This window comes from Apium graveolens, chromosome 9 (genome assembly GCF_009905375.1).
Source record: "Apium graveolens cultivar Ventura chromosome 9, ASM990537v1, whole genome shotgun sequence".
In the NCBI taxonomy this organism is placed as follows: Eukaryota; Viridiplantae; Streptophyta; class Magnoliopsida; order Apiales; family Apiaceae; genus Apium; species Apium graveolens.
Window position 1 is genome coordinate 222,680,258 of NC_133655.1, and position 144,179 is coordinate 222,824,436.

A 144,179-nucleotide genomic window follows, 5' to 3' on the forward strand; every position below is an offset into this window, starting at 1 on the left:
TGGCTCACTTGCCATTTCTTTCTGATTCTACTGAGAAATCTGTGCAAAATATCAAATCAATCACCACAGGTTCTACAGTAGTTTTAACTCCAAACTCTATCATTTCTGCTATCTCGACGGATATTCTTCATCCATCGACTAGTGATTCTACTATCTCGACGGATATTCTTCATCCATCGACTAGTGATTGTATCTCGACGGATGTGCTTAACAGCAATCATCCATTGAATCTCCTAACTCTATCCCGACGGATGTCTCTCATCCTTTGAATATCACTGCACCACTTGAAATTTTAACTATTGTAACAAGTGCAGATGATTTGGCAGTTGTACAATCACTCTTAGGATTGAGGGAAAGGAGTGAACAGAGTGAGAGGCCAAGTTTCTCTCAAGCAAAAGGAGAGGAAATGAGTGAACAATGCAAGCTATTTCTTCCAGCTTGGCAAAAGTGAGTGAGAGGAGTTCCACCTTAGATGGTGAATGTGAGGGTATGAGGGTGGGAAGCCAAGGGGAGCCCTTGATGTAAAAAAGAGAGGACATGAAGAAAAGTAGGTACAGTAGAATGGGAAGATCCCATTGTTAGTGAGTTAAGGGATATCAGTGAGGCTGAAAAGAAGCAGCTATTTCAATAAGAATATCAAGCTGTCTTAGACTCTGTTTCTTATGAAGCTGAGGCATTTACTCACCCTATTCCATCTTATCAAACTTTGGCTGAACGAGACAATGAGGCTGCTGGGAGAATACTAAACTTGGTGCACACAATAGCTTCAATGCTAAGGGCCAAGGATGCAATCAACTCACTTCCACCTGTAGCTGGTGATGATTTTAAGTTAGATTCTAGTGGCACATTTGAGGATGCTTCTTATGATGAAGAGGATTTCATGGATATAGGGGAGATGCAGGTCCTAGCTCAAGCACAAACACTCTAACATGGATATTTAGCAAAGACTATAGTGAACATCACTTCAAATCAACTCTATTCCATATTATCCATCATACTCAAACAACTCTTCAAGCCACTACAGATGCCAACATCAAGAGTCTTCTCCAAGCACACCTTGAGTCTCTTCACCTGCACAAAATCCAATCTTTAAAGCAAAGTCAAGATGTGACTGAGATTAAGACAGAAATCGGACAAGTCAAGAAGGACATCACTGAAAGATTGGAGTCTATTCTTCCTGATAATACAATGTGAGATATCAACATGCAACTCATGAAAGATTTTGACTTTAGTAGCAAGGTTGATTCTTGGACACTAGGCTGAAAGTACTAGAAACTTCAATCAATAAAATTCAAATTAACTAAGTTCACCAGACACTCATTCTTTAGAATTTGGTGGCTGCACAAACTTCCAACCCTGCTCAACTTGATGCTAGAAAAAGGGGGAGAAAGATGTACATGTCTCCGTTAGTGAAAGGGACAACTGCAAACATTTCAGTTAGCAAGGGGGAGTCAGTTTGTGAGGGGAGAAAGTGCACAACATTCAAGTCAGTAAAGTGATTGTTCCAGCAATTACTTTCTCTAAGCCACAATGTTCTGGATAGCATTGACTTGATCAAGATAACAACAGCCGAACTAGAGCTGAAAGAGAAATGAAAGAAGCTTGATGAGAAGATTAAAAAGAACTTTGGTCCAATTGAGAAACAAGACAAAGATGTGAAACATTTCACTCAATTGAGACCAATTTCAATCAATGAAATGAGCTTAGAAAATAGGAAAAGGGTCAACCCTCATCAAGAAGACCTCTACAGGCCAATGTGATTTTACAGCCAAAGAAAACTATCCAAAGAATTTAAGCAACAATCCATTAGACCTAGTCTATAAAACTCCCAAACATGATGAAAAGAAGCTACTTGGTAGATATTTTTCTTATGACAAAGATCCCAGAGACTCGGCCATGAAGAAAAGAATTGCTAAAATCTATGGGCATGGCAAATTGACCTGTGTGATGGCTAGACATCCACAGTTTGTAGAAGCTAAGAAAGAAGAAAAGGTGAGGCTCAAAAAACAGAAAAGGCAAGCTACCTTATATGCTAAGAACCAAGCTAAGAAGCCTGCAACCACAGAAACTGAAAAGCCCACTGTGATAGCTGAGCCTGTGAGTAAAGAAAAACAAGAGGAACCAAAGCAGATAAAAGTACCAAGACAGAAATTTAGAGAAAAGAGGAAGGTATATTTTGATGAAGATAAAGAAGAGTAAATGCCAACCCATTCTACCACTACAACTCAATCAACCTTTCCCACAATGGAGCAGGCTGAATTCAAGGTTTATTCTGATATAAATTTGCATGGTGAACCCATAATTCCCATAATGAACCTATAGATTGGGAAAATCTACCAATCCCTGATCTAAATATCCCAATCCCATCCAAACCAAAGAAAAAAGTTAAGAGCATTCAAAAAGGTCAAACCTGGCAGACTTCAATCTAAAGCCTTAGCCAAACCCAAACCAACTGTCAACAAGGGATATCAACTTTACATCTGTGATATTAAGGAATTCTCTGTCATCAATCTTTACTTGGATGAGCTAGATGAAGTTAAAGCTATTGATGCTTATAAAAGACTCCCAGAAAGATTGGTATTCAGGTACAAGGGTGGAAAAGAGCTAACTTGGCCTCTTCGCAGAATTCTCAATGAAGGCTATTCTGTTCTAGTAAAGATTTTCTCCATAATAAAGAAGAACTTTGGGTTCAATATTGTTGCAAAAAAGATGGTACTGCATAAATTGAGGAAATAATGAATAGCAGGAGAGATCCAAATGCACTCCCAAGAGTCTTATCTATTCCCTACAATGGAGATAGAGTGCATTTGAGACTATACGGATAATGAAGTTCAAGGATGAGAAGAACATTAGAAGATTCTTCAGATTAGAAGATCAGTTGAAGATTTCAAGCAATGAAACTCTCATGGAGATGCAAAAGATGCTGGATCAGACTAATGAAGATGAATTTGAATTCTATAGGCAACTTCAAAACCAGATTGAAGAGAACAAATAGAAACTGAGAAGGAAGTCTAGACAATCAAGGAAATAAATTAAATTTGCTCAGTCTAAAAGAGCACCTTGAAAATGGCTTGTGAGATTCTATATAAACCTTTCTCTGTATAATTTTCAATAAACTGCAGCACTTGTTAAATTTATCTACCATTAATCAGTCTGTATTCATAAGGTGTTTTGTTATCATCAAGTTTCTCTTAATGTATGCCTACAATTCCAGTAAACATAAATTGAGGGAGATTGTTAGGAATATGTTGTGTACTTGATGATAAGTTAAACAAAACACCTTAGTAGATTTAATTTAGTGTTTTTGTAGCTCTCGACGGATGATCACTCTAACATCCGTTGAGAGAGTAGCTTATATATTAATAAGTCTTGTAACACATTTCTGCATTCTACAATACCTTAAAGATCTAGAAGTTGTAGACATTCAAGTCATGTTGACTACTAGTTTGATATGCAAAATAGGTTGGCTAATTGTAAATATTAGATGTCTTGTAATTTTGCATAAGTAAAATAGAATTAACTTCTATGGAAGACTTTTAACGGATGATTCTACAAGGCTTCGACGGATGACCCAAGACACAATTAATGGATGATCTAATGAAGCTTTGACGGATGATTCAACACAGTTTCAACAGATGATCCAATAAAGTTTCAACGGATGTTCTAATTTAAATTGGAGTTGATAGTGACTTGTTAGTCACATGCGTTGATTAGATGCAAATGGAATGTGGCAGCCCATTTACAGGTTTAAGAGAACAAAGAAGCATTTCCATTTCCATGCTAACTTGAAGATATTCAAAGATGCTGGATAGACAAATAAAAAGCATGTAATTAGACTAAGAAACTTTTATCCTATTAGTTTATCTTTTTATCATGTAACTTGGTGATATATAAACCAAGAGTAGCAAGTTGAATGGGATCAAGTAAGTAAGCAATCTACCAAATAAATAATAAAAGCTATATCTGTGAAGAATTTCTGTTTCTTTGTAATTCTACTTGTAAGCAGCTGTGTACAATCTTTGAATCACACAGTTCTCGTTCTTATTATATATCTGGTGGAAAAGTTCAATCCACTAGAAAGTTTATAAATACTTGTGTTTAATTGCTTTTGTAACGCCCCAAATCCGGGGTCAGGGGATTTGGCCGTCACTATAAATCTTCAATCCAAATTAACTTGTTTATTTAATATACAACTGCCAGCAGAAGATATTTAGCATCTATGACCCCAAACTAGTCTAAGATCTTTTAAGGTTACAGTTTTAGAAACAAGAAATCCAAATCCCACAAATAAATTTTCACTTTCTTTTAAAACTCTTTTCAATAATTCCAGACCTTAAAACTTAACCCGCTAGTATAACTTCGAAAAGAAGTATACTAGGCCCAAATACAATACAAAACTATAATCTAATATAATATAAATAACTTACATAATAAAACTTACACTAGTCCGCAAACCCTGGACCAACCATCTTCCAAAAGCTTCTTCTTGGCTTCCTCAAATTACGTGGCTAAACAATGCAAGTTAATCCTCACTGGAGGTTAAATTTAAAAGCAGGCAAGTATGAGTGAAAGAAATGCTCAGCAAGATAATTGTAATATATATGGTCATTTTGATATAAAACCGACATCTACAATAACACAAAATATTTTAAAATCATAATTGCTGAAACAAAAATTTATTAAAGAATCGGATAATTGTTTCTCACTGTATTCAAAGCTCTTTTTGATATTTTCGAGCGAAATGCTTCAGCAATACTTTGAATCTTGACGAGAATAAAACTCGTAAAATAGTGTTTACGGAAATATCGTAAACAACAATAATATGAAATAATGATTATGGACTGAATACAACCTTTACTCAAAACCGAACTTTTGATATTAATACTCATTTTGTTGTCATATCAAATTAGATATCAATACGAACTTTGATGCTCACAACATCCCATACTGAAGTCAACATCAATCATCTATATCAATACCATCTTTGATATTTAAAAACAACGTAAGTATCATCATAAATCGGAAATTGAATCAAAACCAGATTTCACTTTTTTTTACAAAACCAAAATACTTGATAAACCATTTCTTATAATATTATCAAAAGAAATATAATAATTTAGATTGGAATCCTCGAACGACGGTGGGTTGCCGCCGGTGATCAGCCGCGGAGCAACACCGGTATGCCGAAGCATATCCAACTAAAAAAGGGGTACCCAAGGCATATATCGGCCTAGCAAGGTGTTATATCCCGTATAACACATAGCTCACGCTGGACCGCCGCCACGGCCTCTTACGCAACCATCCAATCTTAAAAACATTTTATTAAAAGGGTCATAATACTCGACACCCTTATAAACTTTTATTTCCCCATTCACTTGGGTAGGAATACTCGCAAAACCAAATCATTTTCCTCAAAATCCAAAACATTTATTAATCCAGTAATTTGACAAGTAAAATCACTTAGCTATTCTGAACATAGAATGGCAGAAGAGTATTTGCATGATAAACATTTAACTCAGTGATATGTAAAACATTTATCTATTCTGAAATGGGAATAGAGATAAATACTTGCGTAATAAGATTCAAAATAAATATCACTTGAACAATATGTGATGATAGGGATACTTGCCTTTGGGTTTTTAGCAGTTAGTCACACTCGTAGAAACACAATTATCTCAGTCTGGCATCTCGAGATATAGCCGTCTTTTATTCCGACAATTCACTAGAATACTGCTCCCGCAATTGCTAGAAGCTTGAGAACCAATACCATTCCATTTCACTATTTATCCAACGTCTTGTCCTGATCAACTGGAGCGATCTGCATCTATAATTAAATATATAATTTAATCATCTAAATGATAATCTCGACGAACCGCGCGTCAAAACCTTATTGTCTACCCATATGATAGCCCACACATAAAGAAACAGTCAAAGACAAGACTAATGACCCACGTACGCATGTAATTCATATAACACGTAAGCCCATAATTGTAACAACCCTAAATCCGGGGTCAAAATTTGATGTCACTAAACAATCATTTCATAAAATAAAGAAATAATAGATAACCCCTTGAATCCGGATCGTTTACAGGTTATGGTATGAAACAAAAATCTAACCCTTTACAACTCACCATAACTAAAATACCAGTGTAGATACCTTTGAACTAATGCTCTTGTCACATTCTTCTAACACCTTCAACCTCTCACAGCGGAAATTTCCCTAACTCCTGCTGTCTATCAAAGCTATTCACTTTTATCCTTATCTGTTTTTGGCAGAAATAAGAATTTACAAAGCAAGAGTGAGCCAAAAATGCCCAGCAAGTATATAATTTGAGTTTCAAACATTAATATCAAAGAAAACTTCCGGACAAAATCGTAAAACAATTTTTAAACAATTCTATTTATTTGAGTGAGTGAGCGAATAAATGTTGGCTGTCACTAGCCTTTAACTACAAACCCAAAAGTGACCAGCGATTTCCCGATTCATCTCCTGAATCAGGGTTTTGTCTGGTTTTGGAATTATAAAACCTTTCGAAAGAGAATGCCGTTAATGGCGATCAACAACAAATTAGACTGGACACTAGTTCACATCTATTTTCTGCTGATCAGTCAGAATATAATGCAGATCTATATCTCCATATATAGATCCAGTCGGGTCCCCAAGCACTAAGGCCCATCTCGAGGCACTAGTCATATCCCGGTCCTCAGGATTAAGACACACTTAATCCCCAAAATATCATCATTATCCAGCCCATGGGGTATTTTGATGTCAAATCATTTTAAATTCAAAACATCCCAACTCAGGGTTCGCAAATTACCCGAAAGAATGGGTATTTGATCAAGAGAGCAATCGAAATATAGGAACAAGAATAAAAGGAACATGCATAATAAGAGTAATTGCAACGAAATGTAAAACATTTAACTATTCTGAACTTAGAATATGAACGAAGAAATATTTGCAGTAATTTAAAAGAAAAATCAGGAGTATTTACAGTATTTAAAAGAAAAATCAAGAATACTTGCCTCACTAAGCTTTAACCACTATTATCGGTGACTTTTGAATTGCCTTGAATGTTTGGCTTTATCGTCAAACCCTTATCCTATTCTGGATACAACCCTATTCTTCGCGTCCTGCAATTGAAACTTCGTTGATTTCGTCGACTAATCACTAGATCGTTCCTAGTCCAACGTCAAATCTCGGGTCTTCCGACTAGGACCTACAGGGTTAAAATACCCTAATTCAGATAATCGCTTCGCTTAACATCACGTCACTATCCTACTCTACCCATACGATTTCATAATTCAACTTATATTTATATGTATTATCGAAATACACATAGCAATTATGGTTCACATCTTCGAAACTCGGTTCGGTATTAAATTCCGGAAAATATGTATATTTGTCATTTTGAAAAATAGGGTAATCGATTATTCACAAAATATCTTGTTACGTCACGTAAATAGGTTTCATAAAGTTCAATTATATCTTCGTTCGACGTTACCGATAATTACAGGTTACGTTTCCGTATTTCGGAATTTATTTTCCCGAAAATCGGGCAGCGTTTCCTTTATTTATCGGCCTACCCGTCGAACCATTTCGACGTCAATCACAATAACAAACAACAACCAATCCAATTTCAAATTCGCAAGTCCTACCACCGATACATTTTCATTATTTACAATTATTTATTATTCATTTCGAAATTTATTTCACAACTAATTTTAATTTTAATTTATTTATAATTTATAGGACTCAGATAAATATCATCATTGCCCACCGTCGACTCGCCACGGCTCATCGTCGACGGCGGCAAAATTCGCGGGTACCCTATTTATTCGGGTCTCCGACACGAATCCACCGATTATAATAATTCTTTTCCCGCACGAAAATGAATTTTATTTCACGAATATTAGTCAATTACTTTCATGCAGAAAATAAATTCACATAATAAAATTCTGAAATTAAGCAGGCCACATGTGTATAAGCGCGTATAACCCAAAAACAGAACACATGAACAGAGCACTATCACACTTGCCAAACACGCACCACCGCGCACACAAAACACACACCGTTACACGCGCACACACACAGCTACACACACAGCTACACACACAACTATACACACACATATATACTTATATATATATAATCTTAAAGGAACCAAGCTGACGACAGTATACCGGAGAGAACAAGGCCGAAAACAGCAGAAGGATCACAGAACAAGCCACGGAAAAAGAACCCCTCCCCCAAGCGCCACCAACACCTCGCCGAAGAGGGGCGGCGATGAGATAGAAAGGAACATGCAGCATCAGAACAGAGAAAAGAACGGCGAGAAGAGAAAAAAAAGAAGAGAGAAAAAAGAAGAAAACGGGGGAAGAAAGAGATGGGAGAGAGATCGATTGAAGAGAGAGACAGGAGGGGTCAAAGAGATATGCGAGAGAGGAGAGAACATTGTCGGCTGGAAGGAAAACAAAATAGGGATAAAATTGAGTATATTTATCGGGTTGTGTACCCCGAAAATCTGAATTTGCTATAAAGCTTCAATATTTTAACGAATAATTTGCAGGTAAAAGTAACCCGAAAATTCACAAAAGCAGTTTTAAAAAATCTTGGGTTAATTTAAAACTATTAATGTAAAATTGTCGAAAAATAATTTAAATCGTTTTTAAAACATGCACCCGACCCGCGTTCTGCAAATTAACGAAAAGACGGCCGGTTACATAAAAGCCAGAAAATTTCTGAAATAATTTTAAAATTCTCGAAATATTTAAAAGTTAATAAAATAAAATTTTCATGATTTTTGAAATATCTTGGAATAAAATATTAATTTTACAATTAAATGGAGTCAGAAAATCATTTAAAGATAATTAATAAATAAAATATTGATTTCTAAATTTTATAAACTCCTAAAAATAATAATAAAATTACAAACAACAAATAATTTTAGGAGCAATTTCAGCATTTATGAGAATAAATATTCAATAAAATCATTTTAAAATGAATTAAATTCATACAGCTCAATAATTAATTATAAAATTAACCTTTGCGTCCAGCAATTCACAAACAATTGATAACACAACAACACACATAACTGACAGAACCATCACATATTTTATTTATTTAATATTTCGATAATTATATTTACAGACCGGATCCGAAAATAGGTTATTTAGCCGCTAAGTAATTAAAAAGAAGATTTTAATACCAGAATTGGATAGTTATCAAAACAGAGCTTCCTATAAAGTACTTTATACGGAATTAAGGTGATAATGTCTCGCATTTTGAGAATATGGATTCTTATCGATATATAAAATGATTTACGTATCGAAAATTTCACACCGGGACTCGTACAGGTCAAACCGTACCCCGGATCGGAAAGTCAAAACGGAAAGTGTTCAGAATTATTAGATTAGGTTAGGAAGGAGTTTTCGGAGGAGTTTCGGGTCTTAAAAACGCAAAAATGATTGACGTGAGATGATTTCTGATTCTAAAAAGTAATTTTATAATTACGTAAAAATAATCGCTATTAATTCTATAAATCCTTATAAAATCATATAATATCCCAAAAATTACCAGAAAAATACCAAAATTATCTAGATTTAATTCTGGATAATTAAAACATTTAACTTTTTATCATAAATACACATTCAAATATTAATATCAATCATCATATAATTCACCAAAATTCACATAAAAATCACATAATGATTATTTATTGATAAAAATAATTACATAATATTTCTCAGGCGTTACATCCTTCCCCCCTTAAAAGGATTCTGTCCTCAGAATCATGGTAAGGAGCAGACCATGCTATTTTTCGAGTATCTTATTTAAAATTTCTCGGAACTCATCACTTTAATCACCATTCAACAACCTCTTACTGTCATCAAATCTATCAGTTGCTCATGCAGCTCCTAAATCAATCCCTACTTCATACATTTGGAGCTAAATTAATCTTCGTAGTCATACACCCATGACTGTCTTATAAACTCGTTATACCTGTGACAACAAGACCAACTCATTCACAATCGTTCTATCTATCTCATTGTCTCAAAGGACTAACTTAATTCACACTAGTTTTCTTTTCTTTCCAATTCTAATAGTTCGTGTTCATGAACTTTCTTTTTTCACTGACTGTTCTACTCTACTTTTCATGTCTCCTTCTGTTCGGTTAGCTTTGTTTATTCCTAGTGGACTAACAATGAGATTTACAGAAGGGGGGTTGAATGTAAATCTCAAAACTTTTTCAAGTTTTGAGCAGTTTATAAAGTTGTGTGTTCAAGAAGAACAAGTGTGTGAATTGCTTTAAGCTAATACAGACAGATAATATTCAAGCACAAATGTAAAGAACACAACAGACCTTAAAAACTTTTCTGGTGGATTTGTTGTTCCACCAGAGATGGTATTTTAGAAAATCTGTGATTAAACAATGTTGATCACAGCTGCATCCTAGTACAAACTAGATGAATTTTCTCTCAATATTTTTCTAAACAGCTCTGGAAAATCTCCTTCTAATTACTAGCTTCTACTTGGTTTATATATTACCAAGTGTACAAGTGAAAACAATATAAAATAATAATAAAAAATTCTTCACTTGCTTCTTTTCCTGTTCACTCCAGTACTTTGTTGACTATTGCATCTTTGTACTGAAGAAGAACGGCTGCTTTTTCTGTTGTTCCTGAAATTCGGCTACCACATCTCAGTTGTCTCTATCAACCCATGTGCCTCTGTTGTAGTACAACTACCCTTATCAACGGCTAATCATCAGAACATCCGTTGAAGCTTTCATCCGTTGATGCACTCATCCGTTGAAGGATGTTATCCGTTGATGACTTTATCCGTTGAAGCTTTAGAGACATCCGTTGAAGCTTAGCTTCTCATCCGTTGAAGGTCTTTAAGTCATCCGTTGATACCACTTCACTTATACAAAATTACAAGGCATGAAGTATTTACAATTGGCCTTCCTATCTGCATATCATCTAGTAGTCAACATGACTCATAGTTTCTCTCAACTTCCAAGAATTACATTTTAAATACAGAGACTGAAATATGCTACAACACTAGACTTATTTCTAAGTAAAGCTACACCATCAACGGATAGCCAAAGTGGTCTTATCCGTTGAGGCTACAGACACTAAATTTCTACTTAAGTATTTTGTTAAACATATCATCAAACTAATGCACATACATTCCTAACAATCTCCCCCTATTTATGTCTATAAGAATTGTAGGCATAAATTCAGGGTTAACTTGATGATAACAAAACACTTAACAGATATATGAATTGAAACTAAGTAGAAATTTAAAAATGCTGCAAAAGTGTATGTACTAGGAGGTAATTGAAGATTTACAGTGTTTCCAAGGACACTCCTTTAGTCTGAGCAAATCATCTTTTTCTTCTTTGTTCCCTGGTTTTCTTTCCTAGCCTTTTGTCATTTTCCTCAATTTGGAGTTGGAGTTGTCTGAAGAATTCAGCTTCATCTTCAACACTGACATCCAACTTAGATTGCATTTCTTTGAGAGTTTCATTGCTGGCAATCTTGAGTTGGTCTTCAAGTCTGAAAAATCTTCTGACTCCTTTATCATCTCTAAATTCCATCAACCAATGAGGTGATTTGTGAATTTATTCCCTTTCTTGAATGAGTAAAGTCCTGGGTAAAGCATTGGGCTCCCTCCAAGTTTTCCTTATATTGGCTATCTTGTTGAGAATTTCAGTCTTGGCAGTTCTGGTAAAGCCAGAATCCTTTTGTATAGCTGAAAGACTCTAATCAAGGTAGAGTAGCCTTCATCCAGAATCCTGTGGAGAGGCCATGTTCTTTCCCCAGCTCCTTTATATCTGAACACTAATCTCTCTGGTAGCTGTCTGTAGGCAGCTATTCCCCTTACATCCTCCAGCTCATCCAGATAGAGTTCAATGTCTGAAATTTCTTTTATGTCACAGATGTGAACATAATCATCTTTAGAAATGGGTGACTTAGGCTTAGGTTTTTGTTTTTGAGTGAATTTCTTAGAGGTTATGGGAGGTGTAGATTTTGGTTTTCTTTTCTGTTTCTTTGGTAGTGGAAGAGTGGTTAGAAAGGTAGGCAATTTGATAGTGTCCCAATCAATAGGTTCCTCTTTTGGAATGATTGGTTCACCATGGATGTTTATTGTGGGATCAGCAACAAGGGGTTCAGGTATGGAAGGTAGTGGTTTAGATATAGATTTGGTTACTTCAGTGTTATCTCCACTCCTTCTATGTGCCTTGGCCTTTCTTCTGTTTCCCTTCTGCCATTCCTCTCTTTCTTCCACACTCTCACCAAATATACTCCCTAAAACCTCATCTAGGTTTGTAGTCTTGTCTTCACCCCTGACTTCAATCCCTTTTTCTTTTTCAACTAGACTTGACTTTAGCTGTTGTTCAAGCTTTGCTTGTGCTCTTTTGTCAGCCTTTAATTGCTTGGCTTCTTCCTTCTTGGCTATTGAGAATTTGGGATGTCCTTGCATCACACATATGCTCTTTCCCTCTCTAATGATAATAGCTCTATTTCTCCTTACAGCCTCATCCATGGTCTTTTTGAGATAAGCAATACTCCTGCCTAAAATCTTGTTCTCATCAGCTTTTGGAGGAGGAAAGTCCACTTCTTTTAAAGGATTCTTTGTTGAGTCCTTATTGGATCTTTCATTGGGCTTGAGAATTATAGCTTGTAGTTCTTTGGAAGAAGCTTCTCCATCCTTATGACTCCCTACTGGCATGAGCTCCATGTTGATTGGTTCAATTTTTGTGCTGTATTTCACAGATGTTGATTTGTCTTGTGTAGAACCAAACAACAGTTGCAACCTTTCATCAATTCTCCTCCTTTGCTCTTTCACTTGAATTTCAGCTGCTGCTAGCTGAATCAAATCAATTCCATCAGGCTTGCCCTTGATTTGAATGATTGGAGAAGTAGTGATGGCAGGAACTAGCACTTTAGATATGTTGACTTTTGTAGATGGCTCTCCTTCCCCTTCCCTTTTACTCTCCCCCTTTTTGTTATCATCAAGGAGAGGGGTCAAGCCTTGTGCTTTTGCCAGCTGCATTAGGAGACTGGTTTGAGATTGTTGATTGTGAAGAATGGTGGCCACAGAATCTTCAATAACTTGAACTCTGTCTTCTAACTTGGCCAACCGTTTTTCAGTAACAGATTCTTTCTTCAATCTCAAAACCAAGTCCTGCAATGTACCATAGGGCATGACTGAATCCAATTTTCTGAAGTATAGGTTTTCAAGTCAGCAATATCCTTCCTGAGATCATCCATACTCAGATTCTGCTTCACTTGCTGCAGCTTCATGAGATGCAGTGAGTCCAGGTGAGCTTGAAGGATAGCCTTGATACTTGCATGTGAAGTATTCTGAATGGCCTGTTGAATAGTGTTGATTTGTTTGACTAAAGAGACATTGAATTCCCCTGATCTATACTCCTTAGTCAAGGCCCATTCAGGTAGATTTGGAATTGAACTAGGGCCTTCATCTCCCCCTAAGTTCATGCTTCCATCAAAAGAATAGAGTCATCATCATCAGAATTTGCTCCAAATTCCTCAGATGGCTCACCAGCTGTAGAAGGCATTTTGTTAATGGCAGCTTTATCCCTTTGAAGAGATTCTGTTGTGTGCACTAGATGTAGTGACCTTTCTGCCTCCTCATTGCCCTGAGCAGCCAACATTGATAGGCTGTCACAGGATGAGTAAAAGTGTCAGCATCCAAGGAAATGTTATCAATTACAGCTTTGTAATGTTGCTGAAATTGTCTTTCCTTTTCAGCATCATCCACAATCATTGACTCATTAGCAATGGCTGGTTCCACCCTTGTATCTACTGTACCTGCTTTTCTCTCTTTTCTCTATGTTCTTGCATCAGGGGCTCCCCCTGGCTCACACAACTCACTCCCTCACCTTCACCTACTAAGGTGGTACTCCACTCACTTACTTTTGCCATGCTGGAAGAAATAGCATGCATTTTTGAGCTCTCAATCTCTCCTTTTGCCTGGGAGCAACCCAGCCTCTCACTCAAATTGTCACTCCCTTCCCTCAATCCTAAGAGTGATTGCACAGTATTCATGTCTTCTACACTTGGGATTAATTCAGTTATTTGTGTAGAGACTGTCAACGGATGTGGAATATCCGTTGAAGGTGAAACTGATGTTATCAACGGATAACTGCTGTTAAGCTTATCCGTTGAAGAACAACCACTTGTCAACGGATGAGTGATATCCGTTGAAGAAGGAAAAGAAGTTGAAATTGAAAGTGATATAACTGTTGAATCTGTGTAGATTGATTTGAGATGTGGTGACACAGATCCTTCAATTATATCTGAAAGAATTTGCGGGTGATCCAACAAATCATCTAAGAGATGATGATCACCTGTATTTGAGTGGGGCTTCTCCCTGAGTTGTAAAGAGGGAGAATCAGGAATTGATGGGAATAACATATCCACATCCAGAGATGGTGATGAAGTGTTTGGTGATTGATGTGTGATTATTGTGAGAGAATGGGGCTGTGACTCCACATTTATTGGAGTCACATCAAACTGAGTTTGAGAAGGCATAGATACAGATGGATGTATCTGTGCAGTGTGTGCACCCTGTGTAGAAGATTGGGTTCTGCCTTCTTTCTTCTAATAAAGGCTTTTGTTGGTGAGTGTTTGGCTTTAGTGTCCCTCCCTCGTTTGTTCTGTGTTCCTGGTTTGGAACTATTTTCAATAGTAACATCCTTTTGGGAGGATGCTACTAGGGATGTGCTAGATACCTTTTCAACCACCACAGCTTTTTGAGAAACTGTGGCTTGGCTAGCTTGGGAAGCACTCAACTTTCCTTCCTTATCCTGGGGGTTTCTTTGATGTTCACCCCTCCCCTCACCACTCACACCCTGTTCACTCACCTCAGGGTTAATAGTTGGTGTTACAACTGTTGTCTTTTGAGAAACAACAGAGGTGGATTTCTTTGTCTTGATTTTGAAAGTTTAGTTTTGGTGACCTTGGTAGAAATCTGTTGGGGCATCACAGATTTCATGGCCACACTAGAAGATAAAGAAATAGAGGGGTTGGAAGAAGTAGGAGTTGTAGAAGCAATTACCTCACCTACCTGAGGTGCATTCATGATTGGTAAATATACCAATGGCACACTGCTGTTAAGATCCATTCTCTCAAGTCTGCAAGAACTCTTTTCTCTTGTGCCCAGCACTTGAGTTTATTATTCTCATTGATTATGACTAAACCTTCAGCAACATGGTTAGCCAATAACATAAAGAATCTAGCATAATAGATGTTATTAGGTCTATTAGCTTTGTTACCTAATCTAGTACCTAATTCTAGCATCACATAGTTGCTAAAGTTAAAATACCTATCAGAAACAAGCATATAGAGCATATTAACCAGAGATGAAGTTATGGCATCAAAATTACTAATTTTCCCAGAGAAAACCTTTATAAAGGCATCCCCAAGGAAACTCCATTCTTTCCTAAGGCCTTTTCTTCTAATACTCCCTAAATTAGCAGAGTTAAGAGAATAACCTATGGAATCTAACATGCTGGATACATCACTATCAGTGTGTGGTGTCATGGCATTGTTCTCAGGCAATTTAAAACATGCTTGTAAATCATCACAGTTAATACAGTGAGTTTTACCTTTGAGAGTGAAGGAGATAGTCATATCCATGGAGTTGAACTCAGCAGTTGTCCAAATCTCCTCAACTACTTCACAGAAAATTGTTGGGGCTTCCAGCATTGCATAGCTAAGTTTACAGTTTTTGATGAAGTCCATCATTTTGTGATAGTCTGAGTGGGCTTCATTCTTTCTACCAAAGCTATGAAATTGTTCTTTTCATAGATGAACCCAGATTGAGACATAATCTTCACGACTGGTGCCATTTTGTGAGTAGAAATTGCAGAGAATAACTTGAAGTTTTTGCAGAGAGAAAATGGTAAATGCTTGAAATTTTAAGAAAGCGTAAAGTAAAAATGAACAATCAGAAGGACTTATATGCTTCTCAAATTAATAAACAAAATATAAAAGAAAGATTTATCAATAAATATGCGTTAGTGAATTTCAGCCGTTTAAGAATAAACTGTAAGTATTCTAAAAACTACCTTTAAAACCAATACATACAGATGTATGTATGAGTATCAACGGTTAAGAGAATAGAATCAACGGCTGTTAAACGGATAAAACTGAAGTACCCTTCAACGGATGACATTGTTGTGTTTATTAATTCCTACCTTCCCATTTCTGTTGGATTTTCTTTTAGATTCCTTTTTATCCTCAACCATCTTGAGCCTATTATTTAACTGTTCTAAGGTCATGTGCCCTACATTCACCTTACTGACATCTTTGGATGTGCTTGCTTCTTCTTTGACAAAGTTCTTTGAGGTTGAACCAAACTTTTGTTGAGTTTCTTTAGATTCTCTCTTTTAGAAACATCTGCCTGTTTTAATTGAGGAACCTTCAACGGATGCTCCTTTTCTTCCTTCAACGGATAACTTTCATCATCCGTTGATTCCACATCCGTTGACAGTCCATCAATTAATTCTAGTTTCTTTTTATTTTTATTCCAGGCAGTTTCACAGAATGATTCAATTCCTTGGACCTTAGCAATTTGAGCACTTACATCCCTAGATGTCTTCCAGGCTTTAATCACCTCTTGCTCTTTCTCTAATTGATTGGAAAGTATTTCTACTTTCTTAACAGATTCAGCTAGTTCATTTTCAACAGATATACAATGCAACTTAGTTTTCTCTAGGTCAATCATCTTATCTTCTAACAAAGCATTTCTATTACTTAAAAACAGATTGTTCTCTTTAATCCTACTATTTTCTTTAGCAAGAGATTTAAGAGATACACGCAAATGATACAATTCAGTAGACATGTCATTAAAGGCATCATTGCACTCTTCTTTAGTAAGCTGTGTTAAGTCAGTAGTGATTACCTGATTGCTTGATGAACTAACTTCATTTTCTTCAGAATCAGCCATGAGAGCAAGGTTGACATACTCCACATCTTCATCCTCTTCATCTCCATTAGCTGCCCAGTCCTTTTCTTGAGTAATGAAAGCCCTCTCCTTTTGCTTGAGCAGATCAAAATATTTCTTTTTGTAATCTACTTGTTCAAATTTCTTCTTTTCAGAAGTTGGCTTTCTGCACTCACCTGCAAAGTGTCCACTTATACCACAATTGAAACACTTGAACTTGGATTTGTCCACAGTGTTTTTGTGAGGTTTAGTGGCTCTAGTGTTTTTCTTGAATTTCATCTTTGCAAATCTTCTGGACAGAAATGCAAGATGCTCATCAATTCCATCTGAGTCATCTTGGCTGGAGTTGTCTTCATTTTCAGCAGCTTGCTCTTTCCCCTTGCTTGATTCCTGACTTCTTATACCATCTTTGGAGTTTGATGTAGATCTCGCAGTTTCTTGTCTGCATTTCCTCTCATTTTCAGCTACCAATGCAACTGAACTTCCTTTCTTTCTCCCCTTCTCCAATACCTCATCCTGTTCCAGCTCTAGTTCATAAGTCTTCAAGATTCCATACAATCTTTCAAGAGTGAAGTCCTTATAATCTTGAGAGTTTCTTAAGGAGACAGTCATGGGTTTCAATTCCTTTGGCAAGGATCTTAAAAATTTAAGATTTGAATCCTTCACTTGGTACACTCTTCCATACAGCTTCAGTCCATTCAACAGCTTTTGAAATCTATTGAATGTTTCATTTAAAGATTCATTTTCTTCAAAATGAAAGTATTCATACTGTTGAATGAGAAGCTGCATTTTGTTTTCTTTCACTTGTTCTGTACCTTCACACAGTAGTTGAACTGTGTCCCAAACCTCTTTGGCAGTTGTGCAATTTATCACATTATCAAACATATCCATGTTAAGACCATTAAACAAAATGTTCATAGCCTTCTTATCCTTGTGGACTTCTTCTGTGTCTTCCATTGTCCATTCTGCTCTAGGTTTTGGAATGGATTGACCAACAGCAACTGTGGCTGTAGCAACTGTTGCTACTTTGTGGGGAATGTGAGGACCATTCTCAATGCAGTTTACATAACCTTCATCTTGGGAGAGTAGATGAAGGTGCATTTTCACCTTCCAATGGTGATAATTGTCTTTGTCAAGAACTGGGATCTTTACTCCAATATCCTTCTTACTCATCTTTGTTAGATTCCAAGATCTTTAAACTCTTTGTATGTCAAGAGCTAGCTCTGATACCAATTGTTATTCCTAGTGGACTAACAATGAGATTTACAGAAGGGGGGGTTGAATGTAAATCTCAAAACTTTTTCAAGTTTTGAGAAGTTTATAAAGTTGTGTGTTCAAGAAGAACAAGTGTGTGAATTGCTTTAAGCTAATACAGACAGATATATATTCAAGCACAAATGTAAAGAACACAACAGACCTTAAAAACTTTTCTGGTGGATTTGTTGTTCCACCAGAGATGGTATTTTAGAAAATCTGTGATTAAACAATGTTGATCACAGCTGCATCCTAGTACAAACTAGATGAATTTTCTCTCAATATTTTTCTAAACAGCTCTGGAAAATTCTTTTCTAATTACTAGCTTCTACTTGGTTTATATATTACCAAGTGTACAAGTGAAAAACAATATAAAAATACAGTAATAAAATAAGTTCTTCACTTGCTTCTTTTCCTGTTCACTCCAGTACTTTGTTGACTATTGCATCTTTGTACTGAAGAAGAACGGCTGCTTTTTCTGTTGTTCCTGAAATTCGGCTACCACATCTCAGTTGTCTCTATCAACCCATGTGCCTCTGTTCGTACGTACAACTACCCCTTATCAACGGCTAATCATTAGAGCATCCGTTGAAGCTTTCATCCATTGATGCACTCATCCGTTGAAGGATGTTATCCGTTGATGACTTTATCCGTTGAAGCTTTAGAGACATCCGTTGAAGCTTAGCTTCTTATCCGTTGAAGGTCTTTAAGTCATCCGTTGATACCACTTCACTTATACAAAATTACAAGGCATGAAGTATTTACAATTGGCCTTCCTATCTGCATATCATCTAGTAGTCAACATGACTCATAGTTTCTCTCAACTTCCAAGAATTACATTTTAAATACAGAGACTGAAATATGCTACAACACTAAACTTATTTCTAAGTAAAGCTACACCATCAACGGATAGCCAAAGTGGTCTTATCCGTTGAGGCTACAGACACTAAATTTCTACTTAAGTATTTTTGTTAAACATATCATCAAACTAATGCACATACATTCCTAACAAGTATTATTCATATTATAAAAATATTTGATTAAATTTTAAATTTTGTCTTGTGTATTGTTGGTTTGCTCGAATATGTCGAGCTTCCATAAAAAAATAAAAATTAAAAGAGATTCAGACCGAAGTGATAGGACGAGTAAGAGGAATGACGGAAAGAGGAAAGGATGATAAGAGATAAGCGCTGAATAGGAATAGGAAGATAAAAAATTTAACTAAAGCACGCAAGCTAAAATAAATTAGCCCGCATCTTTTACTAGACAAAGCCTAGTTAAACCTTAAAACTCTAATTTTTACTTGATTATGAGAAATTTATCTATTTCTCTTTTCTCTTTATATTAAAACTTTAAAACCAAATTTAATTGGCTATATTGAAGCCAAGAGAAAGTTTTAAGTTTTCTAAGTAGAAACTAAAGCTAAGTTGGGTTTATATAGGCATTGAAGGAAGGGTGGTCTCACTCTCTAATCAATGTGGGATATATACATCTTAGGTAATAAAAAGGAGATCTCACAACCCACATCGGCAAGAGAAGAGAAGAAGACTGAGGATATATAGAAGAACTTGACCTTAAAATTTTAATAAGTAGAAGTATGATTGATGAAGCTAATGGTGTGAGTTTTAAAAGGGTTCTTATATGTTCTTGATATTATGTTCCTTGCTTAATTTTTACTTTTTTCCCTACCTATCTTTGTACCACATTGAAAACGAGAAGTGAAGTATATTAGAATAAATAGAAAGGTACCATTATATATAATTGTGAAAAAGGAATAAATAGAGGAAGTCATGTGATAGCTTTTCTATATTTTTCCAACTTCCCTACTATTGTACCACATCGAGGATGTAGGAAAAATGAATCCATACTTTTCTTATTTAAGTTTGTATAGTTTCCTTAAATAGAACTATCCGCTTCGGTTGTTTCAACCAAGGATTTCGGTTAGTTTTTCTTAATCGCGAATTTAATTTCTTTATCTTATTTAGTAATTTGGTAATTATTAGTTCAGTTAGAAAATAAATAGGTTATATTAATAATAAAATTTATGTGCATTTTTGAATTATGTATTTAGGAAGAAAGATCGACAGTAAAATCAATTCGAAGTTCGGGATTCATAGAGAATAAATTAAGCGGTGCACTGTAAGTATATACTGTACTGATTCACTGTTGATGTTTTAAATGATGATTTGAGTTTGAGTAAGGCTTCACTGATAAAAAATGAGTATTCTTGCATTGATATTGATGAACTGATGATGATACTTCCTAATCGGAAGTAAAGCTAAACCGATTATTTAGCTGGCCAGGATCCCAACTTGATGAATTGATGAACCTGTCATGCTTGAATACTCAGTTTTAATCTTGTGAGAACTATATGATGAATTTTTGTTGATTATAGTATCTTTCATGTCTCTTTATTCGAATATTTGTTTGATGAACTTTGATTTCTCGGATAAACCTCAGTTGAATTCTACTATATATGCTTACTGAGCTTTCTGAGCTCACTCGTTTATGTCACTAACTTCCACAGGAAAGAACTTTGGAGAAGGATGTTCAGGAAAGGATAAGTATATGATGAACTAAGGCTTAGTAGACGATGAATGCGTGTAGTATCTTAATGAAATAGACTTTTGGTTGTATCGTGAGCTTTGTTTGTAATACTTGGAATACTGTAAGAATTATATATTATTATTTAAGTTTAAGGTTGTGTAAGCATATATTGAGTTGATGGGTTTGGTTTGGCGTTCCCGGGTTCGGGTTTCTGAGGTTATCCTAGGGTATGGGGCGTCACAGGTGGCATCAGAGCTAAGGTTTAGAAATAGGATAAATATAGGGTTTTGAATCGCGGTAGTCCAATTTTAGGCCTAACATACGCTTAGAAAATGCGTAGTCGTAATTCTTGAACATGGTCAATATAAGGTGTATGACGTGTGTATGACGTGTTTAGTACTCGATCGATCGTTATTATGACGTATATCATGATGTGTGCGGTAAATATTCCGAATGGGATCCCAACTTGATGAATTGATGAACCTGTCATGCTTGAATACTCAGTTTTAATCTTGTGAGAACTATATGATGAATTTTTGTTGATTGTAGTATCTTTCATGTCTCTTTATTCGAATATTTGTTTGATGAACTTTGATTTCTCGGATAAACCTCAGTTGAATTCTACTATATATGCTTACTGAGCTTTCTGAGCTCACTCGTTTATGTCACTAACTTCCACAGGAAAGAACTTTGGAGAAGGATGTTCCGGAAAGGATAAGTATGTGATGAACTAAGGCTTAGTAGACGATGAATGCGTGTAGTATCTTAATGAAAAATGCTTGTGTAATAGACTTTTGGTTGTATCGTGAGCTTTGGTTGTAATACTTGGAATACTGTAAGAATTATATATTATTATTTAACTTTAAAGTTGTGTAAGCATATATTGAGTTGATGGGTTTGGTTTGGCGTTCCCGGGTTCGGGTTTCTGAGGCTATGCTGGGGTATGGGGCGTCACAGGTGGCATCAGAGCTAAGATTTAGAAATAGGATGAATATAGGATTTTGAATCGCGGTAGTCCAATTTTAGGCCTAACGTACGCTTAGAAAATGCGTAGTCGTAATTCTTGAACATGGTCAATATAAGGTGTATGACGTGTGTATGACGTGTTTAGTACTCGATCGATCGTTATTATGACGTATATCATGATGTGTGCAGTAAATATTCTGAATGAAGTATGATTAATATTATATGTTAAATTGTAGGAGAAGATGACTGATGGAAATTCTGATGGGACTGGATCCAGTGTACAAATTAGCCCTGAGATGTTGTTGATTTTGGGAGAAATGAAGGATATGTTTAATAGCCTAATGGAGGGGCGAACAACTGCGGATACTCCCGAAATAAATGGGGAACGTGTTGAAAATATGGAAAAAGAAGGCGAGAATAAGCGAAGGTGTACATACAAGGCTTTTAAGGATGCAGATCCCCCGATTTTTAAAGGAGAATTGGATCCACATGTTGCGAATGTATGGATTAAAGAAATGGAGAAAATGATAGAGATATCAGAATGTTCAGAGTAGCAAAAGGTAAAATTTTTAACACACTCATTAAGGGGGAAGCTGTATTTTGGTGGGATACGGTTAAACAGACTGAGGATTGTTCTAAAATGGCTTGGATAAGGTTTAAAGAATTGTTCTTTGATAAATATTTTCCTACCTGTATGAAGAATGAGATGGAGATGAAGTTTCTAGGACTAAAGCAAGAAGGAATGTCCGTGTCAGAGTATCTCTCAAGATTCTTGGAACTTTCCAGGTTTGCTCCTCATCAGGTTGATACCGAAGCCAGAAAATGTCAGAGATTTCAAGAAGGGCCGAAACCCCAAATTAGAGAGAAGGTGTCCTTGTTAGAGTTGGAACAATGTGATAAGTTGGTTGGAAAGGCGAGGATTACAGAAAGGGACTATGAAGCTCGCACTCAATTCTTCAACAATAAGAAACGAGGAAGAGAGACAGAATTGAGTGTTAACTCAGGATTTAAGAAGGACAACAAGAAACTATATATAAGGAAGAAGGAGATTTTTCGGGGAAGTAATAAGAGGATCATCGCATTTGAGTGTAAGAAATGTGGACTGAAATATGGTGGTGATATTTGTTATCGAGCTGATGGGTTGTGTTACAATTGTGGAGAAAAGGGACGTATAGTTTCTCAATGTCCCAAACCTAAAGTGATTTCTTGCTACAGTTGCGGACAACCAGGTCATTTATCAAGGGACTGCCCACAAAAAGGAGTCAGGAAAGAAGTGGAAACTAAAGGAAATAGGACTTCTACAGCAAGGCCTTTTCAACAATCAGCACCTAGGGCAGTGGCATGAACCTACGCAATGACAACTCAGGATGCCGAAAAATCTTATGATGTTATGTCAGGTACGCTTCAACTTTGTGCTCAAGATGTTCATGTGTTGTTTGATTCGGGGTCAACCCATTCTTTTATGGATACAAAATATATGGATAAGTTAAATGTACCTCTGCAAAGTTTAGATAATGGATTTCTAGTAAAACTTCCAAACGGTAGAAATTTGTTCGTAGATAAAATTTATCGAGATTGTCCCTTAATGATTGGTGAACAAACCTTCTTAGTGGATTTATTACCGTTAGAACTGAGGGACTTTGGAGTGATTCTGGGAATGGATTGGTTGTCGAAGCATAGGGCGAATCTAAATTGTTATAAAAAGCGAATATGTTTAACCGGCTCGAACAAAAAGAAAGTATATTTCAAGGGAGATAGTCTAGAAAAACCCAGTGTTATGATATCAGTTTTAAAGACTTGTAAGATGTTAAAAAAAGGTTGTGAAGGTTTTTTAGCATATGTTGTAGGGAATGAAGGAATTAAAAATAAAGTTGAGGATACACCTGTAGTCAGAGAGTTTTTATATGTCTTCCCCGAAGAGTTACCAAATTTGCCCCCTGAAAGAGAAGTTGAGTTTGGGATTGAATTGATCCCAGATGCCCAACCAGTATCGAAAGCACCATATAGAATGGCACTGACAGAATTAGCGGAACTTAAGGTACAATTACAAGAGTTGTTGGATAAAAAGTTTATTAGACCAAGTGTTTCTTCTTGGGGAGCACCAGTGTTGTTTGTGAAAAAGAAGGATGGTTCTCTAAGATTATGTATTGATTATAGAGAGCTAAATAAGTTGACAGTAAAGAATAAATATCTGTTACCACGAATAGACGATCTTTTTGATCAATTGCAAGGAGCCACTTACTTTTCGAAGATTGATTTGCGCTCAGGTTATCATCAGTTGAGAGTAAAGAAAGAAAACATTCCATTGACGGCATTTAGGACTCGATACGGTCATTATGAATTTGTAGTGATGCCATTTGGGGTGACAAATGCATTGGCAGTATTTATGGATTTGATGAATCGAGTATTTAGGAATTATCTGGATAAGTTTGTAATTATGTTTATCGATGATATTCTTATTTACTCGAGAACTGAGGAAGAACATGATGAACATTTGAGGATGGTGTTACAAACTTTGAGAAAAGAACAGTTGTATGCTAAGTTTTCAAAATGTGAGTTTTGGTTAAGAAGAGTAAGTTTTCTTGGACATGTAGTTTCGGAAGAAGGAATTTTAGTTGATCCTTCAAAGATTGAAGTAAATATAAATTGGGAGAGACCAAAGACTGTGACAGAAATTCGAAGTTTCTTAGGGTTGGTCGGATATTATAGAAAGTTTGTTCAAAATTTCTCTAAGATAGCGGGACCGTTAACGAATCTTACAAGGAAGGACGTTAAGTTTGTTTGGTCAAAAGAATGTGAACAAAGCTTTGATGAGTTAAAGAAAAGACTAACGTCTGCTCCCGTACTTGGATTACCAGATGGAATTGAAGACTTTGTGATTTATAGTGATGCATCAAGAAAAGGTTTGGGGTGTGTGCTAATGTAACGCGGTAAGGTAATTGCTTATGCATCTCGACAATTAAGAAACCATGAGAAGAACTACCTCACCCACGATCTGGAATTGGCTGCAGTAGTTTTCGCTCTTAAGATTTGGAGACATTACTTGTATGGGGAAAAGTGCAAAATTTATACTGATCATCAGAGCTTAAAGTATATTTTCTCATAGAAGGATTTAAATATGAGACAGATAAGATGGTTGGAGTTGTTGAAAGATTATGATTGTGAAATTTTATATCACCCCGGTAAGGCAAATGTTGTGGCTGATGCATTAAGTACAAAACAAGTAGGGAATTGTTCGAGTATTGAAGTGGAACCCATAAATCATAAGGAATTGGAAACATTTAGGATTGAATTTGTTAAGAAAGGAGGGGAAGAGAGTTTACTGTATCAAATCGAGGTTAGACCCATCTTGTTAGAAAAGATAAAGGAAAGTCAGAGATAAGATGAATGCTTAAAGGAGATTTGGAATAATTCAAATTCAGAATTAGGTAAAAAGGATTTTAGGAAAGGTAATGATGAAATCGTTAGATTTCGGGATCGAATATGTGTGTCGTCTGACGTAGAAATTAAGAAAGAAATTTTGTCTACCGCTCATTCATCACCTTTTTCGGTACATCCTGGATCTACGAAGATGTATAAGGACTTGAAAGAACATTTTTGGTGGCCTAAGATGAAGAGAGAAATTGTGGAGTATGTAGAGAGGTGTTTAATTTGTTAACAAGTAAAAGCAGAACATCAAAGGCCTGGGGGATTATTACAGTCTTTACCTATTCCTGAGTGGAAATGGGAGCACATAACGATGGATTTAGTACTTGGTTCGCCAAAGTCACAAAAAGGAAATGATGTCATCTGGGTTATTGTGGATAGACTGACGAAGAGTGCACATTTCTGGCAATTTCAGAATCATCGCCATTAGAGAAATTAGCAAAATTATATATACGGGAAATAGTTAGGTTGCATGGAGTACCTGTTTCAATTATTTCTGACAGAGATCCTAGATTTACGTCTAGGTTTTGGAATAGTTTTCAAGAAGAGATGGGTACTAAGTTAAGTATGAGCACGGCGTTTCATCCTCAGACGGATGGGCAATCCGAACGCACAATTCAAGTTTTGGAAGATATGTTAAGAGCTTGTGTATTGGACTTTAAAGGAAGTTGGGAAGAACATTTACCTTTAGTAGAATTTGCGTACAACAACAGTTTTCAAGCAACAATTGGAATGGCTCCATACGAGGCTCTTTATGGACGTCGATGTAGAACGCCGTTATGTTGGGATGAAGTTGGAAAAAGAAAATTTTTAGGGCCTGAGTTAATTCGTGTAACTACCGAGAAAGTCAAGTTGATTCAACAAAGAATTTTAACGGCTCAAAGCAGACAAAAGAGTTATGCAGACAAGGATCGTCGAGAGGTGATGTTCAAGGAATGAGACTTTGTATTTCTTAAGATTTCTCCCTAGAAGGGCATTATGAGATTCGGGAAGAAAGGAAAGTTAAGTCCACGTTATATTGGACCATTTGAGATTCTTAGACGGGTTGGAGAAGCATACGAGTTAGCATTACCACCGAGTTTAGGGCATATTCATAACGTTTTTCATGTATCATATCTGAGGAAGTATATTCCAGATCCATCGCATATTATAGATTATGAACGGATAGAAATTCGAGAAAATATGCAGTATGAAGAATTTCCTGTTGAAATAATAGATCGTCGAGAACAGAAATTAAGAACTAAGGTGATACCTCTTGTGAAAGTGATTTGGCGAAACCATGAAATAGAGGAAGCAACTTGGGAACCCGAAGAGATGATGAAATCAAAATATCCCCACTTATTCAATAAGTCAGGTACGAAATAAGTTTAAATTTCGAGGACGAAATTAGTTTAAGGGGGGAAGAATGTAATATCCCGATGAAATTATAATTAAATAAAATAAATTTATGTGCTTATATTATTTTTACAAGTATTATTCATATTATAAAAATATTTGATTAAATTTTAAATTTTGTCTTGTGTATTATTGGTTTGCTCGAATATGTCGAGCTCCCATAAAAAAATAAAAATTAAAAGAGATACAGACCGAAGTGATAGGACGAGGAAGAGGAATTACGGAAAGAGGAAAGGATGATAAGAGATAAGCACTGAATAGGAATAGAAAGATGAAAATTTTAACTAAAGCACGCAAGCTAAAATAAATTAGCCCGCATCTTTTACTAGACAAAGCCTGGTAGTAAGGAACATTGCACTTGAAAGTGAAAATGTTGCCTTCGAAATAAAATTAGTAGTAGACCTCTTTTTATAGAGCAAGTATCTTGGTTAGTTCCACACCTTCTCGATGTGGGACTAAGTGGATGTAGACTAAAAGCTATAATAGCTTTCAATTCTAGTATGATTTTTTTAAGTTTGTTGCAAGTACCATTATATAGAGTTGAGAGAAGATCTCTTGCAAAACCTTCCCGATGTGGGATAAAGAAAATTATTCAAAAGCAAAACTACAAGTCATAGTTGGTTTATTTTGAAGTGTTGGCTTCATAGCCTTGGGTTTGATAAAGGAAGAGATGTTACATCTTTTATATCTCATCAATGTCGGACTTGGTAAAGCCTAGTTAAACCTTAAAACTCTAATTTTTACTTGATGATGAGAAATTTATCTATTTCTCTTTTCTCTTTATATTAAAACTTTAAAACCAAATTTAATTGGCTATATTGAAGCCAAGAGAAAGTTTTAAGTTTTCTAACTAGAAACTAAAGCTAAGTTGGGTTTATATAGGCATTGGAGGAAGGGTGGTCTCATTCTCTAATCAATGTGGGATATATACATCTTAGGTAATAAAAAGGAGATCTCACAACCCACATCGGCAAGAGAAGAGAAGAAGACTGAGGATATATAGAAGAACTTGACCTTAAAATTTTAATAAGTAGAAGTAAGATTGATGAAGCTAATGGTGTGAGTTTTAAAAGGGTTCTTATATGTTTTAGATATTATGTTCCTTGCTTAACTTTTATTTTTTTCCCTACATATCTTTGTACCACTTTGAAAACGAGAAGTGAAGTATATTAGAATAAATAGAAAGGTACCATTATATGTAATTGTGAAAAAGGAATAAATAGAGGAAGTCATGTGATAGTTTTTCTATATTTTTCCAACTTCCCTACTATTGTACCACATCGAGGATGTAGGAAAAATGAATCCTTACTTTCCTTATTTAAGTTTGTATAGTTTCCTTAAATAGAACTATCCGCTTCGGTTATTTCAACCAAAGAATTCGGTTAGTTATTCTTAATCGCGAACTTAATTTCTTTATCTTATTTAGTAATTTGGTAATTATTAGTTCAGTAAGAAAATAAACATGTTATATTAATAATAAAATTTATGTGCATTTTTGAATTATGTATTTAGGAAGAAAGATCGACAGTAAAATCAATTCGAAGTTCGGGATTCATAGAGAATAAATTAAGCGGTGCACTGTAAGTATATATTGTACTGATTCACTGTTGATGTTTTAAATGATGATTTGAGTTTGAGTAAGGCTTCACTGATAAAAAATGAGTATTCTTGCATTGATATTGATGAACTGATGATGATACTTCTTAATCGGAAGTAAAGCTAAACCGATTATTTAGCTGGCCGGGATCCCAACTTGATAATTGATGAACATGTCATGCTTGAATACTCAGTTTTAATCTTGTGAGAACTATATGATGAATTTTTGTTGATTTTAGTATCTTTCATGTCTCTTTATTCGAATATTTGTTTGATGAACTTTGATTTCTCGGATAAACCTCAGTTGAATTCTACTGTATATGCTTACTGAGCTTTCTGAGCTCACTCGTTTATGTCACTAACTTCCACATGAAAGAACTATGGAGAAGGATGTTCAGGAAAGGATAAATATGTGATGAACTAAGGCTTAGTAGACGATGAATGCATGTAGTATCTTAATGAAAAATGCTTGTGTAATAGACTTTTGGTTGTATCGTGAGCTTTGGTTGTAATACTTGGAATACTGTAAGAATTATATATTATTATTTAAGTTTAAGGTTGTGTAAGCATATATTGAGTTGATTGGTTTGGTTTGGCGTTCCCAGGTTCGGGTTTCTGAGGTTATCCCGGGGTCTGGGGCCTCACAATTTTCATACACACATAAGTTTATATTGAGTTGATTAATGATCACACAAATAATATATATATATAATAGGTGGGGTCCACTCACGTGCTATTATACATAATCTCATGCATTCATAACACCTTTCTATTAAATAATTATTATTTTTGTATTAAAAAGTTTATGGCACAATACTCTCATTGCATGTCAACCTTGTGGCATGGTATGCTAATTACATGTTAACCCGTGTATAATTACTATCTTTCTGTGTTGAACTAAAAACGCAACATGACCTATTATTTTAGAGTGTCGTAAAAGGCCATTATTTTTGCCTTTTACATTTTTTTGTACTATCCAGGTCATTTTCTCATAAAAGAACTGATATTGAGAAATCTTATATGAAGTATAGAAACAAAGATTTTGGAAGCCCAACTCCTACAAATTCTCAAAGTAGTCACATCGTGAAATTTTGTAACAAATACTCACAAGCTACATTAATACAACAACATACGATGACATATATACAATAAATTTAACAACATTATTAAATTTTATATAACAAGGTCTAATCACCTTACAACTATAAATTTCAGTTCTACACAAATTATAATGAATATCATATCTTTAACTTAGAGATCATGTACAATCAAAATATTTTCAGTCATATGAATCATCAAAGTCTGCAAAAAAATTGTACGTATGACACGACATACCATCACTATACAGTCTAAACGATCATTAAATATAAATTGTTTTCACTGTTATATTTCTCACACTTTAACTAAATTATTAGGTGCCATGCACTTTATTTCTTACAAAACATGTGCAAGCTGAAATTTCAAAAATTTTATACACTGTATTATGCAACATTACTAAAAAAATGTCCCGTATCTCGCACGGGTTATTATATTTAATTAATCGGTTAAATTGGATTAAAATATTATTATGCCAATTTTCATCCCACTTTATAGTTATAAGTTATTTTACACTTTTCATTAATGTGTAATTTAGTTTTAGCGGGCGCTTTAGTTTTAATTTCTTTTATAATTAATCACACATAGTACTCTAATTCGTGAACACTTTGTTGCCAATAAATATCACACATTTATAAAAAAATGGCCCCCCTCGTTTCCTTCGTATAAAAAGTGAATGAGAAATTGGAACTCTTGTTAAAAAATGATAGATACTCGCTAAACATGTACTCATATGAAATAGTTGCAATATAAAAAGACTACAGTATTAGTAATGAAAGTATTTTTTTTGTTGCAGGGATCATAGAATTACAATTGTATATTACGTATCCATCATATATTCGTATAACTTTATGACAACATATATTAGATTTTATAATATGTGCGCTAAGTCATATATTAATAAGTTAATGCCAAAATGTGATTGTCTCATTTTAATTAATAATTATGAACATTTTACATATACACAAATCTTCACCAAATACAGTAAGCCAAATCATAAAAAATTGCATGAAGTCTAGTGGTTAGAGTGTGTGAATAAGTATAAACTAGACAAATTCTTTATTTGAGATTTATTGAGAAAAAAATCCGTAAATAACAATTTTAATGTAGTTTTACAAAAAGAAAATGATTTTTTGATTGTTTTTGTAAAAAACTACCAATTTTCAACAAACTACAACCACCAAAATTACTACAATATATAAATAACAAAAATGTTAAAAATTGATTTGGAATGTTTGTTTATCACAAACCCCAGAAAAAAGGTTCCTTTAGAAAGAAAATAGTAAAGTACAATAATTTTTTTTAAAAAATAGTATCTTAGTAATTTCTAGAAAAATCATATGGAATTGTTAAATCGAGCAATTAGAATCAAGAGTAGAAAAGCGTGAAAAGACTATGGCTTCGTTTGAATATTGTTGTTTCACAGTTTTTTGCTGAAAATGTGTCATAATAGTGTTTAGGTAAATTCTAGAAGGTTCTGGCTGAGAAAGCGCTTTTGGTCAAAAAGCTATTAGCAAAGTATGTCACCATGCTTTTGGAAAAAATTGTTTTCAGCTTTTGCAAGAAGTAGTAATCAGTTTCACCATCAAATCTTCTCAAAAATATTATCTTTATATTTAATATCTTAAAATATACATAAATTAAAAAAAATACAAAACAATCATCTAATTTTCCTGACAACACTTTTTCCAGCATTTTTTCTCACAGTACAACAGTTTTCAACCGCACTCTCAAACAAAGCATAAATTACTCTCACATTAATTTTTATTAGGATTGTTGGCATGTATTTTAGTCATTTCATCTCTTTTTTGTTCAGAATTTTAAAAATCTGCTTTGAATTTAACATTTTTCAAAATCATAATGGAAAAAATAGTACTCCCTTTGTCCCATTAAATTCTCTACATCACTTTTTGACACGCTTTTCAATGTTAATTTAAAGTATAACTCTATTATATTTTTTAAATTTTTTTTCTGTATAAAAGTTTTATATTTAAACTTTTATTCAATTTTTTTTAAAAAAAATATTACGAAACTATATTTTATAGAGGTAGTAAACATAGCGAAATGAAGGGGACGGAGAGAAATATACAAATAATTGCAGGGTTCTGTTCTGAATCAGGGCCGTAGGCAAAGATGTAAAAATGATTAAAATTGTTGTGGATGCTAGTAGCAAATTGTCCGGAAGATTCTAGTCTCACTGCCAAAAAACCCCAGGATACGTAAAAGTAAAAATACCAAACATCCACTACTGGCCGCTAATTCATCTGCACATCCCTCCTTGTGGTTGCTACGTTCCCCACGTCACCACACCCAAAACAAATGTGGCCATTTCACTACTCACGTAGCCTCCTTTGCACTTTAACTCTTTAAACTGTAACGTGGACGCTTAAATATCCAGGCCCTCTCCCCCCCTGCACTTTCCCTATAAATATCGTCTTACACCTTCCTTCTTTAACACATCAACCAACCATCCTCGCTACTCACATACTTACTTCAACACTTTTTTTTCTTCTTCAAATCTATTTGAATATATTTCAATGGCTTCTTCATCAGTCATGCAATCTACACTAGTCTCTCCGGTTACACGTGGCATCACCGGCCGACAGCTAAACCTGCTTCCGGCCAAATGTGCCTTTGTACCTTCTCTTTCCAGGAGGTCTGCTACCCTACAACTCAAGTGCATGGCTGAGGTACTTGTTTGTTCCTTCTAAATCATATATGTTGTACCATTATAAGCATTTTTAATGTCAATTTTGAGGTTTTTTTTTTATAATTTATGTTCGAAATCTTTACTTATGCTTTGTTTGATTTTGTCATGTATATTTACAGGATGGACAAAAGGAGGAATCTAGCCCAAAAACAAGCCCAACTCCAGCTACAACTCCTGAACCAGTACCATTTAAGCCTACCCCTCCTCCTACCCCCAAGGTATTATTTCATTTACCTTTGCTGCTTTTACATTGTGCAAAACACAATTTGAAACTTTAAACCTTCATTAATCAGTGAATATATATTAATAAGGGTGCATGAATAAATTAACTTGTGACAGGCAAGCACAAGTTTCTTTGACGTGCTAGCATTCAGTGGACCTGCACCAGAAAGAATCAACGGTAGGCTGGCCATGATCGGATTCGTGGCAGCGATCGGAGCAGAACTAGCGAGCGGGCAGGATGTGTTTTCCCAGATCTCAAACGGTGGGGTGCCCTGGTTCTTGGGAACAAGTGTAGTGTTCACTCTAGCATCATTGATACCTTTGTTTAAGGGAGTTACTGTTCAATCTAAATCTGAAGGTGTGATGACTTCTGATGCTGAGCTATGGAATGGTAGAATTGCTATGTTAGGTTTGGTTGCCTTGGCATTCACCGAGTATGTCAAAGGTGGTGCTCTTGTTTGATTCTACCTACTCTACTCATTATTACTACCCCCCTCCAAGATGTTCAATCTAAATCAATGAAATGATACAATATGATTTTGTCAAGGTTTTTGTGTGTAATTATTAATGGAGGTATATATAAGTGATTGTTGAATACTAAAACATACTCCCTCTTTCCCTAAAAACGTTTTTCATTTGTGTCTGAGTAATAAGTAGGCTGCAAATGACGAGTTGACTTGTTTATGAACAGAACTTAGTTCGGTTCATTTTTTTTGATAGTTGATCTTGAACATTGAACATAAAAATGAGTTCGGATAAATAAATGAGCCGAATCAAATTTTTTCTCCGTTTGGCTTGGGCTCCACTCAATTAGTTCGGATTCAGTTCAGACTCGGCTCGAACCCGATAACTCACCCTCGGAAAAAGGTTATAAATATTATAAATAATAAATTATTACTAATAACTTAAATATTTGTACGGATACAGTTTTTCATCATTTATTAATAATTTAATTATTTTAGAGATTTTATTTATTTTTTTAAATTTAATATTTAATTTTTTGTAAGTAAACTATCAAATTGTTATCATAATACATTCATCATCAATTATTCATATTTCATAAATATCATTTAGTAACTTGTAATTTACATAAATCAAATTTAAGTAAAACAACAAAATATAATAAAATTTGACATCGTCATTTTAAAAAATTATTACGATTTATAAAATTACGAATTTCTCAATAATTAAAAATAAAATTGTATGTATTTTTTAAAAATCGTCTTAAAAAATAAAATAACATAGCTAGATTAAGAAATAAGTGTAAAGTGTGAGTGTGCTTATATAATTTTAAGGTAAACTAGTAGTTGATCTTGTTACAACTTATAAAATTATAAATTATAATTTATGTTTATTTGATTAAAAAATATATTCAAAATATTAGGGGACAACCCGACTTGCTTCGAGTTTGGCTCAGCTCGGTTGTTCGTGAACAAACTCATGTTCGGCTCAATCTCGACTCGTTTATAGATGAGTCGAACTTGATATCATTTTCCGCTCGGTTATTAAACTCGACATGACACGTTTTAAAAATAAATTAAGCTCGGTAGGCTCGGACATAACTCGACCCGGCTCTGTTCGTTTGCAACTCTATATAGGCACAAGCTATTCGTCCTCTTCATAATAAGGAAATTAAATTTTTCATAGTTGCAATCCTCAACTCAATATCACGATTTCTACCTGACTTTGACAAATATGTTTAAATTCTGGACTCGAGTTTCAGATTACCAACGATTTCAGATTACCAACGATAGTTTATATACTTTGATATACTGAAAAAGCTTTCACCATTAATTTGCTTGTTTCAGTTTTGAACGGCACTCTATTTTTTCTTTATTAATTTTACTTTTTGTCTGTGTTTTTTTAACTCTTTTATTTTGTACTTTTATTAATTTGTTTACTATTTTTATTGTCATGTTAATTTTATACAAACTATAGTTTTTTTATAAATTATACAACAGATAATTTATTTTTGTCGATTGTTTTATGAATAAAGTGTCTTAAAAAATTAATAGAGGTTATTCTTTTTGAAGTACAAGAATACAAGTGATAAAGTACATATAATTGCAAAATCTAAAATAGAGAAAAAGGTAAATTAATTTTAAGATTCGGGAAAAAAAATAAGGATTAACTAAAATTCAACTTAAAAGGATTGTAAAAAGAAAACAGTAGCAATGCATGTCAAGGATCATTTGTATAGATGTTGAGGCCTTGAGGTGTGTAAATTATTTTTTCAAGGGGAATATTACTTATTTCTCTTTTTTTTTATTGCAATATTACTTAGTTCTGAGATGAGCATTAAAGAAATGATATTAAAAATTAAAAATATCTTAATATTACTTATTTCTGAGATGAGCATTGAAGAAATAAAAATAAAAATTACAAATATCTTAATATGTGCGCATTGGCTCAAACACGCCTTATAAAAAGGACAACTGGAGTAAAACATAAGAAAGAAAATCAAATTTTGGTAGTTGCAAACCTCATTAATAACGAGTTCTACCCGACTTTGATAAAAATGTTCAAATTTTGAAGTCCGGTGTCAGATTACCCTTCTAGCTTAGAAAACAGTTTTAATTGATGCACAAAGCTTTAGCTTAGAAAACAGTTTTAATTGAACAAATTCCCAAATGCACAAAGTTTTAGCTCCAAAGCCATCACGTTTATACTGTACTAATCGCTTAAAGTACAGTATGGTTTAATCGTAAACACTAACTTCGGCTGTGACATTACGCATTACATGGCTAACATTGCCGTCAAGATACATTGTGTAACACTGAAGTGTCACGTCCCTTCCATGAAGTACAACAAATTTACAGCATAAAACAGATTAGGACTTGACATACACTTCTAGCTACTATACTGATTACTGATAGCATGAGATTTAATAGTAGCACAAGGCCCTCTATAATTGGAGATGTATACGAAGAGTAAGAGGAATACATATATACTGTTTCTATTTACCTGAGTAAACACGATCTCTGGAACATGCCGTCTTCAATCATTATTTAAGTCATATGTCATACGACTTTATCAAGTTGAACTTCTCCGTCATATGGATTTTTTTCATCCTTATCAGCCTCCTGGGATACATAACTTATCTGTCCAAACAAAAAAAAAAGTAAGCTGTGTTTGAAGTCTACAATAATTGGTATATGCATAATTATGAAAGTAAAGAGAAAACATTAACAATTAAGACATGGTATGCTTACTGCCTAGTCTCCAAATTGGCCTATAGTCCCAAAAAGACACTGTTCTAATATAACGCAACTTATCTATGAATTCTGAAGAAATAAAAACTAGGTGAATGGGGTTATTCTCTTTAAAGTTCTAGATTAGTGATAGCTAATGAGATACCAGTTGCGGGTAAGAATCAATAGCTTAAAAGGCACACTAATGATCAGACTATATGATAATGAATAATGCAATTCTGTTGTTTGCAAGGATGAAAAATATTTGGACAATCCAAAATACGTTAACGTGCCCCCCCCCCAGAAAACATATATAAGATCCAAAGCCAAAAGGGACCAATTCTACTAGAATAACCATGTTAGTTAATGATGTATACTTACTTCGACTGGAATGTCAACCGGAAATAAATTAATGCTCCTGGGATTGAAACTGTAACCACTAGAGAGGCATAAGAAAAAAGATGAATCGATAAGATAAGACGTGATGGAATTTAGAAGTTAAAGTTTAAAACAGATTCCAGATAGGGAGCATATCCAGCAAAAGGAACAGGATAACATCTCATTGACATCAAGTGTAAATAATTCACCTAGTCATTCACATATCTACTTAATCAGAACTATAACAATATTACAAGTACTTGTACAAGAAACCAGTAATGTCCTCGACTAGTACTTCGAACGGCACCAACTCATTACAAAATGCAAGTCAATTAACGACACAACTCACAAAACCCAATCAACACACACTTCTTTCGAAAATGAAAAAAAAAGTGAAACCTATTCTGATATATACACACTTGCTGGATTGAATTGTGAGTTCTTATAGTTGCCTATAATCCCCTGTTACGTTATCTTAGATTTGACAGAAATTGGCCCATATAAATCAATTGTAACCAAAGTCTAGCAACTATGCTTCGAAATCATTTGAATCGGACCCTCGTATTCTTCTCTTCTTCTTCATGAATTATCATCTACAAGAATTAAAATTCCTCCCTGGGCTGTATTTGACGCGTAGGAGATAACTGTTCTGTTTTTTGTTTTTCTGTAAATTTTTAAGGTCAGTTGAACTTTAAGCATGAATTCACAAGATTTTGCAAGTGATAGCCGGTTATTAGTTTGACAGACGCTTTATGACCAACTTAAAACTCGCAAAAAAATTACCCAGAAATCCAGAATGAATTTATAAAACGAGAGAATAGAAGAGTCATGCTATTCTTCGCATACATCTTCGCTCCTCGCAGATCTAGCACTTACTCTTGAAGTGCAACTAATCGAACATTTCAGAATCCTAGCATTATTAGATTCACTAATTTGTGAGTAGGGTCTTACACAACAATAAAGAAAATTATACCAACATAGTGAAACAGCTTTCATATTCACATATCTTCATTTATTTTGGTACCAATATGTGTGCTTTAGCTGTGTGAAACAAGTTCAGTCATGGGAATGAAGAATGCTCAATCCCAATAACTTTAACAAGTTTGAACTACGGAGAACAGACAAAAGCAAAAGAAATTAGATGACAAGATTGTTCACCTGCGATTCATTACAAGCTGCCACACATATGGAATGAAGAATTCCTCAGGATGGCTCTCTTGCTCATATGTAAAGCGCAATTGAGTGAAGATCTGTCAAAGAGGAAGAATAAAGAAGACCATGGTAAGACAGGATAACTTAATCAACAATTGCTCCATAAAATAAGTAAAAGAAGTAATATTATCTATACCTTTATTCCTTCACCTCGCCATGACCGGAAATTGAAGATTATGACTTCAAGTACTTTCTCCGCTGACCATTCACCTTCCAATTTTTGGGCATCTATGCGGCTATTGAAAAAATCCAGTACCTACAAAGCAGAAGGCATTGCATTGGATAGGAATATGCAAAGAATACTTAGCATGACATCATGTTAGTAGTATATATATACACTAAGCATGCGAGGGAGAAGAAAATTTTACATACTGTAAAAATGTTCTCAAGCAGCTCATTAAAACGTGGGTGAGACTTGAAAGGCATAAATTTCTCCTGCCTTTGTAAAATTGCATAAACAACCTGGACCCATGCAGATATTGTCAAGGATTTGCAAGGGGATAAATAATTTTCCTTTAAAATTATGGAAAAATAATTTTTTTATACAGAGTAGCAACTATGAACAATTTGCTGATACCTCAGGATTCCGTGGCAAGGCATATGTCAGAATCACATTTAATATTTCAAGAACTATCCTCAGGAAATCCGTGTAAATATGCAATTCTGAGGACTGCTATAAAAGGAAAAGAATATATAATAAAATACAATTAGAGATGATGGTGAGAAGATAACTGTGTCAAAATTTTAATGTAGGAGAAGAGTGCCTCGCTACCATGTCATCTGGGCGGCTGTCACCGTCCTTCAATTCACCGTTGAAAGAATGCATGTTCTCATTTTTCAGCTCTGCTAATTTACTGTATCTGGATAGTAAAACTAATTAAAACATGAATATAGGACCTAATTTAATTTCAGTAGGTAATTTCAGGAGGCAATGAAGCATGAAACTAACAAAACAACTCAACAAAACTTTTTTACCAATGTATTTGGTGATGTGATAGAAAATTATGTTGCCACATGTCAAAGAAATATGCAAAATACAAAGTAAACAAAAGAAAAAGAATACCTCCTCGATAGCATATCAAATAAGCTAACTAATAGTTGAGAAGCATATGAACTCAAGTGATGGACATGAGGTGCCATGTTTGCCAAAGTTGCTAGACAATTTGTATGGAGATAGACATCCTGATTAAAAGAATGCAGGTTAGAGAACAGAACACCACAATCACATCAGCTACTTGACATAACTAGTAAAGTCTATATGCATGTACTTATGGCGTGCAACAAATAAACATGTATACATTTTCAACAATTCCTTTTTAGAATCAAATAATCAAAAAGATGAAGAGCTTACATGTGAATACCTTCCCGTGTAACACTGCATGGCTTCAAACAATTACTAGTTTAATGCTAACAATTGAATCGCCTTTATACTACTTTCACCTAGCTCAGTATAACATCATACTTGTTAAAACATTTCAGTACACAAAAAAAATTCCATTCAGTGTCTGCTGAGGCATAAAGCTGATCAGTAACCTTGTACACATGAACTAATAACATATGCCAAAAAATATTAATCTGTAAACATCTATTCAGCTATGCGTAAAAAAAAAGTGCCAAATTCACTTTAATTTTTGGAATAAAGATGGTTAATTGGTACTGACACTGCATATCAAATTATTACATTTTTTATCCAAAAGGGGGGCTGCTGCCAATACAGTTCAGAACATTGAAAAAGAACTAACTCTCAGGCTTTAGACATCAATATAAGTGCATAATTGTACATACATAAAATCCCTTTATAGTCACATAAAGCAAAGAAGGTATCTCCATATCAATCGCCATGATATTGAAAACAACACAAAAATAGAATATCAACCCATCAGGACGTACCTGCAGCTTAGATTGGTTGTATTTCACAGTTCTTACAAGGATTATGACCATGAGAGAACCAAGAGAAGTTTGAGAAAGAATCCGCTCTTTGTACCATGGGACAGTAGGGAGAATCTATTCAAAAATGTAAAGTTACAAGCATGTACTTAAGCTCAGTATGAGACTGATTAAAAGATGGATTCTGACGTACGAGCTTGTGAATGCTGGCATTAAAAGAGGAGTCCTGACTTAGTATAAGAAGGATGATCAGCACCATGTAAATTTGATTGGATCTACTTCTTGCAGCATCATATAATATTTCCAGCAATGGTACCAACTGTTAATGTCATTAAAGTTCTAAGTGACAGCTGAATGCCATTAGTAATTTGAGTAGAAAATTAGTGCGTGTTAAACCATTAAAGACAGGATGCTGCTGTTAATACCATTGTTTCTAGATCTGTTCGCACCAAGACATACTCAAGAAAGTCTGCATTTCCATGAATTAGTGAGTAGAGCATAAGAACAGCATTTTCATCTGCCAATGACCTGAAAAGACGTCACATGTGAGATAAGCTTCATAAAACATAAAGAAAAGAACAACTTGGCACAGGCGGGCCTGGGCACGATCTAGACCTATAACATGCTTGTGACTGGGTACAAGTTTTCTACTTTTTAACAATAGAAATATAACGACAGCCCTTAAGAAGCTTTTAGCAAATTCATGTCCAAGGAGTTTTAAAAAATGGAGTGCATCTAAAGATAATACCTATAAGAATCACTTTAGTGGAGTAGTAGTTAAATACATGGCTCCATTATGTCAAGCCCATAAATCTATCTATAGTATAATATTATAAGCAAAACATAGGATAGTTTAGTTGGTTGGTTGGTTGGTTCACACCTTCCTAAAATGTTTGTTAACACCTTCCACAAAAAAACATGTATAATTTTATCAAAAAAATTAATTCATGTATCAAATATAACTGCAAACTCCATAAACTATAGTCCAATTAGAATCTACACTACTTACACTCAACTTTTTTCTAAACTCTTTCAAAATCAAACAATACATTAATTATTTCACATTCACCGTTAAATAGATACAGTTTTAAACTACATGACATGATTGTACAAGAGACAAACATGCTTATGGGATTTTTAATATGAATTTTATCATTTATTTTAATGACCGTATTGCTAATAAAATATGCATAATAAACACAAGATCCAATTACATAGTTAACTAAATAAACAAAAGATTATAAGTCTAGAGATTTCTAATGTCGGAATTATTTTAAAAATAAAATTCACATCACAAAATAATTTACGATAAAAATGAAACAAATTTAGATCAAATAATAAATAATATTATCCTCACACGATTACAAATTAAATACAAAATTCCAATTCAAAAAGTAAATATAAAATTATAAATAAGATCCTCACACGATTACAAATTAAAAATGAAATTCCAATTCAAAAAGTAAATATTATTAATAATAAGATAACAAATATTAAAATTAATCCGTGCATCGCACCGGTTATAGGCTAGTTATTAATTAAGAGAGGAAATGGGGAAAAGACAACCAATAAAAACTTCTATTGGACCTACCAGTTTGAATATTTTCAAGATCTATACGACTATTATCTATTTGTCTATAAGCAATTTGTATACTGAACAGGTGGTAAAACAATTTAAGCTTTCATAAAAATCTACTACACCTGTCCACTACACCTGTTAAGTAAGCAAAAGGCGAATGAAACACTTACATGCCAAAAGTATCAAAGAGAGAAGCAAATGGAATAGATGGACCACCGCGTGATTTCCTTTCAATATCCGCACGATCAACTGCAAGTAGATAAATTACTGAACATAATGAAACATTCAGAAAGTGCAGTAACAGAAACTATAGGGTCTTACATTTTACATCCCTTGCACTTTCCAAGGCCTTGCAGTAAGGGTTTTCAGAGAAATAGGTTGGTTCTATCAGAGGCGAATCTGATTTTGCATTGTCATCAAACTCTAATTTCCCAGGTTCCGGTACAACACATTTCCGAAAGTGAATGAGAGTCAGTAACATATTAAGACTGCTTTCAGCTAATAGACTTCTCGAAGCTTCACCACTTGAACTGATGATGAGAGACAAGGGAAGCAACACCAAGTTTGCTGTACGAAATTTAGAAGACATGTTTATTTTGAAAAACATAATGTAAAGCTTTTACTATGTAATTAATATATGAGAACTACAATGAAATAGAAGCATAAGACAATTTCAGAATTTTTTACAATGCAAGACTAAAAGAGCTACAAGTATACAACTCACTGTTCTTCCAAAAGAGAATATGAATAGCAAAAAATGAAAAATATGTAGGTTGATCTTACTCTAGTATATAAATATGTGAAATGGCGAAGACTCTGGTAACTTGAAATCTTGAATCCATTTTTCTACAATGACGTAGGTATGTATGTAAATATAACAATTACCCGCAGCGGAACCAACTCTCTGCAAAACACCAGGCTGATTTCCTTCCGCAAATATAGCATAGGAAGCAGTAGCAGCAGGAAACTGGGGCCGAGCAATGTAATTAAGCAACAGCCTGCGAACTACCAGATTGATTACATCTTTTTTCTGCACATACAATAACAGCTAATTAACAACATAAATATATAAGGTCATAAGGTTTAATAATAGTGCAAAATTTTGTCCTTTTAACCTGAGCCATTGCTGCATCTGTAAATGGGTGGGAATCATCTGGTCCTGGTGATGGCCCAGAAAGAAGCTGTGTTGACATGGCAACGAGCATGAAATTAAGTAGTCCATGGTGTAGGAGATATGTATCGGAACTTGAAAAACGTAGAAGCAAATGAATTATCAATATTTTGAAGTGGCATTAAAAAAAGATATGAATATGTCAACAGTGCATACCTTACATCTACTAATCCGATACAACTTAGAACACTATCCATAACAAAGTGAGCAATGCTTTGATCTGGATCATACAAAATAGCAGTCTTTTAAGTCACCACGAGATAACTTAATATAATAGTTAAAGAGCAGAGATTATCTGCGAATACTTACCAACAAAGAAAAAGAAAGAGAAAGCAAAGTGACATTTACTGATAACTGAGTGAATTTATTAAAATATGATCGAAACAGGTTCCACTTTCCCCCTAATAATATCACTAAGTGAGACCATAAAAATGTAAATTTACAAGCGAACATGAATTGCAACTCTTTGCTAATTTGCAGAGTTAATAACAAATAGTTATGTTCGCATACATACATGACTAGAATTCTTAACGGTGCATGAGGAGTTCATGTAACTGAAAACAATGAATTAAAAAAAAGTAGAAATGTAATTTAGAATTCCACATGCAAGGTACATTTCCCAAGTAGTAATGATATATGTTAACAGTCTTAAATATGTAACAGAACAAAATGCTTTTGTTTAAAATATATATAGAATTGCAGATATGTACCTCTTGGAAAATTGTCAGGCAGTGACTCAGAATCATCCACGGACAAGTACAACTCCTCGTTACTATTACCTTTTGCATTTTCAATCAAGTATTGAAGGAAAACAGTTGAGATGTGAAGTGCATTTACAGCTTTGGTTAAAGATTCAGATTGCACACCAGAGGTACCAACAAGCGCTTGTAAACACCATGTGAGGTGGATTAAGATCTTGGCAAGATGTCTTGTGAAGCAGTTGTTCTGTGCTGCACAATTCAATGAAAAGTAACAATCATACATGTGAAAAGGGAGGATCGTTGTACATGAGAAAAGACTGGAAAGAAATAAGATGGAGAAACATGTCACTTTCAGACCACTTGCAACAATGCAACTAGACGACTTCAAAGTGTTTTAAGTCACAAGCTTCAATCGATGTTCATGTCCATATATATCTAGAGGGCAAACAACATGAACAGTAGTCTTTAAGATACCTTCCCAATTGAAATCCTCCTCATTTCATACAGAATTTAAGAAAGCCCGACACCTGGTTACTCTTCAAATTTACAAAAACATAAATATATGCATTCAAATTTTTCTATACCTCCAAGTGAAGAATGAATACGTGCTTATATCTGCAGTAAGGTGCAGCATTAAAAAGTACAAATATCGATACCCTAGGTCTTGCCGCAACTTCTCGACAACAGCTGCTTTAACAACTTATCCGGTCCATCACAGATTTTATTGCTTTAACTACTTATCTGATCCAGCACTGTATTTATCCGGAAAATACCATTTGAAGTGCCAACAGTTGACTCCAGGGGCGGAACCAGTGGGGTGGCAACCTAGGCTGAAGCCCCGCTTAGCAAAAAAAAAATAGTAGATTTTTTTCCAAATCATAGTTTTTCTTTAAAATTCGGTAGAATTTTTTTTGTTAAGCCCCGGCTAGCATCAGAATATTAGCGATATTTCATTTAAGCCCCGGCTATTTTGCAATCCTGATTCCGCCACTGGTTGACTCTAAACCGATATTACTTATGCTCACATTTGGTAATTCAGCACACAATTAATCGTCTCTACATGAGTTCAATTTACTTCAAATCTAACTGAAAAAGGCCTTACATTTCGAGTCTATTTTCCCCCTTGATTCCATTAGAAAGGTAAAATTAGTCTGTACGAACTGCTTACATACTAAATTTTGTGTTCAGACTCTATTTCAAACACTGCGAAGTTAATATAATATGACATGTTATCATTGGCAGATTACCTATAATCTGATCTACTTAACTTTGAAAAATGTTACCGAAGCTTACAATTGAAAGCCTGTGGTAAATTTACTGACAAACCTACACAATTAAAAAAATTGAAAGCCTATGATAAATTTATATTTGTTTGCTTTAATTGTGGTACTCTTCATTAGGTTCTCAAGTTCCCTTTTCTCCTTTTTAATACTAGTAATACGCCCGTGCTATGTGATTTAAGTAAATTGCTTCCTAAAATTTGATTGTGTATATACTTGTGATTTATACAGATCTGATATGTGATTGTTGTACGGTTAGTGATTCTCGAATTATTGTGGACCTGTTGCGGGCTTTTGTAGATTAATCGGTTTCGTAATGTTAAAAATCGAGGTAAAACAGTAGAGCTCGGAATTCCTATAAAGTATGTGTATGCATAGACTGAAAGTTTGAGACCTGCAAAATAATTTATATATTAGATGATGGAAAGGGTCTGGATGGTGTATTTGAGCAAGCAACACTTGATCGTTTTTGTTTGCTTTTTCTTGGTTGCACAACCACTGTTTTAGAGGCATACTCCATATTTGTAGCTTACAAATTATTAACTTTCACAATCAATTTATTTAAATCTCACAAATACAATAATAATGTATTTAGTTTAAAATTATATTTGATGAAACAAAGTCAAATACAACATAAACTATAGAGTTAATGGGAACCAGGGGAGAATGAATGTTAGGAGTAGAAATGGAGAATTCTAGTTAATGGGCAGTTGTGATGTTCTAATTGATATATTTGTTTTATTTTATTTATGGAGTATTTGTAGTGATGGTATTAAGTGTAATAGGCAGTTTTTGGGAAATGGAATTATGCAGTTCTCTCTTCCCTAACTCCTCCTTCTATTCTTCTCTCTGATCCGCTCTTTTCTTCTTAATCTTCTTAAATTTCTGCAATTCACTTTAGCACATGTTACTGATCCTGTGAATAAGATACTTGGAGTTTTTGATTTCTTGGCATTACGGCATAGCATTATTTGCTATTTTACCCCTCATGTCAGGCTATGAATTCAATTACTAGTACGACAATAAAAAATTTTATATAAGAAAATTCTAGTATGTAGTTTTCACCTTTCAGGCTTAATTGTTGATAGAGTATATGTTTGGTATCTCTCTGTGTGTGGAGACTAGAGAGATGCTATTGGTTTATTTATGCTTACGGATTAGCAAGCTAAACAAAGTGAATTGAATTTATATTTGATTTCTATCTCTTCGCTTCTATATGTTTGGTGTTGTTTTGCAAGAAATTTTTATTGACGAGTTCTGATTCCTTATCTATATGTTTGTTCTAGTTATATTCCTTATCTATATGTTTTGTCTAGTTATTAACATGGCTTCAAATACAAATAATGATGACAAATAATGATGACAAGGACATAGACAATAGGCTTCAAATACTAATATAGAAGATGCACAACTGCTTACTAATATGCAAGATGTACAATCGAATGCACAGCCAAATATGACCTTAGTAGGACAGTTACTAAGTGTTAAAAAGATTTTTCAGAAACCCAATGTTTCTGATGAGCAAATTGACATTGATGAGCATGATAGTTCTGATGAGCAACCAGAAGCTACATTACATGATGCTGAACTACCGGATATTTATCTGCCGCAACTTCAGTTGACTTAGATTTCATGTCCTTACGAACCAAACTCGGAAGTTTATCATAGATCAGTGTCTAACACATTAAAACACTTCAAACTTGATAAAATAAAAAACACTGAAGGTTGTACATAAGGGATACACACAAAAAATACCCGAAAAACGATACTGCACACACCAAATGTACGAGTGCTGTGTCAAGTATTGCTTTAGCCCAGTTAATAGATTCAAAGGCGGACTGACGCAGCACAATGACACGAATAAGATTATAATAACAAGATAATGATAAACACAACAAGGACAGTGATTATAAACCTCGGGAGATTGAACTGCAGGGCAATCTCTACCCCAAGCTATCCCCAAAATGATACATTATCAATATTCAGAGAAGAAGTTATATATAATCAAAGTCTGCCTTCATAAGAAGCTGATACAGGGGGATATATAGGCTGTTTACAAACCCAAACAGCTGGGTAAAATAATAGTGCAGCTCCCAACTACTTATTAAAGGTTCTATCTGTAGCTACTAAGAACTAGATAATACAAAGTCAAGTACACAATTGAAATAACACTATTGATAATAATTTTCCCAACTGTTAAGTCAAGATTAAACTCAAACAGGATACACACTACTACTGATCCCTATCAACTCTCCCCGACTAGGAAAAGTTTGGCTCTGTCGAACTGAACTGTGTGTAATGCTCAAAAAGATCAGGAGCAAGACGCTGAAACTCTGTAGCACTAATCCATGTACGCTCATCATCTGACCTGTTACTCTAGTGAACTAAGTACTGTCGAAAACCACCACGCCGTGTTGGCATAAATCTCTCATCTAGAACATCAACATGCACATCTACTGTTGGTTGTGCCGAAACATAAGGAGGTGTAGGTGGTACAAGTAGCGGAGGATTAGATATAGGCTGACTGGGGCTAGAAGGCATAAGAACACTAACAGGTGAAGAAGGTGAAGAAATATCAGAGGTTCCATGAAAAGGAGTAAGATCTTCTACATTAAATACAGGGCCAATAGTCATATCAGTCGGAAGATCTAACTCATAAGCATTAGTACCAACCCTCTTTCGAATTCGAAATGGACCCATCCTCTTAGCATGCACTTTCTTCCAAGCACCGGGAGGTAGCCTCTCAGTGCGGTGTCGTAGCATAACATGATCACCTTCATTATACTCTCGAAACCTGCGATGAACATCTGCAGCAGACTTCTAATTTTCATTGCTTAAATTAATTTTATGTCGTATCTCAGCATGCAACTTATGAATGTGATGTGCAAACGACTCTGCAGACTCGCTAGACCTATATGCGGGGGAAAGGGGAACCATATCTATGGGTTTCCTCGGCTGACGACCAATGTAAGCCTGAAAAGGACCGACTCCTGTAGACCTATTAACAGAGCTATTATACGCAAACTCGGCCGTAGGTAAAACCCTATCCCATGAAGACACATGTTCACCTATAAGACACCTAATTAAATCACCTAGACTCCTATTAACGACCTCAGTCTGTCTATCGGTCTGGGGATGATAGGCTGTAGAGAACTTAAGACTAGTACCGAGTAATTTTCATAGAGTCCTCCAGAAATAACTCACAAACTTAACATCTCTGTCAGATACTATACTCAAGGGAACACCATGTATCCTCACTATCTCACTAAAGAAGATCGAGGCAATATGAGCAGCATTGTCAGTCTTGCTGCACGGAACAAAATGAGCCATCTTAGTGAAACGATCAACTACAACAAAGACCGAATCATGACTCATACGAGTCCTAGGCAATCCTAACACAAAGTCCATGCTAAAATCTTCCCAAGGAACATGGGGAACTGGAAGAGGAGTGTATAAACCCGTATTTTGTTTCCTACCATTGGCTGTTTGGCAAGTACGACACTCTGCGACTATACGAGCAACATCCCTCTTCAAACTAGGCCAAAAAACCTATCCTCAACAATAGCAATGGTCTTATCTCGACCAAAGTGACCCGTTAAACCTCCTGCATGTAACTCTCTCACGAGGTACTCTCTCAAAGACGTATTAGGGATACACAAATGGATCCCGCGAAATAAGTATCCATCGTGAATAAAATAATCCCTGGAAGGTGGTGAACTGGGATCCTGTAAGCTAGCATAAATCTGTCCAAAGTCGTGACACGAAGGATAGTCCTGAATCATATGTGTGAACCCTACGACCTCGACACTCATAATGTTAAGAATAAGGGTCACTCTAATAAGTGCGTCAGCAACTTTGTTCTCGGTACCTTTGCAATGTCTGAGTACAAAGGTGTACTCCTGAACAAACTCAAACCACTTGGCGTGTCTATGATTTAACTTTTTTTGGGAGTTGATATATTGAAGCGCCTGGTGATCAGAATAAAGAACAAACTCCTTGGGAAACAGATAATGTCGCTAATACCTAAGCGCTTGAACTACAGCATAAAACTCCCTATCATAGGTGGTATACTTCTTCTTGGCCTCGTTAAACTTTTCACTAAAAAAGCTATAGGGTGGCCACCTTGACTTAACACTCCACCTATTCCCACTCCCGAAGCATCACATGTGACCTCAAACACCTTACCAAAATCTGGTAAAACGAGAACTGGAGCATGGATCAACCTCTCCTTAATCTCAGCAAAGGCTTTCACAGCCGATTTAGACCACACAAACTCCCCTTTCTTCATACTATCAGTGATGGGAGCCATGATGGTACTGAAACCCCTAATGAACCGCCTATAGAATGTAGCTAATCCATGAAAACTACGAACCTCATGGATAGTCGAAGGTTCGGGCCATTCTCGAATAGCCTTTACCTTTTCTATGTCTGCAGAAACTCTATCCTTGGAGACCACAAATCCAAGGAATATCACTGAATGCTGCACAAAAGAGCACTTTTTCAGGTTCACATATAATTTTTCATGTAAGAGAAGTGCTAGAACCTGACGCAAGTGTGACAAGTGCTCCTCACGCGTAGGACTGTAGATAAGGATATCATCAAAATACACAACAAATTTACCGATAACTGGACGAAGCACCTGGTTCATGACTCTCATGAATGTGTTGGGCGCATTGGATAGCCCAAAAGGTAGAACTCACCATTCGTAAAGCCCATCGGCTGTCTTAAAGGCAGTCTTCCATTCATCTCCTTCTCTAACACGAATCTGATGATATCCACTCCGTAAGTCGATCTTAGTAAAATACTGAGCTCCGACAATCATGTCTAACATGTCATCAAGTCTAGGAATGGAAAACATATACTTGACAGTGATCTTATTGATAGCTCGACTGTCGCAACACATCCTCAGACTACCATCGGCCTTAGGTATGAACAAGGCCGGTACTGCACAGGGGCTAAGACTCTCTCGCACAAATCCTTTCCTAAGCAATTCATCTACTTGTCGCCTCATCTCTATCTGCTCAGAAGAATTCATCCTATAGTGTGGTAGGTTAGGTAAAGAGGATCCGGGGATAAAGTCTATAGCATGCTGGATATCTCTGAGAGGTGGCAATCCCTCAGGCAGCTCACTAGGCATGATATTAACAAATTCGTCAAAAATTTGTTGAACATCACTAGGAATCTCAATAACACTCATCTCATGAATGTCTTTCGCCTCTCTAGCAACTAGCATGTACACAACCTTTGACTCTAAAGCACATGTCTCGAATTCCTTCCTCTTCAAAATATGGAGAGATTTAATCGGTTGTGTAGGAACACTATTTTCCTTTGCGTCGCTCTTAACAGTCTCACGTGGTCTACTAGGAAGCAATGTGATCTTCTTCCCATTGTGTGTAAACACATATGTGTTATGTCTACCATAGTGAGTCACACTACGATCATACAACCAAGGTCGTCCTAAAAGAATATGAGAAACATCCATGGGGAGGACATCGCACCATATACTCTCCTCATAGCCCTCGAGATGGATCGGAACAAGACACCTGTGTGTCACAGGAATAGATGTCTTGTTGACCCAGGCTACACTATAAGGATGAGGATGTGGCTCTACTTTTAACTTTGATCGCGCAACTGCAGATTGTGCAACCACATTTAAACAACTCCCCCCATCGATAATGACCTTTGACGTTACTCCGTCAACTCTACTAAAGGTGTGAAATATGGAAGTTCTCTTCCAATCATCCTCTTTCGAGTTGGTAAACAGGCATCGCATAACACCTACATGTCTTTCTGTCTCCTCTAGATCTCGCAAAGCGTCCTCATCATCGGTGTTATGGGCTCTCTCTAGGTCACCCTCGAACAACTCATCATCCTCTCCATAGTTCTCAAGAAGATTTAATCTTTTCTTTGGACACTCGAAAGACTTATGTCCAGGCTCGTGACACGTAAAACATGTCTCTGTGTTTCTAAATCGAGAGGATGACCCTGGAGTCTGAGCTCTCGTAGGGTCTCTAGTAGGAACGCTCGTACTACTACTAGCTCCCTGAGATGTGGGGATAGTCCGACTCTGTGGTAGAGCTCGACTCATAGGCTGCCTCGAATAGGATAGCCCTCTCTGTTGGGAGAACTCCTTGAGTCGATACTCATGCTCTAATGCGACCTGAAAAACGTCATCGATAGTGTTGATTTAAGTATTCATCATTTGTCGTTTGAGCTCGGGTCGTAAACCATTTTTGAATTTAATAATGCTCATACGAGTACTCTCTTTAAGCTCGCACCTCTGAATCAACTCCCTATACTTGCCGATATACTCAGCAACAGACAAACTACCCTGAGTTAGGTTATGAGTTAGGTTATCAAACTGCTCCATTAACCTATCTCTATGCCCTAGAGGTAGATAATACTGAGTTAAGCGCATCTTCATTTCAGCCCAATGCCTAACCGGAGGCTGTCTCGTACGCTCTAGGCCTCTCTCAATACTACCCCAAAAGATGTTAGCTTGCTTTACAAGCTTCATCTTGGCGAATCTTACCATACGCTCGTCACTCATCATATGCCAATCAAAGAATTTATCCATACTGGATAACCAATCAGAGAAAACATCGGGATCAAATCTCCTAACTCTGGGGCATCTATCTTAATTTTGAGCACATCATCTCTTCCCTCGTACCTATCATGATTCCTATAATTACGGTATCCCTGATCTCGATGCTCATTATAATCATAATGATCGTCATAGTCAGGTGGGTCATTCCTATAGTTGTCATGATGTCTAGGGGGTTCCCTTTGATTTCTACCTCCCCTACGTCCTCCCATATGTCTAGGAATAATTGCATCAACATTCTGACGTCGAGGTGGAACTATATCCTCGTTATCGACATCCTCTATATGTGGTTCAACATTTAAATTCCTAGCATTGTTTGCAATCTCTAAGGCTTTAACTCGATTATTTAAACTATCAAATTTATCGTTCATAGACGTAGTGAGGGCTTGGATACTTTGCAACAAATGAGCCAAAGTCGGCTCAGGATGAATTTCCCGCGGTTCCTTCCGTCGGCGGTCAGGAGGTGGGTCTTGTGAGTTGCTATCAGTTCCGCTACGAGTGATGACCATGATATGAATAAGTGCACAGCTGAGATTCGATAGAAATTTAACGTAAATAACTATATTATAGTCGACTACTAATGCTATCACTGGTTCTCAAAATATAATAAAGAAGACATGTATATGCAACTAACATAGAATATTGTGCAAACTAAGCAAATAAAGTCATGCAAACGTAAAAGAAGGCTAAATACCAAATTTTAAATTAAAATTCCGGATACATGAATATTAAGTCCTAGAATTAAAATGTTTTTTTTAAAATAATCAACCAAACTGATATTAGATGTAGCGGGTGGGTATTTAGATAAAACTCAAAAAATGAACATGGTTAAATTAGCAAGGACATTTAACCAGGGACATGAAAAACAAAGTGTATTGCTGGATTTTGAGAAATAAAATGGTTGATTGTGATGTCAAGAACATGAAGGTCGAACAAATATGATTAAGAATACTAGAATATCCTAACAGGTATAGGTTACCTCCCTCGTTTCGTTACAGCACAACAGAGAATGTGTCGCGTAGATGTCCAGTGAAATGAACAGCCATAGCGCAATAAAATTCTGTTGCAGGACGGCAGTGACGACTCAATGGTTCCCTCTTCTTAGCTTTGTTATATCCTTGCAGCCTCTCTCTATTTCTTTCTTGATTTCTTTTCCCAGACCTATTCTCTTTTCTGTCTTGGTGGGTAATCGTGGGTGTGATGCTTGCTTCAATTAGTGAGTGTATAGATGGTTTTGTGAGAACTGAAACTGAATGTTTAAAGAGTTTATAAAAATTAGAAAGGTGTAGCTTTGTAGGTTCTTGGGCAGCAAATTGAAGTGGTGGAATCTGGTGGTGCCATGGGGTGATACTAGGGTGCTATGTGCCTGATTTCCAGTGCAGAGGAACGGTATTTAGCGACTGAAAGTAGGTTTCTGGCTTATGTAGCAATGGTCAGGATTTGGATAGATATTATGGTGAATATAAAAGTGGATGAACAGGGTGTATATAACAGCGGATGAACAGTAACAGTAGAATGACCTTTAACAATGATAACAACCAGAATTTTTAGCTCTGATGCCAATTTGACGCAGCACAATGACAAGAATAAGATTATAATAACAAGATAATGATAAACACAACAAGGACAGTGATTATAAACCTCGGGAGATTGAACCGCAGGACAATCTCTACCCCAAACTATCCCCAAATTGATACATTATCAATATTCAGAGAAGAAGTTATATATAATCAAAGTCTGCCTTCATAAGAAGCTGATACAGGGGGGTATATAGGCTGTTTACAAACCCAAACAGCTGGGTAAAATAATAGTGCAGCTCCCAACTACTTATTAAAGGTTCTAGCTGTAGCTACTAAGAACTAGATAATACAAAGTCAAGTACACAATTGAAATAACACTACTGATTAAGTCAAGATTAAACTCAAACAGGATACACACTACTACTGATCCCTATCATGGACTCGTCACTGCAATACTTGTGGTTCTTGTTGCGAATATATGCATCATTTTCAGTCGATAACAGAAAGATCTGGTCAATGACAAACAAACGAACAAGCTACTTATACTTTTCTTTCTATTCATTTGTTTCCAGTGACATTCACCTCAGAATTTCAATCAACGAGTGTGCACTCAAATCCCTCTTAGTCTTGTTTTTGTGCTTATCCTTGTCATTTTGATCTTTTCTTTCATTTTTCTCTTTTTTATTCACAAACAATTGTTTCAACTCATCCCAAAAAGGTGGCAGTCGAGTCATTTTTTCCTTTTCCTTCCCCTTCTCCTTCATAAATTCCTCGAGTGCCTTACCAGTATGTCGGATAGATAATAAATCTGCAACCTAGTGTTTGATAGATAATAAAGAGCGAGGAACATTTAAGGTAAATGATGGAACAAAGATCAGTTTTTGCCACCTTTTGTGGACAAGTGGAAACAGTTGTTTGTGACTAAAAATGAGAAAAAGGAAATAAAAGATCGAAATGACAAGGATAAGCACAAAAACAGGATTAAGAGGGATTTGAGCGCACAATCATTGATTGAAATTCTGAGGCGAATGTTAGTGAAAACAGATGAACAGAAAGAAAAATATAAGCAACTTGTCCGTTTGTTTGTCATTGACCAGATCTTTCTGCCAAAATGATGCATATATTCGCAGTGGGAACTACAAGTATTGCAGTGACGAGTCCGCCTTTGAATCTATTAACTGGGCTAAAGCAATACTTGACAGAATACATGTTGCTTTTACGAAGAGTACTCGTACATTTGGTGCGTGCAATATCATTTTTAAGGTATTTTTTTGTGTGTATTCCTTATGTACAACCTTCAGTGTTTTTTATTTTATCAATTTTGAAGTGTTTAACTTTGCTAGGCATTGATCTATGATAAACTTCTAAGCTTGGTTCCTAAGGACATGAAATCTAAGTCAACTGAAATTACGGCAGATAAATATATGGTAGTTCAGCATCATGTAATAATGTAGTTTCTCATTGCTCATCAGAATTATCATGCTCATCAGTGTCAATTTGCTCATAAAAACATTGGATTTCTGAAAAATCTTTTTCGCACTTAGTAGTTGTCCTACTAAGGTCATATTTGACTGTGCATTCGGTTGTGCATCTTGCACATTATTAAGCAGTTGTGCATTTTCTACATTAGTATTTAAAGTCATGTTGATTGTCTATGTTGATGTCCTTGTCATCATTATTTGTATTTGAAGTCATTTGAAGTCATGTTAATAACTAGACAAAACATATAGAAAATGAATATAACTAGACCAAACATATAGATAATAATCAGAACTTGTCAATAAAAATTCCTTGCAAAACCACACCAAACATATAAAAGCGAAGAGAGGGAAACCAAATATCAAACAAACAAATATAAATTCAATTTACTTTGTTTAGTTTGCTAATCCGTAAGCTTAAATAAACCAGTAGCATCTCTCTCGTCTCAAACAATGAAACTCTCTCTCACACACTCTCTCACACACTCTCTCACACACAGAGAGATACCAAACATATACTCTACCAACTACCAACTATTAAAGCCTGAAAGGTGAAAACTACAAACTAGAATTTTGTTATATAAAAATTTTTATTGTCATACTAGTAACTGAATTCATAGCCCGACATAGCCCGACATGAGTGGGTAAAATAACAAATAATGTTATGCCGTTATGCCCAAGAAATCAAAAACTCCAATTATCTTACTAACATGATCAGTAACCTATGCTAAAATGAATTGCAGAAATTTAAGAAGATTAAGAAGAAAATAACATATTAGAGAGAATTTAGAGAACTGCATAATTCCATTTCTCAAAAAGATGCATATTACAACTAATACCATCATTACAAATACTCTCTAATCAAAATAAATAAAATAAAACAAATATAAAACAACTACAACTAGAATATCACAACTGCCCATTAACTAAAATTCTCCACTTCTACTCCTAACATTCTCCCCTGGTTCTCATTATCTCTATAGTCTATGTTGTATTTGACTTTGTTTCATCATATATAATGTTAAACTAGATACATTATTATTGCAATTGTGAGATTTAAATAAACTGATTGTGAGAGTTAATAATTTGTAAGTTACAAATATGGAGTATGCCTCTAAAATACTGGTTGTTCAACCAAGAAAAAGCACACAAAAGAATCAAGTGTTGCTTGCTCAAATACATCATCCAAACATTTTTCATCATTTAATATATAAATTATTTTGCATTGCATGTCTCAAACTTTCAGTCTATGCATACACATACCTTATTGGGAATTCCGAGCTCCCCTATTTTACCTGGAATGTTAACATGACGATCAATCTACAAAAGACAGGTCGACAATAATTCGAGAATCATATCCGTACAACAATCACCTATCAGATCTAAATACATCACAATTACATACACAATCAAATTTTAGGAAACAATTTACTATAATTACGAAAATTACGTAGCACGGGCATATTACTAGTATTAAAAATGAGAAAAGGAAACCTGAGAACCTAACGAAGAGTACCACAATTTATCATAGCCTTATGATAAATTTATTTTTACAAAATTTGAGTAAATCATATAATTTTAAAAAAATTATTAAAGTTCGGTCAATTCACTTAAAAAAAAGTAAAAACAGGAAACATTAAAAATTCGGTAGGGCAGAGTTAACGGAATAATTAGAAGGTAAATGAAGTAATACCAAAAATAAGGCAAGCTTGGTGATAACGATGAGAAGGCCAATGAAGATGAAAAGGAAGAAGAAGCAATTGTTGCCAGTAGTCGGAGCTAATCGGAAACGATATCTCGCCGATGAAAGTTCCGATCAAGTAGTCAGCCGTGTGTGGGTGTTGCGCATTGCTGCTCCACCGCGGTGTTGATGCCACACCTCCCATATATGCACCCACTGATACTATTAATTCTTTGTAAGGAGCATAAATAAATATTAAAATTAAAAACAAAAGAGCATGAATTTAAATGAGGATGATGTTGTTACTTATTTAAGCTAGTTAAATTGGTGATCAAGGAGGGTTTTGGTTTTAAAGACCCCTGGGGAGTGTAAATTAGATAAAGAGGGGTGGATTAATTTGGCAGTAAAGTACACGAAATGCACGAGACTTTGTTGTACAAACATGACGCGTTGTTAACAAAACAAAACAACCAAACGCATACATCATGCACTTACTTTTTACAAAATGACTGATCTACCTCTCTTTAAACATTTTTCTCCGACTCAAATTTGAATGTAAAAGAGATTGTTCCCGGAAATTTTGACTTAAATCGTCATTTCACAATTTGGTTTTGCATACACTTATCTTAATACTACGTATAATTTAAATTTACCATTATTATTTGCTTTCAAATTTTAAAAATATGTAAAGTGACGGAAACATTATAACTTAATAAAAAACAGCTAAGATATGTGTTATTTTTCGCTTTTAAATTTTAAAATATGTGATATTAAGTGACAGAAGACTTATAACTTGCTAAAATATATTTTTAAAATAAACTAGTCTGCAAGGTTGACTCAGTTGGTTAAAAAAAAATAATTATTCTTTTAATCACAAGTTCGAATCCCAAAAACCAGAATATATTGTTTGAGTCTTGATTCACGTGATTTGCAGGATATTGCGTAAGTCCGTAAGATTTATCCAGTACACACCCGAAGGGTAGCGGTTGCAGATTCACTATGATAATAAAAAACAAATTTCTATAAAACGGAGCAAAGAGCTGCATTTAATTCCTTCGTAAAGAAGTCTTTCTTTACTGGCTTCATAAAAAAGACATGTAAACGATATGCCATATATATTTTGTATTAATTTTATTCGCATTGACAATTCACGATGCTCTCTCTCCCTTTGAGACCCTTTGGAAAATGTTTATCCTGATTATTTTCTTCTTAAGAGCAAGTCCACATAATTATATTTAATTTTATAAATATAATATAGGAATAAAATTATAAATTTAACTTCAATGTATAACTATATATTTGAAGGATAACCGCATAAACAGATATTTTATCTTATATTTGAAACTAAAATGACTACGGCCATTCTTGTCAAATCATCGAAATAACTTATAATAGTGTTAAAGAGCTATATTTTAGAATGAAGTGAATAAGTTAAACAAAATATTAGCCAAATAAGAAATTATTTGATTATAAAATATAACTGGTATTAGAGTGCAAGTACTATATTTTTTAAAAATAATAATCACTTTTTGATGTTATATTACAGTTAAACCTCATTAAAATAATAGGTTCGGGACTAAAAAAATATTATTTTTAGCGAGTTTATTATTTTACAGAGAGTAAAAATACATTGTAATTTGTGTTTATTATATTGGAACCGGAAAAAAATATTATTTTAATGTAACTATTACTTTATCAATTATTATTTTATCGAGATTTAACTGTATAGCCATGACTATAAATATTTCCCCATCTCTGACCAATGAAAACAAGAGAAAACATGCATGGCAGTATGGCACTAAATCAAATTAGTTCGTTACATGTCCATTTCACGTTCATAAGTAACTCATAATACTCTGCACAACAACTTATTCAAGAGCAGCATTTTATATGCACGACGTGCTTGCCGGATTTACTTTTCGTGGATTAGGGGTGACTTATATCGAGATTTTGTTTCGTTTCAATTTATTTTTTCCGTTTTACTTTTATACATAATTTAAAATACATTATACACATATATGAATGGTTCTAAAAATCGGTAAAATCACGGATTAATTCGGCCGAGAAATCGGTACGCGGGGAGCTACCGATCTGATAATACAAAAATAAGCAAAAAAACGTTTTTTCACAAAACGGGTTAAAATCGGGCTGAAATCGGGTCAAATTCCGAAAAATTGGATGTCATTCAACTGTTATTCAAAGCTTTCGATGAATCTCCACAAATAAAACCCTAGATATATATATATGTGTATATATTGTGTATTTCTTGAAAGTATCAGAATAAGAGTTTGTAGATCATTAAATCTTGTTAAGTTGACTTTATATGATTGATACGATGATTTAGAATGGTTAAGAGTAAAAAGACGATGATATATAACGATGAATTGGTCAAGAAAAATGAGTGATGAACCGGGAAAGAGGTGAAAAAAAATGAGTAATGAACCGGGGAAGATGTATTATGTACAGGGCGAGTACATCAACAACTAATACTAAACTAAATTATTGGTGTGATTATGTGAAGATAGAAAATACAAAGTTACATGGGTTATATTTGTTGAAGTCCATGGCCCGTATAGTACAAGCCGATATCCAATATTATGATCCGGTAGCCTCTCTAAATTTATACTATATTTATAAAACTTATAAAATACAGATATAAGTTTATAAATAATTTTTATATTAAATTTAATAAAGCATATCCGATTTCCGCTCCGATTAATCCCCGATTCACCGATTAATCCTTATAAGGTCACGTGACCGATCTTCCCCGATTACTGATTTCTGTAACACTGCATATATTTGTTAATTATTTTTCAAACTTTTATTTTATGAATAATAATTTAAGATTTAAATTTTTATCTATAAAAAGAAATATAAAAAATTATTTAACGAAAATACGAGATCAGGACACTTTAAAATATGTGTAAAAGTCAAAGTGAAAAACTAATATTGTCATATGTGTTGTCGAAGATCGAGGTTCTCTTTACAAGCTTCACAAATTTGATTTTCCATTCCTTTGCAATTTGTACAATTTTAAAGTGCAATAAGATTACTAAATAACAACGATTTATGGCAGATAATAAAATTTATAATCAAGATGAGCAATAGATGTAAGGTGAAGTTCCATACAATTCCTGTCCAAGTCAAACATAAAGAACAGCTGAAGCTGCAAGCTGGCAAAAATTATTAAAAAGAAACAATTACCACAAAACGTTTGGCGGGTTCTAGTTTCTGCATTGTATACATAAACAACTGCAAAATTAAACAAATGTCAAGAGTTGCTCGAAAATTTAGACCGAACAAAAAGAAAAAAAGTAAAGAACCAGTCAGCCAGATGTTCATTTTTACTTACTAAATAATTTAGATTCTTGTTATTAAAAGAGGAGTAATATCCAAACTTGGAGTAATATCCAGTAATACACAAGTTTTTCATCTGAAATTACACCGAATATCCACCAAGTTATTCCTGATACACAAGTTTCTTATTGTGGAACTACACAAACTGGGATCTCACCTAGCACTTGAAAACAACAGGAAATCATTCAGTATGAAATAGAAATTTGGGAATACATCAGTAGACATTAGACAATAAACTAGGGGAAACTGACTTTCCATACATTAGAAACATAGTTCAAAAGTCCATAATAGGAACTGCCCTCCATACATTTATGCTGTACAAGGCATTAGAAACCTACATTTGAGCAAGCAAACTTGGCTACATTAATGAGGCTTATGACCACAATGAACCTTATGATCACCTTCGTTACAACTCTATTCAAACAAGATTATAGCGTTATATTTGACTTACCATTGACGAATTCCACAGGGACGACCTGCCACATTATTCACAACAGCCATCACTTGTCACATAGAATTCCCAACCACTGCCTTCCGCATATTCAAGCTGCCGACTTTAGCTCTTAAATAGTAGCTGCCAGAAATTTACTCCTAATTAGGAATAAATTTGTTAGAGCTTAAGATTTTGAAATCTAAAAGCAAGCCATAATATAAAAGACATTATCTGAGCATGTTAATGTCTTTAAGAAGGTCCCAGGTTTCCAGCAACAAAATCAGAACATGAAGATAATCTGCACCCCTAGAATCAATGATGCTTAGTCTGCCTCTATGAATCTAAGAAAACTTTAATCTCTAAGCAACAAAGAAAGCACTAAAACTAAAATATCAAGTAGGTTTCAGATATATGATGGCGAAAGAAGAACAAGATAGTCAATGTCTTCCAGGATCATCAAGTCAGACACGTAACAATCTTAATCTGAATTATGCTAAAAATCACGCTGATCAGCCAAACAGACCTGACTCTTCTTCATTCGTATCATTCAACAAGTCTTCCCAAAACTTCTTATCAAGTCCGTTACTTCCTCCCTTTTGTCCCTCGTCACTCCTTTCTGAAGTTTCTTCTAGTGCTTGCGTTTCAATGGAGAGTGTGTTCATTTCCGGAATTTTGATGTCACTAATATCCTTAGTTCCTAGTTCAACATAAATTTGCCTCTTACCTTGACCTATTCCTCTAACCTCAACACTTCCAAAAACTTGATCAATTGCATTACTTTTCTTCTTATTGATTTTTTCCAATAGCTCACCCCTTCTACCCGATTCAATTAAATTCTGAACTAGACTCGGATCCCGGATCATTTTTGTCATGAAGGCCATGATATGTTGCTGTTTAATCTCTGTGTCTTTTATTCTAAATTCAATAGCTTTTAGGTGTGCTTTAGTGTTCTGTTGTTCTTGTCTAAGTCTAACCAATTCCACCCTTAAAACTTGTGTGTCAAGCTGCAAGCAATCAGTTTCTGCATCTGACCCAAACTGACCTATTTCTACACAAGAATGACTGGGACCTTGGAGTGAATTCTGAGGATGAGAAGGTGGTTTTCGCCTCTTAATTTGTTTCAAAAGATGCCTCTGTCCCCTTAAAAACCACTCACTAGCAAACTCCAATTTGTCTGGATCAACTTTTCTAAAACCCTGCATATGGTTCAACGGCCAGGAGACATTTAAGTAACTAATGAACCCTACATCTATAAAAAATTTTAAGTTATATCAATACGTGGACCCTACTAAAACATTACATATGATGCTATTTAGAAACGAAGAACAATAGTCATGTTTGTATTTGTTCCTAAGTAATCTTATCTAATTCCTTATATGGCAATAACTGACATCGAATTATATATAGGCTACCTTGCCATTTTGTTGTCATTCTACAAAGAGAGGTTGTGAAGAAGTGGAAGTTAAATTGAAGGTGAAGAGCACCGCAAAATAATGAGCTGAAGGAGAAACTAGAGTACATAATCTAAAAATGGTGGAGAGGAGATATACAGGATAAAATCAAGATCACCTCCCAACACCTCGAATTAAGACCACCTCAGGGTTTATACGGTAACCTGACAGACAAATTCATGTGCGATAGACCAAAATAGCAAGCTCCATCTTTCCAATCAAAGGTAACATAAAATTAGTGTCAGAGTAAGATGTTTATTCTAATACACTGTTTGTATCTTGCACTTGTAACTAAAGATTACAGATATCATGCTTTAGAAATGAAGAATATCCTATCTGCAGTTGATTGACAATTACCAACTTCCTATATGCGGTCAGCAAGGTTATGGAAGATTGTTATGTATGCTATCATTATGAACTACCCTTATCCATACATTTTTAATCAAGAGCACATGTTCAAACATGCGACTCAACGGATAGCAACCAACACTTGTCATCGCAACGAGCACCATCTTGTTAAATGACTACAAGATAATATATTTAAGTTAAGCTAAACTTTCAAACCTAGAGGCTAGAGCACTACATTAAAATTTGATAAAAATGTTATAAGACAAGATAAGCAGACTGTAAATTTAGTGAAGAACTGTAAAGCGGAGACAAGATAAAAACTTCAGGGTTGACTTTATAAAGGTTAAAGAAGATGATACTTACATATGTGTTAAGCTGTCTAATAAAACTGGACAAGTTACTGTGCTTAAAGTACTTGGGAAGAAGTTGAGTAGCGAAAATGTCAGGATCCCAAATAACAAAACTGTTGTTCCCTTTGCTCCAAGAAACAATATGGTTGGTGCTTGGATCATTCACAAGGTCAGAAATCTTTGCAAGAAATGGAGGAGGACTCGCGCCTTGAAGACCTTCCATTGCTTGAGGAACAGCAACACATAATTCACCCGAATACGATGAACTTGATCCACTGGCTTCTAACATTGGTACTAAGCCTGGATGATCCATAAGACTATATATTGGTGTTTATAGTAACCAATGCACTTATAGTAAGAAAGAGACTCAAGGAGGAAGAAGAGAGGATATATGAGAGAGACTAATCAAGATTTGTGAAATGTGATAAGCAAGGAGAATATTTATAGTATTAACTTTGCTGAATAGATTCATGGACAGGTGGCAAGTTGATGATGAAAAGGGAATCAAAATAGGTAGCAACCATGTTGATCCCCCATGTCTTTCTCCATTGGGAAAGCTGTTTGGTAAACTATTTCTTTTTATTTGTTTATATCAGCCAAAGGACAGGTGTTAACTAGATGATGAAACATGTGCTCGCTTCTATAAAAAAAAACTCGATGGATTGGATTCTATGTAACATTATCAAGAATTCAAGATTTGCTTATATAAACTAATGAAGAATGAAATATGATCACAATTATGCATACAACATTTTGACACCAGAGAAACTAATTGTGGTTATCTGTATCAAAGGACCTTTCTTTATATAGTGCAAGAAGAGTGCCATGGTCTTATATGTAAGTGCAAGGAAATGAAACGTAACACCATGAAAATGGAGGATTTTAGTTAACCTAATATCTGATAGTAATTGACTGCAGTTTTGAAATTTGGTTCGAGTAAAATAAGTGCAAGACTTTGTTTATTGTTTGATTGGTTGAAAAATGAAAAGCCTAGATCCTGATCCAAAAATATCTTGGCTCAAAAAGTGAAGAAACAAAAATATCTTGAGGTATCAGATAATATAATATAGGAGCACTTTATCAATATTTTTAATGTCACTATACTGATGTGAAGCACATGGGGATCATCCAATGAAATTCTTGCAATTTAATCAGTTTCTAGGCAGAGGAGAGGGTCAACAACTGTGAAGCTTATAAAATTGTAGTAGGTAAAACAGGTGTCTAAGTTAGAATATGACACGCAGGGGGTACCAGAGCAAATAATTGATCCAGGAGATTATTTATTATTAAGGAAAAGTACCGTTCTGGGCAATAGCACAACCTTTTTCCAAGACACGTGTTTGGCAAATTTAGTTGAATCAGCAAAAACTATTTACTCCAAAAACTAGAGTGGCTGAAAGAAAACTGGAAGTATAGTGTCTGTGAAGCTTCATGGCATTTCTTTGAACAGATTGCAGGCAAATAAGATTTACATCCTGAGGAAATACTACCAGTACACCAGATTTAACCACAACTTTTCTCATGTGCCCTTTAGGGGTAAAGGTGTTCTGATGAAAGAACAAGAACCGCAAAGCCTTTATGAGATTTGTAACATTTGTTATATGGTACAAAAGGCTTTTAAGACAGGACGAAAACCATATTTGATTATTCGCTAAGGGCAGGACGAAAAGCATTTTCAATTATTGTCCAAGGGCAGGGCGAAAAACCATATTCGAAAGGATCATCCAAGCATATTTGTACAAGACAATGAACCTAAGAGGAGACCTATGGAACTCCCGAGTTCCTCTAATCCATTTCCTTTAGAAGAACCGTGGTCCATGACTACGATTTATGTAACATATGATTTATGTAACATATTATATAGCAATACAATCATACGAAATGAAAACCGTGCACTTACATCTGTTATCCTACTTGACACCGTTTTACAAATATATTTTATGTGTTCCAAGACATTTTCAGGGTGAGCAAGGGTTGAACCCAGGACCTGAAACAACATATGATAAACTCTTAAACACTTCAGTTATCCAACCATGCTTATCAAATCCACATTTATTAAACTATCACTATACAGAAGAATTAATTAATTAAATACATAATTTCTTGGACCTGCACCGCACATCATTGTAGGTGAAAGTACTACGCTTGTTATTTTACGATCTTAAACTTCATAAACAGGGAGATTAGTTGAACATTCAGTAAGAGAACAGACTAGACTGTATAAGATAAATGTTACTTTTGGTATACACAGGAGAAAACATAAATGGCACCAACTCAGTCATAAATCATACAAGGTACAAACAGGACATATATTCATAATTCTAAGACATCAGTTTAGACTTTAGATCAGTTATTAGGCACTATTCTCAGTCATAAAAGGTACACACAGGGCATATCAGTTTATATCAGTTCTGCATTTATTCAGAAAACCAAACTGAAAATAGTACAACAAAGAAGTAGATATAGAAAGACTCAAATTAGTGTCCAGACACTGATACATTCATTTGCTGTAACTGTATAAATTTCTGCAATCAAGCTGTGATGTCCCCGGTGTTATTTGTAGCTTCCTTCTGCACAAAGGATTCAAGATACTCCTTCCTGTTACAGTTTGAAACACATCAGATGATTAGTTTCTAAACTTGTTCTAAAGCAACTGTCAACAGTCTAACAAAAATCGAACCTTGCAGGAAGATGATCATGCGGGCGATTAAAAGGAGTCCATACAGGATCACCGACAAAAAGCCGCATAGCCTGACAAACACGCATCATACTAATCACTAGCAAAATGGTGTATGTAGAAAAATCTCTTTTGCTCAATTTAGTATGATCACCTTCATTGAGCCATTGACTAAGCAAAGCATATACACAAATAAAATTCCACAGCTGACTGAATTATATGGGATAGAGTATTAGTGACTAGTGACTGCAAGCAATATGCATTTCGAAGTCAACACCAGTCAAGTACACCAATAGTTCGTACCCCAACAAGTTTCAACCTCCATTTAGGTGAACCATTGAGACAAATAGTATATGTACCAATTTGTACTTATATCTACCTTCTCTGACTATATTTTCCCTGTGATTGTGTTCTCATTATAAAAAGAGAACTCAGAAGTACCATGATTATCGCATATCTTTAACAGTATAACTGTTATTTTATGCAAGAGGTAGACGTGCGAAACCTTTTACTAGTCTAGTTTCACCTTAATATCTGATTATTATAAAGTTTGAAATCTTTTACTTGTCTAATTTCAGCTGAATAGCTGATCAGTCACGAGTAAAAGGATCCTTCTCTGACTATATTTTCCCTGTAATTGTGTTCTCATTATAAAAAGAGAACTCAAAAGTACCATGATTATCGCATATCTTTAACAGTATAACTGTTATTTTATGCAAGAGGTAGACGTGCGAAACCTTTTACGAGTCTAGTTTCACCTTAATATCTGATTATTATAAAAAGTTTGAAATCTTTTACTTGTCTAATTTCAGCTGAATAGCTGATCAGTCACGAGTAAAAGGATCTAATTAGCAATACTAACTAAATCAAATAGATCTTCCATTTGGAAAAAGAAAATTAAAATTTAAAAGAGAAAACAAATGCCACAGCGTGTATTCAAGCAATAGCCCAGAAATGAATGAAGGTCACATTGTAAGTACCTTGATATAGTTGTCTGAATCAAGTGTAAACCGATGGTAAATTCCAGCAGGCAGTACAATCATTCCACCTTTCTTTACCCATACACGGATCCAACCATCATTATGATCCCTCACATCAAAATAACCTTGAAGAAAAAAAATGAGCAGCAGGAAAATTAGAGAAGCTCAAACTAGCAGGAAATTCAAGGAAAGTTCTGCTGTTAAAGACTACATTAGCTGGAATTAGCTGTCCTGTTACTGTTCAACATAGATGCATGTCGGGGAAAATGAGAGAAGCTTAAACTAGTAGGCAATTACACATCTATGTTAACCAGGCTCAACTACAAGTGTCGAACACAGATGTGTGTCTGGGTGTCCAACACAGCTGTAAGGGTTGGACTCGGAAATATTTTTAAAATGAATGAATGTTTTGGCCGAAGAAAAAGTGCTCTGATGTAAATAAAGAATATGGGCAACATAAATTAAAAAAAAATCTGAGCTTTACCACTTCCACCAACACAATAGCGGATTTCCTCATCAGTGTGAAGATGCTCTTCAAAAAAGTTCTTTATCTTCTCCTCATAATTTGGTAACTTTTCTGGGCACACCTCACAGAAGTCCTGCAGAGAGCTTCGAGTTTGTTTTACACTTATACTTGCATACAATTCTAAAAAAAACAATACTGAATATTACATATAATTACAAATAAACCTCAAAAGAATTGAGTACAGAAAGATAAATCGAAAAAAGACGTAAAAACTGATACTTACCGTGTAAGAGTATCCACGTGATTCACGAATTTGTTTTAGCTTCTCGTCTGTTTCATAATTATCTGCATCTAATCGCCAGCTGAGTACTCCAAGTTCTGAAAAATCAAATAGAGGCTCATGGCAGCCCGTATATATTAACAAAGTTAAATGATCAGATAATTTCGTAAGTACATACCGGCAAGTTTCTCTAGCGAGACAAATTCCTTTGGATTGCGGTGATGGGGTAATCTTTGGTCCTCATCACTATCATCCATGTACCATGCCTGTATAACTTCCTCCCTGTCATCCTGCAACAAATCAAAATGCTCGAAATCAATACAATATTCTCTTTTCTTTTTTCTCATCCTCCTCTTTACCTCGGAACCAACATATGTATATTATGTTCTACTCCCCAAAAGTTTAACCACATCAGGTTCTGAAATGCATTTAGTTGGAAAATCGCAGGTAACTGGATTTGCATGTATGAAATATGGAAGTATTAAAGACAGGTACAGAACGGAAATACAGATCTACGTCACATTTAGTAAGATTTTGTGGAAAGCAGCCATAAACAACCCGGTGGATCATTCTTTGTTACTAAAGTTTTGTTAGTTTGTATTAAACTGAATGACATAGGAATGTAATAAAATTGCAACTAATCTTTCAAGAGGTACAAAGAATTATACATTCCATATTTCCATTCAACAGGTTTACACTATGCTCCACTCCTTCCAATTTCCGATAAATAGACATTTCTTGGTTCCAAATCTTCACAATTCTCATTACAAAAAATTCTGCAACCTCCTCGTAATTTTTCCTTTAAATCCCAAACCCTTATCCTACACCTTAGTATCATCATCAAGATTAATTCATTTCCTTCCAATTGACAAAATATCAAACTTCAAAAATCAAAACTCTTATTTTTTTATAACATAAAATCTCATATGATGACCCAGGCTAACAAACTAAAAAAAAGTTACATACATAAATTCAAAGATATTCACAAACATAAACAAAACCATTAATTTAGTGCATCACAACCCTAAACAAATATTCAAGAAAAGCACCATTGTAAAAACTTCTCAACTCAAGTTGTGATTTTTATCAAAATTCACCCCAAAACAATCTAGAAATTACGAATCAATTTATTGAATCAAAAAATAATTTTGAAAACAACAAGAACAAACATAAATACAAAATTTTTAAATCAAGAAACATAAACTATGCTAAAAAAGTGTGAACACAAACAGAAATATAGATAGAAAGCATGTATATTTATACGAACATGTAGAGATTACCTTGCTTAAAGAACCCATTTGCGCCTCTGTATCAAAAAGTTTTATCAAGATTTTAGTTGTCTTGATAAATTATTTTGAGCTTTGAAGCCACGCCACAAACAAACACACCCTTATTCTGTATTTTTATAAATTCTGATAAATAAAGTCAAGTCCTAATTATAATCTATAATGACGATAATACCCCCTCTTTTTATAAAATTTGGAATTTGCTTTGTATTTCACTTGATTCACGTCCAGGTTAATTGTTAAAGGCCTGTTTGGGTACCAACCATTAGTAGCTTATTAACTTATAAGTCCGTTACTTATCGACGAGTATTTGTCGACCCAGCTTATAAGCCGAATTTATAATATAAGCTGATAAGTTAAATGTTAGTAATGACGTACTTTTTCTCAACTTATTTTGATTTTTTGTTTTTTTATTAATTTCAGTTTTAAAATGTATGTCTTTAAACGTTAATATAATTTAAAAATAATTTATTTTAGTTCATTTAATTTTAAAAAAAATCTAACTTAAGTAAAATAATCCAAACACTTATGTAAGTTATAATACTTATTATAAGTCACTTATTGATTTTAAGTTACAAGTTACTTATTTTAAAATTTCTCAAACGGACACTAAATATCGCTATTTCAGTATCAAATATTCAAAATATCATTTTAGGAATTAGGGCCCCAAATGTCTACGTGTAGAGTTTTGGAAATAGGATAAAACACTACACGAAGGAGAGTTAAGGTGTAATTTTTTTTTTTAAATGTACATCCCACGAATTAGCGTTAATTTGTTTGGTTTCTTTTTTCTTTTTCTTTTTATCTTTTAAGCTTTATTTGTGTGTTGTTTTGGAGTCGAAAATTCCACTTAATGTAATGTTTTCAACAATTATTTTTAAAATTAATGATGTACCATAATTTAACATTTTTTTTATATTTTAGGATTCACCAATCCACTTTTAAGTTTTAGAAGTATTAAAAAAATTAATAAAACGTACACCGATTTAGGGTTTAAGATTTAGAGTTTAGGCCCTAAATTCTAGAGCCTAAAGAATGTAAATTTTAAATTAAATAAATTTAAAATTTAAGGGTATAACTTAATTTAATAATTTTTAACATTTTAGGGTTTACTAATCCCTTTTTGGGTTTTAAAGTAATTTAAATATTTTTTATTAGATTTAACAACTTTTTATTTGAGTTTAAAATTTTTTATTTTTAAAAATAATTTATGTAAAACGCTATATAAAGTAGTGTTTTGTGGTCAAAACGCGAAATGATGTAGTATTTTGGTGCCAAAACACAACATCATGTAGCGTTTTGACCATGGAGAGGAGTTTTCTCATGGTCGCGGTGTCGCTCCTGATTCCCAGAAGGATTTAGGGGCACACGCGTTGAACCACAGGGCATCACATCTCCTCGGTTGACGTCATTCTGCCATTCCAAAAGTAGCATCCTTAGATCGTCATTTCCCAAACGGATTCCCAAAACGATCTTTTAGGGCGGCAAAGCCTTGCTGCTCATTGGTCGGCAAAGATTCTGCCTGACATCGTTCCTCTAGAGTCCGTTCAGATCGATGTGGGTGAGTCACCCTCCGATTATCAACCCGCGGCACCTCTCGCCCATCAGTATCCTCATCAACGAACTCAATGATCGAAATTGTGTCGTTGGAGTAATTCAACCGCCGCGGGGTAATTGGCACATGCTCGCCTCTGGCTTGGCCGCGGCCAATCAGAGCATCTCTTTCAATCATGGGGACCTTTTCCAGATGCATGAGCAGAACGATTATGGCGGTGGCCTCTTCTTGTTTTACGTCATTCCACCGTAATCAACCTTGAGTCAAATCCATTCAAGGCATCACTCATACGGTATAGCTATTCCAACAGATCAGCGTTGCTAATTAGAACCAGGGGTTTGCCCCCAACGTTCGGAGTAGGGTGATCCACTAGGGTTGAAACGTAGAGCTCATAACGATCATAGCCATGCTCAGACCCTTCTTCAGAACTTTCTCCAACATACGAACTTCCATCGCGATATTGAGACATCTTCCCACCTATATGCAGATCTTGACTAGCCCCTCCTTCTAGCGCCAATTTGTTGACGAAGGAATTTGGTAACAACAAAATTCGAGGTTTGTAGTCGGAAACAAGATCTGTTATGGTGGTTCATCGTCGGAAAATGTGAACAATGTTTGGTGGTTGTGATTAATGGTGGTTGAGATTGCTTAGGCTTAGTGGTGGCTCATTTGCGCTCTCCTGACCCCTTGCAATTTTCCTACGTATCCCTATTTATAGGGAATCAAGCCAATATAGTTCTTGGGGAACAAGAAACCTAATGGGCTTAGATTTCTCATCCAGATACCCAGTAGGAAACCTACTGAAAACCGTCTTCTACCAGCTTTAGGAATGTCCGCCGATGAGGCCCAACCACAAAGGCCCAAGGCTCGTCCATGGCTTCAACACTTTGCGGATAAGGCATCTCCCCGACCGAGGATAACCCTCTGCTACCAGCTGTTTCTCTAGTCTATGGACACAGGTATAGTCGTGATTCACCTCAAATATTGGACACATTCTTGTCTCCCGGATAAGGAGCCCCTACCAGATTATAGGACAAGTGATCCCAAACTTTTGGGTGTAAAGTGCAGGATACTTCGAAGTCTCCCAACGCCCGTTGACTATAGCGACAGAGATCCCAAAACACACACCAATACTTACCCCACATCTCGAATGAGGACACTCATTATCTACAGGAGGAGGTCTTCTGTTCAGGCATACCCCTAGAGGTCTCTGATCACGGACACCGCCTTCATGTGGTTGCATTACAGGATTAAGTTCTTCCCTAGAATATCTGCAACAAATATGTCAGTATTAATAATCTTCTTCCTCCTTGAAGCATCCAAAGAACTCGTCAAATTCAATAAGTTGAAGTTTCCTTCCAAGTTAATCTTTCCAATGAGGGCGCGCCCTAACACTTTCATGTGTTGGGACCACCTCAAGAAATTAGTCATATCCCGTTGTCCATCAATTTAGGACGCGCCCTATCATCTAAGGAATCCAAGACTTCTCTGGCTGAGGGTGCGCCTTATCTCTCTTACAGAATGGGTCACCCCTTAACACATAGGGTGCACCTAAAGGTTCTTGAGTAATTATGACCTTCCGTGTCTTGTTGATTATTATGGGAGCCTCAATATAGCCTCAGTTGTTCATATTTGAGAGGGCGCGCCCTTTCCCTTTAGGGAATGTAGGCAAGCCCTTATTCTTGTCTAGAATACTATATCTTTTGACCTAATTTCATTCAATTGACCCGAATTTGACCCAAATAATCTTTGTACCAAAATTTGGGCATAACAGGTTTTAGCAAGTTTGAGAATCCATGAGTGTACACTCCAAATCCATAGAAAAACCTTTCATCCCTTCGGTATTGCGTATTCAAAATCAATTAGACAAGTACTTTGTTTCTCATTAGTCTCGAGTGAACACTGACTTTACTTTTTGAAAAAAAAAATAAACTATGTGGTGAAAATGGACTAACCATTGACATGAACATTTGTTTTTTGCTTCACGAAATAGCGTGAATGAAATATTAGCACACGTAATATTTCATCAATCAACTTAGACATACAATATAAATCCATCGAGACAATTACAAGATTGTATTTTATTTATAGCCCGTGTTAACTGCACAAGTCTCTCACATAAGAAGAGAAAAGTTCGATGTAAAATGCTCGGTACTCTATCAAGTAAGCCCCCTCGAATTACGGGGACCTAAACATGTTAGTATGGTATACAACGGTCCCCAGTCGAGGGCTCCTTCTGTAGAACTTGAGCAGTTGATGTCTGGCCTTTTTCCCCTGTAAAAACTTACTACAAAAGTATACCTTCGATAGATGCTCCATTTCTTTGATTTCTGCAAGGCTACGTTCATTTTCCGTAGACACTCTTTTCTTTACAATTTTCTCTTACACTTCTTGCAAAAAAGATAGCTTTAGTTAGTAACTTGTGAAATACACAAACTAAAATCAAAGTTCTAATTGTATTCGTTCATCATGAATCACCTTGGCTAGATGGTAATATTGTGGATGTTCAAGTAGATTAATGTGTAGACAACATGAGCAAAACATTCATGACCAGCTAGTAAATATATTATTAAGGTCTAAATCTCTTGGCTAATCAGTTTCTTCCCATCCTCTCTTCTGTTTCCATCAGTAAATCAACCATATATCTCTTTCCTTTTGTGTGTTTATTTTCCAACGAAATTCTCCGTTCTTCCGAGCCTGTCACCACCATAATATAAATTAACAAGTAACATGCAACATTAAGAACCAAAGATAACAACATTGATGCATCAAAACAAACACACACACACACATACACACCTGGAGGCCACGGTGATAAGCAAACCCGGGAAGATTAATCTGCATGCGCATATGAGTTATAAAATGGTACTCCTTTTCCAGCTTCTCTTAACTCAGGAGTAGCTTTAATGCCCAATATTAATGTTCACGACAATACTGAAAGCAGTTTTTCTCATTTCAGTCAACAACTCAATTAGCTAATCCTTTTCAAACAAATCTTTCAAAGAAGTTATGGCTATGTCCTTTGTTATGCCACGTTTTAGCATAACAAAAAACTTTCGAATAATCCCGTAATTATTAATTATTAATTATGATTAATAATTAATTACTTAAGGCCCAAGTAATAATATCCTCTCTCTGAAACGGAAAAAGAATCAATCTCAATAAATCAATAACTGAAAAATATCTCTCAATGATATCCTTCAAATCACGAATATATGCTTAGATTAAATAAGATAAAATCGATAATAACCACACTAAAGAAACTTATCCCTAAAGTCTCTCAGGGATAAGTCCAAATTTTACAGAACTGCGTAGACTTGATTCGGCAAACATATTGGCAAAGGGATCCCATACCCGAAACAAATCGAGACATGTCCCAAAGTTTCTTAAATTCTAAAGCCTAAAAATAGCCATATTCATACGAATTAAGCTCAATTATTCCAGCAACCTTATTGATATGAAATTTCTCCAACAAAATCCTTAATATAATTTAGAAAGACATGGCCTCTTAACCTGATAATGGACCAGCAGGGAGGCGAGGATGTTCCTCGTTTGTGATTCCATGAAAACCTCTGTCTCCTAGTAACTCTGTAACTGATTTTGGCCAGCCAGAGCCGAAGGTTTCATTGTCCATCAACACTCTTCTACATGCGTCCGGAGATGTAACAATCACAATTGGGATTCCAAACATGTGGGACTTGTAAATATGTGTATGATTGAACCAAAAAATTCGAATGTAATGTCATCATTCCTTTGTAATGCTAGAGTTCAAAAGGTCCAGAATACATTAAAATTGTGTATGAAAACATGAACTTTATTATGAAATATATATGACGGTTTTCAAGTAACTTGAATTGAACTATTATTGCATACATGTTTGCTTAGAATTCAATAATTTGGTGCTTATTTTATTTATTCATTTTTCAAAATTATTCTCAGAACTGTAAAATAAAGTTATTCTAAGAAACGTGAAACAATAATGTTGACTTTGATAATTCAAGGTCGGTCTTGCTATCTAATGTTTGAACTTTGAAGTATCGGATTTATATTGCTTTGCAAATATATTGTTATTTGTTATAATTGATTGTAATTTATAAGTCAATGGTAAAATAGTAAACCTAGTCTTAGGAGTAGAAATTGAAGGGTTTTTAGCACATAAACGCAACGAAAACCTAAATTTAAATCTTAAAAAAAATCGAAACCCTCCGCAGGATCCATGCGAAAAATAATATTTAATCCGTAGTTCAGTATGTTTACCTTAAGAAGCTTTACGTTAATGGAAAGATGGAGGTCTTTAATAGCGATCCAAGAACGATGAATGGAAATCCCTAGCAGCTGCTCCTCAAGTGTGAAGCACTCCACCGGTATCCACCAAGAGTACAATTTGATGGAGGAGGAAAAGGTTGAGAGAATTAGTTGTCTCCCTCTTGTTCTACTTTAGAATTAGGGTTAATTATTTCAGTTGAGGCAAATAGGGTTTATAATAGTATATTTATAGGCAAAATTTTCAGCTGAAAATTTTCCATAAAATATTATTATTATTAACCCTTTAATTGATTATTCTTATTAACCAATTAACTAATAATTAAAATACCTTTAATCATTAATCCCTTTTCTAAACACTTTAGAAAAATAATTCTCTCACTTGATTTAATTACCAAAATTAAATTCTTAATTAATAATATTAAGAATTAATTAAATCTCATTTAATCAATTATTAAATCTGCTAATTAATTATGTATTTCACAAATAAATAATTACCAGCCATTATTAATTAATTCATCCACCATTAAATCATTCTTTTTTATGGTGTGACCTTGTAGGTTCAATATTAAGCCGGTAGTAGAAATAAATAATAATAAAACTATTTTATCATTATTTATATAAATTCTCTAATTCATTAAATATGATTAATTAATAAATTAATCATATTTATTCTACATCGTGAGGGATACTTCTCAGCATATTGCGACTATCCGGATAATACGAATTCACTGCTTAGAATACCAAGAACCTATTCAGTGAGTAGTTACCGTACTATCAATTCCTTCTACCCTGCAATGTCACGATTAAATACAAGGCATGGAACTTGTGTCAAGCCTATCTTATTTAATCATTTGCTTTCCCATTCACTATGCTTAGTTCTATTTAATGTAAATTGGAAACTCCTTTCTAATTTCATTCACTCTGGACAGAGATTCCTGAACTAGCATAAGTGGATCAACATTGAACATTTTCTTCCTTTACTGGAAGGGGTAGATCCTTTATTGATCATACACTATCTTCGTGTACAAATTCCTATACCCAGTAGAGCCCTTATAATTGTCCCTGGAGACTAAGAACTAAACCAAAGCATAGTTCAGTGTACACAAGATGACTATGATGACCTCAAGTCTAAGGATACTTGTACAACTATCACTATGTGAATAACTGCTGACACGTGAGTGAACTCCATCAGTTGTTCAGCTGTGTGAGTCATGTTCAGTGAACTTATTCTATAATAAGCACCTACATACTAGCTATAGTGTCACCACACAAATGTCTATGAGAACAGACATCCTTCATAATGAAGCAAGCATATCATGTACCGATCTTTGCGGATTACTAATTACCAGTTAGTAATTCTACGACCAGGAAATTTTTAAGTTTAGAGTTATCATCTTTTAGGTCTCATTATTATGATCTCATCATAATCCATAAAAAGCTTTACTCTAAACTATGGTATATCTTATTTAAACACTTAAATAGATAAAGCCCGCAATAAAACCAAAACAAGTTTTTTATCAATATCAATGAAATCAAAACAGATTACATAAAAGTTATTCCTAAATCATCATACATGATTGGACTTAGGACACATCTCTTTCAATCTCCCACTTGTACTAAAGCCAATCACTCTGGTATCTAATACCCATCTTGTTTTTATGACGATCAAAGTGACTTTGAGAAAGTGGCTTTGTGAGGGGGTCTGCTACGTTGTTATGTGTGTCAACTCTCTTGACGTCTCCTCTTTCAATACAATACAAGAAATGTTACCGCGCTCCCACTAACCTTTTTGTAGACACATGGTTCATCTATGTTTTTGATAAAACCAAACTCTTTGATTGTCTCATCAAAATGGATGTTCCATCTACGAGAAGCTTGCTTTGAACCATATATGGTTCGCAGCAGCTAACACACTAGGTGTTCATTTCCCTTGGAAAGAAAACCCTCTAGCTGTGTCATATACACTTCCTCTTCAAGTTTCCCATTGAGGAAGGCCGTTTTCACGTCCATTTGCCATATCTCATAGTCGTAGTAAGCAGGAATCGCAAGCAAAATCCGAATTGATTTTAACAGGGCTACATGCAAAAAAGTTTCATCAAAGTCAATCCCTTGTCTTTGTCTGAATCCTTTTGCCACGAGCCTGGCCTTATAGGTCTCCACCTGCCCATCTGCTCCAATCATTCTTTTGTATACCCACTTGCACCCAATAGGCTTAACACCTTCAGGCGACTCAACCAGAGTCCATACTTGGTTGGTATACATAGATTCCATTTCGAATTTCATGGCACTATGTCATTTCTCTGAGTCAACACTACTCATAGCCTCATTATAGGTCACAGGGTCTGAAGGGTTTTTAGCATATAAACGCAACGAAAATGTAAATTTAAATCTTAAAAAAAATGAAACCCTCCGCAGGATCCATGCGAAAAATAATATTTAATTCGTAGTTCAGTATGTTTACCTTAAGAAGCTTTACGTTAATGGGAAGATGGAGGTCTTTAATGGCGATCCAAAAATGATGAACGGAGATCCTTAGCAGCCGCTCCTCAAGTGTGAAGCACTCCACCGGTATCCACCAAGAAAACGATGTAATGAAGGAGGAGGAGATGGAGAGAATTAGAGTTTTGTAAATCTTTTTGGTTGAGGCAAAAATAAGGTTTATAATAGTATATTTATAGGCAAAATTTTCAGCTGAAAATTTTCCCAAAAAATATTATTATTATTAACCCTTTATTACTCTTATTAATAATTAAAACACCTTTTAATTATTAATCCTTTTTCTAAACACTTTAGAAATAATTCTCTATCTTGATTTAATTTCCAAAAATTAAATTCTTAATTAATAATATTAAGAACCTTTTCTTAATTAATTTATAATCAATTAAATCTCATTTAATCAATTACTAAATTTTCCAATTAATTATTTATTTCATAAATATAAAATTATCAGCCATTATTAATTAATTCCTCCACAATTAAATCAATCTCTTTTATGGTGTGACCCTGTAGGTTCAATATTAGGCCGGTAGTAGAAATAAATAATAATAAAACTATTTTATCATTATTTATATAAATTCTCTAATTCATTAAATATGATTAATTAATTAATCATATTTATTCTACATCGTGAGGGATACTTCTCAGCATATCGCGACTATCCGGATAATACGAATTCACTGCTTAGAATACCAAGAACATATTCAGTGAGTAGTTACCGTACAATTAATTCCTTCTACCCTGCAATGTCACGATTAAATATAAGGCATGGAACTTGTGTCAAGCCTATCTTATTTAATCACTTGTTTTCCCATTCACTATGCTTAGTTCTATTTAATATAAATTAGAAACTCCTTTCTAATTTCATCCACTCTGGCCAGAGATTCCTGAACTAACATAAGTGGATCAGCATTGAACATTCTCTTCCTACACTGGAAGGGGTAGATCCTTTATTGATCATACACTATCTTCGTGTACAAATTCCTATACCCAGTAGAACCCTTATAATTGTCCCTTGAGACTAAGAACTAAACCAAAGCATAGTTCAGTGTACACAAGATGACTATGATGACCTCAAGTCTAATGATACTTGTACAACTATCACTATGTAAACAACTGCTGACACATGAGTGAACTCCATCACTTGTTCAGCTGTGTGAGTCATGTTCAGTGAACTTATTCTATAATAAGCACCTACATACTAGCTATAGTGTCACCACACAAATGTCTATGAGAACAGACATCCTTCATAATGAAGCAATCATATTATGTACCGATCTTTGCGAATTATTAATTACCAGTTAGTAATCCTATGACCAGGAACTATTTAAGTTTAGAGTTATCATCTTTTAGGTCTCATTATTATGATCTCATCACAATCCATAAAAAGCTTTACTCTAAACTGTGGTATATCTTATTTAAACATTTAAATAGATAGAGCCCGAAATAAATACAAAACAAGTCTTTTATTAATATCAATAAAATCAAAATAGATTACATAAAAGTTATTCCTAAATCCTCATACATGATTGGACTTAGGACATATCTCTTTCAATCTCCCACTTATACTAAAGCCAATCACTCTGGTATCTAATACCCATCTTGTCTTTATGACGATCAAAGTGACTATGAGAAAGTGGCTTTGTGTGTGGGTCTGCTACGTTGTTATGTGTGTCAACTCTCTCGACGTTGACATCTCCTCTATTTTCAACTCAGATTCACCACCAAAAACAAGAAAAATGTCCTGAGTCCTTCGCAAGTACTTAAGGATGTTTTTCACTGCTTTCCGGTGGTCTTCACCTGGATTGGACTGATATCTACTCATCACACTAATTGAATAAGCAACATCAGGCCTTGTACACAACATCGCGTACATGATAGATCCTATTGCTGAAGCATAAGGAATCTTACTCATACGCTCTCTTTCCTCAGGTGTCTTAGGAGACATTTTTTTCGGAAAGGGACACTCCATGGCTCATCGGTATGAAACCACTTTTGGAGTTTTCCATGCTAAACCTTTTCAGCACTTTCTGGATGTATGTACCCTGGGTAAGACCTATCATTCTTCTAGATCTATCTCTATAGATCTTCATACCGAGAATGTAGGATGCTTCTCCCAAGTCCTTCATGGTGAAGTTCTTTGATAGCCATACTTTGACTGATTGTAGCATGGGTATATCATTTCCTATAAGAAGTATGTCATCCGCATACAATATAAGAAATGTTACCGCGCTCCCACTAACCTTCTTGTAGACACATGGTTCATCTATGTTTTTGATAAAACCAAACTCTTTGATTGTCTCATCAAAACGGATGTTCCATCTACGAGAAGCTTGCCTTAAACCATATATGGTTCGCAGCAGCTTACACACTAGGTGTTCATTTCCCTTGGAAAGAAAACCCTCTGGCTGTGTCATATACACTTCCTCCTCAAGTTCCCCATTGAGGAAGGCCGTTTTCACGTCCATTTGCCAGATCTCATAGTCGTAGTAAGCAGCAATCGCAAGTAAAATCCGAATTGATTTTAACAGGGCTACAGGCGAAAAAGTTTCATCAAAGTCAATCCCTTGCCTTTGTTTGAATCCTTTTGCCACGAGCCTGGCCTTATAGGTCTCCACCTGGCCATCTGCTCCAATCTTTCTTTTGTATACTCACTTACACCCAATAGGCTTAACACCTTCAGGCGCCTCAACCAGAGTCCATACTTGGTTGGTATACATAGATTCCATTTCGGATTTCATGGCACTATGCCATTTCTCTGAGTCAACACTACTCATAGCCACATTATAGGTCACAGGGTCGTCATCATCAATGATTGACAACTCATTGTCATTCTCAATGACAAGGCCATAATACCTCTCAGGTTGGTGAGACACTCTCCCTGTCCTACGAATGGGCTGTTCCACAGAAGGTTGTTCAGTATGAACAAGTGTTTACACTTGATCTGTAGTAGTTTGTGCTTCTTGAACTTAATCAAGTTCAATTTTGCTCCCACTGTTTCCTTCAAGGATAAACTGCTTTTCCAAGAAGGTAGCATGTCTGGAGACAAACACCCGATTATCGGTGTAAAAGTAATACCCCAAAGTCTCTTTAGGATATCCCACAAAATTACATTTTACGGATCGAGATTCCAGCTTATCTGGGTCAACTTTCTTGACATAAGCTGGACATCCCCAAATCTTAACGTGTTTAAGACTCGGTTTCCTTTCTTTCCATATCTCATATGGTGTTTGAGGAACAGATTTGGAAGGAACCTTATTCAGTAAATATGTTGAGGTTTCCAATGCATAACCCCATAGGAATATTGAAAGATTCGCATAGCTCATCATGGACCGAACCATGTCTAACAAAGTTCGAAGTCTCCTTTCAGATACCCCATTTAACTGTGGAGTATATGGAGGAGTCCACTGGGAGACTATACCATTTTCTTTGAGATAATCTAGAAACTTTCCATTCAAGTATTCACCACCTCGATCTGATCGAAGAGTTATAATACTGTGTTTGGTTTGTTTCTCCACTTCATGTTTATATTCTTTGAACTTTTCAAAGGCTTCAGACTTGTATTTCATCAAATACACATATCTGAATCTAGATATATCATCTATGAAAGTAATGAAGTACGAAAATCCACCCATGGCTTGCGTAGACATTGGTCCACATACATCTGTGTGTACCAATCCTAGCAAATCTACAGCCCTCTCTCCATGTCCACTAAATGGAGATTTGGTCATTTTACCCAATAGACAAGACTCGCATGTAGGATATGATTCAAAATCAAAGGGGTCAAGTAACCCTTCCTTATGCAATCTCCGCAGTCTATTTTCACTAATATGACCTAGCCTACAGTGCCATAAATAGGTCAGATTTTCATCATCTCGTTTTCTTTTATTAGTTTGTTCAATCTAAAGTAAATCATGCTCTACGTCACATACATACAGACCATTATTTAAAATGCCACGTCCAAAAAGAATATTATCTCTAAGGATAGAACATTCATTATTCTTAATAATAAATGAAAAACCATCCACATCCAACATAGGAATAGAAACAATATTCCTCACAATAGAGGGAACGTAATAACAATTATTCAAAATAATAGTCTTGTCTGTAGGCATATGTAAACTAAATGATCCTACAGATATGGCCGCAACCCTTGCTCCATTGCCCATACGTAGAATCACCTCATCTTTTTCAAGAGTCCTACTTCCCTTTAGTCCTTGCAACGAATTGCAAATATGAGAACCACAGGCGGTATCTAATACCCAAGTAGAAATTTGACCTAGTGACATATTAACTTCGATCATGAACATGCCTGAATCAGAAGCGGTAGTCTTACTACCCTTCTTCTTCTTCAATTTTGCAAGGTAAACCTTGTAGTTCCTCTTCCAGTGCCCCAACTTGTTACAGTGAAAACAAACAGCTAAATTAGGACCAGTTAACTTGTGAGCATCTAGTATGCTCCGAAGTGATAGTGCAGAAGACATGACGAATATAGTAAATCTGTAAATGATAAACACATAACAACACTTAGCAAATATTCAATTTCATTTCAAAATATTATATGAATCGGGTCTTTATTCATAAGTGTCTCCCACTAGTTTATCTAATTTTTTCAACCCCCTAAGTGAAAATTAAGCATTCATAATGCTAGTGGGAATAGGGATCCTATATTCCATCACACAACCTCGGCTGTGGCACGACACGTCATGTGATATTCAATAGGCAGACAACTCTTATCAATTACATCTTATGTTATTCCCTAATATAAGTTTAGCCTCTTGAATAATTGAGTCACGGTTGTGGCACGACAAACTCAATATTCTAAGTCAAGTCTAACCCAACATTTCGTAAAATTGAATCAGTCTCCAACGGCCCACGGCTGTAGCACGTACCGACCTTTAGATTCTAATTCAATGTACACATCTCTATGTAATAGACAAGTATTTCTTATTTCGAAATCAAAGCCCTCGACTGTAGCACGAAACAACAATGATTTAAAAATAAGAACCACTTTCTACCATGTTGGAAGGCTATGACCGACACAAGCCCGTTGTGTCATTGGCCAATTACTACCTGATATTATTTAATTTTAGAGGGATTATATTATGTTACAATCATAATCATATTTTAAAGAGATTCTTCCTTTTAAATTAAATATTTCAAATCAATAATCGATAACGATGATTCCCAGATCGGGTGGAGCATTGTCAAGAGGCGTCACTTAATAACCCTTTCTTACAGATAGAAATCTGTAGTTAACAGAATCATCCTTTCTCTCAATATTGAAAAATCATATTCAATTACGTGTTTCATAAACACAAGAATCTCATGATCGTATTCAGAATATTTATTGTTAAGGCAAGAAACGATTTCTATTCTAGATTTTCTAGAGCACGCCTTATATTGATTTAAGTTCACCTAAATCTATCATCGTATAGTAAACATAGACATATATCTCATATATAAAATTAAATAAACAAGTAAATGTAAAGTGCAATAAAGTAAATATGTTTGGTTATGACCCCATCCTATGTGATCTTTATCAAGCTCATGATAAAGATCAAGGTCAATCTAATATGGTAATGGAAATAAATACAACTACTTATTACATAATCTTCTTCTTTGTTTAGACTTCTTGTATGCCTCCTCTTCTTCTTTGTATCACCTCCATTGGATAGCCTTCTTGAGTCTTCAATTATATTACATTATTGAAAGTAAAACTAATCTAATGAACTTACAAGAATAACTCGAGTTACATTCGAGATTTATGATTACAAAGATTGACGACATGCAAGTCGTATTTAAAACCAAAACCAAAACCATTACACTAAGGTCGAAAGGCCATAACCATCCACCATGCTCATACAACATATAAAAGCATGTTAAAACAAATAATCTGATCTTAACATATCATATTATCCATGATCTAATCATAAAAAGAAAATATGACAAAAATCAGAAAAATCAGAATCAAATCAGAAAAACAAGAATCACTGTTTACAGGCAGTAAACAACGTCAAACGCTTTACAGACGAGTCGTTGATAGCTTTAACTATCAGTTTTATTCAGACGCTCGTTTACCTATGAAATAGGGTATTAGTTTGCGTAAATCAGACACCAGGCCCAGATTTCAGCAAATTTGCAGCGGCCAATTCAGAATCCGTATCTAATATGATTCTCATAATTAGAACAAACATAAATCATGTATATATCAGTATATATACATATTACATAATCATCTTATGATTATACAACTCACATGAATATCATATATTCAAAACCATACATATATAAGCATATTATATCAACATCAAATCATGGCGAATCACGTACATGCTAATATATCGAAAACAGTTAAACACATAAACGAATTAAAAACTTTTCGCAAGTAGCTCTAATGCCATCGAAGGGTTTTTAGCACATAAACGCAACGAAAACGTAAATTTAAATCTTAAATAAAAACCAAACCCTCCGCAGGATCCATGCGAAAAATAATATTTAATTCGTAGTTCAGTATGTTTACCTTAAGAAGCTTTACGTTAATGGGAAGATGGAGGACTTTAATGGTGATCCAAAAATGATGAACGAAGATCCTTAGCAGCTGCTCCTCAAGTGTGAAGCACTCCACCGATATCCACCAAGAAAACGATGTAATGAAGGAGGAGGAGATGGAGAGAATTAGGGTTTTGTAAATCTTTTTGGTTGAGGCAAAAACAAGGTTTATAATAGTATATTTATAGGCAAAATTTTCAGCTGAAAATTTTCCCATAAAATATTATTATTATTAACCCTTTATTATTCTCATTAATAATTAAAACACCTTTTAATTATTAATCCTTTTTCTAAACACTTTAGAAATAATTCTCTCTCTTGATTTAATTTCCAAAAATTAAAATTATTTAATAATATTAAGAACCTTTTCTTAATTAATTTATAATCAATTAAATCTCATTTAATCAATTATTAAATTTGCCAATTAATTATTTATTTCATAAATGAATAATTATCAGCCATTATTAATTAATTCATCCACCATTAAATCATTCTCTTTTATGGTGTGACCCTGTAGGTTCAATATTAAGCCGGTAGTAGAAATAAATAATAATAAAACTATTTTATCATTATTTATATAAATTATCTAATTCATTAAATTTGATTAATTAATTAATCATATTTATTCTAGATCGTGAGGGATACTTCTCAGCATATCGCGACTATCCGGATAATACGAATTCACTGCTTAGAATACCAAGAACCTATTCAGTGAGTAGTTACCGTACAATTAATTTCTTCTACCCTGCAATGTCACGATTAAATATAAGGCATGGAACTTGTGTCAAGCCTATCTTATTTAATCACTTGCTTTCTCATTCACTATGCTTAGTTCTATTTAATATAAATTAGAAACTCCTTTCTAATTTCATTCACTCTGGCCAGAGATTCATGAACTAACATAAGTGGATCAGCATTGAACATTCTCTTCCTACACTGGAAGGGGTAGATCCTTTATTGATCATACACTATCTTCGTGTACAAATTCCTATACCCAGTAGAGCCCTTATAATTGTCCCTTGAGACTAAGAACTAAACCAAAGCATAGTTCAGTGTACACAAGATGACTATGATGACCTCAAGTCTAAGGATACTTTTACAACTATCACTATGTGAACAACTGCTGACAGGTGAGTGAACTCCATCAGTTGTTCAGCTGTGTGAGTCATGTTCAGTAAACTTATTCTATAATAAGCACCTACATACTAGCTATAGTGTCACCACACAAATGTCTATGAGAACAGACATCCTTCATAATGAAGCAAACATAGTATGTACCGATCTTTGCGGATTATTAATTACCAGTTAGTAATCCTACGACCAGGAACTATTTAAGTTTAGAGTTATCATCTTTTAGGTCTCATTATTATGATCTCATCACAATCCATAAAAAGTTTTACTCTAAACTGTGGTATATCTTATTTAAACATTTAAATAGATAGAGCCCGCAATAAAAACAAAAATAGTCTTTTATTAATATCAATGAAATCAGAACAGATTACATAAAAGTTATTCCTAAATCATCATACATGATTGGACTTAGGACATATCTCTTTCAGGGTCGTCATCATCAATGATTGATAACTCATTGTCATTCTCAATGGCAAGGCCATAATACCTCTCAGGTTGGCGAGACACTCTCCCTAACCTACGAATGGGCTGTTCCACAGAAGGTTGTTCAGTCTGAACAGGTGTTTCCACTTGATCCGTAGTAGTTTGTGCTTCTTGAACTTCATCAAGTTCAATTTTGCTCCCACTGTTTCCTTCAAGGATAAAATGCTTTTCCAAGAAGGTAGCATGTCTGGAGACAAACACCCGATGATCGGTGTAAAAGTAATACCCTAAATTCTCTTTAGGATATCCCACAAAATTACATTTTATAGATCGAGATTCCAGCTTATCTGGGTCAACTTTCTTGACATAAGCTGGACATCCCCAAATCTTAACGTGTTTAAGACTCGATTTCCTTTCTTTCCATATTTCATATGGAGTTTGAGGAATAGATTTGGAAGGCACCTTATTCAGTAAATATGCTGAGGTTTCCAATGCATAACCCCATAGGAATATTGAAAGATTCGCATAGCTCATCATGGACCGAACCATGTCTAACAAAGTTCGATTTCTCCTTTCAGATACCCCATTCAACTGTGGAGTATATGGAGGAGTCCACTGGGAGACTATACCATTTTCTTTGAGATAAGCTAGAAACTCTCCATTCAAGTATTCACCACCTCGATCTGATCGAAGAGTTATAATACAATGTTTGGTTTGTTTTTCCACTTCATACTTATATTCTTTGAACTTTTCAAAGGCTTCAGACTTGTGTTTCATCAAATACATATATCTAAATCTAGATCGATCATCTATGAAAGCAATGCAGTATGAAAATCCACCCATGGCTTGCATAGACATTGGTCCACATACATCTGTGTGTACCAATCCTAGCATATCTGCAGCCCTCTCTCCATGTCCACTAAATGGAGATTTGGTCATTTTACCCAATAGACAAGACTCGCATGTAGGATACGATTCAAAATCGAAGGGGTCAAGTAACCCTTCGTTATGCAATGTCCGCAGTCTATTTTCACTAATATGACCAAGTCCACAGTGCCACAAGAAAGTGAGATTTTCATCATCCCTTTTTCTTTTATTAGTATGTTCAATTTATAGTAAATTATACTCTACGTCACATACATACAGACCATTGTTTAAAATACCACTTCCATAAAGAACGTTATCTCTAAGAATTGAACATTTATTATTCTGAATAACAAACGAAAATCCAGCCAAGTGTAACATGGAATAGAAATAATATTCCTCACAATCGAGGGAACAAAATAACAATTATTTAGAACAATAGTCTTGCCCGTAGGCATATGTAAATGAAATGATCCTACAGCTTCAGCAGCAACTCTTGCTCCATTTCCCATCCGTAGAATCACCTCATCTTCTTCAAGAGTCCTACTTCTCCTTAGTCCCTGCAACGAATTGCAAATATGAGAATCACAGGCGATATCTAATACCCAAGTAGAAATTTGACTTAGTGACATATTAACTTCGATCATGAACATACCTGAATCAGAAGCGATAGTCTCACTACCCTTCTTCTTCTTCAATTCTGCAAGGTAAACCTTGCAGTTCCTCTTCCAGTGCCCCACCTTGTTACAGTGAAAGCAAACAGCTTTGCTCTTGGGGTCTTCAGCTTTCGGTGGAACCGGCTTTTTCTCACCTACTTTCTTCTTCTTGGAAGGGTTCTTCTTCCTTTTCTTAGGATTGGAACCTTCACCAATTAGAAGAATAGAACTCTTCTTAGGGAGAAAATTCGATTACGCATTCTTCAACATGTTGTGGAATTCAGGCAGGCTGACATCCAGCTTATTCATGTGAAAGTTCACAACAAACTGCGGGAACGAACTCGGAAGTGATTGCAAGACCAAGTCTTGGCTCAGCTCCCCATCCATGGCAAAACCAAGTTGTCCAAGACGTTCAATCAAATTGATCATCTTAAGTACATGGTCATTCACAGATGATCCCTCAGACATCCTACAACCGAACAGCTCCTTCGATATCTCATATAGAGCTGTCTTCCCTGCCACATCATACAACTCTTGTAGATGCATAAGGATAGTGTGAGCATCCATATGCTCATGCTGCTTCTGTGGCTCAATGTTCATGGAAGCTAGCATGATGCATTGAGCAACATTTGCATCATCTATTCACTTACGATACACAACATGTTCATCATTATGTGCATCGCTAGCAGGTTCAGTAGGCTTAGGTGAGTCAAGCACATATTCCAGCTTCTCAACCCTGAGAACAATTCTCAAGTTTCGAATCCAGTCAGCAAAATTAGGACCAGTCAACTTGTGAGCATCTAGTATACTCCGGAGTGATAGTGCAGAAGACATAACGAATATAGTAAATCTGTAAATGATGAACACATAACAACACTTAGAAAATATTCAATTTCATTTCAAGACACTATATGAATCGGGTCTTTATTCATAAGTGGCTCCCACTAGTTTATCTAACTTATACAACCCCTAAGTGAAAATTAAGCATTCGTAATGCTAGTGGGAATAGGGATCCTACATTCCATCACACAACCTCGGCTGTAGCACGAAACGTCATGTGATGTTCAATAGGAAGACAACTCTTGTCAATTACATCTTATGTTATTCCCTAATAAAACTTTAGCCTCTTGAATAATTGAGCCACGGCTGTAGCACGACAAACTCAATATTCTAAGTCAAGTCTAACCCAACATTTCGTACAATTGAATCAGTCTCCAACGACCCACGGCTGTAGCATGTAACGACCTTTAGATTCTAATTTAATGTACACATCTCTATGTAATAGACAAGTATTTCTTATTTCGAAATCAAAGCCCTCGGCTGTAGCACGAAACGACAATGATTTAAAAATAAGAACCACTTTCTACCATGTTGGAAGGCTATGACCGACACAAGCCCGTTGTGTCATTGGCCAGTTACTACTTGATATTATTTAATTTTAGAGGGATTATATTATGTTATAATCATAATCATAGTATAAAGATATTCTTCCTTTTAAATTAAATATTTCAAATCAATAATCGATAATCAGATGATTCCCAGATCGGGGGGAGCATTGTCAAGAGGCGTCACTTAATACCCCTTTCTTACAGATAGAAATCTGCTTTTGACAGAATCATCCTTTCTCTCAATATTGAATTTTTTTATTTAATTACGTGTTTCATAAACACAAGAATCTCATGATTGTATTCATAATATTATTGTTAAGGTAAGAAACGATTTCTATTCTAGATTTTCTAGAGCACGCCTTATATTGATTTAAGTTCACCTAAATCTATCATCGCATGGTAAACATAGGCATATATCTCATATATAAAATTAAATAAACAAGTAAATGTAAAGTGCAATAAAGTAAATGTGTTTGGTTATGGCCCCATCCTATGTGATCTTTATCAAGCTCATGATAAAGATCAATGTCAATCTAATATGGTGATGGAAATAAATACAACTATTTATTACATAAGTCTTCTTCTTTGTTTAGACTTCTTGTATGCCTCGTCTTCTTCTTTGTATCACCTCCATTGAGTCTTCAATTACATTACATAGATTGAAAGTAAAACTAATCTAATGAACTTACAAGAATAACTCGAGTTACATTCGAGATTTATGATTACAAAGATTAACGACATGCAAGTCGTATTTAAAACCAAAACCAAAACCAAAACCATTACACTAAGGTCGAAAGGCCATAACCATCCACCATGCTCATACAACACATAAAAGCATGTTAAAACACATAATCTGATCTTAACATATCATATTATCCATGATCTAATCATAAAAAAAATATGACAAAAATCAGAAAAATCAGAATCAAATCAGAAAAACAAGAATCACTGTTTACGGGCAGTAAACGACGTCAAACGCCTTACAGACGAGTCGTTGATAGCTTTAACTATCAGTTTTGTTCAGACGCTCGTTTATCTATGGAATAGGGTATTCGTTTGCGTAAATCGGACACCAAACCCAGATTTCAGCAAATCTGCAGCACCCAATTCAGAATCCGTACCTAATATGGTTCTCATAATTAGAACAAACATAAATCAGGTATATATCAGTATATATACAGATTACATAATCATCTTATGATTATACATCTCACATCAATATCATATATTCAAAACCATACATATATAAGCATATTATATCAACATCAAATCATGGCGAATCACGTACATGCTCATATATCGAAAACAGTTAAACACATAAACGAATTGAAAACTTTTCGCAAGTAGCTCTGATGCCATTGAAGGGTTTTTAGCACATAAACGCAACGAAAACGTAAATTTAAATCTTAAAAAAAATCGAAACCCTCCGCAAGATCCATGCGAAAAATAATATTTAATTCGTAGTTAAGTATGTTTACCTTAAGAAGCTTTACGTTAATGGAAAGATGGAGGTCTTTAATAGCGATCCAAGAACGATGAACGAAAATCCCTAGCAGCTGCTCCTCAAGTGTGAATCACTCCATCGGTATCCACCAAGAGTACAATGTGATGGAGGAGGAAGAGGTTGAGAGAATTAGTTGTCTCCCTCTTGTTCTACTTTAGAATTAGGGTTAATTATTTTAGTTGAGGCAAATAGGATTTATAATAGTATATTTATAGGCAAAATTTTCAGCTGAAAATTTTCCATAAAAATATTATTATTATTAACCCTTTAATTGATTATTCTTATTAACCAATTAACTAATAATTAAAACACATTTTAATCATTAATCCCTTTTCTAAACACTTTAGAAAAATAATTCTCTCACTTGATTTAATTTCCAAAATTAAATTCTTAATTAATAATATTAAGAATTAATTAAATCTCATTTAATCAATTATTAAATCTGCTAATTAATTATGTATTTCACAAATAAATAATTACCAGCCATTATTAATTAATTCCTCTACCATTAAATCATTCGGTTCAATATTAAGCCGGTAGTAGAAATAAATAATAATAAAACTATTTTATCATTATTTATATAAATTCTCTAATTTATTAAATATGATTAATTAATAAATTAATCATATTTATTCTATATCGTGAGGGATACTTCTCAGCATATCGCGACTATCCGGATAATACAAATTCACTGCTTAGAATACCAAGAACCTATTCAGTGAGTAGTTACCGTACAATCAATTCCTTCTACCCTGCAATATCACGATTAAATACAAGGCATTGAACTTGTGTCAAGCCTATCTTATTTAATAATTTGCTTTCCCATTCACTATGCTTAGTTCTATTTAATGTAAATTAGAAATTCCTTTCTAATTTCATTCACTCTAGCCGGAGATTCCTGAACTAGCATAAGTGGATCAACATTGAACATTCTCTTCCTTCACTGGAAGGGGTAGATCCTTTATTGATCATACACTATCTTCGTGTACAAATTCCTATACCCAGTAGAGCCCTTATAATTGTCCCTGGAGACTAAGAACTAAACCAAAGCATAGTTCAGTGTACACAAGATGACTATGATGACCTCAAGTCTAAGGATACTTGTACAACTATCACTATGTGAATAACCGCTGACACGTGAGTGAACTCCATCAGTTGTTCAACTGTGTGAGTCATGTTCAGTAAACTTATTCTATAATAAGCACCTACATACTAGCTATAGTGTCACCACACAAATGTCTATGAGAACAGACATCCTTCATAATGAAGCAAGCGTAGCATGTACCGATCTTTGCGGATTACTAATTACCAGTTAGTAATCCTACGACCAGGAAATATTTAAGTTTAGAGTTATCATCTTTTAGGTCTCATTATTATGATCTCATCATAATCCATAAAAAGCTTTACTCTAAACTATGGTATATCTTATTTAAATACTTAAATAGATAAAGCCCGCAATAAAACCAAAACAAGTCTTTTATCAATATCAATGAAATCAAAATAGATTACAAAAAAGTTATTCCTAAATCATCATACATGATTGGACTTAGGACACATCTCTTTCAGAAATTATGAATATGCATTTAATGCTCTTGTTCTTCACCTTGCCTATAAATAGATAGCTTTGCAGAATGAAAAAACTTGTACCGAGCTTCCTTTATGTGCTCATATTTCCCACTCCTCTTACTCTTGAATTTAGTAGCTCTTTTATAGTTACTATTATTACTAGTGTGTTACAACACGTTATCAGCATGAAACCCTGCCAAAACTGAGAAGGTCTAATTTTAATTTAAATATACATATATATGAGTAGACGTGGTTACACCCTCTACATATAATTTAAATATATATATATATATATATATGATCGGAGTAGACGTGGTTACACCCTCTACTAATAAATAATATATATATAGCCGGAGCACCTCCTATTAAAATTATTTTACGGTACCATTTAATTTTGGGTAATACCGAAGTATAGTGGGAACCTTAATTTATAAATTGCATATTATCGGATAATAACTTTTTACCCCTAACTAACTTATTCAGGATTGTCCACTTTAATTTATTATTGGTCGGAGATAACCTGCATACGCAGACGTTTGTATGGCGGGTGAAAATTTATTTGTCATTTTATATATAGACCTGTTTATAATATTAATGATAATAATGATATATACATTGATTATTGTGTACTTATTAACGCACCCGATTAACTAGGATTTTATGTAATATTTACGCCGATGAATTAAAATTTAATAATTTTCTTGTTAATTCAGATTTAGTATGACAAATTGTTAGGAATATGTTTTGAACTTGATGATAAATTAAACAAAACACCTTAGTAGATTTAACTTAGTGAATTTTGTAGCACTCGACGGATGATCAAATATAGTCCCGGCGGATGATTTATTATAGTCCCGATGGATGACGATTTGACATCCACCGGGTGAGTAGCTTATGTAAAAATAAGATATGTAGCACATTTCTGCAAACAACTTTGTGTAGATTTTGTAGGAGCATATGAGTCATGTTGACTACTAGTGGTCTAGTGGATATGTAGAATAGGTTGATTAACTGTAAATATAAGATGTCTTGTAATTCTGTATAAGTGAAATGGAGTCAAGTGACAAATAGCTGCCCGACGGATACCCGACGGATGATCAACAAAGCTACCCGACGGATGACAAGCATGTACCCGACGGATGATCAAATTCAAATATCCGTTGACAGTGACAACACAGTGACATGCGTTGGGTGTTTGAAAAAGGAATGTGGTAGCCTGTTAAGCAGGAATTTGAGAACAAAGAAGCATTACCATTTCCATGCAATTGTGAAGATATTCAAATATGCTGGAATAAAGTAGTGAAGTAGCATGGAGTTAGACTAGATATGTTTTGTTTTATTATCTTATCTTATTATCATGTAAACTTGGTGATATATAAACCAAGTGTAGCTAGTAGAACATTTAACTAAGCAAACACATTTTAAAAGAGAGATAGAAAAAGCTGTACTTGTCAAGAATTTCTCTGTAGTTTGTTTGTTCTACTTGTAAGCAGCTGTGAGCTATTCAAGCTTCACAGAGTTCTCATTCGATATATATATATATATATATATATATATATATATATATATATATATTGGATACTTTCAAATCCACCAGAAAGTTTTAAAAGCTAGTATTTTTATTACTTTGTGTTTTGATTCATATAACTCTTTTATTCCGCACTCTGCAAATCAAACACTCATATATTTACCGAGTTAGAGTTATAAAATCTTGAAAAAGTAGTCAGAATTACATTCAACCCCCCTTCTGTAATTCTTGTTGTATTGTTAGGAAATAACACAAATATTACAAGCTTGTCGTTCGTTGCCTTGGACATTTCTAGCGATAATTATTTATCATGGGTACAAGATGTAAAGTTGCACTTGGGTTCAAAGAAATTAAGCGATACAATAAAGGCAGAAAATAAATCCACGGCCGAAGAAAACTTTACCTCTATAATTTTTCTCCGACACCACATGCATGAAGATTTAAAATCTAAGTACTTGGAAGTCGAGGATCCCTTTATTAGGCTAATTTAAGACTTCAAAAATTTAAGAGTGTCCGAGCATATAGCTCTGCTTTGTTCAAAATAAGTTTTAGGCTTATTATTTGTGGTGAGAAAGTTACGAAAAAAATAAAAATCGATAAAATACTATCAACTTTTTACCCCGACAATATCAACTTAGCAGAGATGTACAGGGAGCGCAAATTTACTATGTTCAGGGAACTTCTATCAACTCTTTTCGTTGCTGAACAGAATCGTGAATTGGTGATTAAAAATCATCAATCCCGTCCAACAGGATTTGCCCCATTACCTGATGTAAATAACATGTCATTCCAGAAGAATGTACGTGAAAAAGGGTATAGAGGTGGACGAGGCCAAGGGCGGTACCGTGGACGAGATCGGAGCCACGGGCATTTTCGTCCATATAACAACTCTGGTCACCGGAAGTGGCAATCTGAATCACATAGTAAAAGAAAGGCACCACGAGGAGGAAAAACTGAAAATGTTTGTTATAGGTGCGACATGGATGGGCACTGGACACGTAATTGTCATGCCCCGGATTATCTTGTTAAGCTATACCAATCTTCTCAAAAATTAAAAGAGAAAATGGTAGAAAAAAATTTCACCAACAATAACATAGACGATTTCCCGAGAATCACAACTGGAGGAATAAGCATTAATGGTCCGAATGAACCTAGTGAAACTCCCATATGGGAGGCTGAAGATTAGTTTCATATAATTACTATAGTAGTGTGTATTGTGTGCTTCATTTTGTTTAAACTATGTAGTGTTTTATGCTCTTATCAAATAAATTATGTTTCTTAATTATATACAGAGTGGATTCTGAAGATATATGCATTTCTGATTGTGGTACAACTCATACGATTCTACAGAACAGAAAATATTTTACCCAAATAACCAAAACTGAAGCTCAAGTCGGAACAATTTTCGGGGTATCTAATATAATCGAAGGTTTTGGAAAAGCTAGTTTCGTCCTACCTAATGGTACCCACATACACATTCCAAATGCATTATATTCTAGTAAGTCTACTAGAAATCTTCTTAGTTTTAAAGATATCCAACTCAACAATTTTCACATCGAAACTACTTCTAAGGCTGATAGATAATATCTTTTTATTACTTCACCTAATCCTAGCAACAAGAAAATCTTAAAAAAAATTCACTCACTTTCCTCATGATTATATATGATGAAAATTAGAACTATTGAGTCACACAATGTCATTGCTTCCAAACTCATAGATCCAAAATCTTTTACACTTTGGAATGAAAAATTAGGTCATCCTGGTGTCTCTATGATGCGTCGTATTATAGAGAATTCTACTGGTCATCCTCTTAAAGATTTTTAAGTTCTTTCCAACAATGACCTTCCATGTTCAACATGTTCTTCAGGAAAATTGATTACTCGACCATCCCCTACTAAAGTTCAACTTGAAAGCCCAAATTTTCTAGAAAGGATCCAAGGCGACATATGTGGACCTATACACCCATCATGTGGCACATTTAGGTACTTCATGGTATTAATCCATGCCTTGACTAGATGGTCTCATGTTTGTCTTCTCTCAACTCGTAATGATGCTTTTGCAAAATTACTTGCCCAAATAATCAAATTACGAGCTCAATTCCCAGATCATTGCATTAAGTCAATTCGTTTAGATCTGTCAAAAAAAAGTCAATTCGTTTAGATAATGCCGGCGAATTCACATCTGCAAATTTTGTCGACTATTGCATGTCTGTGGGAATCTCAGTTGAACACCCAGTTCCTCATGTACATACACAAAATGGGTTAGCCGAGTCCTTTATCAAAAGATTCCAACTTATTGCAAGACCGCTGTTGTTGAAAGAAAAATTACCTACATCTATTTGGGATCACGCAATACTTCATGCTGCTAATATTATTAGGATACCAACTTCCTACAACCAACATTCTCCGCTACAACTAATACTTGGTCAAGTTCCTAATATTTTTGACTTCAAAATTTTCGGAAGTGCTGTATATGTACCGATTGCTCCACCACAAAGATCGAAGATGGGAGCTCAAAGAAGAATATGTATCTATGTTGGTTTTGATTCCACATCTATAATTAGATATCTGGAGCCTCTAACCGAAGACTTATTTACTGCAAGATATGCAGATTGTCATTTTGACGAGTTTATGTTTCCTCCCTTAGGGGGAGATAAACATTCAAATAAAGTTAATCCTGACATAACAGGAATGCATCAGGATTATATTTTCTAGATCCACGTACCGGTCAATGCGAACTTGAAGTTAAAATAATTATTCATATACAAAATATCGCAAACCAAATGCCTGATGCATTTAACGATTTTAGAAATATAACTAAATCTCATATACATGCAGTAAATACTCCATCTAGAATAGATAAACCAATTCAAAAATCAGATACAAAAGAATTGGTTACAGAATCAAATCCACGCCTGAAACGTGGTAGACTGGTCGGTGCAAAAGATGTTGCACCACGAAAAAGAAAAATAAAGAAAATTTCCCCTGAAGTGGCACATGCTCCAAAAGAAGCAAATACCCCTGAAGTGGTATTATCTCCTAAAGATATTCTAGTCCCCGAAGATACGGGATTAAACAATCATGAAATTTCAATAAATTATTTGCATGATATGAAATTATGGGATCGAAGTAAAGCCATACTGCATGTTTGGGTACTGCATTTTCACCTTAAATGGGCTAAATGCCCAACTTACATTCTGAGGGTGCGTTTGGAAAAAGAAGGCGAACGTGATTATTTCAGTAATTTGGCTTTATAAGTGAAACTTAGGTTTCTTGACTTTCTCATTCTCATTTTCCACTTTCTTGGTTTTTATTATGCGGTCTGTTATTTACATTTGCTTCTCTAATCTCTCTCTACCTCACTTTACTTTAATTTATTTATATTACTTTTCTTATTTATATTTCAATTTTTTATTTTATGTTTTTATTTAAATTATTATATTAGTTTTCATTACTTTTTCAAAAATTATTTAAATAATGATAGGTTATTATCTTTTAATTTAAATTTTGTTTCAACTTGTCCCAATCTAATCTTTTTAGCTTGAACGAATAACAAATGTGACACTCAGACCCAATTCTGAATCTTTCGAAAATCGGGTCAAATCCCGATTTCAAAATAAGTCAAAGTCTACCTATCATGATGCAGCCAACCAACTTAGGTAAACAATAAGTTGACCACATGTACCCAAAATATTATGATTTATTGACGCATGTAGTGTCCTAAATCTTATTGATATGGAATTGGGATGTTACACCATATAATATTTTACTTTAATCCGGGATCAATATTATACTGATCAAACTAAATCCAACTAATTATAATTAGGTTTGTTTTTTAGTCAGATCAATAATATAATTTTATGTTAGCCGACAATAATGTCTATTGTATAGTTTTATCTCGACGTAATTATCCTTGTTTTTAAGTTTTCTCATTTTATTTTATATCCAGGTATCAAAATTAATAATTCATATAATTTGTAATTTATATTTTATTTTTTAAAAAAATATTATACTTATAAGTTATAATTTACCAAACACGTCAACAACTTATAAGTAACTTATACGTAAAATTATCCAAACACTTAAATAACTTATAAGTTACGATGTTCATATCACTTATATGACACTTTTCAACTTTAAGTCATAAGTCATAAGTTTTAAGAAACCCCTAACGAGCCCATAATCGATGATGTATTTGTGTATTCTACGGCATTAGATGGCGACATAAATTGTGATCCTGAACCACAAAGTTTAGATGAATGTCGTCGAAGAAAATACTGGCCAAAATGGAAAGACGCAATCCAAAAAGAATTAAATTCATTACGGAAAAGAGAAGTATTTGGACCTGTTGTCCAAACACCAATTGGTGTGAACCCTGTTGGGAATAAATGAGTATTCATAAACGAAATGAAAAGAATGAAATTATGAGATATAAAGCCCGACTTGTAGCACATGGATTTTCGTAAAGGCCTGACATTGATTATCAAGAGACATACTCGCCAGTAATGGATAGAATTACCTTTCGTTTTATATTAGGTATGTCATCTAAAGCAAATTTATAAACACGTCTTATGGACGTCGTTACGGCATACCTATATGGTTCACTTGATAGTGAAATTTTTATGAAAATCCCAGAAGGGTTAAAAATGGATGAGTTCAAGAAACCTCGTCATATATACTCCATTAAACTTCAACGATCATTGTATGGCTGAAACAATCTGGTCGTATGTGGTATAACAGACATAGTCGTTATTTACAAAAAATGGGTATATTAGTAACCAAATTTCTTCATGTGTTTTTATCAAAAAATCACAATATGGTTTTGTGATTATTGCTGTATATGTGGATGATTTAAATCTTGTAGGAACAACTACGGAGGTCAATGAAATGAAAGACAGAATTTGAAATGAAAGATCTTGGAAGGACAAAATATTGTCTTGGGATACAAGTCGAGCATTTTCAACGGGAATTTTTCTCCACCAATATACATATACAGAAAAGGTTTTAAACAGATTTTACATGGATAATTTTATCCATTGACTACTCAAATGGTAGTTAGATCTTTATAACCTGATAAAGATCCATTTCAACCACGAGAAGATGATGAAGATGTTCTTGGTCCTGAAATCCCATATCTAGGTGCAATTGGTGCACTAATGTATCTTGTAAATAATACAAGGCCATATATTGTATTTGCTAAGAATTTATTGGCTAGATTTAGCGTTGCTTCGATGGACAGACATTGGAATGAGATCAAATATATATTCCGTTATCTTCGTGGAACAATAGACTTTGGATTATTCTTCCCGAAAAACTCGACATCTCAATTGATTGGATATGCAGACGCTGGATATTTGTCAGATCCTCATTTTGGCAAATCACAAACTGGATATGTATTTATATATTACGGTGTAGCCATTTCCTGGAAGTCCACGAAGCAAACTACAGTGGCAACCTCAACAAATCATTCAGAACTTATTGCAATTCATGAAACCAGTAGAGAATGTGTTTGGTTGCGGTCTATCATCAAGAATATTCAAGAATCACGTGGATTACCGGACATCACAAGAAGTCCTACTGTCATATTTGAGGACAACACCGCATGCATTGATCAACTCAAGGAAGGGTATATCAAAGGAGACAGGACGAAACACATTTCACCAAAATTCTTCTACACTCGTGAGCTTCAAAAGAATTATGAAATTGATTTACAACAAATTCGGTCATGTGACAACCTTTCTGATTTATTCACGAAATCATTACTGAATTCAACATTTGGGAAGTTACGACATAACATTGGAATGCGTCGACTCAAGGATTTGTTACAACAAAATTCAGAGAATGATTAGTTTTTTTAAGGGGAGATTGTACTCTTTTTGCTTCGTCAAAGTTTTTATTTCACCGGGTTTTTCTTTAATAAGGTTTTAACGAGGCAATCTATGATCCATGTTAAATGACAATCAAAGGGGAGTGTTATAATTGATTGTAATTTATAAGTCAATGGTAAAATAGTAAACCTAGTCTTAGGAGTAGAAATTATGAAAATGCATTTAATACTCTTGTTCTTCACCTTGCCTATAAATAGATGGCTTTGCAGAATGAAAAAACTTGTACTGAGCTTCCTTTCTCTGCTCATATTTCCCTCTTCTCTTGCTCTTGAATTTAGTGGCTCTTTTATAGTTACTGCTATTACTAGTGTATTACAACATTATTATTACTAGTTGGTAACCCGTGCGAAGCACGGGCCCAAAATTTAAAATAATAGTATCACATTATTATTTGCATAAAACTGAAATTCATAATCCGTGCAAAATACAGATCTAAATATAATAGATAAAATGTTGTTAAAATATGTTGTTAAAAAAATCGAAGTTAAGTGTAATTCTAAAATTTCACCGTATAGTTCTAGTTATGCATGCACCAAATTATTTACTTATACAAATCTCACATGTTAACTTACTAATACGATTATTATTTTAAAGTAAACTGACGCTTGGATGTTCAACAACAAATAAAAATTGAAGGAAAATAAAATTTAAAGAGAGTAAAAGTTAATTTTTTTCAGTTGATATTTTATTACATAAAATTTTAAAAATAGTTGTATAATTTTTTAGTTAGTACCAAGATTTGGTACCTAAACATAGTTTCACTTATTAGTATAGATAGTTGATAGTTGATAGTTGATAACCTGAAACATGGGCCCGAGACGAAAAATATTGAATTAATATTTGTAGAGAATTATTCATAATCTGTGTGAAACACGAATTAAAATTAATATAATAATATCAAATATTAAATATGGTACTTGTAAAAAGAGTTATGTGGTTAAAAATAATCGAATCGGTTATAAAATTTTCCATTATAATTTTAGTTTTGCATTGTTTTACTTGATATAGAAATCTAACATAGTAGTTTTATTTTTGTGAAACGAATTGTATCTCTATCCTACGAACCAAATATCAGTTTTTTAGATAATTTAATGTTAATTAATATTATTTGATAATTATCTTATAATTAGGTTTTTCAATATAGTTCATTTATTATTACCTAAGAGAGACTGAGACTTGCAAAGCCAATTTGATACATGCCAAAAGTATCAAGTTTAAGCACTCCATTGAGATTTCAGATATGTAACTTTAAGTCTTATTATAGGTGTAAACAAATTACATAGAGATAGTGTTTGCTCGCAGTGAGCATATTTGTGTAATAATGATACAGTAATTATGGTAAATATGATAGTAGTATATTGGCACATCAGATACCGATCGACTACTTGTTTTACTTCAGTGAGCTTCAAGAGGGGTTCCAACTCGAACCTTCTCAGCAAAAATTTTAATGTACTCCCTCCTAGAAGGATGATTATCTTGTGGCCGATTATGTGCAGTCCATACAGGTTCTCCCAGAAATAACCTCATAAGCTGCATTACCCAATTAAACCCAAGAGCTTAGCATGATCTTCATTTAATATTAACACAGCACAACTAGATGATATTTGTAATTATTAACAATAAAATCTTTGTAGGGCCTTGTTAGGGGGCGTTTGGATCGGTGATGAGAATGAGATTCGGGAATGGAAATGGAGATTAACGGGAATGGGTATGAAATAATATCCCAAGGGGTAAAGAGGGTTTGATTTAACCATTTAATGGGAATGAGGTTCCCATTCCCAACCATCAATTTGTCAATACAATACTATAATGGGATTGAGGTTCCGATTCCCGTTAACCGACCTCCTTAACACCGAAACAAACACCCCTTTGTTCTTTACGCCTTGACAAGTTACTGAACAACAACAGAGTTAAGGAGAATCTGGAAATTTATAGCAACTTTTAGAATTGAACTGCAAATAAATAGGTTTGCCCATAGAATGAAAATTGAAATCAAGCTTATATTGCAACGGAAAAACACAAGATGTTAAGAACATATATAATATCTTCTATGAACATTATGAAAATTATTTGACATAAATGGAGTCAAGACTAGACAGGAGAACCCTATAGAACCACTGTCTTTATATTGTCATGCACTCATGCTGATCAATTGCAAGACAGAGAACCCTCAACTGATATTGCAACAGTTAACAAATAGTTCAACCAGGTCCAAGAGTAATAAGGTTACCTTAACATAATCAGTGGTGTCTAGAGTAAAGCGGTGGTAAATGCCAGCAGGAAGGATAATGAGATCACCCGGCTTTATCCAAATTCGAATCCATCGGTCATCCTTGTCCCGCACATCAAAGTAACCACTCCCTTCCAAACAATAACGTATCTCTTCATCACCATGGATATGCTCTGTGTAAAAATTCCTCAGCTTCTGCTCGTAATTTTCCACTTTCGCAGGGCACAAATCCAGCAAATCCTGTACATACATCAATCTCCAACTTCTCAAAAACATCTCAGCAACTTTGTTTTAGCTCACATTTCATACTCTTGAATCAATGCATATTAATTGTGTACAGACTTGCAGTCACAGTTAACAAGTACATTCCAGAAGCTTATAATTTCTTCACACGCACAAAATTACCTACCATGTAATTGTATCCCCTTTCTTGTCTAATTTTCTGCAGTTGTTCATCGTTTTCGTAATTTTTTGGGTTCAAATGCCAATGAAGAACGCCAATATCTGTATCAAGTTGTGTTAGCTTATATGTGTAACTTGAAAGGTTATATTTGTATAGGAAAAACTGTAACTTTAACAGAGAAAACCTGCTAAATGATCAGGAGAAACAAACTCTTTAGGGCTGCGATGGTGAGGAAGCCTTTGATCCTCCTCATTTTCTTCCATAAACCATGCCTGCACAAATACACACACACACACGTGCACATGATAGCGAAACAGATATCAATATTAAGTAAACAGGAATGCCAAAGTAAAAGGAGGATTTTAAACTTTAAACCTCAATCGCCATAGCTGGTTTTCTGCTGAGCTTCTCTGATGAAATTGGTGTGTGAAAATGCTAGGCAAGAGATTATATAAGAAATGGAATTAGTGAAGGAGTGGCTGAAGTGTGTTTGGAAATTTGAAAAGAGCACCTTCTAGGTTCTTCTTCCATTGTCTGTTTCTTAGATTTTTATCTAATAATAAGTGGTGTCAAATTTTCTTGCGAAGTGTCATATAAAGACACATCATGTTTACAAGCTACAAGTATATACAACAATTCTACACCTTTCCATTAGAATTAGAATTAAATTAACTTCGGAACACTAAACTGTATTTTCCTTTCATGTATTGCATAATTGTAAATGTTTCTTTACATGTCACTATAATAACTTTGTAATACAAATCATCAAACTTGGATTTTTGATTCATGTACTACTCTGGTCTCTCTCCCACGACATATTAATCTCCCAGCTGAACTGCAAACAAGTCGAGCAATCAAGAACTTTAGCAGAAGAGGGTTGCAATTACAAAAGTCCTGACAGACAGGGATTCAGTTCTACATATTGAATGAAGTGACTTGTGAGTTATGACACTTGTTTTACACCTACACCCTCACATCAGCTTTGTTATCCGATACTTATAATTTTTTACAGATTGAACTATTGACTGATATACATCCTTATGTTATGCTTACTTCATTGACAGCTGGATGCCAGCTAGCTAGTTTGTTAGGAGTTAGTTTCTTCTTTTATTTTGATATATAAGAGAATGAACAGCTTGTATGTTTTTAACTTTTACTGAAGTTTTATTTCTCATTTTATAACACATAGATGAAACTTTATCTTCTTCCTTGAGCTAGATCCACCATTAACGTGGTGGTTCCACATGGTATCAGAGCGAAATCTAGCTCATTCTCTGCCTTAATCTTCATTTCATCTTCGTCTTCATTCTTCAATTCTTTTCTACTCAATTTCTGCAACTTTTCGCTTAATCTTCTTAGATATGGCTCAAACGAGTAGAACGATTCAAGATCATGATCAAACTCAACAAACACCTGCTAATTCTGCTATCAATTACAATGATCCGTACTTTCTTTCCACAGGAGACAATTCTAATTCACAGCTAGGTCAGATAATCTTCAACGACAACAATTACTTCAACTGGAGCAGGAGTGTACAGCTTGCGCTTGGTGCGAAGAACAAGATCGGTTTTATTGATGAATCGTTAACTCGTCCTGCTGATGATTCTCAGGATCTGCAGAAATGGATCAGAAATGATTATATGGTGACTGGATGGATACTTTACACTATTGATAAGCAGATTGTAGAAAGTTTCATATTTACTCCTTGAGCAAGGAGTCTTTGGATTGAGATTCAAGAGAGGTATGGACATTCTACTGCACCACAGCTTTATGAATTTCATAAACGATTGATGTCAATTGAACAAAATGATGATTTGATTGCTGAGTATTATGCAAAATTGAAAAAAAGTTTGGGATCAATTACAAATGTTAGATCCTTATCCTGATTGTTCTTGTGGTGCAATCCTAAAGTGTTCGTGTGGTTTGATGAAAAAATTGTTTGATGCTGATCAATTGAAAAAGCTTATTCAACTCATCTCTGGATTAAACAAGGTTTATGATCAAGCAAAGATGAATATTCTTAGTATGGATCCAATACTTTCAGTTAACAAGGCCCATCATATGTTACAGCAGATTGAGAAGCAGGATAATATTGGATTAACTCCTTCTACTCTTGAAATGAGTGCTTTAATGTCTATGAGACAACATTATGGATCTCAATCTGCACAGAAGCCTTATAATACTTCTGTTTTTTTCTAAAAAGAAAGAGGAGTTTAAGAAACTTAAGCAACAACAGTTTTGTGATCATTGCAAGATGAAAGGTCATTTAAAAGAAAATTGTTTCAAAATTGTTGGATATCCTGATTGGTACAAAGGCATGCCTTCTAGCACATCCAAATTTGTTGCAAATGTTACTGATGTGTCTTCTGCTGGAGTTCTTGGTTCTAAACCTTCTACAAATACTCTTATGATGAATTCTCCATTTGATCTTGAATCTGGATTTGAAGATAGTTCATCTGTTTCTCCTATGGATTCTGCATTAATGTCTGCAATGTATAAAGAGTTTCTCAAGATGATGCAGACTCAGAGTTTTGGTTCCGCTGCAGCTATTAATTTTGTGGGTACTCTTTCTACTACTTCTGAATCAATTTCATGCTTAGTTAATGCAGTTAGTTGGATTCTAGATACAGGTGCTAGTGATCATATGGCTAATGATTTGAAATTGTTTACTAATGTACATAAGCTATCACAGTCTGTCAAAATTGCATTACCCGATAATTATTTCAAACTTGTTGACATTGTTGGTAGTATTGTAATTAATTCTGACATTACTCTTCAGAATGTTTTTTATGTTCCAGAATTTCATCATAATCTTCTTTCTATTGGAAGATTAACTGATTAAAATAATCTGATCGCAAAATTTGATCAGTCTTCTTGTGAATTTCAGGACTTTGATTCTGGTATTGTTAAGGCTGTTGTAATAAGAGCTGGAAATCTATACAAACTTGTTATTTCAACTCCTTTCCAAACTGCTTTTTCTGTTAAGAATTGTACTGATTCTTCAATGTCTGTAAACTCTGTTTCTCTTGATTTGTTTCATTCTAGACTCGGACATGTTTCTATATCTAAATTTGTACATTTGCCTGATTCTGATCAATACAAGAATGTCAAAAACTTTCACTGTGAAGCTTGTGTCTTAGCTAAACATCATAAAATGCCATATCATGTATCTAGTACTATTGCTAATGCATGTTTTGAATTGATTCATCTGGACTTATGGGGTCATTATAGGACTCCTGCATTATCTGGTGCCAAATATTTCCTTACAATTCTGGATGATCACTCCAGAGTTACTTGGACACATTTGGTTCAAAATAAGTTGCAGGTGCATTATGTCATTTATGGTTTTCTTTCATATATTAAGAATCACTTTAATGCTTCTGTTAAGACAGTATGAACAGATAATGGTACAAAATTTGTCCAGACTTTTTTTTCAAAATTGTTTCAAGAAAATGGAATTGCTCATCAGAAAAGTATTCCCGGTGTTCCACAACAGAATGGTCGCATAGAAAGAAAACATAGACATTTACTTGATACTGCTAGAGCTCTTAGAATTCATGCTTATTTGCCAATCAAATTTGGGGGGAATGTTGTTGACTTCTACCTACCTTATCAATCTACTTCCATCTTCTGTTCTTCAGTGGAAAACTCCTTATGAAGTTCTCATGAAAAAGCTTCCAGATTATTCTATTTTGAAGGTTGTAGGATGTTTGTGTTATAATACTTATAAATCTTCTGACAACTTGCACCTAGAGCCAGAAAATGTGTATTTTTAGGATATCCCTATGATCAAAAATGTTACAAATTATATGATTTAAATGATCATAAATTTTTCCCGAGTAGAGATGTTTTGTTCAAGAAAGACATCTTTTCTTTTCATTCTGAATGTGTTGATACTGATCAATCTGTTTCTTTCCCTCCGGTCAATCCTTCTATTTCACCCGAGACTGTTTTTTCTTATCTAAATTTTTCTTCTATACCTTCATTTACTGTTAACTCATCTTCTGAATCTGATTCTTCTCATTCTTCTCAATCTGTTCCTTCTACAAATCATTTGTTGGATACAGATACTATGTCTTCTTTTCTTCCTTCTCAAAATGTTAGAAAATCAAACAGAGTTCCAGTCATGCCCATAAAATTTGATGACTTTGTTGTTTCTGCTTCTTTACCTAAACCTAATTCTACTACTGGTTCAGCATTCAATGTTTATACTGAATCTTCCTTGTCACATTTGGATACTTCCTACTACTGGTTCAGCATTCAATGTTTATACTGAATCTTCCTTGTCACATTTGGATACTTCTGAGCTGGTTTCCTTAGCAAATGTTTTTGTTGCAAATGAACCTTCTTGTTATCAACAAGCAAAACAAGATCCACAGTGGGTAGATGCCATGTATCAACAAATTAAAGCTCTTGAAGATGATGATACTTGGTATCTTGTTCCTTTGCCTCCTGAAAAAACCGCCATAGGCTGTAAATGGGTTTATAAAGCCAAGTTTAATTCTGATGGTACTTTACAAAGATGTAAAGTAAGATTAGTTGCTAGAGGAGATAAACAGATTAAGAATAAGGACTTTAAGCATACTTTTAGTCATGTGGCAAAATTTACTACAATTCGAGTTCTGATTGCTTTAACAGCTGCTATGAAATATGATTTATATCATTTGGATATTAACAATGCTTTTTTGCATGGATATGTGGAGGAAGAAATCTATATGCAGCCTCTACCTGGTTATGCATTGCCTCATTCTGGTTTGGTTTTTAAGTTGAAAAGATCCTTGTATGGTTTAAGACAGGCTGCTAGGCAATGGAATGTGGAACTTTGCAAGCATTTACTGTTGATTGGTTTTCAGCAGTCTTCTCAAGATTATTCAATATTTACTAGGGTTGGTGATGATGGTCAATTTACTGTGGTTGTTGCTTATGTAGATGACTTGCTTCTCACTGGTTCTTCATTATCTGATATTCAAGTTGTTAAGCAGTCTCTTCATGCAGCTTTTACAATCAAGGATCTAGGATCTTTGAAGTATTTCCTTGGTATTGAAGTTCAAAGGACTACTGCTGGTATTTTACTAAATCAGAGAAAGTATATTTTTGATTTGTTAAAGAATTCTCATATGGAAGATTGTCACAGTGTTTCTACTCCTTTTCCTGCTAATCTGCATTTGTCTGATAAAGATAGGGATTTATTGGATGATCCTGAAAAATATAGGAGGATTGTTGGCAAGCTCTTATATCTGAATATGACCAGACATGATATTTCTTATGCAGTACAGCAGTTGCGTCAATTTCTTAATGCTCCTTGTACTTCTCATTTGACTGCTACTCATATTTTGAAATATTTAAAAGGAACTATCAGTTTAGGACTTTTTATCCTTCAGACAATCCTTTCTTTTTGAAAGCCTTTTGTGATGCTGATTGGGGCAGTTGTTCTTTCTCTACAAAATCTCTTTCTGGTTATGCTGTATTTCTTGGTTCGACTTTAATCTCCTGAAAAACCAAGAAACAAAAGACTACCTCTAAAAGCACTTGTGAAGCTGAGTAGAGAGCTATGAGTTAGACTACTAGTGAACTCATTTGGCTTCAAGGTTTGTTAGAGGATTTGAAGGTTTCTCTTCCCCTTCCTAATGACTTGTTTTGTGATAATCTCTCTACCAAGTATATTGCTGAGAATAAGGTTTTTCAAGAACGTACTAAGCATCTCAAAGTTGATTGCCATTTCATCCTGGATTATGTTGATTCCAACTTCCTTAATATTCTTCATATCCGCACTTTTGTTCAGTTGGCTGACATTCTCACAAAATCTCTGCCACCTACTCAACATCGTTTCTTTGCTGACAAGCTTGGTCTTCTCTCTGTTTCACCTCAAGCTTGAGGGGGGATATTGGGTGATATAGATCTTTATGTCATGCTTACTTCATTGACAGCTGGATGCCATCTAGCTAGCTTGTTAGGAGTTAGTTTCTTCTTTTGTTTTGATATATAAGAGAATGAACAACTTGTATGTTTTTAAATATTTTTACTGAAATTATAGTTCTCATTTTATAATATAGAGATGAAATTTTATCTTGTTCCTTGAGCTAGATCCATCATTAACGTGGTGGTTCCACATGAACAAGTGCCAATGATGTGTTTACTGACGAATCGAGCCAGGATCTTGGTTCAGGGAACATTTTACCTAAACAAGCCAATATTTTTATAATTTTAGTATAGCTCAACAGACTAAATAATCTAGCCGGAAAGAATGACATATCAATATTATTGCTCATTAGCATCTTCTTTTAAAACACCATATTTTTATCATTTAAATCCGTCCTAAAAGATTAAATACTCTGTATTGTTATAATTTGGCTACCAAACTTCTAATGTTTGAGCTTTTATAATATAGTCTATGTAGAAATCGTAGAGTCTACACAAATGTTATACTAATCACCACTGTCCCGCTGAGCTATTGTCCTGTTTCTTTAGCAAAATTAACACTAAAATTGGCTATAATACTATCACAAACATTGGATCTCGGAAAAAACCCACTATAATAATCTCTCCCACTAGAGAACAAGCTGAGTCATGCACTACTGTGGTATCTCTAGGAAGAAACAAATTCAATTAGCCACTTAGGAGTATATGAGATTTTTTACTAAAATATTTCATAAAAAATATTTTAATAAATGTACCAACCTTATATTCTGAAGGTGGTATAACACATTTACGGTCCTTTTCAGTCCCTCTAAATTATAGGAAAGCAAGTGTCCTTTCCGGTCCCTCTAAATCCAGTCCCTCTAAATCGCAGTAAATCTAGTACCTCAAAATTTGTAAGCTCCCCAGCACTGGGTTTTAGTCTGCAGAATGTCCAAGCATGCTAAATGACCACCAAAAGAAGTAAAACATATGGTGCATGATGCATGCTCAAACATAATCCTGTCTCAAGAGAATAAGTGATAAGTAAAATGGCAAGGTTAAATACACCTTCGCCAGCAATCTGATACTTGTCTGTATTAGTTTCCGATGTAAACTGTATATATCTCCATTTTGCAAATTTAAAGGCAAACTACACCAGGACAGATATTAGCATGAAGTTGATTCCTTCCCAGGGGTAAATAATCGTCTTTGACAAAACATTTGCCTCCCAGTATTAACTCCTCACATATGTACAATCTGGGTTTCTGATCATGATAGGAGTGTTACACATCCAATTACAGAAAGCAGCAAACACCAGTACATAGATAAGTTCATGTTGCAACCCGAATTTTGAGGATTATGTGTTTAAGTTTGCCAGGAATCTTCTTTCAGAAACAGTCTTCTTCATCAGAAGATGGTGAACTCAAGTGGGTTGTCAAACACTCGAATCTAGTTTTCAAGGAAGCGGTAAGCCTTTTATAAAACAATAATTTAAATTTCAAGTTAATTGAAAGACTTGGTTCGGGATTAATGAACCTGAAGAATAGGTGGTGCTGCCAACTCAAAGGCATGACAATGAGAGATTTATGGCTAGTTCATGTTTTTAAACAAATTTTTCCACTGACCTACCACCATTCTACATTACTAGAAGTCAGAACTGTCGAAGGTTAATGTCAAAATAGAAGCTTTGCTCAATTAACCTCGGACACCAATTAACTTATAAGTGCAGTTCATCCCAAGTAGTTTTGACTATAGTTAATTATTTTGACAGACTATAGGTCATTTCTGGATTCCGTTTTAAGAGGTACAAGTATTAGGTCATCCTGATTTTACCAACTGTGATGAGACATTCATGTTGAAAATAGATGAGATAACTTATCCAGACATGTACAGTGATTTGCTGTTTTTTTAGTTATTTGGAATTGTTAAGCTTCTGAACTCATGGTTATGCCAAGTTGAGCTTGTTCCTAGTTTATATTGCTACCAATCTGTAACCAAATGAATATTTATGAGAACATGATCAAGACACTGGTGAGTTTGCTGGAAAACCTAAGGCTGAAGCAAAGAATAAGCCTGCACTAGTATTTCCACTTGTTCCCACATTTCAATCTTCAATCATTCAACAAAGCTAATACAATCAAAGGAATGTTTTTCATGGTTATTATTATTATTTAACACTTCCTTTTATTCTCTGTTCCTCCTTTTGACTGCTCTACAATTGCCTTTATCTATACAAGACTTCAGTCACATGCCATGTTTCTTACGTAGTTCTTACTCATCTTGTGTTCACTCTACTTTACCCATACACAAAATACCAATATAAATTCCCCCAAAAAAGGACCATTTGGATAACTTAATACCTTAATTTTACCTTTTTATACAATAGCATTACCAACAAAAATTAGAGAAAGACAAAGAAAAACACCCCCACCAAATATGGTTAGTCCCAAAGCAAAACCAAGACAATTTATACTATTCCCTCTTGTCCCATTACAAATTCTAGTCCCTCTAAGCTTCAAATTTTATGCTTGATTTTCTTTTCTGCAGCAACTGCAAGCAATCTTGAAACACCTTGAGTCCATATATCATACTCCCTCTGATTTCGACACTCGAATTCCACCACTCCCCGTAACACCGTCTTCAACGCAAAGTATCGACGATATTCGCCTCCCTCCAGCAAGTGGCGACCTGGCCATGCTGGCATATCTTTAATCACCTCCAAAACCATATCTACAAGAATTCTAAAGAGTGATTAAAGATGACAACTTTAGATCTTTTTTATAACACTAATGCATACTGCTTTCACAAATCCCGGAATGCCACCACCTCCAATTCTGTTTCACATCATGAGAAAGATAAAAAGAGATTAAAGCAAAAAAACAGCTTACTCTTTTTCTTTTTTGTGATGGTCCCAGCTACATGTCTACTCTTCATCTTCAACATCACCTGCAAAAGCAAATAATTTGTTAAATACGTCATCCATTTATGTATAAGGCAATGAGATAAATGAACATCACAGATAAAGCTGTTTGATTCAGCTCCATCAGAAATAATTTTAACTTTTAATCATCAATTTTCTTTAACAAGTTCCCACTTCCCACTTCATCTTAAAGCATAATCAAAACCCAAATGATCATTGTTTAAAGTCCAGTCTTAAATTTTATCAGGCTTTTATATTAGTTTCCAACCAATAAATTCTTAATTATAGAAACAAACCTGGCCCACTCTGTTGATATAAACAGATACTATTTTCCAATGAAGATCACCTGCATTTCAAGATCAAAAAGTATTGTGTTAAGGTAGTGACACTATATAATACTATATCAGCATTAATCATATTGCAACCTAAATATCTTAAAAATAAACACCATACAATAATGTACAAGAGGTTTTCACATTCAAAGTTTGCTCAACGAAACAAAGATTGGAGTAGATGTTATGTGTACCTTTACGTGTGCGCTTGAGGAGCTCACAACCTCTGGCAAGTAATTCTCGACTGCAAATACCAAGAAAATTCTCTTCAGGCAGAAGCTCACCACTGAAGCTACCATTTGAACTATTATTACTTCCCTCATTGCCACTCATATTCATTCCCTTTTCCACTGGGATCACTGCAGCTATATTCCACACATCCTTCAGTGCTCTAGCCTTCAACGTGGCCACACCACGCAGAGCTACACAATTGAAACAAAGTATCACATCAAAGATAGGTTAATGTGATTTAAAAACAATCGCATGAATTTTATCTTATTACCACTCTAAAAATATACCATTAAAACTGCTAATGCAGTTGTATACTATTATTCAAAAGAACTGATTTGTTTTAGATTAGAACATGTTTGAAAAATCTGTATACCTATAGCAGCATGACAAGCACATAATTGCAACAAAATATAACAAAGTGCATACCAGTTGCTGCAGCTGCTGTCAATGTCATGATATCACCAGCTGACCGAACATTAACCGCTGAACTAACAACTGATGCTAGGTGATCACGCTCTGCACCCAATTGCTCTGCCGCCTCAACACATTGAGCTGCAACCAGTGTGGCAGCAGAAGCCACAGCCATGTCAGTTTTAGCCATATGTTCATCTTTTCCTGTAGCGGACGAGGCAGCTGTTGCAGCAGCAATAGCTGCAATAGCAGCAGCAACTCCAGCCACCGAAACAGAAGCGTGGAGCTGAGCATTTTGAGCTCTTGCTTCCTCTTTCTTTTTCTCTCTTCTATCCTTTAACCACCTTCCTACTGTTTTTCCACCTCCAGCAGGAGGGGCGCCACTTGGGAAACCGCCTCTCAACTGGCTATTTACGATATTATTCTTACGAAAAAACTGCAGAAACAAATTAGTATCAGTAATCCTGTTTAATTAGAAGACAATAATGAGTGCTTACTTGGAAAAAATGTGCTGACTAGCAAAATCATCACCACAACTAACTCGTGATTAACAATTAATGTCCATAGTTGTCACTACGGAAATACACCAATCTGTCATAAATGCAGATCATCTACAAGATTTTCATGGATCACAAATCTAGTCACTTCCATAATAACTAAGGACCATCTGCTACCAAATCACAGTCTCTCACCCCACACTCTAGAGTCTAGACCACTTGAAATTAGGTACAGAACAGGGATCACCATTATATCAACCAATTCTCGATCATCATTATAGAAAATGGGCTATCTATAAATAAAATTAACAGTCACAGTTTTTACATTTTTCCAAAATATAACAAGTGGGGGCCAGCATATATGTAGATGTAGCACCTAGTAATTCCATTTTATCATTTGCTTCTCACAAACACACAAAAATGTAAGTAAAGTTTTACCACTGTAGTAAAAGCAAAACAAAGTTATTAAAATAACAGTACAAGTCTACTAGATATCATATGTGAATCAAATTCAACAAATGATGCCTTTCCAATATGAGAACAAAGATAATGTGTTCAAAAGAAAAGCATCATATACATACTCCATGATAGTAATACAAATTTTGGGTAAAAGAGAAAGCAGAAATGTACTCATGAAAGAGCTATTCTTGATTCCCTCTGCACTATTCATATGCTTTTGTACCCTGTCATAGGAGCACTGTTCTATAACAATACCTAAACATAAATTTACAGAAATAATGTCATACATGTGTGTGTGTAGGGAGAGAGTGAGAACCTTAAGGTCATCCAATTCAGAGGGAGAAACAGGGGGGCTATCACTGAGAGAGCCATTAAGAGGACCACTGCTGTGTGAAAGTCTCCCAGATGTCCTTGGTGACACCTCCTGCTGTTTTAGATTAATAATCAAAACAAAATCATTTACATGAAAATTACTTAAATTCAAGTAGATTTTTTTAGTTTATATTAACAAAAAAAAAGATGTTTCTTGAAAGAATCACATAAATCACGCGACATAGAAACACCCGAAAACAGAACACATAGAGAACAATATAGTTTAAAACAGTTTTGATTTTTCCCTAGAAAACAAGGTAGTAATATAAGTATATTAAGTTGCTTTTTACAAGTACTTCCTCTACTACACTTTCCTAGGTTCAAGAGTCCCTGCTACATTGATCTTTCCCGTGACCCGTATATTATAGGACCGCTTGGATCATGAAATTTCAAAAAAATTAATGTGAATGAAGTTGTAAAAACTTTTGTATTAAAATCCCGTTTCCATTCCCATTAACAATTTTAAATCCCATGATCTGAACGGCACCTATATTTTCCGTTCTTTATAGGAGTACAAGTAATCAACATGCAAAAACATGTACTAAATAAATTTAACTTACAGACTGAGACATGATACGTTCCATAATAAGTTGAGAAGTTTGAGAAGAAGCAAAGGAGAAGGGGTTGCCGGAAACAGTCATAACTTCCTCTAACTCCCCGGAAAGGTCCTCGAAAATAGTGGCTGTAGCAGCAGCAGCAGTACCACCACTGCTGATGGTTTTAGCGAGTAAAGGAGGTGGTGGGGCCAATGCTTTGGAGACTTCAAGTGCAGACACACTCCAAGAACGAGACAAGAACTCCATTGGCTCCATTGGAGCTTCTGGTTGTCTGAACAGCTGAGCTTGCTTCATCAGTCAAGTTGTGTGTGTGTGTGTGTGTTGGGGAGTTATAATTTGGAAGTCGAGTTGGGTTAATGATGAGAGCGGATTTTATAGACGTCACGAGGAGAGGAGGGATGTGAGAGAAAAAAGTGGCCAAGTGACGCTTTATTGTTTGTTGTGTCCGGTACAATAATTTATTTGAAAAATTAAAATGAAAAACACATTATAACTACACCAGCCCATCCTACAGATGACCATATTTCTTGTGACCGGGCACGTCATTTATCCATGCTTAATACATCACATCTTAAAGTTTTTGCTCTCTGCGAACTATTATAACGGAGAGATGGTTGGTAACAGTCGATTGTTGTAGACCACCTTGCTTATTATTTTTATTAAGATTGGATTTATTTCGTGAAGCTGGACACGATACTAAAAGTTCTTTAGCAAATTGGCAATACTAGTTTTATAAGTTGAATCCAAAAAAAAATAATTAGGCAAAAGTTGCATAAGAAAACTAGAAAACAGTGATTTGAGTAAAGTTCTTCAAAAGAATGGCAAACAACACAAGGAATCCTAGTGCTCCACCAGTGCCCCATAAATTAGTACTCATCAGACTTGTACACCCAAGTCCAGGTTTTGCCGACCCCTGACCCCGGCAGATCAGGTAAAAATAAAAGACCCCTGACAATTTTCTTGGGACACTTTCATTCTTCCAAGTGAGCCAGCAATGTCCCCCAACAACACTCAACATTACAGTTATTTTACTTCCTTTTCTTTGCAGACATTGTGCAGACTTGGCATGAGCTATATTTGTTTTACTTTTTACTCTATAGTTTCTGTTAATTTAAATTATACTACACTAGTGACTGTATGATTGCAGTGAGGATGATGACAAAAATGTATAGCATGCTTTGGCTAGGTCATTATTTCTATCTTTTGGCATCATCTTCTTTTTTCAGTCCAAGAGCTACTATCACTATGCTAAATAGTTAACAAAATTACAAAATGACCCAAGTTTTCCTAGGGACAAAAGCAAAAGCTGCTCTATTTGCTACTATTATTCATTCACTAATTTATCCTTGTATTTTTCACTATAAGTTTCCTTTCACATGTGGTACTGTATTTTGTTTGAATTTTTTAGCCATGTTATGTCATATTTTCTAGTATTATCGGAACGAGTATTTTAATTACGAGCATGAGTAAGATCTGCGTACATCTGATTTCCAGTATCTACTTCGGAGTATGCTAGAAATAGTGTTTGTTTAGTTGTTTAATAGAAAAGAAGAAAAAGAATGATCATATTTGATTTCCCACCCAAATGATTATGATTGCAAACCCTGTTTATATGGAAATGATCCACTTATCAATTTGGCCAAATCAAAGCTTTTAGTGCATCATTACTACTAATTAACCAACAAAAAGAATGTTGCTAGTTGAAGCATTTTTTGCACTACATGGATAATGGCCCGGGTTCTATTGATCAATTATGTGAGACTTCATGATTGCAACACCAATTGTTCTGGTAAAGCAATTAATCATTCATCATTAGCAAAAGAGTAGCTATTCAAATATGGATATTCAGTAGACAAGTAAGTTTAAGCCCACTACAATGTTAATTAACCTTAACATTTCATGGATAAGAAATCACAGCTCTTTCCTCAAAATATAAATTACGGTTTCCTGGTGAAATTCAGAATTACCGCTGAGCTACAACAGAAAATTTGTTGTCTATGGTAACTTAGTGATAAGAATTACTGCTCCAATTTCACCTATTTTGAGGAAAGAGCTATTATTACAACTCTGAGCTAAAATACATTCATTAGTGCTACGAGATTGTGTTTGCAGCTCTAAATATCATTTCTGTCATCTGTAATTCTTGTTTCAGTCCAACTGATCTCCTGTAACTTTCACATTACCCTGGAGAAAACGGAGGGAGCCATAGTCCCAATGTGTAATGTATGCAACATTAATTTTTGAAAATTCAAGACTAGGACCGTCCACCCACCTTTTCTAGCTTCCACTTTTGTAGAGCTGGCTAACAATGACATGAACAATTATCCGACTTTGTCATACATTTCAAAGTGAATTTCAGAAATCTTTTAAATTATTTTGGGTAGTTGAACCCAAATTATTTTAAAAGATGCCATCAATCAAGATTGTATAAATTTTAGTTTTACAAGAATAAACTCTACACAAATCTTATTTTGACACCGTCATAGGAAACGCCATAAACTAACCCTTCCCGCCCTGAGCAAACTCGAAAGAACACGAGTGACTGCCTACCAGCAAGTAAGTAGAGAGAAGTGAACACCACAAGCTCATTAATAAAACTGTAGAGTAGGATGGCCAAATTTTGTATGAAGGGGAGCCAAACTATACAAGTAGAAAAGAAGATAAAGATGGAGGCATAGGAAAAGATTTGCAATAATCCATCCTAAAGGTTGAAACTGGAAAAAATAGAGCTCTAGTAGTGATAGTATAACTTTGGTAAGACATCAACTTTAATTTTCAAAAGCTATAATAATAATAATAATAATAATAATAATAATGCAATAATAGTGCTCCTATAAACAAGAAGAAGAAGAAAAAAGTAACACACTGCTGAACACAAATCTGAGCAGTGTAGTACGATATCAACTTTGAAATGACTTGAAAACATTATTGAAAGGAGGCCGTGGCAACATTTAATGCACTAGATCTTATAGCACTTGCCTAGTTGCCGAGGCCCTCAAATCGAAGAATATTTGCTTCAGATGAATTGTTGGTCTTAGATATCCTCAATTCCTCATCGTGTAAGCTTTTTCATTCATAAACAAATGCGCCCCAATTGAATATAATCCTTTAATTCATCGAGCAACAAGATTCTAAACTTGAGATCAAAAATGAAAAATGTAATCCTAGTATATTACTACATGTGCACTCGTATACCCTTGTGTCTTCTGTGCATTGGGTTATAAAAGCAGCTACCGTGATCCAACTTGTTTTCTCGGCCACAATAAGTAGAGCAAGAGCAACTCTGTTTGCTTTTGTACATTTGCTGAGTAAACAGGCCAGGCCAAACTCAGTAAATGCAGGCCTTGCCTTGGTGGCAATTAGTGCATGGGGTTTTATACTACTCAGGAATGAGCTCGTGCACAGAGGCCCTCAATTAGTGACCACAATGATTTAAAACTTTAGACAGATGTATGTACATACGCGCACGCAAATAAAGACCATTATTTATCATCTACCTATGGTTCTTGCGTGCAATTTTAAATACAAATTTAAGCTTGCACAAGTAATGTGACCCAGAAAAACTCCCTTATTTGACTCCGTCATATGATGCATCTTTGCTATACCAGTTTGTTATGCTTACTCAACGTCAAAATACGCACAAACTGTTTCTATGTTCACACTTCTTTTCTTTCCCTTGAGCTAGCTATCTTATAAAACAAGTGCCAGACCAGGAGAAGTAATTCTACTACCTACAGTTTGAACATTTTTGCCACTCTTAAACTAAATTGCCTGTCATTCTGAATTCAGAAAGCCTATCAAGTACTGACAGGGTTTGCAATCAAGGATGGTTACGCAAAGCAAGGGATTTATAACACAACTTAGGTAATATGTCCATAAACTCTATACATGTAGACATTATCATATACAAAACTTCAAACACAGATGGAAAACTCTACAAACTTCGACACAAAAAATATCTACAAAGGGCGAATAAAAAAACTGATAATTACAAAGATCTTGAAAAGAAGGAACTCGCTTTACATTAATAAATAACTGACTTGCTTAGTGCTTAGGCGTAAGAGAAGGGAAGGAAGGTATAGATTGCAGTATCAACTTACGGCTGCCTCTTAGACCAGGGGTACAGCCAGTTTTACCCTGAGTAGGAGAAACTCTCTTACTGTTAGGAGAAACTGACTCGACATCGCCAATCGGAGGTTGGAGAATTTCCGACATCTCATCTTTCTGTGCAGCTATATGCTTCCCGAACTTGGCTTGAGATGGATTAGGTTTTCCAAGCTCTTGGCTGGAAGATCCAGCAGCTTGAAAAGTCGAACGTGGTGGTCTCATACTATTGGAGGAAAGTGGTAGCTCAATTAATTGTCTGTAATAGGAATATAACAATACTGGATGATAACGATAATAATAGAGTATGCAAACAAAATCTCAAATGACTGATTTGAATCTCATACCTGTCAGACAGTAAGGGTGTCTCAGGAAGTGCAAATTTCGAGTTTTGTTCTGCACCATTCTGAACTGTTATCATGTGTATGCTTCTATCAATGACACTCTTACATGCCTCCCCCTCTATGTCTTTTTCTAGTTCAACTACCATTCCTATTGGAGTAGACCCTACATAAGAGAGGCAAAGTAGTTTTATGCAAAGAGAAAATATTTAAGATTCTACAAAATAAAAAAACAGTTTTTTAGTCGAAACAACATAAAACCGAGTACCAGAGAAGAGGAATTAATGGTAAGCATTAGAAAAAGAACAAGATAGGAGAGGAAAAAACTAGCTGACAACAAATATCTGAAAATAATAGTAAACTCACCATGCTTTCTACCAAATGCATTTTTACACTGTTCACATCTACAGTTAACAGAGCACCCAACACCTCCCTATCAAAAAGCACCGTTTTAAAAGCATCAGCTTAACATTTTTCTAAAACTATGGAGGTACAGAGGAAATCAAAGAGAAATACCTGATAGCATTCACAATATTTCTTCGTACAGCCAGATTTCTTGCAGTTGCATCCTCTTTTATGTCTAGCTGAAGCTGGAGTCTTTCCGGATTCCTCCTACATTAAGAAATACGATGATACGAATGATACATGACTGTACTTAAAAACAGATTGCGAGGTAGATAATACATGCAGTGATAGCCTAGAAATTCTCACCCTAATTTCGATCATAGATTCTGAGCTCCTGATCACTTTAGGAGCAAATGCAAGGGGATTGCGAGATTCAATTTGTGCGCGAGCTGCAAGAACAACATCTTCATGAATAGGCTTGTTGAAGCATTCGTGACATGCACATGGCTCTATGCAGTAGACACCAGCAGCAAAGCATTCACAGTAACTGCATTTCGGAGTACCATAAAATAATGAGAAAGATTTCTTAAACCATTGATCTAGTGTAATGATGCTATACTACCCAATATTGAAGCATTAAGCAAATTCAGATATAAAGATCATGACTGAAATTCCCTACATTTATCGTGAAACTTGTCAAAAATTTCTATCACAGACACGGAGGATAACTGAATTTGCAAATTCGAAAAACATTAAACCAAGTGCACATCCGTCTCTTGACCTCCAAGAAATTAAGTTCAAAGCTAAAATATTAGAGCAACTCCAACAAACTCCAAATTTTTTTGTTAAAAATAATATATTCAATTGCCTCCTAATGTTTTAAGATGTAAAATTTACTCATCATCTCCAACAACATCCCTATCCATATCTCTTAAGTTAAATTTATTATAAATTATACTTACAATATTGTAAGAAAGAAATGGGAAATTGATTGATAGTTGAAAGGAAGTGATTTATATTAATAAAAAATGAAGTAGAGAGAGGAGAGAGACTCTTAAATATAGAGAGGGAATGATGCCTCTTAAAATTTTGAAGAAGGGTTAGGAGCTTGTTTGACTTGATTTTTCTTGCATTCTCCTCAAATAATAACTTTGGGAGCTCATTTAGGAACTTCTTGGAGATGCTCTTAAACCACATAACAATGTTTGAGCAATGATGAAAGAGCAAAAGTTAATGATATAACACTTTATTCTGTAAGTGTATCTTAACGCAACTGGATACCTTCCTTCCACCTCAGCCCAAACATTGAACCCCGCCCACCGTAAAAGCAACACTGAATTCGTATGTACATATGCTGCAAGCCGTATCTTAACACCACTGGATACCTTCCCCTCCCACATTATAATACGTATTATCATAAAGTAAGATGATGAAAACTGAAAAACTTACAAGAGAGAGCGAGATCTAAGTAATATGTTGCTAAGAAACTGTTACAAAAACCTAAAAACCAAGTACTAGATGAACATAAGATTTGATATTTTATGCAAGGAAATGATACAGAACTGAAAACTTACAGCTTCAAACACTTTGATTTTTTACATTTGCAACGCTTACAAGCCTCACCTTCTGCACCACATTCCAATTTATGCCTGAAAATGCAAGTCAGTTGGTCAAATACCCTCACAGAAGGGGAATACACAAGACATAGGAAAAGGAAAATTCATGTACAAATCATTATACAAGTAAACCACTCTTGCCTCTTCTTCTTTGGACTATTGTGATCTAATGCTTCATTCACCACGTCTTCTGACGCTTGACCAGCATCTTCAACAAGTGACATATCCTCTCCAGCAGGAAGCATATTAATCTCAGATGAACTTGCAACTAAGGATTCTTTTGGTTGTTCTTGCCTATATGAAGAATCTAGACAAACACCTGAGGAGAACAGACTTAATTGTTGTCTATCAGTAGTCAATGCCTCAGATTTGGTGACATTGTGGTTTACTGATGTTGATGCAAGAGCATTTAAGTGCAAACCGATTCCAGATAGATTGCATCTTGGAATATCATGTTTAGGCTTTATAGGGTTATCATAAGGATGAGATAGCATGGTTGGGCCAACATTTGAAATATCAGTTAAGGGCTTCCTTCGAGATCCTGCCATCTCAAAAACCAGACAACGTCTCCTCAAACCACGGTGCATATTTGAGGGAAGCTACACAGAAACATACAAAACACATTAACTGGCATTTTTTTGGCTGATCTGCAATGAAATTGAATTCAAAATAGCCTACAGCTCGTAAGCAGACATGAACAAACAACACGTTGTCCTTAATAAAGAATTTAAAAGAATAAACACATTGACATCAAAATGAAATCATATACGGCTTAAGATGACTTGCGCAATCCAGGACAAAGCTACAAATCAAGATGCATAAAAACCATCTAAACAAAGAGTGCAACCACATTTTTCATACCAGCACCATTCAGTGATTCCTACAAGGAGTTATGTGGCAATAATGTAATTTAAAAATATCTCATCCGTAGACAGTTTCTATGGGGCGTAGGCCTCCCAAAAGGTGTAATCTAACTGTTGACTTGTAATTGATTATTCCTGGAATTGAAAAGCTCCAGCCAAAGTTACCATCATGCATAGTCCATACCATGCTTCTGTGGGCAGGAATTATCTCAAATATCTAGCAAGATCATAATATAGAACATTCTCTGACCATCTACAAAATGTAAATTGTGACACAGTTCTTTATAATGGCTTGGTGCTAAGGTCATCAAAACTTGTAATAGGAATGTGGTCTAGAATTGTGTATAGGCACAAAATGCAAAAAAAAAAAAGTATAAGGGCATAGATGCATTTTATGTTTATTAATGACACTAAGATCCAAATCTATGAAAGAGATCAATGAACTTCGCTATCAAGAAACAAGCAATGTCACACAAGTCTTTAGAATGTTTTCAAGAAACTCTGCTCTCAGATGAGACTCTTTGCCAAGAATGGCTTGGTTTCAAAGTTTAAGATTTAACAAAGGTAACCGATAGGCTTTGGCCCAGCGGATATCTCCCTTCCTTTGATAGTTATCAAGATGTTTAGGGTTCAATACTCATTAGTCAACACCGAAAATTAATGTTGGAATGGATCATCAAGGAGTTGTGCAGATTTATGGGGCGGCTTAAAGATCTGTTCACAAGGTGGTTGTGGGAACTGGCTATGCAAAGGTGGGACTTTCTTAATTTAACAAAATAAAGTACATTTAACGATGGTAGAAAATAGTTGGTTGCCAATGACAGAATTCCTGACCCTTCAACAACGAGTCAAATATAAGTACATAAGGATAGAAGTATGTAAAAAGTAAAGGAAATACCCATGGGTCATGAAAAGAAGATGCTTAGGAGTGAACATATAAACACATATGCAGAATTTGCTAACATAAGCATCATCAGTAATAAACAGATTTTAGGAAGGAAGTGTACTTCAAATTGTACCTCAGCATCCACAATCTCGTTTGTGTCCCCTGCCTCGCAATTACTCAAGGAAACAAGGAGGTCACGATTCTCAGCTATTTCATTCATATTACTCTCTTTATGTTGAAAAGACAGATCATCTGTTTCAGATAGTTGACAAGTATCAACTTCCTGAGTAGCTATACTTTTATGAAGACCATTTAACAGAGAAGTGCCGCAACTCATCTCAGGTTCAAATAATTTCTGACTGGGATCGTTCAAAGACTTTGAATCAATTGGGGATTCGAATATCAATAAGTTGCCTTCATCATCAAGTAAATTCTCCCAATCACAACCAGAAACTTCTTTCTCTTCACCAAAATGGCTAACTCCCTCCAAGTTGATTTCACTTCCAATTTGACAAATTCTGGAATCAATATGAACGGGTGGACCGAGTGCGCTAGACGATCCAGTCAAATCTGGTATAGATTTGGTATCCTTCGCAGAGTACACAGCTAATTCAGAATCACGGTTAACAGATTTGTAGGTTAAGGTTTTTGAAAGTTCATTTGGGAAATAAGGTGGCTCAGCAACAGCACTCACTGGACCGAAGTTTTGCAGCTCACTGGAATCATCATCAATTCCTATGACTTTTTGCTGTTTACATACTTCGTTTAAATTCTCAGAAGTGAACTCAAGCTTTGATGGATCGGGTAACCGATGCCTGAAATTACAACATTTATTTCCATAAAAATAAACTGAACATATTCAAAGGAACAGTACAAAAACAAAAAACAAGCAATTTGGTAAGTAGTAAGTACCTTTTTAGAAATTTAGAGTCCTTAACAGTACTAACATGAGGTGAGGTGAAAACTGATGGAAGAGATGCAAAATTAAGCGAGTTGATTGTCTGAGTAATGTGTACAGACCTAACCCCCACAATAGGAGAAAGGTTGTTGAGATAATTGAAGACAGGAGATTCCTGCATTTTCAAACCAAATCCAACACAAATCAAAACGTCAAGGCATGTGTCTCTTCACAAAAAAGTCATACAAAGGACACAAGAATGTAAAAATTTATAACATGAGTTTTTTCTATATTTGCTGCCTGTAATTATTTTTGTAAATCCGTGACAGGCATTTGAACAAAAATTACTCGCAAAATCACCCAATTCGAACTCCCAAGTCCCAACTACTAAGTATCAACACAAAAAGGGCACCATCAAAGCTATAGCCTATAACGCTAGGCACATTCCAACAAACACCAGTAATCACAGTAATCCTAATTTTCATATCTACCAAGCACCTAATTAACAAGCCCTAATTTCATCAAACATCACAAAACAAATAGCAGACCATTTAAAAATTATAAACAAACAAATCCCTCAAAAAGACACATATCTAGGTCACACTTGCACAGTAAAAACCCCACACAAACACACATCTCAAGAACACTAAAAACCCTAAATTCACAAGAAATCATCAAATACCCATTACTTGAAACACTAAAAACAACAGAATTAAAAGGTTTAATTCACACCCTACAAGTCAAATCAATATAATTAAATAATTAAAAATATATTTTACCTCGAACTTAGAGAGAGGAGTATTGATCTGTTTCTTCTTTGGAGTTTTCGTCGCAACATCTTCACTTTCTCTCTCTAAATTTGGTTCGTCATTTTCATCACCCATTTTCTCTCTCTAGAAATTCAGACAGAATTTTTTAAGAATAGGGCAAGGCGGGAGAATCACGAAACAAATGTCAACATACGAGGAGAGGGGTTAAGGACATTTTCCTTAAAAAACGTGGGGCCTACATCGAAAAACACCGTGATTAACAGCTGTTATTTGAGGTGGAAAATTAAGGATGCTTAAACAAAATATAATTTGGATTTCTTGTATTTGTATTTATTTTTTTCCCCTTACAATTTAATAAATTTATTTATGTACAAAATCAATAGAAAAAACAAATTATTAGTTTCAGATTAAATTTTAAATAGTAAAAGTAATATGAAACGTACACGTGGAATGGAATATCTTATCGAATATATTTTCAACCAGCCGCCGGGTAAATTAGTGAATTTACTTAATTTCGAAAATATTTGAGTTGAAAACCGACAAGAATTAATTACATTTTTATATTTAACATTATTTTTGATGAGTGAATATCAGAAACTTATTTATGGAGAGTATTTATCATCTTGATAATAATGATATTCATTTAATAGAAAAATATTACTCCCTTTGTTCCACTTATTTTGTTACCAATCAGATTTTCACCTTTTATTTAATCATATTAAGCAAATTAATAATTACCAAAAAGATATATACTTTTAAAAAATATTAATATAATTAGCACTTAAATTACCATATTAACTGAAAATAGACAATAATTTTGGAACAACTGATATAGAGAATATAGTCAAAACGAATGGGATGGTGGGAGTAAATAAAACAATAGATTAATAAATAAAATCAGAGAGCGAGATGAATCACCCTAAGAAGATGGGACAAGCACTTTCAAAACGCTTACTAATTTCAACTCCTTATAAAAAGTTTATTTTGAATAATTTTGTTTAAAATGCATATTTTTAAAAAAATAGATATCCAAATAAAAAATGTGTATCTTGTTGGGATAAATATTCAAGAAAATTAAAAGGGCAATTTTTATTATAAAACTTAGAATGTGATATACTTTCTATCATATTCATCTCTATACACTTTTCTTTTTGAGATGTAACCCTCAATTCTATACACTTCAAAACTTACTAAAAATAGTAAATATTTCATAATATAAAAATTTACTACATCCGCTTACATACATTACAATATTCCACTAACACAAATTTTATACATGAAATATTAATTGAGTTCATCACTTTAACCATTTTTTTTACTTTTTCTCGCAATATTTCACATTTTCTTAACCTATGTGCTCAAATCAAAAGTATACTCCATCTGTCCCTCCCATTTATTTACCCTTTCCTTTTTGTGATGTCCCTTACAATTGTTTACGTTTCAAAATTTTCCAAAAATAGTAAAAAAATTATGATTTTTAAAATAGCTACATCCATTACTTCTCTCCACTATACCCACTTTATACATATAATATTAATCAGTCCCACAATTTTACTCATTTTTTTAACTTTTCTCTACTATTTTACCATTTTTTTAAACTCCATGCCCAACCCAAATGTAAACATTTGGGAAGGACATAGGGGGTACATCCCAACGGGACGGGGGAGTATTTTTTTACAAATTTTTGCATTTTAATATTTTTTTTAAAATAAGATAATAAAATTTATAAATTCAAAAACTATTGTCAAGGCTAAAATGTCTTTTGGGCTAAGTAAAACTAACTGAAACCGAAATTGAAAAATCAGATCGAACGGTGCTAATTCCGTTCAGTCCTAATTTTTTCACAATTAAGGTTTATTCGGTCTGGACAAGAATAAAAATTTAATTCGGTCTGGACGAAATACACTAAAATAAAAATTGATTCGGCCCAATTCTTTTAAAAAGATTAAATTCTGGACCGAGTATACTGATTAATAAATGAAGGCCTTAGGCCGACCAGGGTGCTCTCCAACATAAAATTAAGGTGTTGAACTCATAATTAAGGGAAAAAAAGGTTCGCCTGGTATAAAAAAGCCCCACGCATCTCCGACTTAAGGAGTTGGTTTGATGTGGAAACGTGGATGAGATCGGGAGGAGTGATGGAGCACTTGGACCAATCCAAGGTAAGTGCAGGATTTTCAAAAACTAAGTCTTGAGCGCATATTCCCATGATGGCTTGAATGAAGTATTGAACTTCCATTTTAACTCTTCACCATATTATTCTCAGACCTAGTAGCTCCTAACTCATGAATCTTTATAGTAAGCCCACTCATAGCTTGATTAGCTTTCTTAAGCATCCTCTTGGTGGGAACATCCCCCTTGTCAATAAACTCATCTAAAATAAACTCATCTAAGGCGTCAACATCTGAAATGAAATAAGAAACGAATTGGAATAAAAATAAACTTGACCAAGGATAAAGTAAGAAAAATTAATTCCCTCTATAGAGAGACCACTAATGCCATCCTTAATGAATTTTCTCAAGGTTGAAGAAATATCGATAGCGGGTTTTTTTACCATTGTCTTTAATGAGCATGTCATGAGCGTATGACTCGTGGGTATGAAGATTGAAGATATAGTGCGAACTATCAACATGACAGCTGAAATAATGTCTGAAATTTTTGCCCCAGTCTCCACATTCCCATTCAAGAATGACGAAATTCTTAATCTAATGGTGGTTGAAGTCTAGAAGAGAGTATGAATTTACGATATGTTTGATACGAGATCTATGTTGAAATTGAACCCAGCCAGCTCTGAATAAATGGAGTTCTTGATCATAAAAATACTTCTAAACATGGATATATTCAAAGGAATGCCAAGTTGATTGCATCTCACTATGAAGACCACGGTTAATGCCCATGAATTGGGATAGAGTTGGCAATGATGAACCTTAATCTCAGCTAACAGTATGATGATAAATGGGTGGACTGAAAATCTCACCCCGACAACAAAGACTCATTTGGACATACATAGCCTTGTCGCGGAATCTAGTTGCAAGACTTGTCATTAGGAGCTGCCCGAGGAACTTTGATCCACTCCGGAAAGTTATAGGTCTTTCTGATCTTGTCTACATCATCTCGGTCAAGCATACTCTCGTGTTGAAAGGCGTCAAGATTCGCATTGCTTGGATTTTCTTCAACTAGCTCATCCAACAAACTCTTTAATTGCTGAAACAACGATAAGAGAGAAGGTGAAATGAAAGATTTACCTTTAAAAGATCTAAGTCGAGCTCATCTGACCATCACCTCTGTCACTGAACGTGAGGGTCGCCATTGTTCTCAGACATCTTGGAAACTTGAACTTGAAAACTTGAGAGTTCTAGAGATAAAGAAAGTTTGAGAACGATTAAGAAAATAAATAAGAGAATTGAATGAACATTTCTCATCCTCTTCTATAGAAAAAGGTGAACATGCTACAACATGTCAAAACACAGGTTGGTTCGTGTTTGCAGACTGTACTCATGTGACGACTATAAAAATGATAAAAACTATTCAACTAAAAGAGGAAAATGACGTAATAGGTGTATAAATACTCGGCAAAGAACTCAGTATCGGCTTAACTGGTGGAGCATGCTTAAGAAAAGCCAAAGGTCAAGGGTTAGTCTTAACCAAAGATTAATTATACTAATCATTAAGATTAGTAAAAATAATTGAAGAGAAATAAGGGAGATTATGGAATTTTAACCTAACTCAAATTGTTGGCCAACTGCAACCACGAATGAGCTCTAGAGGAGGCTCTCAACCTACTAAAACATATTTGAATAAGACTCATAATCAACCAAGATATCTTCGCTCAAGGTTCCTCGCCGACCTGAGGCTCCCGGAAGGCCGGACTGACTAGCCTCCCGGGGAGAGCCTCCGACCGACTAGAATTCTCTCGAGCGAAGCTCCCAACCGATCAGAGGCTCCCAAAAGGCCCGACCGATCAGCCTCATGGAGAGCCCCACTGGCCGGCCGGATACTTCCCGGATAAAAAATAAAATTTATGCCCGACCGACCAAGAGGAGCTGACTAAGCTCTCCGGCCGACCAGACACCTCAGAAACAATTTTTTTAAGTTGTCCTTGAAATAGACTCTTGGCCGATCAGAGACTCCTGGGAGAGGCCCTGGCCAGCCAAAGGAGGCCGGCCCACCTCCGAGGACGTCCTTGGCCGACTAGAATGCTTTCGAATGTACTTTTGTTAGTTGTTCGATGATGTTTTGTCCAAAAACATTAAATTTTAGATTTTTGAATTAGCTTAGATTAGGGTTGATTAGTGTAACTTAGTTTGTAATTAGCCTACTTTGAGGTTACTTAGTGACTTAGACACCGAAATCAGCCTCGATTAAGGCTATTTATTTTAGTTTTGTTCATAAGCCTATTTTTGAATTAATTAGTGACTCACACATGTTTTTTATCCCCGGTCAGTACCTATTAGCAGTTACACCCTATAATTAACATGTGTTAAGGTTAAAAGGTGATAAACGCTCACTTTTTAGCCCTTATTATGTTAGATTAGCGTCAAACACAACTTGATTAGCCTATCCGAGGGCCAAAGATGTGAAAATCACTTGACGGAACATAAGTCGTTATAAATGTGTAGGTCAATCCATAATTTTGCAAATAACGACGATATTCAAAAAGAAAAGAAAAGATCCCGGGTCGCGATTAGGCCATTACAACTCTCACGAAAACTCTAAAAATTTTCTCGGAAGTTGAGGGAAAATGATATCGGCTGAAAGTAAACCCTAGAGTAATAATAAATATCGCATTAATCAAATTTGAAAATTTGTGTCTGAGGCTCAACTGAAACATGGTCGTTCGAGGCCCATCACGAATACAAACGTAAAAGACCGCTTCCGAGGCCCGTCTCGGGCATGACCCAAGTTATGAAATTCAACATGGAAATTAACTCATATAAGGAAGTATCTAGAACACTACCCTTAAGGAGTTCTGGTTACCATTTATGTTGGAGACTTGTCCACCAAGTCTCCCAAATCTCCCAACTCAACTTTGAAATATTAGGTACAACACTAAAGTGCTATACCCTTTATTCTAGAAGTATGGTGGCTTAATTCTCTACAATATAGAGATACTTAGGTATCTTGTGAGGACATACTAGCTTTCGACTGCAAGTGCAACCATTAAAATTTGAAACTGACAAGCCGTGGCATTCAGACGAACGAAACCCTAATTTTAACTTCACAACAAGTATATATAAAAATAAAATATAAATATTTTCTAAAAATTTTCAAAAAAAAATTGTTAATTAATTATATTAATATATATATATAATGTAAATTGTTAGATATATTTGATAATGTCATGGCTAATATGTTTTATGTTTAGATTTCAGATCTTATTTGAACAGGACAAATCAGTACTTAACTGATCAGTACTTATACTGGACGTCAGGACTTAAGGGATATCAGTACTTATGTTATCAGGAGATAAGCATCAGGAGATAGATATCAGAACTTAAGTGCTGAAGGACGATCAGATAAGGACAGCAGCTGATTAAAGTTAAGAAGATCAAGATAAACATAAGAAGAGATATGCATGAAGAAGGAATTCCATAAAGAATGGAATACTTGGAAGAAAAGATATCTGATTGATATATATTAGGAAGCAGAATTATATTCCATATCAATTAGCGATTATCTTGTAACTGTGTAATATATAAACACAGACATAGGGTTTACACTATAAGTGTTATCATAATCGAGAATATTATTTACTTAACCCTAGCAGCTCTCGTGATATTTTGTTCATCACTGAGAGATAACAGTTCCAGATTGTAACAGAGTTTATTGTTTCAATAAAGTTTGTTTTCTGTTACTTAAGTTCTTGAAGTTCGATTTGATTGTAATAAACACTGTATTCACCCCCCCTACAGTGATAGTGTGACCTAACAAGTGGTATCAGAGCCTTCTGTAAACACACATACAGTTAAAGATCCAAACACAATCATGTCTGACACAGAAACTCCAACTAAGCCTACCAAAACTGAGGAATCATCAAAGATATCAATTCAGAGTCGATATGAGACTATTAGAGTTCCCATATTGAGACCATCTGAATATCCCATATGGAAGGTAAGGATGACCATGTTTCTGGAAGCAACAGATCCAGAATATCTTGATAGAATCAAGGAAGGGCCTCACAAACCTACCAAGCTCGCTGTTGTAGTTGCAGGTGAAGCAGCAATGACTGTACCAAAGGAAAAGAGTGATTACACTGCTGAAGATATAGCATCTATTGCTAAGGATGCCAAGGTACGACACTTACTGCATAGTGCCATTGATAATGTAATGTCAAACAGGGTAATCAACTGCAAGACTGCCAAGGAGATATGGGATGCACTGGAGACAAGGTGTCAAGGAACTGAAACAGTTAAGAAGAACAGGAAGACAATACTCACTCAAGAGTATGAACATTTTGACTCAAAATCTAATGAGTCATTGAATGATTTATATGATAGATTTGTCAAACTTTTGAATGATTTGTCATTGGTTGATAAAGAGTATGATCTTGAAGATACCAACCTAAAATTCCTGTTAGCTCTTCCTGAATGCTGGGATTTGAAGGCAACAACAATAAGAGACAACTACAATCTTGATGAAACAACTCTTGATGAAATCTATGGAATGCTCAAGACTCATGAACTTGTGATGGAACAAAGAAGCAAGAGGAAAGGAGGAAAGTCAAGGACAGTTGCTCTCAAGGCTGAAGAGGAATCCCCCAAAGCACCTTCCTCAAAGAAAGACAAGGGTAAAGCTCTTTTCATAAAGTCTGATACTGAGTCATCAAGTTCTGAGAGTGATGATGACTCAGATTCTGAAAGCTTGCCTGAGACTGATGCTGATGAGGAGATGATGAAGCTGTGTGCTCTTATGGTGAAAGGAATCACAAAGATTGCATACAGGAAGTTCAGGAAGGGAAAGAAGTTTTCCAGGAAAGGCATAAGTTCTGATAAGAAGAATTTCAGAAGATCTGAAGGAAGAGGAGGAAAGTCTGACAGAGGAGATTACACCAATGTTAAATGTTATAATTGTGGTGAGAAAGGCCACATATCTCCTGATTGCAAGAAGACCAAGAGTGACAAAGGCAAAGCTCTTGTCACAAAGCAGAAAAGCTGGACAGACACCTCAGACTCTGAAAGTGAGGAGAACTATGCATTGATGGCAAATGCTGATAAATCAAGTTCTGAGAGCAGTTCTGAAGCTGCTGAAACAAAGGTACCTCAGACTACTTATGCTTTTCATACTGATGATATTAATGAGTTGAGAAGATATCTTAAAACCATGTTTGTTAGTTATAGAGATCAAACTTTAACATGTGAAAGATTAACTTCTGAAAATCTTGCTTTTAGGAAAAGAAATGATTTCTTAGAAAAAGAGTTAGTCATGTTCCATCAAACTCAGAAGGATAGAGATGATGCTTTTTATGTTAGGGATGAAGTGCTAAAAATGAATGAATCTCTAAAAACTGAGTTAGAAAAGGAGAGAGAGATTATTAGGACTTGGACTAACTCTGGCAAAACAACTCAAAATTTGCTGAGCAGTGGAAACTGGAAAGAGGGCTTAGGTTATGGAGAAAATAAAAATGAAAAAGGAACTGTAGAAATTAAGCCTGTTGATAAGCAAAAGCCGAAGTTAAAACCTGTTAAGTTTGTAACTGAAAAATCTGAAAATGAGAAATCAGAAGTTAAAAAGGAATTAGCTTCTGACAAACTAAAACAGGAAAAGACAGCTGAAGTTAACATAGGCTTAATGACAAAGAAGCAACTTAAGCATAAGCTGAAAGATGTTAAGAATGCAAACAAGGTAAAATCACCTAGGAAAAACAGGAATGGAAAGGAAGGTGTGAATAAAAGCAATAACTATAAATCTGTTCCTGATGCTCCTAGGAAAGCATGTCATAACTGTGGAAGTTCTAACCATCTGGCTTCTTTTTGCAGGAAGAATAAGAATATTCACTCCTTATCTTCAAAATCAGGAGTTAAGAGTCAGTCTGTTAGATACAAACCACAAAATCCTTGTTTTCATTGTGGTAGTTTATGGCATTCCATTTATACTTGTAAGGAATATCATAGTTTGTACTATGATTATTATCAAATAAAACCTTCTTTAAAGAAAGTTTCTGTTGTTCCTTCTAGTGTAAGTTCTGATTCAAAGTCTGGTAGTATAAGTTCTGATAAGAAAACTGTTAACATAAAATCTGATGCTAAATCCGCTGCAAATGTTAACAAACCTAAAAAGGCCAAAGGATCCAAGCAAGTCTGGGTCCTTAAAACTAATAATTAGTGGTCTTTTTGATTGCAGGGCAACAGGAAAAATATTTTAGTTCTGGACAGTGGATGTTCAGGACATATGACTGGAAATAAGGCCCTGCTATCAGACTTTGTGGAGAAAGCTGGCCCAAGTGTTTCTTATGGAGATGGCAACATTGGAAAAACCTTGGGATATGGCAATATCAATCTTGGGAATGTCATCATTAAAGATGTAGCTCTGGTCTCAGGACTTAAACACAACTTACTGAGTATAAGTCAAATCTGTGACAGAGGTTATCATGTTGATTTCTTTGCAGAACATTGTGAAATAGTTAGTAAATCTAAAGGAAAAGTTGTTCTGAAGGGATTCAGGCGTGGTAACATTTATGAAGCTAAGCTTTCAACAAGTTCTGATGGTTCTGCAATCTGTTTGATGAGTAGAGCCTCAATTGAAGAAAGCTGGAATTGGCACAAGAAACTCTCTCATTTAAACTTCAACAAGATAAATGAACTGATCAAGAAAGATCTTGTGAGAGGACTGCCAAAATCAGTGTTTGCTCCTGATGGTCTTTGTGACTCATGTCAGAAGGCCAAACAAAGAAAATCTTCATTCAAGAGCAAGACTGAATCATCAATTCTTGAGCCTTATTATCTACTTCATGTTGATCTATTTGGTCCAGTGAATGTCATGTCTATTGCAAAGAAGAAATATGCGTTGGTCATAGTAGATGAGTTCACCAGATACACATGGGTGTATTTCTTGCACACAAAAAGTGAAACTGCATCTATCCTGATTGATCATGTCAAACATCTGGATAAATTGATCAAAGATTCTGTGAAAATTTTGAGGAGTGATAATGGCACTGAATTCAAGAATCTGATAATGGAAGAGTTCTGCAAAAATCATGGAATAAAGCAGGAATTTTCTGCTCCTGGAACTCCACAGCAAAATGGAGTTGTTGAAAGGAAGAATAGAACTCTCATTGAAGCTGCACGAACAATGCTTGAAGAAGCAAAGCTTCCAACCTATTTCTGGGCTGAAGCTGTGCAGACTGCTTGTTTTAATCAAAATGCAACACTCATTAACAAGCAGGGAAAAACACCATATGAGATGGTGAAGAACAAGAAGCCAAATCTGAAATACTTTCATGTATTTGGATGTAAGTGTTTTGTTCTCAAGACTCATCCTGAACAGCTATCCAAGTTTGATCTAAAAGCTGATGAGGGAATCTTTGTTGGATATCCACTTTCCACAAAAGCCTTCAGAGTCTATAATTTGAGAACAAAAGTGGTCATGGAATCTATCAATGTCTCTTTTGATGACAAGAAGATCACTGGACTTGAAGATTGCATTGATCATGATCAGCTGAGATTTGAAAATGAAGATTCATATTCTGATACCTTAAGTCCTGACAGTCTAAGTCCTGATACTGTAAACTCTGATGGATTAAACTCTGATGTTATTGAAACTGTGGTGACTACGTCAAAGGAAGATGCACCAATGCAGGGGGAGCATACTCAAGATATTATCACATCTCAAGAAGCATCAGAACACACAACTGGCTCTTCAAGTTCTGATTCGTCAAGTTCTGATAAGCCAAGTACTGACAGTACTGAAAATCTAAATGCTGAAGGATCCAACTCAGAGAGCATAGTTTCAGGGGGAGCATCAGAAAATGAAAACGAAGACAGCATGAATCATGGGGGAGCATCCAGTTCTAGAGAAAACCTTCCATCTGCAAGGAAGTGGACAAAATCACATACGCCTGATTTGATAATTGGAAATCCTGATGCAGGTGTCAGAACTAGAACAGGTACTTCTAATGAATGTCTTTACAATTCTTTTCTCTCTCAGTCTGAGCCAAAGAAAGTGGAAGAAGCTCTTCAAGATGCTGATTGGGTGCAAGCAATGCAGGAAGAGTTGAATGAATTTGAAAGAAACAAAGTCTGGACCTTAGTGCCAAGACCTAAGAATAGATCTGTTGTTGGTACAAAATGGGTATTCAGAAATAAAACTGATAGTGATGGCATAATTACAAGGAACAAGGCAAGGCTGGTTGCAAAAGGATATTCTCAACAGGAAGGAATTGACTATGATGAAACATTTGCACCAGTTGCTAGGTTAGAAGCCATAAGGATATTCATGGCTTATGCTGCTCACAAAAAGTTTACTGTCTTTCAAATGGATGTGAAAAGTGCTTTTCTCAATGGAGAATTAGAGGAGGAAGTATATGTTGAACAACCTCCAGACTTTGTAGATCTCAAACATTCAGATTATGTCTACAGGCTTGATAAAGCACTTTATGGACTTAAGCAAGCTCCTAGAGCATGGTATGAGACTTTAGCTCAGTTTCTTCTGGAAAGTGGATTCAACAGAGGAACTATTGACAAAACACTGTTCTATCTCAACCATGGCAAGGACTTACTTTTGGTCCAGATTTATGTTGATGATATCATTTTTGGGTCTCCAAATGACAAACTTTGCAACAAGTTTGCCAAACTAATGCAGTCAAGATATCAGATGAGTATGATGGGAGAACTTAGTTATTTTCTGGGCCTTCAAATCAAGCAGAGTGAAGAAGGCACTTTTATTTGTCAATCTAAGTATACCAGAAACTTGCTAAAGAAATTTGGAATGCAAGACTGTTCAAGTGCATCCACTCCCATGGCCACTGCAACAAAACTGGATAAGGATACTGGTAATTCAGTAGATATTACTGATTACAGAGGTATGATTGGCTCACTTCTCTATCTAACTGCTAGTAGACCAGATATCATGTTTGCTACCTGTCTTTGTGCAAGATTTCAAGCAGATCCAAGAGAACCTCACTTAACAGCTGTAAAAAGAATCTTTAAGTATCTTAAAGGAACAGCTGATCTAGGATTATGGTATCCTAGAGAATCAGATTTTAAATTAATAGGTTACTCAGATGCAGATTTTGCAGGTTGCAAAATTGACAGGAAAAGCACAAGTGGAAGCTGCCAATTTCTTGGAGGCAGATTGGTTTCTTGGTATAGCAAGAAACAAAAGTCAATTTCCACATCAACTGCAGAAGCAGAGTATATTGCTGCAGGAAGCTGCTGTGCACAGATTCTTTGGATGAAGAATCAGTTACTGGATTATGGGTTAACATATTTCAAAATCCCTATTTACTGTGATAATCAAAGTGCTATTGCTATGACAGGTAATCCAGTTCAACACTCTATGACAAAGCACATCAGCATCAGGTACCATTTCATCAGGGAACATGTGGATGAAGGTACAGTGGAATTGCATTTTGTTCCCACAGATCAACAAGTAGCAGATATCTTCACAAAACCACTGTGTGAAGCTACCTTTACAAGATTGGTAAATGAACTTGGAATGATTTCAGGTTCTTTCTCTAAATATGCTTAAACTTGTTCTATGTTATCAGACTTTATGATCAGTATTTACAGAATTAATCTCTTTGTGTATACTGTGCTTAATTGATAAATGTTTTTCAGTACTGACTGTTGTCTGATATATATCTCTTAACTCTAATAAGTGATATATCTATTTAAGTAATCATTCAATCCTATGAGGATAATTGTGCTAGATACTGACCTACTAGTCTTCAATAAACAAATGATCCCATGAAAGAAGTAATTATTTCTGTGGAAATCTAATGACACAAGCAAATTCTGATACTTGAGCTTAGTTTAGTTTACTTTATTCATCTTATTACTAAGTCCCAAATTAGAATAATGCTACTCATCTGTTTAAGTTCTGATTCTAGTAAAACTGCTGAATGTACTAAGTGCTGATAAACCTCACTTATCAAAAGAAGAAGAAAAAGGATCAAAGAATAATATCAGGTACTCCTTTGAGATCTAGAGTAAAAATGTGAATGGGACGACCCAAGTGCATAGCTGGTATTAAGTAAATATGCATTAGAAAAGCAAAATATTTTCTTGGTGACTTTTCACACTCTATGATTACTGGAGAAATACTCTGAAAATAGCATAAATTATGATAAGCAGTCGTAACTCACTTACACTGAGAAGCCACTGTAAAATAGAATTTCAAAAGATGCATAAAATTAGCACAAAAACAGTTGAGGTGGACTCATGCATGAACTCATTTATCAGTAGGTTTCAGGATAATGACAGCTCTTTAGCAAAATTTTAATTATGACTTATTTCTAAGATGTACTGAAGTAAATCAAACTTTACTCTTTATTAGTTATTTAGCTTAATGCACACACAAATCACTCCATATGAATGATGAAATTTTTGTGGTGGTCTATGTTCTTTTAGACAAACAGTCACTGTGTCACCTTGCACAAATTCTGAGGACACGTTCTAGTTATATGTTCTGATGATTAAGTTCTGAAGACTATAACTCAGAACTTGTATGAAAACTTACTAAGATAGATATTCCTTGTTCGAGTTAAGACATTATGTTCTGATGACTGTTAAGTTCTGGTATAGGTCTAAGTTCTGATTTTTCAGTCTAACCCTTTACTTGACTTATCTGTGAGTAAAATTTGGTACCAGTCTCAGATTACTTTAGAATATGTTGAAGTGGAAGATTAATAGTCTATGGTTAGGACGAATGGCACTCGTCCTTGAACAGTTCACTCTTGTTACATGTGCACATTCCTTTTCCAATGACTGTTATTCTTTTTCAAGTCTAGGGAGACGAGGTAGACTTAACTCTATCTGTCAGCATTAAATATCTTCGCGTCTCCTGGCATTCTCTTGCCTATATAAACAGCCACTTCACATTACCCTTTCCATCCATTTTTCTCACAATCTTAACTTCATATTCTTTTTCAAAAACATCATGGTCCGATTCAACATGTTTTTGAATTACCAAAATTTTCATATGGAGCTAAGCTGCGCCGATTGGAAGCAGGAGTGGCATGTAACTGCCATTCCTGAAGAGATATGGGGCTCTGTCCCACAGGCGGTGCTGAACCGACTTCTGTTCTTCGAGATGGACTACCAGCTTCATCTTGATCGATTGGAGGAGGAAAGGCGGGAAGCTATCCGTCAGCAAGAGCGAATCATTCGACTCGCTATCTTGTTTGTCGAAGATAGGAAGAGGAAGATGACTTAATCTCGTCTTCTTCCTGTTCTTCTTCATCCTCAGCTTTGTCAGGCTTCTTAGCTAGGACTAAGGCTGTTGATGTTAGATTTAGAAGCTTAGGACAAGATTGTACAAGTTCTGATGTAATTTCAATTTCATCAATGTATTATTTTGATATATTAATGGAATTTGTTTTTGTCTTATGATCTTGTCTCTGAGAAATTTTGATACGCATTGATACATCCTGATAAATATTCTGATGATCGTATAAATTGTGTCTGACTTTAAGTTCTGATAATGTTTTATCAGTACTTACTTAACTGATTGATTTTACTCATTCTCACACACAGTTTTTTTTCAGAATATTGATATTGCAGAGTAAAATATTTGAATTAGTGGGAACAGTTTCAATTTTAAATTAAAACTGATTCACCTTGATTAATGGAATCTAGGTAAGTGGAACGGTTTTTCCTTGAAAAACTGCAAGTAGGTGGTAATTATTCCTTATTTACCGTGCCCATTACTTTTTGCCTTCTCTATGTATAACAGGTGTCAAGGTATTTACCACTACTTTTAAATGCATGTCTGCCATGTGTCCTCAACGGTTACTTTTTGTGTATAAGTAAAAGAGAGCAAAGATTGTCAAATCTTTTATTTAACTTTATATTTTATCTCTCTCTTTACTTTTCAACTCTCTCATCTACTGACGATTTTCTTTTAAGAGGCATTTTCTCAAACACATTACAGGTTATCGATTTCTTTCCAAACATAATGGCACCCAAGGACATTCTCTTTAATGGAGCAAAGTTTGTTCCTAATAACTTCTCTGCGATACTAAACACTACAGAGGCACCCTCTGAACTTCATTTCATTCAGGACTTTCTCACTAGCCTTAATCACCTATGATCCTGTGAAGTACACTGCACTTTATCCTGATGTTCAAACATAAGAACCTGGTTCATCAGCACCTACCACCTCTACTCAGCCACCTCAAACCTCTCAACCATCTCTCAGAACATATCTCAAGTCCTATGTGAAGCCTACATCTTCTAAGTCAAAGAGAACAAATACTGTTTCTCAAACAACTCAGAAGAAGAGGAGGATTACTTTGAGAGATGAATCAGATTCTGAGGAACAGATTCTTTCTTCAGAACCTGTGGTAAATGAAGCTGAGAAAGCAACTTCTCAGAAGGATTCGGATATTAGGGGTTCTAAGCTTCTCAAAAGGCTTAGACGAATGACTGTTCCTGAAACTCCAAAAGAATCCAAATCAAACAAGAAATACAAGAAACAGAGGGCACAAAGGCCAGTTTCAGATGATGAGGAGGAAGCAGCTAAGGAAGGGGATCAGGAATCTATGATCTCACAAGACAAAGAATGTGCTCCAGTTACTTCTTCTCCATCCACTCCATCTCAGGAAACAGTATCTGACAAGGCTAATTCCCCTTCTGTGTCTCTTGGTAATCAAGGCACAAGTGCTGATAATGCTGATCAACACTTAGTTGTGCCTGGAGTAATTTTCTTAGAAGCTCCAACAGCAACAAATCTTTTGCCAACACCTGTTACTGATGCTATTCAAACTCCGGAATTATCTAAGTCACCTTCTCTGCATCTAGACACTGATGATCAGACTTTAGGTGAGCATCAGGATATGGCTGTTGATCAGAACTTAGCATCAGATCAGCAATTAGAGGATGCTGAAGTCTCCATTGCTACTCACACTGCTATTATATCAGATGATACTGATTTTATAAGTTCTGATGCTGCACATGCTGGAGATACTGGTGATGCTGCTCCAACTGCAGATACTGATGCAGCAGGTCCTTCAGGACATATTCCTCTTTCTAAGTCTGAACAAGTAAAGAAATTTGTTACAGAGGAACCACCAGTGCCTTGGAGTGAAACTCCTGCAGGTCAGGAGTGGACTAAGGAATGGAACTCAGTTTCATGTATTCCATCTGCGTTACATCTTACTGAGCACTTGACTAAAGCTGATGAAATGTTAAATTCTGATGATTTCAAAACCCAGCTTCGTGTCACTGCATTGAGTACTAAACATCTACAAGGTCTTCATTCAACCACTCATGCAGAAATACACCAGATTCAGGAGAACTTAATCAAGAAGGAACAAGTTTGGAAACTTGATAAGAAAAAGTTCTTTCAACCTTCTATTGACAGGATTGCTTATATTGAGAAGACTCAAGATCGTCAACAAGCACAGATTGATCAACTTCTGCAAAATCAAGCTTCTCAGCAATCACAATTGACTGAAATCCAATCTTCAGTGGAATTGCTTATCTCTCTTCTACTTCCTGCTGATGCCAAAAAGGGGGAGAAAGTAATTAAGTCCAAATGCAAGGATGACAAAACACTGCAAGGAAAGGATGATGCCAAGGAAACTCTGGAATGGGTGGAGGTCATAGTCAAGGTAAAAGATTCTCATCAAGAAATGCTGAAATTGCAAGTCACAGGATAAGTTCTGATACTGGGAAGAGATTAAGTTCTGATACTGGTAAAAGAATAAATTCTGATGAACTTCTAGATCTTGATGAAGAAATGTCAAGACAGTTATTTCTTCAAGAAAATCCAGGAATGGACTTGGAAAGTTTAAAGGAAGAAGAAGCTAGACTTAAATCAAAGAAAGCCACATCTAAATCTGAAGCTTCTGGTAAAAAGTCACTTCCAAAACTGAAAGGTATTGTGATTAAAGAAAAGGCACAAACTGAAGCAACATTTGCTAAATCACAACCAAAGATAGATCCAAGATCCAAGGGTAAAGAAAAGGTTGGTGAACCTGTTAAAGTTTATGTACCTCCTGAAGATGAAGAAATTACTGATGACAAAGATAATCTTGCTCCGACTTCAAGAAAAGTTCTTAAAACAACCTCTGACATGGCTCAAGTTGTTCAGAGTCAAGAAATTAAAAGTTCTGATATTCAAAAGAAGCAAGTAACCTCTGACACAGCTCAAGTTAACTTGATATCAGAAGGAAGATCAAAAACACTCCTACCAGGATTCACTAAAGCAAAACAAACTCAACCTTTGAAGACTACTGCAAGTCGTTTTGAAGCTAGAGTAGTTACTGGAAAGGAAGCAAGAGATAAAACTGGATTGGGAAGTGCTGATGAAAGAAGAGTACACAACACTACCAATGATCCAACTTCCTTGAGTGAACTAGGTATTGGAGCAACTCCTGAAAGATTGAATCAACTGGAATCTGTACAAATGGTTTACCATACCTACTTGAAGGAACACATCTTGTTGTATTTCATGACAGATGGTAGGGTATATCATATAAGACAAAATGCCATTCCATTGAAGTATTTTGAAGAATTGGAGCATGTATTATTCTTACTTCAAGTGGATGACAGATTGACAGGGACTGCTGCAAACTATTTGAAAGAACAGATTCAGAGACAGAAAAGACTTTATTCTGTTAAGTCTGACAGCATATATGTTCCAAAGTACAGAAATCACAATGGTGATATTGTTGATATGAAGCCTAATACTGCACAGATCAGAACATATCTTGGTATTAAGGGGCTTGAGTTTAATCTAGAGTCTGACAAAGCCTATGTCATAAGACTAGATCAGGAGTTGAGAAAAGCAAAGATTAATGATCTCAGAGCTGCAATATTTCAAACTGGTGAAGATACTGCAGAGCTTAAAGATGTCAAACGGAGAATGATTGATGAACTCAGATATGCTGAGAAATGTTTGTTGAAGAATTATATCAGAACAACTCCTGACATCAGAGAGATCAGAAAATGATGAAGCCAAGTCGAAGATCTACAACTGCTTAAATTCTGATGTGTATACAGACTAAAGTTGTTATCAGAAGTTGAATTGGTAAAAGCTTTAAGGACTGTAAGTTGTAGTTATCTTGTCTAATTCTCATGCATTTGTACTTAATGTTTTTGACATCATCAAATATCTGTTAAACTTGTATATTTTGCTAATTTACAAGTTGGGGGAGATTGTTAGATATATTTGATAATGTCATGGCTAATATGTTTTATGTTTAGATTTCAGATCTTATTTGAACAGGACAAATCAGTACTTAACTGATCAGTACTTATACTGGACGTCAGGACTTAAGGGATATCAGTACTTATGTTATCAGGAGATAAGCATCAGGAGATAGATATCAGAACTTAAGTGCTGAAGGACGATCAGATAAGGACAGCAGCTGATTAAAGTTAAGAAGATCAAGATAAACATAAGAAGAGATATGCATGAAGAAGGAATTTCATAAAGAATGGAATACTTGGAAGAAAAGATATCTGATTGATATATATTAGGAAGCAGAATTATATTCCATATCAATTAGCGATTATCTTGTAACTGTGTAATATATAAACACAGACATAGGGTTTATACTATAAGTGTTATCATAATCGAGAATATTATTTACTTAACCCTAGCAGCTCTCGTGATATTTTGTTCATCACTGAGAGATAACAGTTCCAGATTGTAACAGAGTTTATTGTTTCAATAAAGTTTGTTTTCTGTTACTTAAGTTCTTGAAGTTCGATTTGATTGTAATAAACACTGTATTCACCCCCTCTACAGTGATAGTGTGACCTAACATAAATATATAAACAAATTTTGTACTAAAATATGTGTAATGTAGGAAAAATGCTTGAATGTCATTAAAAATAGAGGATGTATGCCCTAAATCTTGATAATAATAACCAGAATGTCGTTGCATTTCTTATTATTTTTAAATAAATTAATAATAATCAATGATGTTAAACATGTTAGTTCTCTCCATGAGTCCCTAGACTCCTCTAAACCAAATATAGAGATATTGAGAAATTTAATCATATATATATATAATAAATTTAATTGTAGATGGAAAAAATCACACATAATTTTTAATAATAAAAAAATTTATTGGCGTGAATTTCAAATTTAATTAGTGCAAATTTCTTAAATCAAAGTTGTATTAATTATGTTTGATTGTTCTTTGTGATTAATTGAAATAAATTGAGCTCTTTAGTTTATTTTGTAATTTAAATTTTTGATATTAGTTTTTTTATTGAGTATTTATATAATTTTTTTCAAAACTTGATGGTATGTAATTAATTTTACTTGATTTTGGTTACTTTTTGTTCTATTCTCGTAAAAACTGGTTTTTCTTTTATAAATCATGAAATTCAATGTTGTTTTTTTGTATACAAATTATAAAGTAATAAATACAAGTTTCATGATAAGTTATGGAATAAGTCAGAATTTAAACTCGAGAATCATTGGATATGATATAAATTGTTACTATTTGAGCAAACGTATTTTACACTTCAAAATTAAAGTTGAATTTAAACTTATTTGTTGATATGGATTGAATATACATCCTAAAGACACATTAAATATCACATTAATTATATTAGACCTCAATAATACTATAGAAGGGGGTTGAATATAATATCTACAATCAATTCGATTATAAACACAAGTATGTAACAGAAAATAAGTTTATTTAATATATCAAACTCTGTTACAGTAGGTTTAATCTACTCTCTCAGTGATGTATGATATCACTAAGAGCTGCTAGGGTTACAATGAATAATATTCTCGTGAATGATAACACATATAGTGTAAACCCTAATCTGTGTTTATATACTACACAGTTACAAGATATCTCCTAATTGATATGATATGTTCTGTTTCCTAAAATACATCAATCAGAGATTATCTACTGTAGTCCTTTAGCTGTACAACTCACCAAGCATATCTTCTTTTGTTTAATCCAGATCCTACCCTGTAAATCAGCCATTTTTCATCCCTGAAGTGTATCCGCACTTAAGTTCTGATGGCTTAATTTCTGATAACTTTCTGTCTTCAATAAGTTCTGATTTCCAGTTAAGTTCTGATAGTAAGTTCTGAAACTAAACAAATCAGATTAGACATGACATCATAAATATATCTAACAATCTCCCCCAACTTGTATAACTTGTAAATTATAAAAATATACAAGTTTATAGATTTGATGATGTCAAAAACAGTTAAGTACAAATGCAATGAGAGTTTATATGTACAACTAAATACAACTTACAGTCCATGCAGCTTTTACCAAATTCACTGAATCAGCCTGAATCCATAATGATTCCTTACAAAGTCTGATATCAGTTTGGTCTCTGCATTTCTTTTAACTTCGAGTAATTGAGCTTTGACTTGCTGCAGTTCTTCATCTTCAGTATCACCAATCTGATATATGGCTGCTCTAAGTGCAGAAATTGGATTTCTTTCAAGTCCATCTCCCATTATGATTACCCTTGGATGTGTAGAATCTTCATTATAGCATAAGCATCTTCCTTTCAGAATTACTTCTACCTTAGCAGAATTCTTCCTCATAGGAATTTCTCTTCCATCATCCTCAGTCATCATTGGAGTATACTCTGTCATTCTTACACCAGAAATTCTGAGTAAATCTCTTATTATCTTCAGAATATATTCTAACCATTTTCTGGTAACATCAGAATTTACCTCCAGTAGATAATGAATATATTGGAGCCCTTTGACAGATTTTTTCAGCACATCAGAGTCAGATAATCTATAAGTTATGCCATCAATCAGAAATAAGATCAATTTCTCTTTTTCTTCATAATCATCATGAGTACCCATCACTACTTGAGCAGAAAGCACTTTGTCAAGGTGCTTCTGTGTGATCTCTTCATATGGCTTGTCAGTCAATGTGAATGGATCTCTAATATCAACTTCTATCCTAGTCTGGAATTTCTCTCTGTCAGAACCTAATCCAGAAGTGTCTCTAGCTTGTTTGGCTTTTACCCCAAATGCTGCAAGTTGATTCAACATCTGATTTGTCTTAGCCTGAACTGGAATAGACTTGTTTCATAGCAACTTCTTCTTGTCTTCTAATGTTAAGCTGTCTATGTCAACTTGAGTAGTGTCAGAGGTTGATGTCTTGATGAATTGGTCAGGATTTGCAGTTTCATCTGTAGCTTGTTGTTCTGAAATATCTTCAGGATTTATTAAGTTCTGAACTTCTTCACTCTGAATAACTTGAGCTATATCAGAGGTTTTCTTAGATTCTTTTGTCATCCTCTTTCTCTTCAGAGTTTCAACTGTTTCATCTTCAGTAGCAACATCATCAAAGACTTGAACCATCTTGCACACATGATCCATCAGAATTTGAGGAATCTTCATCTTCTATTTCTTGACTGTCTCCCCAAATTTTCCCTTTCCCTTGTCTTTGGGATCAGTAGTAGCTTGAGATCTAGTTATTGATCTAGGAATCTCTGTGGCAGATTTTTCTTATATCACAATCCCCTTTTCTTTTGGCCTTGGTGGCTTTTTAGCATCAGAAGCTTTTGACTTGGGTTTGCTCTTCTCAGCAGCAAATTTAGCTTCTTCTTCTCTTAATTCCTCTAAATCCACTCCTGGATTATCCTTAAGGAATAGTCTCTTAGCCAATTCTTCATCAACAGATTGAATTTTAGGATCTTTGTAGAAGAATGTTGCTTTCTTTCCTTTGAATTTCAAAGTCTGCAAAAACTTTTATGACTCTTGGCTTCCAGCTTGGACTATCACATCAGAAGTAGTTGTCAGAACTTGATCATCAGTATTTGAAGTATCAGCATCTGTGATCAACAAAGGAACATCCTGATCAGTTGGCTTCTTTCCTTCCTTATTCCTCCCTTGCACAGCAGATCTATCAGAGTTCTTGCTACTAGACATTCTCTGATGAGAACTTGTCTATTGAGTGGGAATTCTGCTCAGCTGTTTCCCTTGACTTTGACCTCTACTCTTTTCAGAGTTTCCCTGGTCATCTCCATTATCATCCTTTTTCTTTAGTGTTTGGCTTGGTGAGTATTTGGACTTAACTACCTTCTCCCCCTTTTTGGCATCATCTGTCAGGAGTAGAGAAAGAAGGAGTCCCACTGAAGATTGGATTTCATTTAACTGAGTCTGTTGAACAGCTTGATTTTGTAATACCTCATCCAGTTGGGCCTGCTGCTTGGCTTGAACAAGCTCAATAACATCCATTTTTTCTTGAATTGGTCTGATAAACCTCTTCTTGTCTAGATCTTGCATCATGGCTAGCTTATCAGCTGTTTCCTGAAGTTTATCAACCTTTGCATGAGTCTTGGAGTGTTGACCTTGTAGAGTTCTTGTACTGAGAGCAGTGACCTTTAGTTGATGCTTGAAGTCAGAACTTGTCAGCAACTCATCAGATTTTGAAACATATTATGTCAGAATATGTGGGCTGGGAATAAAATAAGTATCATTTCATTTATGCATCCACCCAGCCCTTCTAAAGGTTTCCTCCTATGGAACTGGAGCAACCTCTTCCTCAAACTAGAATAATGCCTCCTTTCATGTAGGCACTGGAGTGTTTACTAGTGCTGACTCTCCAGAACTTGCTAGAATCTCCTCATCTTCAGATAACACCAAGGTGTGTGTGGCTGTAGGAGTCTCTGAAGCAGTTGCAACTTTGTCAAAATTCCGGTCTTCAGTTCCAAGATCAAGAATTGGTGTTGTTAGTATCTCAGCCTGTAAAATTGGAGAAGTAACAGGAGTTGACTGTTTTGTAGTTGGAGCTTCCAGATATAGAACAATAGGTATATTCAAATTATGAATATCTATTTCAGAACTTGTCTCTTGTTCTTCAACATCATCTGTAGCTTTGATTGGAGAGTGAGGTGGAGAAATCACAGATACTTGTACAGGTTATGATCTGTGGACTTCAGGAATTTTAGATTTCTGAATCAGAACTTCTTCAGCTGCTGGCAGGGCTTCAAGCACAATAGGTTCTGATGAGATCAGAGATTCCTCATCCCCTTCCTCAGCATCTTCAGCATCCTCAGATTGAGTTTGTGCAATATGCACACCTTCTCTCATCTTCCTCAATTTTGATTTTCTAGATGGAGGGGTTGTAATATCCGGGATATGACGTGTAATTATTTTGTTAATAAATAAATATTATGTAATTATTATATGAATTTTTGGTGAATTATCTGTGAAGTGGTATCTGTGTTTGGATATGTAAAAATGATATAATTTGAGTATTTTAATTTTTATAAGTCCAAAATAAAATATAGATAATTGTGACATTTTTCTATCAATTTTTATGTTGATTTATGATTTTATAAATGATTTATGGATTTTATAAATTCTTTTTCCGAGTAATTATAAACTATTTTATACAATCGGGAACTAGCCGACTTCACCCGTTTTTATATTTTTATAACCCGAAACTTTTCCGAGAACTCCTTCCTAACCTAATTACAATATTATGAGCATTTTCCATATTTTGACTTTTTTGATCCGGCGTACGGTTTGTCCTGTGCGGGTCCCGGCGCAATATTTTCGATACAATATTCGTTTCGGTAAATTAATAAAACTCGTATTTTCGATAAACGGGATCTTTTTATTAAACTATTATAATTATCACCTCGTAATACGTGTAACCAGGTGCTGAGACCAAGACCGCAGTACAAATTGTATAGATTTGGATAATTATCCCGAAAACCGGTACCGTTTGGATCTATTTTTATAAATAAACGTACTATTTTATATCCGGAATGATCCAACGGGATACTAATTTTCTATAAATATAAATAGCCAGTACAGTAACTATTTTTGATACAGATAATCAGAGTATACAGTAAAAATCCTGTAAAATCCAGAGAAAATACTATAATTATATTTCGTTCTTCGTAATCAAACTCAAATCCGAAGGCGTTATCGATATCCGATTTTGGCGTACATATATTTAAAACGAAGCTACTGAAATCTAGAATCCAAATCTTTCATCAATTCCAATCCAGAAACATCAAGTGATTTTCTATTTAATCATTTTAATTCGAATTTCTTGACAAATAAATTATGAATTTTTGTACGGATGATTGTTTGAATGGTTTGATGCTTGCGTGTTGTAGAGCTTGTCTTCCTGATGATTTTGGTATGTCATATGATCAATTTGGAGTCCAATAACATGTTCAAATTATGGTTTGATTCTCTGATTAAAGAAATTAGGGTTATATTCATATGAATGTTCTTGATTGAATTTGGGGGTTTCTTATTTCAGGATTGATAGATGTTCTGGAGGGGTGGGTTGTGTTCCTTATGAAATTTGCAATCGATTCGTATAAGTCTTGCAAATCGACGAGGTCTGTAGAAGAGTGAGTTGTGATTTGAAGTTGTCGCCGGAGTTCTTCGCGTGTTGGCCGGTTTTTGGCCGAAATTCTGACCGAGTGATTGTTGTTGATGGATTATTGAATGATTGTGTTCTTGGAAGCGATTAGAACTGGTTTGCATCAAAGAACATATCAAACAACTTTGATTTGGACCTTAATTAAGGTCACCGAACTCCGGGAAGGGTCACCGAAATCTGGGTTCATCCGGTGTTCTTCCCGACCCGGCAACC

At 34.9% G+C, this 144,179-nt stretch overlaps 8 protein-coding genes and 1 pseudogene across 19 annotated transcripts; 3 read left to right on the forward strand and 6 right to left on the reverse strand.

Annotated features, from left to right (window-relative positions):
* Positions 1-23,099: 23,099 nt before the first annotated feature.
* LOC141685980 (uncharacterized) lies at positions 23,100-26,536 on the forward strand (annotated as a pseudogene).
* Positions 26,537-31,700: 5,164 nt separating this feature from the next.
* Positions 31,701-32,735, forward strand: LOC141687141 (early light-induced protein 1, chloroplastic-like). Its single transcript, XM_074492309.1, has 3 exons — positions 31,701-31,947; positions 32,087-32,185; positions 32,307-32,735. The coding sequence occupies exons 1-3, from the start codon at positions 31,795-31,797 to the stop codon at positions 32,649-32,651; spliced, it is 597 nt and encodes a 198-aa protein (XP_074348410.1). The 5' UTR covers positions 31,701-31,794; the 3' UTR covers positions 32,652-32,735.
* Positions 32,736-34,886: 2,151 nt separating this feature from the next.
* On the reverse strand, positions 34,887-55,311 carry LOC141683506 (uncharacterized). Of its 5 annotated transcripts, none has more exons than XM_074488244.1 (19): positions 54,884-55,311; positions 54,454-54,485; positions 42,318-42,552; positions 41,769-41,827; positions 41,552-41,617; positions 41,322-41,466; positions 40,758-41,003; positions 40,607-40,685; positions 39,283-39,385; positions 39,051-39,176; positions 38,861-38,974; positions 38,034-38,152; positions 37,743-37,830; positions 37,548-37,643; positions 37,343-37,432; positions 37,107-37,226; positions 36,917-37,008; positions 35,762-35,819; positions 34,887-35,290 (listed from the first exon to the last, which is right to left on the reverse strand). In XM_074488244.1, exons 1-19 carry the CDS (start codon positions 55,074-55,076, stop codon positions 35,210-35,212), a joined length of 2,142 nt encoding a protein of 713 aa, XP_074344345.1. In that variant the 5' UTR covers positions 55,077-55,311; the 3' UTR covers positions 34,887-35,209. The 5 variants fall into 5 exon arrangements, with proteins under 5 accessions (XP_074344345.1, XP_074344342.1, XP_074344341.1 ...); XM_074488241.1 differs by having other exon boundaries at positions 37,548-37,640; positions 41,552-41,681; positions 41,764-41,827; positions 54,884-55,309; XM_074488240.1 differs by having other exon boundaries at positions 41,552-41,681; positions 41,764-41,827; positions 54,884-55,308.
* A 2,637-nt stretch (positions 55,312-57,948) lies between these two features.
* On the reverse strand, positions 57,949-62,945 carry LOC141683387 (heat stress transcription factor A-2c-like). Of its 6 annotated transcripts, none has more exons than XR_012560255.1 (5): positions 60,824-62,704; positions 59,185-59,857; positions 58,680-58,819; positions 58,489-58,562; positions 57,949-58,391 (listed from the first exon to the last, which is right to left on the reverse strand). XR_012560255.1 is itself a non-coding variant. In XM_074488089.1 (3 exons), exons 1-3 carry the CDS (start codon positions 61,121-61,123, stop codon positions 58,785-58,787), a joined length of 1,008 nt encoding a protein of 335 aa, XP_074344190.1. In that variant the 5' UTR covers positions 61,124-62,704; the 3' UTR covers positions 58,466-58,784. The 6 variants fall into 6 exon arrangements, 1 of the variants encoding a protein (XP_074344190.1); XR_012560257.1 differs by lacking the exon at positions 57,949-58,391 and adding an exon at positions 62,711-62,945 and having other exon boundaries at positions 58,466-58,562; positions 60,824-61,110; XR_012560256.1 differs by lacking the exon at positions 58,489-58,562.
* A 153-nt stretch (positions 62,946-63,098) lies between these two features.
* Positions 63,099-66,649, reverse strand: LOC141683388 (acireductone dioxygenase 2). Its single transcript, XM_074488090.1, has 7 exons — positions 66,494-66,649; positions 65,392-65,503; positions 65,217-65,311; positions 64,952-65,066; positions 64,468-64,592; positions 63,491-63,561; positions 63,099-63,408 (listed from the first exon to the last, which is right to left on the reverse strand). The coding sequence occupies exons 1-7, from the start codon at positions 66,509-66,511 to the stop codon at positions 63,342-63,344; spliced, it is 603 nt and encodes a 200-aa protein (XP_074344191.1). The 5' UTR covers positions 66,512-66,649; the 3' UTR covers positions 63,099-63,341.
* Positions 66,650-91,071: 24,422 nt separating this feature from the next.
* On the forward strand, positions 91,072-91,614 carry LOC141685981 (uncharacterized). The gene has a single exon (XM_074491050.1). The coding sequence runs from the start codon at positions 91,072-91,074 to the stop codon at positions 91,612-91,614; it is 543 nt and encodes a 180-aa protein (XP_074347151.1).
* A 5,927-nt stretch (positions 91,615-97,541) lies between these two features.
* On the reverse strand, positions 97,542-99,469 carry LOC141683637 (acireductone dioxygenase 1-like). The gene is made up of 5 exons (XM_074488373.1): positions 99,324-99,469; positions 99,133-99,220; positions 98,955-99,049; positions 98,546-98,785; positions 97,542-97,845 (listed from the first exon to the last, which is right to left on the reverse strand). The coding sequence occupies exons 1-5, from the start codon at positions 99,333-99,335 to the stop codon at positions 97,711-97,713; spliced, it is 570 nt and encodes a 189-aa protein (XP_074344474.1). The 5' UTR covers positions 99,336-99,469; the 3' UTR covers positions 97,542-97,710.
* Positions 99,470-107,170: 7,701 nt separating this feature from the next.
* Positions 107,171-111,023, reverse strand: LOC141683636 (VAN3-binding protein-like). Of its 2 annotated transcripts, none has more exons than XM_074488372.1 (7): positions 110,629-111,023; positions 110,013-110,120; positions 108,756-109,176; positions 108,293-108,520; positions 108,063-108,112; positions 107,735-107,792; positions 107,171-107,576 (listed from the first exon to the last, which is right to left on the reverse strand). In XM_074488372.1, the coding sequence occupies exons 1-7, from the start codon at positions 110,917-110,919 to the stop codon at positions 107,362-107,364; spliced, it is 1,371 nt and encodes a 456-aa protein (XP_074344473.1). In that variant the 5' UTR covers positions 110,920-111,023; the 3' UTR covers positions 107,171-107,361. The 2 variants fall into 2 exon arrangements, with proteins under 2 accessions (XP_074344473.1, XP_074344472.1); XM_074488371.1 differs by having other exon boundaries at positions 110,013-110,123; positions 110,629-111,022.
* A 3,429-nt stretch (positions 111,024-114,452) lies between these two features.
* LOC141687264 (protein tesmin/TSO1-like CXC 2) lies at positions 114,453-120,633 on the reverse strand. 2 transcript variants are annotated; one of them, XM_074492473.1, is made up of 10 exons: positions 120,458-120,633; positions 119,693-119,853; positions 118,914-119,595; positions 117,173-117,630; positions 116,990-117,064; positions 115,782-115,962; positions 115,587-115,682; positions 115,437-115,503; positions 115,077-115,236; positions 114,453-114,955 (listed from the first exon to the last, which is right to left on the reverse strand). In XM_074492473.1, exons 1-10 carry the CDS (start codon positions 120,560-120,562, stop codon positions 114,670-114,672), a joined length of 2,271 nt encoding a protein of 756 aa, XP_074348574.1. In that variant the 5' UTR covers positions 120,563-120,633; the 3' UTR covers positions 114,453-114,669. The 2 variants fall into 2 exon arrangements, with proteins under 2 accessions (XP_074348574.1, XP_074348573.1); XM_074492472.1 differs by having other exon boundaries at positions 114,453-114,988; positions 120,458-120,632.
* Positions 120,634-144,179: the final 23,546 nt, after the last annotated feature.

Coding starts and splice junctions, on each gene's coding strand:
- LOC141687141 (XM_074492309.1), top strand. CDS start 31,795: ATGGCTTCTTCATCAGTCATGCAATCTACACTAGTCTCTCCGGTTACA. Junction 31,948..32,086: donor AACTCAAGTGCATGGCTGAG/GTACTTGTTTGT, acceptor GTATATTTACAG/GATGGACAAAAGGAGGAATC. Junction 32,186..32,306: donor CCCCTCCTCCTACCCCCAAG/GTATTATTTCAT, acceptor AACTTGTGACAG/GCAAGCACAAGTTTCTTTGA.
- LOC141683506 (XM_074488240.1), bottom strand. CDS start 55,076: ATGGGAGGTGTGGCATCAACACCGCGGTGGAGCAGCAATGCGCAACAC. Junction 41,828..42,317: donor GCCTGACAATTTTCCAAGAG/GTACATATCTGC, acceptor TGTATGATCCAG/ATCAAAGCATTGCTCACTTT. Junction 41,004..41,321: donor GAGAGTTGGTTCCGCTGCGG/GTAATTGTTATA, acceptor AATTTCGTACAG/CAAACTTGGTGTTGCTTCCC.
- LOC141683387 (XM_074488089.1), bottom strand. CDS start 61,123: ATGGATCATCCAGGCTTAGTACCAATGTTAGAAGCCAGTGGATCAAGT. Junction 59,858..60,823: donor TTAGACAGCTTAACACATAT/GTAAGTATCATC, acceptor AACCATATGCAG/GGTTTTAGAAAAGTTGATCC. Junction 58,820..59,184: donor TACGAATGAAGAAGAGTCAG/GTCTGTTTGGCT, acceptor ATTCCTAATTAG/GAGTAAATTTCTGGCAGCTA.
- LOC141683388 (XM_074488090.1), bottom strand. Junction 65,312..65,391: donor CTCGCTAGAGAAACTTGCCG/GTATGTACTTAC, acceptor TTGATTTTTCAG/AACTTGGAGTACTCAGCTGG. Junction 63,409..63,490: donor CATGATCATCTTCCTGCAAG/GTTCGATTTTTG, acceptor AAACTGTAACAG/GAAGGAGTATCTTGAATCCT.
- LOC141685981 (XM_074491050.1), top strand. CDS start 91,072: ATGTACAGGGAGCGCAAATTTACTATGTTCAGGGAACTTCTATCAACT.
- LOC141683637 (XM_074488373.1), bottom strand. Junction 98,786..98,954: donor AAAGGGGATACAATTACATG/GTAGGTAATTTT, acceptor ATGTATGTACAG/GATTTGCTGGATTTGTGCCC. Junction 97,846..98,545: donor ACACCACTGATTATGTTAAG/GTAACCTTATTA, acceptor TGGGTAATGCAG/CTTATGAGGTTATTTCTGGG.
- LOC141683636 (XM_074488371.1), bottom strand. CDS start 110,919: ATGAAGCAAGCTCAGCTGTTCAGACAACCAGAAGCTCCAATGGAGCCA. Junction 110,124..110,628: donor AACGTATCATGTCTCAGTCT/GTAAGTTAAATT, acceptor AATCTAAAACAG/CAGGAGGTGTCACCAAGGAC. Junction 107,793..108,062: donor ATATCAACAGAGTGGGCCAG/GTTTGTTTCTAT, acceptor TTGCTTTTGCAG/GTGATGTTGAAGATGAAGAG.
- LOC141687264 (XM_074492472.1), bottom strand. CDS start 120,562: ATGGGTGATGAAAATGACGAACCAAATTTAGAGAGAGAAAGTGAAGAT. Junction 119,854..120,457: donor CTCCTCTCTCTAAGTTCGAG/GTAAAATATATT, acceptor TTGAAAATGCAG/GAATCTCCTGTCTTCAATTA. Junction 115,683..115,781: donor AATCTATGATCGAAATTAGG/GTGAGAATTTCT, acceptor TTCTTAATGTAG/GAGGAATCCGGAAAGACTCC.